Source organism: Geotrypetes seraphini, chromosome 4 (assembly GCF_902459505.1).
Source record: "Geotrypetes seraphini chromosome 4, aGeoSer1.1, whole genome shotgun sequence".
Taxonomy (NCBI): domain Eukaryota; kingdom Metazoa; phylum Chordata; class Amphibia; order Gymnophiona; family Dermophiidae; genus Geotrypetes; species Geotrypetes seraphini.
In genome coordinates, this window is record NC_047087.1 from 239,238,326 (window position 1) to 239,354,647 (window position 116,322).

The 116,322-nt window shown below is 41.8% G+C and overlaps 2 protein-coding genes across 2 annotated transcripts; one reads left to right on the forward strand and one right to left on the reverse strand.

The window, feature by feature from the left end:
* Window positions 1-394: 394 nt before the first annotated feature.
* PKD2L1 (polycystin 2 like 1, transient receptor potential cation channel) lies at window positions 395-62,186 on the reverse strand. The gene is made up of 15 exons (XM_033943716.1): window positions 61,892-62,186; window positions 45,602-45,715; window positions 37,742-37,869; window positions 30,833-31,086; window positions 22,973-23,197; window positions 21,993-22,221; window positions 21,264-21,434; window positions 17,714-17,895; window positions 15,987-16,107; window positions 13,012-13,110; window positions 11,661-11,782; window positions 9,989-10,106; window positions 7,436-7,572; window positions 2,042-2,189; window positions 395-786 (listed from the first exon to the last, which is right to left on the reverse strand). The coding sequence occupies exons 1-15, from the start codon at window positions 62,184-62,186 to the stop codon at window positions 574-576; spliced, it is 2,556 nt and encodes an 851-aa protein (XP_033799607.1). The 3' UTR covers window positions 395-573.
* Window positions 62,187-101,375: 39,189 nt separating this feature from the next.
* On the forward strand, window positions 101,376-101,831 carry ATOH7 (atonal bHLH transcription factor 7). The gene has a single exon (XM_033941051.1). It carries the CDS (start codon window positions 101,376-101,378, stop codon window positions 101,829-101,831), a length of 456 nt encoding a protein of 151 aa, XP_033796942.1.
* The last annotated feature ends 14,491 nt before the right edge of the window (window positions 101,832-116,322 follow it).

Consider the following 116,322-nt stretch of genomic DNA (forward strand, 5'->3'; position numbering starts at 1 on the left):
GGAAACCTGCCTTATGTGGCATGACCTCTAGAGCTCCTATCCTGCCCACTGTGTTGCAGCCAAGCAGGGAAGGCAATGGACAGGACACAATTTTGGAGCCCCCACCTCCCTTGCACTCTGTGCAGCTGCACAGCCCGCAAATAGCTTGCTACAGCCTACAAGCAAGATTTTGGATTGACCTGCAATTTTATTCGTTCATTTAGGGGAATGTAAAGTGTTCATGTATAATTTGGCTGTCCTAAGTGGCCCAACACTGTGTAAATTAGGTAAGACATAATATTCCTGGATTTAAGGACCAAACATTGAGATTGTTTTGTTATCTGTGTTCCCCCCCCCCCCCCGTTTCATGTTTGGCAGACTTGGCTGTCCCCCCCTCATCCCCATTTCCCACCCAGATGGTATGCCTGAGCTGCACAAAGAGGCCTCATAGACCTTGAAGGCAGGTGGGATGTTTCCTATGAGATGCGTCGTTAGTGCTGCTCATGGCTATCACACTGGTGGCATCCGCTTTTCCTCCTCCTTTGGATCCAGCAAACTACCTCACAGTGAGGTAGTGTTATATTACTCTCGGGTTTAGAAGTGGGAGTTAGAATGGAGCCTGGTGTTAATAACTGCGTTCTGAGAACCCGGTAACCCTTGCATGGGGTACAGGCTATTTCTGTTTCCCGAGGATGGCCCAGTCAGATCATTTTTCAGCCTCTGGGGTGTCTTGTAGTCGTCTTGCTCTTCTTTAACCAACTGGTCAAGATTTCGATGGAGGAGTTCTTCCTGACTGAGCTGTTCTTCCTTTCAACAAACAATAATATTGCATTAGCATCTTCAACAGTTTCTTGTAGCTAGTACCAGACACCCAAAACTGGGACTCTAGCTATGCTCTAATCCACAAAGCAACTCCTCCACATAAGTGGGTACAGTGAGAGACTTCCACATAAGTGGAAGAGTGAATATCATTACTTTCTCTGCTCAAATTTGTCACTTTCAGGGCAAATAATCCACATAAAGGATCGTTCCTGCCTTCACTAACTCACCAGAAATTTGACAAGAAGCTTGGGGGGAGGGGGAAGAATCACAGTCTACCAATGATTGTTTTGATGGGAAGGATGGGGGCTTTTACAGCCCCTTTAGAAGATGGGGAATGTCATCATGTGCTGCCATGAATAGGAATATGAAGTTTCCCCATTTATAGCCCTATGTGGAAAATTCTCATGGGATTTACTAAATGTTAGGTTTACCAAATTCTGAGATGCAAAAACCTGGACACATGGCCCCCACCCCATTCCACCACCATCTCCGCCCAATTCTGCCTCCAGTCTCACCCCCAGAAAGCCTCATCGCTTCTTCCCCGACCTCCGGGCTGCATCTGAGGTCCTCTAGCATGCGCAGATGTGTGTGACATCATCCACCCATAGTCGGAGGCCCTCCAGATGCAGCTGGAACTCATCAGGGCTTTCCAAATCCCGGACAGACTGCCGGATTTTGGAAAGTCAGTCCGGGCACCCGGACAGTCCTCTAAAAAGAGGACATGTCCGTGTTTTCCCGGATGTCTGCTAACCCTACTAAATGTCATTGCAAGGGTGGCTACTTCATTGGAAACATACCACCATCAACTCAGGGCACCTACTTGGGCACAATTGCATGGTAATAGGCTGTTATTTTGCAGCTTAGTAAGTAAGGGCCTTACTAAGATCTCCAAGCTTAATATATAGGTATCTAGTGAGGTATCATTACAGATAGTATGAACCCATTTGGAGACGCTGCTCCAAAATGAACCATGAGATACTCAGTCCAAGTACTCAGCAGAGCATTGTGAGACTTGTGTACACTCAATGGTACCTGTGAACTTACAATTTTTTTTCTTGTAAATGAAAGATTAATTCAGAACCACAGATTGGGGAAGTTTGCCATTATGTCAGATCTTCACCAAAGAAGACTGCTGCTGCGGATCGCATGGTCCCACCGAGTGCTTGCACTAATGGATGAATGCATCGTAACAATCCTAAAATCAGTTGGTCCTTTCACCCTGAAGCCTGGTTATACGTACTTTGTTAATGTTGTCCAGCAGTTTGCCCATCAGATCCTTCCGTTTTAATTTGTTTCTTTCCAACAGTTCCAATTTTATCACCACGGCATCAATTTTTGATACAGTGCCGCCAATGGAATGTTCTAGCTGTTGTACTCGTTTCACAAGCCTGTGGAAAAGAGATATCATGTAGAAGCTTCTTCTTCCTCCATATACTCAGTAAAGTACAGTTAGAAAAAAAATATGAATCTTTCCAGCCATATACCATGTGCCACATCCTGAAATCAATATTAACATTCAAAATCTGAGATCCAAAATTTGTAAAGAGCCTCCTGGTTTTGGCATGCAATTTGCCCATGAACCTTGCTTTGCCACTGGTTTAAGAGTAAAAGTTCTCAGGTTAGTTTCCTTACAAAAAAAACTGAAGCAGGCGAAGATGTGTGTTCCTTGCATGAAACATATCTTGGTAAAGAAGAACATTTTGATACATGGCAATCTAAAACCTACTAGCATTACTGGATTCTCTGCAGAATAATAACTGGGTGCTAGAGTTAATTAGCTGTGAGCAATAGAACTTGTCATTCAGGGAGTAATTCAATAGCTGGGTTCTACATTCCCTGTATGCGCAGTTCTATAACACACAGTTAATGCAGATGGTTAACATTAACATTTTGGGAAAAACATGCAAATTAGAACTGAGATGTCCAAGTCGGGATGTATCAAGTTTTGCTAGTATTTAGGAACAGGATCTGCCATCAAAAAGCTTGCTCTAAAATACATTGAGAAATGAACAGTTATGTACTGGGTTACATATGGCAGGCGCATCCATTTTATAACTGCAAATGTCTAAAATATCAATGTGGTCAACATAGCAACATAAATGTGCATGTCTTGGAAAGTATGTGTTTATGTCAGCTATATTAGAAACATAAATGTGTATTTTTCCTGCAATTTCACAGAGACTGATTCCTTGCCAGTATACTTTTAGGGAGGGGATGTGTGTGTGTAGGAGGAGGGTGCCACCCTACTCTCTCCATTGGAACACTGTACAAATTGAGCAACCTTCTAAAATATAGTTGTCCCTGGGATCAGGTGTAAATCCTGATGTTCATGTTAGCAGTCATAGATAAGGAGCAGAGTAAAAGGACAGAGACCCCATGTAAAATCCAACAGAAAGAAAACAAGTGAGGAGTAGGATAGAACACATCTACCTTGGGACAAACAAACTTTTATTTCTATAGATTCAAAATAAATATAAGAGTACATGAACAAAAAAACATGTATAAAAAGTCCTATGGAAGTAATGTCCTTATAGTGGAGGGATTCAGTCAATGACCCAACACATGTATAAAAAGTCCTATGGATGTAATGTCCTTATAGTGGAGGGCTTCAGTCAGTGGGTCTCTTGTATTTATTTTGAATCTATAGAAATAAGTTTGTTTGCCCCAAGGTTGATGTGTTCTATCCCGCTCCCTACTTGTTTTCTTTCTTCTGACAGTCATAGATATGCGTTCCCCTTTTTAAAGGAAAAGGGGTTGGGACTTGACATACTGCCTTTCTCTGGTTACATTCAAAGTAGTTTACATATTATATAGAGGTCCTTATTTTGTACCTGGGGCAAATGGGGGTTAAATGACTTGCCCAAAGTCAGAAAGGAGCTGCAGTAGTTCTTGGACCACTGCACTAACCGTTAGGCTACTCCTCCATTCCACTTTGAAATGTGGAATGTACATGTATCTTTTTGGTCCACTCTAGTCCCCCCCAAACACGCCAGACCAGACTCCCTTGTCAGTTTTACGTGCATATATCCCGGCTTTGTAAAATCGATTTTAGAGTGTATGCAATATACCTCTCTAAATGCAGGTATTGGCATGTCTAAAATGTGAAGTGCTTCTAAAATATTGAAAGAACCTTTATACCAAAATATTGGAATAATTTTATATTGATCCAATAAATGGTACCACAATATACACAGGATCACATTTTTTTCCGAACTAGCATGATTACAACAGCTCTGTATTAGCCTTATTGAATTAGGAATTCCTAGTGTTTGCTTGCAAAGTTCATTAGACTACATGGCATAAAATATTGGCAAGGACTTTGCTGAATTTACTCCCCCTTTTACTAAGCTGCAGGAGAGGTTTCTGCTGTGGCCTGGGGTGCTAAATGTTCTGCCGCTGCTCTTGTAGCATGAAATAATTTTATAATTCTGATATGATCTTAAAATATGTAGCATGATATAGTTAATGTTGCTGGGGTTATGAATTTTGAATTTGAATTATTGCCTGACCCAATAGATCATTTATTCTGAGGGACTTAAAGTAAAAATGATATGATTTTACAATTCTTCTTCGAGTTAAAGTATATTAATTTGGTGGATTTAAAAGTGAATTTCTGATATGGTCTTTGAGCCAGCACAGCCATCTGTTCAGAAAGGTGTTAAATGCCCCATTCAATAAGAACACAAAAGAAAGGACTGAGCCATTACCTTCAGAAAATATTAAGTACAAAAGACATGGCCAGGGTGGATACCAGAGCTAAACAGAACTTTAACAGGATGTAGATCAAACAGAAGCCCTTTACACCCAATTCATCTCTGGACTACAAGATCAAACAAAAGCCCTTCACACCAAATCCATTTCCAGTCTGCAAGATCAACAAAAGCTCTTCACACCATTTTAAGCTACTCAAAGAAGATTCGATCAGATGACCTCATCTACCTAGAACAGAGGTAAACCACTCAAACATAGATTCATACCACTTCCAGTAAAGAAAGTAACAATACTCTATATTGAGACATCCTTTTAAGCCATTGTGATTCAATCATAAGACCACTTGGGAATAGAGAAAAAGGCTGAACTACTATAATTCAATCATGATGTTATCTATTTTTAGAACAGGTCTCAACCCTATAAATATAAAGTGGAATCCTTTCTAACCAGGGAAGATGATCTCTCTCCCTCTGGAACCAACTTGGATCGAGTTTCAACTCTTCTTCTCCCTGGATCACCATGCTGCTTCATTAGGCCTTGCGGCCTCTGCTTCATTTTAAGGACTTTTCACATTGTGAGTAACTTTTTGAATCCAGATAAATTAATCCTTCTGCTCTAGCAACATTTGTCTTGTGCAATCCTATTGTCTTTGCTCAAAAGGTCCCATCTGTAACAGTGTTACCTGCCTGATTAATGCTTTTAAATAAATTTTCAGTTTGCTTATAAATGTTCTGAGTTTTACACTTCTCCCTCGTTATTCACGGGGGATAGGGGCAGAGCCGGACCACGAATGGCGAAAAACCACGAATATCCGGCTCTGACCCACCCCCGCCTTCCTTCTGCCTTTCCCTGGCATCCCGGCCTTACCTGGTGGTCTAGCTGGTTTTTGGGCAGAAGCGATCTTCCTATGCTCCTGCCCCATGCAGATAGCCATTAGGAAATTGAGACTTAAACATGGGTGTCCTATACAGAATCCCACCTAAGAAACTGATTCTCTAACCGATGTCCATGTTAAAGATGCTGGTTAGAGAATTGGGTTGCCGCTGAGCTTATCGCGGCAAGAGATCTCCCTGCCACGATATGATTAGTGACAACTCGTCCACACTCACAGTGAATACTAGCAGCAGGAGGGATGCTCAATCCCTCTTGCCAGAACCCCTCCATCCTCCTGAACATCATGTGGCAGGAGGGATGCCCAGTCTCTCCTACCTGACATCTGCAAGCCCTTCCTCGAACATCGCATGGCAGGAAGGATGCCCAGGCCCTTCTGCCATAACTACCCCTATCCCCCTGTACATTAAATGGCAGGAGGGATACTCAGTCCCTCCTGCCAGATCCCCCAGTACATCGCTGGCAGGAGGGCTGCCCAAATCCCTCCTGCTGGAACCCCCCACCCATGTGAGGAGCCTAGGGTCAATTGGAATCTTACGCCACTTACAGTGCATCCAAGAATGCACTGGGAGATGGGCCTAAGATTCCCAGGTGCCTAAGGGCTCTTCTTATTTTGAGATTATGTTTCAGTCTTTTATTCTATCACAACTTGATTACTGCAATTCAGTTTACTATGGACTGGCTGCAGGTATTTTCAAATGCTTGCAGGTAATCCAAAATATGGCTGCTGTTTGAGCATGTGTCTCCTCCTTTGAAAAGCCTTCACTCACTGCCACTTCAGGCCAGAATAGATTTTAAATGTTTAAATTTAGTTTTAAAAATATTTTGTGGTCTCACTTTAGAGTCTATTACCTCTTTGGTTTAGTTTTTCTCAGGAAGTATAGCACGTAGATCCAGCTGTACTTACATTTTGATGTTTCCTGTCCCTAAAGACTTAGGCCTTTTCTATCGCAGTTTCGTAAAAGAGGGGGGTTATATTAAACATTCTTTTTCTTATGTTGCAACTTCTTTGTGGAATGGGTTGTCTCTTTACATTTGTAAGGCTAATTCTTATTACTTATTTTGTAAACATTTGAAGGCCTTACTTTTTCAGAAACTTTTTGAGGTTTGATTTCCTGGTTGTTTTATTATGGGCTCCTTTTACAAAGGTGCGTTAGGGCCTTAACGCGCGGAATAGCACGCGCTAAAATGCTACACGCGCTAGCCGCTACCACCTCCTTTTAAGCAGGCGGTAATTTTTTGGCTAGAGTGTGCTATAGGGTGCGCTAAAAACGCTAGCACACCTTAGTAAAAGGAGCCCTATATGTCGCTATTATCTTATATGTGAGCTGCATGGAGCTCTATATTTTAGGGAAAATATGGTATTCAAGAATGAAGATTAAAGTAGATTATAAAACACCATTTTCTGTGAGTCTGAATCCAAAGTTTCTTCCTTGTAGGACTTCTTATTCTTTTATATATATCTCCTGCAATACACATTTGTGTCAGTTAATGAATCACATGTACCACTCTAATACTAAGGGCTCCTTTTACTAAGCTGCGATAGCATTTTTAGCGCATGCAGGATTTTAGCGCGCGCTAAACCCACGCTAGGCGGCTAGAACTAACGCCAGCTCAATACTGGCGTTAAGGTCTAGCGCATGCGCTAAAACCGCTATTGCAGCTTAGTAAAAGGAGCCCTAAGTTGTTGCCTTACTACGGGCCCAGCCTTTAATAAAAATCCTCCTAGGTTTTTAATGTAGAATGCTACAGTTAAAAAAGGATAGACTGGGACAGGGGTAGGCAATTCCGGTCCTCGAGAGCCAGAGCCAGGTCATGTTTTCAGGATATCCACAATAAATATGCATGAGATAGATTTGCATCTCAAGGAGGCAGTGCATGCAAATCCATCTCATACATATTCATTTGGGATATCCTGAAAACCTGACCTGGTTCCGGCTCTCGAGGACCAGAATTGCCTACCCCTGGACTAGGATATGGCAGAGGAGTAACAGTTTTATAATCAACAGCTGAGATTATAACTAGGACTCACGTTTGGAATTCCTCTTGTGACACCGAGTTGAGCCTACTGGTTTGATTGTTTTTCAAATCTACAAAATTGACCCCTTCTTCCAAATTGTTGCTGCCATAGGATCTTCCCAAATGTTCAATTTCTGCATTCAAAGCAACCTGAAGCAGGAGAATAACAACAAAAAATCATCTTGGTTGCTGTTCAGATTGGAAATAAGAACATAAGCACTGACTCCCAGTCCAGCTATCAGATATATCGCTTTATTTATTTAGACTTGTATCTAATTCTTATAATCACTCATGAGTAAACCTTGGATCTTAAAGGTGAGGACTTGAGATTGTTTAAGTTATGATTTATAAATGTATCGGTTTACTTTTCTTTAACTATGTGAATCTTATACAATATTTTCTGTACAAGATGCTTCAATGCTTGATAGTTTATTCAAATTTAGTAAATAAATAAATGATAATTTTAAAAAAAAGAACATGAGCTCATGAAGGTGTCATGCTGGGTTAGACCAGAATCCTGTCTCTGACACTGACCAATCTGGGTCAACAGCAAGGCACGGGCTTTTACAGTTTTACCTAATTAGATGAATAATCAATTTATCCACCTTTCAGGAGTTTTGTTTTTTTGGCTTTTTTTTTTTTTTTTTTTTACTTTGGGCTCCTTTTATAAAGGTGCGCTAGCATTTTTAGCACACGCACTGGATTAGCGCATGCTATAATGCATGCTACCTGAAAAACTACTGCCCGCTCAAGAGGAGGCGGTAGAGGCTAGCGTGCGCTATTCTGCGCGTTAAGGCCCTAACACACCTTTGTAAAAGGAGCCCTTTATATTTCTCAAATAATTTTTTATTTCGCCAAGGTTACAGAAAAGCAGAAGCTTGGAGAGAAATAAAAAAGAAAACAAAAGCCTAAGGTGAAATTACAGATATTCCTACTAGTCCTCAACAAAAGGAGAGTTCCATATCATAAGAAAAAGAAACAAGCCAACACAAGAATTACCGTATTTTTTGCTCCATAAGCCACACTTTTTTCCCACCCAAAAGTGGGTGGAAATGTCGGTGGGTCTTATGCAGCGAAGATACAAATTTTTACACCCATACCTTTTTAAAACATCCCCCGCCCCGTCGTACCTTTTAAAAACACCCCGGTACTTTTTTAAACCTCCCCCACCCCATCATAACTCTTAAGAACACCACCCTCCCGTCATACCTTTTAAAAATCCCTCTTATAGCCTGGTGGTCCAGTGTGTATCGGCACAGGCAGCCACCCCCACAAAGACAGTGCCCGGGGCGGACTGCCCCCCCTGCCCCAGAGCCACTGCTGTGGTAGGAAGTGGCCTTAGCAAAACATTATTTTTTTGCTCTTGGGGAGTGTGCTCACATTTGAAATTTACCACAGGATGCCGCATCGCACCTTGTGGTATGCCTTTTTAAGCTTTGGTAAGCATGCATTAGTGCTTACCACAGGTTAGTAAAAGGACTCCCTCCCCCCAAGTCTCTCAGCAATAATATTTCCTTCCTTTCTGGGATTCGTACACCTGTGCATGCTCATTAGATTCTGGAGAGAGGTTAAGAATACTATTAAGTTTATTGATTTTTTTTTTTTTGATATCCCGATCATAAAACAAATATCTGACCGGTTAACAATATAAAAAAAAAATTTAAAATAGGAGAGTAAGAACTAGTTAATGGGGTGTTTGAGAAATATGCGAAAACATATTAGACATATACTGACAAACATGACCGTGAGGAGAGATGGGAAGGAAGGGAAAAGTTACATAATATTAGAGGAAATGAGATAGAAGGAAGGGATAGAACATGAAGGACAGGGGTGCATGGTATAAAAGATATGCGCTGAAATAAAGGGGAGCTTTTAGGACAATGATGAGTAAGTAAGTGAATATAAGTGGTTAGGGGTTGTTAAAAGCATCCTTGAATAGGAAAGTTTTTAGATTAGTTTTGAATTTAGGTAAATGAGTTTCATCCCGAAGAAATTGAGGAAGAGAGTTCCATAAAGTAGGAGCTGTTATAGCAAAATTGGTTTTCCTTGTATAATAAGATTCTTTTAGAGAAGGGATGAAAAGGAGTTTTTGGTCCGTAGAACGTAAGGTACGGGGAGAACTTTGAGGAATTAGTAATTTGTCTAAAAATAAGGGCAAATGGGAGAGTTTGATTTTAAATGAGAGCAGTAGAATTTTATAATCTGTGACATCTTTCAAAACTGTACATAATGTTATCCACATCAAAACCATAATGAATACAATTCATTGCTATGGAAAGGCTCATTTTAAATAACTTCACCACATCTATGTAGCAATGATGAATTATTTAAAATTGCATCTCTGGTAAATTTGCTTCTGTAGTTTCTGCCTGCATTGACCTAAAAAACCTCTGTGCCATCTTCTCAGATATTTTCTGCCCCTGCAGGTTTTGTCAGTATTGCACCAACCCCCTTCAAAGAAATTCTGTCCAATTACAAGCTTTTGCATACTGTGTACCAATGGCAGGATCGGGTTTCCCAATCCTGCATGAAGCTACATATATATGTGTTTGACAGTATATCTTACCCTTTTCTCCTCTAGTTCATGCCTCATTCTATTCTGCTCTTCTTCATCAAGAATCTGGTTTCCATCGTGGTCAAATTTTGAAAAGGCTGCAGTTATCTCATGATCAGCATGACCCATCCTAAATCAAAAAGAATAATATTATTTTTGGGTTAAAAAAAAAAAAAAAAATTTGTTAGGCATTTTAACATGGGCTTCATACTGTAAGCATGTGTTAAATCCTGTGTTAAACACCTAACATGAGAAGAGGCAGGGAGCGCACCTCGCAGTTAACATCGGTTGACTTGAACTCATTGATTCAACTACAAATGCAACAGAAACGTGGAACATTTAACCACCCCATCAACCTCTGACATTTTGTTCCGAATCTAATCAGAGCTTCACAAGACATTTGACATCATTCAGTACAAAATTGAATTTAATTTCTTTATTGACATTTTTCCCGGTTGCAAACTGTTCCATATAGGCACTGGCTGGAACAGTGTGGATAATCCACTTGTTTATTTATTGTGCTTGATATGCCTCAGTGGGTCTGAGGGCACTTCTATGTAGTTAACAGTTTAAAAAAAAAAAAAAAATCACTGGGAAGGGAAGGAAAAGTAGTGAACATAAGAATAGCCTTACTGGGTCAGACCAATGGTCCATCAAGCCCAGTTGCCCGTTCTCACGGTGGCCAATCCAGGTCCCTAGTACCTGGCCAAAACCCAAGTAGTAGCAACATTCCATTATCTCAGAGTAAGCAAGATTCCTGAACCCCAAACAGTAGCAACATTCCATGCTACCAATACAGGGTAACCCCCATGTCATAAATTGGAAGTTAAACTTGCAAGTGTTACGTGGAATTCTATAAGCTTGAAAGGGATAGAGAAACAACTGGGAAAAGAAGCCTGGAATGGCCAAGAGGTCTCAATTAGTAGAGGTGCCAAACATTTCATTGACGAGGAAAATTTTGAGCAGTTTCTTGAATTTGTGAATTGAGGGTTGGTAACTGCTATACTGGGGTAGTGAATTTCAAAGCTTGGGGCCTAAGTAACCGAGGAGTCCCTTTTACTAAGGCGTGCTAGCTGTTTTAGTGTGCGCCAAATATTAGCACATGTAAACGCTAATGCGTCTACAGACTATAACGGATGCGTTAGCGTGTGCTAACATTTCATGTGCGCTAAAATGGCTAGCGCGCCTTAGTAAAAGGACCCCTGAATGCAAAATCATGGGTGGTGGCCAAGTGCAGAGCTGTTGAAGGTGGGAGGGAAAGGAGGTTAATGTTAAACGAACAAGAGCCAATGGAAGAAGTGTAAGGGATACGGTGATTATTAATATAAGAGGGAATGGAAGGAAGATGGCCTTTAAAAACGGACAAATTTTGAATTTGACACTTGCAGATATTGGAAGCCAATGTTTAAAGCGGAGGAGAGGTGTGATGTGGTTGTAGCGGTGGGAGCTGTGAAGTAGTTCGACAGTGGTGGACTGGACAATCTATAAATGTTTGAGGGAGTAAAGAGTGAGTCTCACATCAAAGGAGTCGCAGTAGTCAAGCTTGGACATAACAAAGCGCCTGTAGCAGTTAGTACAGAAAGAAAATCCAATGACTTGTGAAAATGCAGGTGCTCACGTACAGGGGTAATGCTTTTCATACTGGAATGATTATAGTAGATTTTTACTGAAATTAAAAACTTACTCCTTCAGACTGTTCTTAAAATCCTCAAACTCCAGCTCTTTGGACCCACTTTGTAATGCTTTCTGCACATCTGAAATACGCTCTTTTTTCAGTTTCAGTTTGAATAATGTCCTGTTGTACCCCTACAGAGCAAAATGGAAGTATACATTAAAACATTGAAATGATGATAATTAGAGTGACACTTTTGTAAATTTAGGGCAAGAACAAAGAAACTGTACATTTACTCATTTTACCTTTATGATGGTTTCAGAATTTTGCCTGCTTACAAAATGAAAGTGTCGGAGACATCCTGTTCTGAAAGAATTGTATTCAGCCGATCTATATTAACCCCTTCCCTCCCAAATCTTTATAGTCTTAATTAAGTATGTATTAAAAGCTAAAGCTCTTCTCTAACTCTGAGCTGGTTAAAAGCCAGACTCTTCAGCAGGGATGCTTGAATAATTGTAATCTAAGGGCCTGTTTTACAAAGCCACGCTAGCGGCTGCAGCGCAGTAATGGCCCCGAAGCCCATAGAGATTTAAAGAGCTTCGAGGCTGTTGCCGCACGGCAGCCGCTAGTGTGGCTTTGTAAAACAGGCCCTAAGATTCTGGCGCTATTGTAGGTACTAAAGTGTGAATTTTTTCACAAATCGTTCTTACGCAGTACATAGTGCAAAAACACTTGCAAATTTTTTAAAAAATGCTAACATTTTGGCAAAAAAAAAAATTGTAGAAGAAGACATTTGTAGTAAGCGCTTTTTTCTGTTCCCCTCCCCCCGAGCAGATTTTCACATGGCAGTATAGCCAGAGATGGTGCAGCATCATACAGGCTTTATACATTTTACTGGCTATGTTGGATCATCTTTTTTGGGGGGTGTTATTCTCCAGAATATAAGGAACATGCTGACACCATTTTTCTTTAAAGTATATACAGTAGAGTGAAAGTTTACAGACTGGAAGAAAAGTGGCTTTTTATCTGTTCATCCCTGTGGCAGAGAAACATGATGTCGTGTTGGATGAATGATCATCTATGAAGAGTCAATTGATTCTTGGAATTAAAGTTATTTTGAACTATTGATAACAAGCATATAAAATGAAGTGGATACACACTGAGAAATCGGGACTGATTATTATATTGAATAGGAAGATATGATGGACTACTATCCTCCATATTTTTTTGGTAGTCCACATTCAAGTAAAAATTACTAATCTGACTGGTATTTATATTATAGATTTTGTGTTTATACCAAGTTATTAGTGATTTTATATTTGTATATGTGTTTCCTGTAACTTGTTTTTTGTTCATTCAAAATCGGTGCATATATTGGGCTTACTGACCACACTGTGCTTGTTTGAGCAGATTAAGAGAATACCTGTTTTAAAATGTCAGTAAACTGCAATTCGTTCTTCTGATTTGAAAGTTCTTCTTTCACCTCTGAGTATGTATCATTTATGATAGCCAGGAACATATTCTACGAAACAAAGTTATATTCAAATCACAATTCCTTGGAAACAGTAGTATTTATTTATAGCATGGCTGGGTGATTCTTCTTAGTGATTCACCGAAACATTAAATAAAGACCTGACTCTGAAGAATAAAGCATAATAAGATCAAAACAACGTTTTATTTGTAGAATGATGGTTGATTTGCCTGTTCCAGCACAGAAAAACAGCTAAGAGTGAATTCAGTGATGGCTAGGAGGCCATAAAATAAATGGTATGGCAGGACGGGAGGGGGAGGGGGAAGGTTCTCCCCTTCTCCCTCACTTTTTATCTTCTTTGTTGTTGGTTGCTCACTGTTATACCACTTCCTTCTCTACTTTATATCTCCTCCCCGACTTTTGTGCTTGCGGTGACAGCTCTCTGGTAGTTGTGCCTGTGGATGACTGGCAGTAAACTGCCATTAGAACATAAGAGTTGCCATACTAGGATAGACCAAAAGTCTATCAAACCCAGTATCCTGTTGCCAACAGTGGCTAACCCAGGCTCCAAGTGCCTAGCTAGATCCCAAGTAGTAAATCAGATATTATGCTGCTTATCCTACGAATAAGCAATTAATTTTCCCCAGGCCATCTCAATAATGACCTATGGACTTCTCTTTTAGGAAATTATCAAAACCTTTTTTTAAACCCCGCTAAGCTAACTGATATATGAACACAAGAAAACCAACTGTACTAGTAATAGAAATGATCAGGTTTGTAATCAGCAGGATGTGAACCTGCACAGAGCGATCCCACTGTATTGAAAGTCCATTGCCTTAACCACTTGGCCATAACAACAGCTTATCTCTGTCTTTCAAGTCCCACTCCCAGATCAGCAGTGGAAGCAACAGCAAGGTCTAATTTCTCCTAGCTACTCCCTGGATGTCCTGTCCTACATGCTGGGCCCCTGCCTACTATACTGGAGCTTAGTTCTGGTTTCACAGCAGTATTTTTGTGTGCAGAGTAACTGAGGCACTGACACTTTAAGTTTGTCAACAAAGAAAAATGGGGAGACCCAATGATCCACAGTGAAAACAATCCACCGATGAAAACAAAAACTGTGGATACAGATGTTCTGGAGATAATTTATCAAACACTGACATATAAAACCATGAAAATCCAATAAAAAAGTACAATGATAAAAAATACTTTGATAAAAATCCAACCGGACCCTACACGGTCCGTGTTTCGGCGAACATGCCTTCCTCAGGGGCCCAATGGTTTGCAAACTCACATATAAAGAATTGGACTGAAAACAGTCTATTGTCTTTAAACATGTGAGCAAAGAACACTGCAGACAAGCTGAAGTAGCAAAAAAATGCTAAGTTTGTGTCACAGCCGTGTGCTATAGCTCAGTGTGTTGTCCACAGGATGTTCCCAACAGATATATGTAGAACACACCTGCATGTTGGTTACAGGGAAGCTGCTGTTGGACAAAGGCCCTCTGTCTGTCCTTCTCCCCTCACATAGGGTTACCATATGGCTCCAGAAAAAGGACAGATTGAGATTTCTGGGTTTTACTTCCATTGCTTTCAATAGAAGTAAAGCCCAGAAGTCTCAATTCGTCCTCCTTTTTCTAGAGCCATATGGAAACCCTACGCTCACATCCCTTCCATTTGTACTGAGGGGTTCAGTGAGTGCTCATCTCTATCAGTTCAACAAAGTAAACTAAACTAAAACTTAAATTTATAGACCATGTCATCTTTATGAAAATAAAGCTCGACTTGGTTTACGGTGTATAATGTTAAGAGGTAAAATAATGAGAAGGAAAAATTACAATGTGGTGAATAATCAAGTTTTTAGTGCTCTGTAAAATGTTAGTTTTTGCTTTCAGAGGGACAAATATTTTGGTGGTGCGAGGGCACATTAAGCAAACTGCCACTCGATATTTACGGTAATCCCATCTTACTCTTTCCAGCTTTCCTTACATCTTTTACCTGTCCAGCTCACTCTCCTACTCCGTACCCTTTTTTGTGCATTGCTCTTCCCATCCTCCATCTCACCTATCTCTTTATCCATCCAACTCAGTCGTTTCCCTTTTCCACTTTTGATTTCCCTCCCACCTTACCTTATGGCAACAACAATATAGCAACAATAACATAGGGCAGAGCAATAGGAAATGAGTGGTTCTCACTGACCTCCTGACTGCCACTCCTTCCTTTCTGCCCCAAACAAACATGCTTAGAATATACTATTAAGCAGAGCAAACATATTTCTGGAGAGAATTTTCTTAATCCATCTAAGAAAGTTAATAAAGTCACCCTCTCACTTTGGAAGGAAAATAGACTTCCAGGGTTCCAGGTTCGAAAAATCCTATATCGGGTGGGGAATAAAGGGCGCAATCCAGTCAGGTTTTCCTAATGAATATGCATGAGATCTATTTGCATGCACTGTCTCCATTGTATGCAAATAGATCTCATGCATATTCATTGAGGAAATCCTGACAACCTGACTGGATTGTGGCCTTCATTCCCCCCCCCTGGCCTGAATGGTTCTTTAGCATTGGGTGCTAACTGAATAAGACCTTTAACAGCCAATGGTCAACTTGAGATGTCCATTTCACAGGAAACAGGATTAGAGGCATTTCAGATTACATGTTATGCAAATGGTGACGATATTCAGTCCTATTCATATAGCTCCATCGCTATTTATACAGCTGATCTACAATATAAGCTATCCTTTTAATTTTATGAGTGCAAATTCAGCAGACCTACCTAAAAATATAACACTGCTGAACATCAGGCATAAAGATAAATAAATCTCCACTTTTTGTGGTAGCTCAGCTTCTGAACGATGCCCCCCCTATGTACAGAACTAGTGAGCCACATAATAATATAACTTAAATAAATGTTTAGAAATTCACTTACCAGCAGGACAAAGAAAACAAAGAATACATAAGTGACAAAATAGATGGGTCCTAAGATCCTGTTGGCATTGTCGATAGCATCATAATCAAAGTCACCAAGAATGATTCTAAACTGGGTAAAACTGAAAAAAAGAAGACGCAAGAAACAGAAATTAACCTCACTATAATGTGCACTAATGATCATGAGACAGACGAACATAAGGTCTCAGAAATTTTGCCATGTACATTCACCACAGACTTGTTCAGTGATGTCGTAAGGGAGGGGTGTGGACCACCGCAAGTGCTGTCTTGGTAGGGGCTCCAGCGCCTCTCCTCTCTGCTCCCCGCATACCTGTTGAAATGTTTGCCGGTGCAAGCAGCATTTTCCACCTCCTGGTCTTGGCTTCCTCCTGATATCACGTCCTGGTCATAGTACCAGGACGTGACATCAGAAGGAAGCCGGTGAACATTTTAAGAGGTACGCGGGGGGTGGCGGTGGGGGGTGCTTGAGTAGCATATGATATGATGATGCTGGGTGCCACCGCCCCAGATGCCTCCTTCCCTCGATACGCCACTGGACTTGTTCATTAGCCTGTTTATCTCTAGCTAAGTGTCCTTGTTAGTGTATAAACAATTTTATTGATGACAAAGAAACAAAATGAATAAAATAAGCAAAGGGATTCAGCAAAATACAATCAAAAGACAGCCAAAAGAACGGAGGAAGAAGTACAAGCTATCAAAAGTTTTTTCAACAAAATACACCCCTCCAAACCCACTTCCCCCTTTTAAGGTGCGTTAAGTGTCCTTGTTAAAAGGGACATGAATGTATCAAAACATTGTAGACCTCCACAAGGCATGTTTATATTTATTATGATCTGCTAAAACCGCCTTTTCCACAAATGTAACTCAAGGTGGCTTATAAAATAAAACAGTGTTACAAACACACTGAAATAACATACTAGGCCTAGCACTGATAATTCATCATCTAACCCCTATACTGTATTTTTCTAAATATAAATATTTTCTCAATTGTTCAGCAAGTTGATGCTAGCAAGATATCAAAATCAAGTTTTCCCAGAGACAGACACATATTTGTTATGGTTTGCTCTATTGAGTCTCTAGACCAGTGGTTCCCAACCCTGTCCTGGAGGAACACCAGGCCAATTGGGTTTTCAGGCTAGCCCTAATGAATATGCATGAAGCAAATTTGCATGCCTATCACTTCCATCATATGCAAATCTCTCTCATGCATATTCATTAGGGCTAGCCTGAAAACCCGATTGGCCTGGTGTTCCTCCAGGACAGGGTTGGGAATCACTGCTCTAGACCAGTGGTTCCCAACCCTGTCCTGAAGGAACACCAGGCCAATTGGGTTTTCAGGCTAGCCCTAATGAATATGCATGAAGCAAATTTGCATGCCTATCACTTCCATCATATGCAAATCTCTCTCATGCATATTCATTAGGGCTAGCCTGAAAACCCGACTGGCCTGGTGTTCCTCCAGGACAGGGTTGGGAATCACTGCTCTAGACAATCTAAGACCTAGATAAACCTGTGCTATTTAAATCTAGTTTAACTGCATTGCTTCCTTACTGACTTGATGATCGGCAGAGATATATACGTAACCTACAATTTGTTTGTTGACCCTTATTTCCATGTATGACCTCACCAAGTGGACTAAAACAACCACCACAATTCTTTAATTTAAATACTGAATTTTTGATTGCAGAAAAGACCAGATTTACTCACATGCACTTAACAAAGGTGCTAAAGTTCTCTACTTGAGTTCCAAAGAGAAGATACCCCAGCTGGGCATAGGCAAAAAATACAATGAAGAACATGATCGCAAAACCCAGGATGTCCTTCGCACAGCGGGCAAGTGTGGACGATAGCTGGGTCATGGTTTTATTGAAGCTAATGTACTTGAATATCTGAAGGAAGAAAGGGAGCAATGGCAAAGGTCAGCAATTAAACTTGAAACCTCAGTACCAGACGTGAACAGACAGAAAGCAATGTAGGCGTGAGCATCATTTTTCCTACAGATAATGTTCTAACAAAACGCACAGAATGATATGCTGATAAAGAAGACCAAAACTGAATGTATGAGAAAAATGTGTGTCCTTTAAACACTTTTCTGAATGAGAGGTAAGTGTATGGCTGTTGTACAAGTTGTCTGCATTATGACTTTATTTGTGAAGATAAATTGGTGAGTGCTGAAGTACTGTAGACTAACTCTTCTACAACACTGCTGTTGCATGTTCCAGAGCATCTGATTCAGAAGAGACCTAGAGCTCCTTTTACGAAGGCGCGTTAGCGGTTTAATGCACGTAATAGCATGCACTAAACCGCCAGACGCGCTAGCCGCTACCGCCTCCTCTTGAGCTGGCGGTAGTTTTTAAGCTAGCGCGGGGGTTAGCGCATGATTAAAAGTTGCGCGCGCTAAAGCCGCCAACGCGGCTTCATAAAAGGAGCCCCCTAATCTTTATCTTTATTACAAAAATTTATATACCGCTTAAACCCCTCCCTTTTTTTTACAAAATCATAGCGCGGTTTTTAGTATGTGGGGGAGTCATCGTGCCGCAGGATCTTGCTTGGGTTAGGGCGGAGCTTTTGGACCCCCCCAACAAAAAAAGCATCCATTGCCTATGGGTGTAGGTAAAATAGTCATGTGCCAAGGAGGTAATTCTATAAATATTGCCTAAGTTTAGACCAGGGGTAGGGAACTCCGGTCCTTGAGAGCCGTATTCCAGTTGGGTTTTCAGGATTTCCCCAATGAATATGCATTGAAAACGGTGCATGCAAATAGATCTCATGCATATTCATTGGGGAAATCCTGAAAACCCGACTGGCATACGGCTCTCGAGGACCAGAGTTCCCTACCCCGGGTCAATATTCAGTTGTCAGTGGTGAGCATTTTGTTCACTGGATATTAAAGCTGCAACTGGTGTGGCTTGTCCCTAATGACTAGGGTTACCAGACATCCAGATTTCCCCAGATGGCTTTTCAAAACCCAGCACTTTGTCCGGGTTTTGAAAAGCCTCCTCAAATCACATCTGGAAGCAGGGGGCGGGGCTAGGGCATTACAGGGTGGGGATAGGCAGAACTGGGTGGGTCTAGGGCAGGGATCTCAAAGTCCCATCCAGTCGGGTTTTCAGGATTTCCCCAATGAATATGCATGAGATCTGTGTGCATGCACTGCTTTTAATGCATATTCATTGGGGAAATCCTGAAAACCCGACTGGATTGCAGCCCTCAAGGAGGGACTTTGAGATCCCTGGTCTAGGGGGTCCGGATTATCCAATTGGAAAATCTGGCAACCCTACTAATGACTGAACACGTAACATAGAAGCACCACCCCCCAATGGCAGAAATGCAGTTGGAGGACTCCTGCTCAGCTTAGAGGGAACAGTGCCAGGAGCCGTTCCTGGCCATCTAAGTAGCACTGAATATCAGGCCTGCAGTGTCCCATTGGATATCTTCTTGCCTCCAGGTCTCAAGGATGCCTATTACATTCATCTTTTTCATTTAATGCAATATATTCTAAATCTCCCATCTGGTTTCTTAGGCTTCTGGCATTTGCATACAGACATCTCAAACAATTATTTTCTCTAAAGGTGGCCAGAACTCCCTTTTACCAAGCTTAGCAGGCGGCAGCAACATCCTTAAGCCACTGTGATTAGTTGACAGTGGCTTAAGGATACTGTTCAGTTACAATAATTTTCTTATTTCTGCCTATAATCACTTTGACTGCAAAGTTATATACAGCAACTGATTAGTTTTGGTTAAAGTAAAACTAGAAATGGTGAGCCATAGTACCGTAATTAGCTGCTGCTATCCTTCTCAATTGTCTCCTGTTCAGAAAAAGCTACTTCTTGATAGGGAACATCAAAATATATATTTCTGGTTCATGTTTTCACAAATTGTTACCAGAAACTTTAGTAGGTTTTTACAGTAAAGATTTTTCCATGTTCCAAGCTTTCTCCTCCTGAATTATGGCTTTGCTCCTCTTTGTAAAATCTCAGGGTCCATCATTTAAGTGTTGGTAGGTAGAGAAGTGTCCCCAGGCTCACTGGCCTGCAACCTTAATAAGTTTTATTCTTTAGTAGTTTCTGGTTTGAGATTCTGCTCAGTATCTTCTCATGTCTTCTTTCTTTTTTTGTGCTTTACATCATATAAAAAGTGTTTAATGTTGATTCAGCCTGTATATACAGCATATGTCCAGACTGTATGTCCAGCCTGTATGTCCAGAGACAAAAGTAAGGGTCATGGATTTGATAGGGTTACCATATGGCTCCAGGAAAAGGAGGATGGATTGAGACATCTGGGTTTTAATAATGATAATAATAATAACAGTTTATATACCGCAGGACCATGAAGTTCTATGCGGTTTACATTGCTTTCAATTGAAGTAAAACCCGAACATCTCAATCCGTCCTCCTTTTTCTGGAGCCATATGATAACTCTAAGATTTGATACACTGACTTTCTGTGGTACAACTAAAGTGGTTTATATATATTATAAGCAAGTGCTTCTTTTATCCTAGTGAGCTCACAATCTAAATTTTGTACCTGGGGCAACACGGGGTTGTGACCTGCTCAGGGTCATAAGGAGCTGCAGTAGGAATCAAATCCAGTTTCCCAGGTTTTCAGCCCACTGCTCTAACCACTAGCCTATTCCTCTGCCAAATAACTTCATTGTTTGAGTCCAAGGCAGGATTAAGGCATTGACACACTGGCCATGTGACTAGGCCCAAATGTTTAGGAAGAGTGTTAGTTCAATTGCTCCCATGGTAGAATTTGGCAAAAAAGCAAGAATAGGAGGCAAAGATAAGCCACTGCCACCCACAGAAGTCTGTATGTTTTCCTAACCCGCTGTGCATTGTCCTCCATTTGGCAGGAGGAGTTGGTAAACAGTGCATTTTGCCTTCTGCTTTCTCCTTTGCTGGCTTTCCTATGCAGAAAAATAAGAGGCCCTATGTTTGTGGGAGTTATAAACTGTATTTATATTATAACAGGGAGGCGACAATGAGCTTGTTTGTGTAGGGCTACCAAAAAGTTAATTCTGTCGTGACTGAGTTGAAATGATCCTATCATCTTGAAAAAATGACCCCAAGCTGAGGATTAAGTCATGTTCATAAAAACAACATAGAAAAGCGCTGGAAAACTTGTGCATACTCATGGTGTCACCTCATTTGTTTAGAAACAGAGAAAATGATGGCAGATGAAGAACATAAGGTCATATCTTGATGTGGTACCACAGAATTTTAAGTCTCAGCTTTATCTTACATCCTCCTGCCTACCTTGATCCAGGCAAAGAATAAGTTAACTGCATTCATGTTGTTGTACTGGGTCTGCCAAAAAGCCAGGAACTCAAAGTCAGCATAGGTATTAGGTTGCTTCAATAACTTGCCCATAAGCCTGTTTACTTCAATAGTGCGGAAAATATGGAATGCAATAGCTACAAGAGAAAGCTGACAAAAAGAAACCAATGTTCCTATTAGTACAAGAAAGGGAATCATTGCTTTTGTTGTTGCAATCAATTGAATTCTCAACGTGAATTGTGAGGCTCTGTACTAGCGAATGACAGGGAGACAAATTTTTCCCCCTCCTTCCCGGCGAGTTCTTTTTCCTGGCCCTGCCCCATTCCTGAAATCTCCGTCCTCATCTGCACAAGCCTCAAACACTTTAAAATCATAAGTGTTTGAGTTCCTGCAGGGACGGGGAAAAATTTGTCCCTGTGTCATTCTCTTCTCTGTACCTTACTATGGCTTATATTCTACAGCGCTATTGTAGCACAATGAGACAACACTTGCCTCAAAATACCTACAACAAATTGCATAAAACAAATGAAAAAGGAATTCTGAACATTTGCATGTATGTTTCTTGCTGTGCCTAGCTTGAGTTTTAGCAGCTGGTTGTGTAGTTGGTACTTGGAATTCTTTATAGTGCAAAATGAAACAAGTTTAAGGATCTCAGAATTGATGCTATATTTGAGAAGATAAAGGAAATATTACACACAAAATAATTACCAGTATGACCACTACATCTAGAATGTTCCAGATGCTGGTAAAATATTTAAGCTTGTGTATCCTCAGTTCTAGAATTTCTTCCACAATGTAATAGAAGATGAAAACACAAAAGATGACTTCACAGGCAATGATAAAATAGTCCCAACCGTTGACATAGCGAATGAGTTTCACTGTACGGATTTGCCAAGATGGAATTGCTCCACCAGTTGCTGGAAATTCTACCACCAACCTTAGAGAAACAAGAGAGATATGATTTGATCTTAGCGGCTTAGCTCCAGTGTGCTACAATAAATATTGCCAGGTAAACACAATTATACTGGGTCTCCAGAGCCTAAACTAATGAATAGAAACTCTTCCAAATTATTGTCTGCAGGAATTTGAGATACACTATGTGGCAGCTTTAGAGAACGGAATTCTAGACATATTTTTGGAAAATGGGCATTTTCCCACTGCTGACTTTGGGCATCTAGCGCCATACATCCGAATCAGACTTAGACGTTTGTTTTGATTATGACCTTTCACATGAATACCAGTTAATTTTAGGAATCCCTTGGAAGCTCCAAGATCAGATCATTTGGTGATATCAATCTTGTAGTGATTTGAGGGGGTTATTACATTATTTTAGGTTCCATCTACATATTATCTAGTTTTCATTTTATGAAATGCTTGCGTCCCATGTTTTATGATGCTACTAATGTTTGTATAAGCACTTGTAGCATTTGAATACGTTGCACAAGAATTAAGGTCTATAGTCTTTTCTTAACTTTAGATATTTTGGGAACCTCTAGCATGGTTCCATAATTGTAGATTCTTCTGGAGGCTAGGTGAAAGGAGACGCTGACTTTTCATTGCTTCCTCTCTGCCATGCCAGTACTATACAAATCTACAAAAGTGTTGTTAAATATTTTGTATAGTTGTGAAATATTTCACTAACACTACTATCCAGTAAGATATTAGCTCTGCTCCTTTGATCACTGTACCTTAAAACACAGAACAGGTTAATGTTTGCATTATATACTGAGAAGTCAATAAAAACTGCCCGAGTTCCTCTGTCCAGCCACAGGTTCTCTTTCAAAGTCTGAAGGGCTCCAGCACTCTGTGGCTTGGTTACATCAAGGTCTGTATAATATCCTCCTCCACTATAACTTGTTATTTTGCCCCAATGACAAGAACCTCCAAGATCATCTTCTGAATGATATCTCCAACTAGAAGGAAAGGATAAAGCAAGAGAATTGAAACATCCAGTTAGGCTATAACTTTACAGTATAATGTAGAACTTCTCTGCCTGTATTTGTGATGCCTCCTCTTGCCAGTAATAATTCCTGACTCAACTTTATCTTAAAAGTAACACCCTTAATAGGTGGCAGTCCACCCTTTTTCCATTTAGACATCCACAAGCTCAATCTCATTAATGCTTTCATCTAGGGTTATCATATGGCTCCAGAAAAAGGAGGACAGATTGAGACATCCAGATTTTTTTTCCAGTTGAAGTCTCAATCCGTCCTCCAAAACCCAACCACCTTTTCTGGAGCCATATAATAACCCTACTTTCATAGTAGTTCTGGAGCAGATGGCATCCTGGGTGTAAACCATTGCTAGCATATTTACTGGTCCCAACCCCTAATTTTTGGAAGTGGTGTGAGGGCAGTTTTTTTTTCTTATTCTTCTCTCCCCCAGATTAGGGGTGGTGGAGTTCTTTTATCTAACTTGGACATGTTGTTGCTGTCTCTTCCCTATAGTAAATGGTGGCTCTCAGCTGGAAGCACCCCTCATCACATGGTACTGCCTTGATTGGCCTATAGTATAGTAGAATCTCAGATAACCGGCATTCAATTAACCAACACTCTCAACCAACCGGCAAAAAAATTGTTGGGAAAAAAAAAATTGTCTCCTGAGCTTCTAAACAATGTCCCAACAACCTCTCCTCACTTCTGACAGGGCAGAGGAAAGGCCCTGCTGAGGCTGGTGCTTCCTCTGCTTTCCAGCTGCCACTACATTATCGAGTGAGTAAGGGAGGGGGGTTGTCAGGACCGGCTGTGCTGCTTCAGGAACAGAGGGAGGGAGGAGCTTGTCAGGAGTGGCTCTACTATTTTGGGAATGGAGGGAGGGAGTGGGGGGAAAAAGTGGAAGAGAAGGGGGGGGGTAGAGAAAGTGACCATGAAAAAAAGGGAAGAAGATGTAGGATCTATAAGTGGGGGTGGGGGGATGATAGAGTGAGGTGGGAAGGGAGACGCAATTATTTTTACATTCTCTCAAATAACCAGAAACTACAATTAGCCGGCATTCACCAATCCCCATGAACTGCCTTTGTGAAGTATTCAGTACTCCAAATGGGGCCTCACCAGAGACTTATACAATGGCATTATCACCTCCCTTTTCCTACTTGGCATTCCTCTCCTTATGCACCCAAGTATCTTCCTGGCTTTAACCGTCACCTTTTCTACCTGTTTTGCCACCCTAAGATCATCAGTCACAATCACCTCCAAATCCCGCTCTTCTTCCGCGCACAGAAATACTTCACCTCCTATACTATACCATTCTCCTGGATTTTTGCAGTCCAAGTGCATGAACCTGCATTTTTATAGCATTAAATCTTAGTTGCCAATTGATTGACCATTCTTCAAGCTTCGGTAATATAAGAAAACTACACATTGATCTCGACCATACAAAATAAGTCAGTTTCCTGTGTATATCAGTGCTTGTCTCATCCTATTGCCGACTGATTTTTCATTCAGTTGTGTGTCTATGATGTGCCATGGGCAATTGCTTCTAAACACTTCCTCTTAGTCGTGTGTTGTGATTTCACATAGTTTCCAATAAGTGGCCTAATATTCTAGCCTATTCCACAAGGTGTTTTACCCTTACTTCTTCACACCTGCTAAAAATGAGGAGCCACTTTGAAAACATGAACTGTTCCTCTGCACTAGAAAACTGCTAACCACATTGTATATATGTACTTATAGTGACACCTGCTGGAAGCCATAAAGAATTCATGATTGAATAAACTAATGCAAAGGAAGAAAATCATTTGGTGTTATTATTAGCTATGGTAGCATCTAGAGTTAAAATTATTTTGGATACACAACTAATATGAGCTACATTTTCTAGGTGTGTGATTGCATTAGCACAAGCTAAAGTCTGTTTTACAATGACACTGTCCGCATTGACCTTACTCTAGCCCAGTGTCCTGCAAACTTTTCAGGCGGCAGCACACTAAACCAAGTGCCCTAACCGGAAGGCACTCGGAAGTGCGTGGGCATCAATGCAATGATGTCATGCACATAGAAACATAGAAACATAGAAATCGACGGCAGATAAGGGCCACGGCCCATCCAGTCTGCCCACCCTAATGACCCTCCCCTGCCTTTACTTTGCGAATAGAACCCACGTGTCGATCCCATTTGGCCTTAAAATCAGGCACGCTGCTGGCCTCAATCACCTGAAGTGGAAGACCATTCCAGCGATCGACCACCCTTTTGGTGAAAAAGAACTTCCTGGTGTCACCGTGCAGTTTCCCGCCTCTGATTTTCCACGGGTGTCCTCTTGTTGCCGTGGGATCCCTGAAAAAGAAGATATCTTCTTCTACCTCGATGCGGCCCGTGAGATACTTGAACGTCTCGATCATGTCTCCCCTCTCTCTGCGCTCCTCGAGCGAGTATAGCTGTAATTTATCTAACCGTTCTTCGTACGGGAGATCCTTCAGTCCCGAGACCATCTGGGTGGCCATTCTCTGGACCGATTCCAGCCTCAGCACATCCTTACGGTAATTTGGCCTCCAGAATTGCACACAGTATTCCAGGTGCGGTCTCACCATGGATCTATACAAAGGCATAATGACTTCAGGCTTACGGCTGACGAAACCCCTGCGTATGCAACCTATGATTTGTCTTGCCTTGGAAGAAGCTTGCTCCACTTGATTGGCAGCCTTCATGTCCTCACTGACGATCACCCCTAAGTCTCGTTCTGCAACCGTTCTTGTTAGGATCTCGCCATTAAGGGTATAAGTCCTGCATGGATTCTGGGTACCCAGGTGCATAACTTTGCTTTTTTTGGCATTGAAGCTGAGCTGCCATGTCTTAGACCAGCTCTCTAGTAAGAGTAGATCATGTATCATATTGTCGGGCATTGAATTTTTATCTATTGTGCTTTTGCCCACTACATTGCTTAGTTTGGCGTCATCGGCAAATAATGTTATCTTACCTCGGAGCCCTTCTGCCAAGTCCCTTATAAAGATATTGAACAGTATCGGGCCCAAGACAGAGCCCTGGGGCACTCCACTGATCACCTCCGTCATTTCAGAGGGGGTGCCATTCACCATTACCCTTTGAACCCTACCTCCAAGCCAGTTCCCAACCCACTTCGTCAATGTGTCACCCAATCCTATGGAACTCATCTTGCTTAGTAACCTGCGATGAGGCACGCTATCGAATGCTTTGCTAAAGTCCAGGTATATGATGTCCAGGGACTCTCCAACATCTAGCTTCCCCATCACCCAGTCAAAGAAGCTGATCAAGTTGGATTGGCAGGATCTCCCCTTAGTAAATCCATGTTGATGGGGATCCCGTAGGTTCTCTTCATTCAGGATCGTATCTAATTGGTGTTTGATAAGAGTTTCCATTAGTTTGCTCACTATTGATGTGAGACTCACTGGTCTGTAGTTTGCCGCTTCTGTCTTGGAGCCTTTCTTGTGGAGTGGAATGACGTTAGCCTTCCTCCAGTCCAACGGGATGCTACCTGAACTAAGGGAGAGGTTGAAGAGCGCCGACAGCGGCTCCGCCAAGACATCACTCAACTCCCTGAGTACCCTGGGGTGCAGGTTGTCCAGTCCCATTGCCTTGTAAACCTTGAGCTTGGACAGCTCAACGTGGACACTGTTGGGCGTAAATTTGGAATCGCTAAATGGGTCAACTGAGTCAGCCCTTGTCTGTAACTGAGGGCCATACCCCGGAGCTTCTCGGGTGAAGACAGAGCAGAAGTATTCATTTAACAGTTGGGCTTTTTCTGAGTCCTTTTCTACATAGTCTCCGTCTGGTTTCCTTAGACCAGGGGTGTCGAACTCAATCAGAGAAGGGGCCAAAATCTAAAATCCAGCCTAAATCGCGGGCCGAATGGTTTACTGAACAGTCATAAACTGACAATGTTAACCAGAAATGTGAATTTAAAATGAGTGGAACAATCTTTTCCTTAACAGTGCTGTTAACCAACTCACATGCTATCAAGCAAAACAGTAATATTGGTATCAAGCAAAACAGTAATATTGGAATGTACCTAAAATGCTCATTGTTTTGTTTTCTGGCTAGATGTCTGACACCGTTTTCCCCGTATCAATGAGTTAATGTTCGGTTTTATTTCTTGGGCTGTAGCAACCCGCAAAACAGCATGGAGGTTGTCATCGGTAATGCGTGATCTGTGCTTGTTTTTGTTCAGATTCATTATTGAAAACATCTGTTCACAAAGATAGGTGCTCCCGAACATGGATAGAATACGGGCAGCATGAAGTCGGAGCTCTGGCATTGAGTCAGGGGGCAGTAGAGGGTAGAAGTCCTCAATTTCAACATCCTGAAACCTTGATTTCAGGCCACTGTCAGACTGAAGCTCGATTATCTCCATCTGAAGGTGATGGGGCACATTGTTGACATCAACTGTAAAAGGATTGGCAAAGATGTCAAAGCCTGAGTGCTGTGTTCTAAAGTCAGAGAAGCGCCGCTCAAATTCACTTAGTAAACGGCTAACTTTGGTAGCCAGCCGACTGCAAGGAAAAGTACCAGAAATAGTGGTTGAGATACTCAAACAAACGGGAAAGTGGGCAAGATTGTCCTGTTCCAGTTGGGACTTCCATAGTTGAAGTTTACGCTGGAATGCTGTGATCATGTCAGACATCTTCGTGATGACTTGTTTGCGTCTCTGCAGCTTCAGATTCAGTTGGGCGAGATGCTCGCATATGTCACACATCATAGCAAAATCACATAGCCAGGCGGGATCCGACAGTTCAGGCAAGGGCTTTCCTTTACTTTCCATGAAAAGAGCAATTTGTTCTCTGAGCTCAAAAAATCTTTTGAGGACTGCGCTCTTGCTCAGCCATCTTACTTCTGTGTGGTATGGCACGTCTCCATGCTCTGCACCCACCTCCTGTAAAAACTGCTGGAACTGGCGATGATTCAGGCCACGTGCCCTTATAAAGTTAATAGTTTTAATGACTGTGGTTATTATGTCATTCATGTCCAGAACTTTTCCACACATAGCCTCTTGGTGGATAATGCAATGATAAGTAATCAAGGGTGTGTGGCAGTGACTTTTTTGCATTCTTTCCTTCATTAGTCCAACCAAGCCTTTCTTTTCTCCGCACATTGAAGGTGCGCCATCGGTAGTTAGCCCCACCAACTTTTCCCAGGGCAATTTAAAATTATTTATAGATTTCTCCACAGCCTCAAATATATCTCTACCAGTCGTCGTCCCATGCATGGCAGCTACATCCAAAAGTTCCTCAGTGACAGAGAGGTCGGTCTTCGTAGCACATATAAAGATGGACAGCTGCGCTCTATCAGTGTTGTCTGTGCTTTCATCGATAGCAAGTGAAAAAGCGAGATAACTGCATGCCTGTTCGGCCAGCTGTGATGATAGATTTCCTGAGAGTTCTTGAACTCTGTCTGCAATGGTGTTTCTTGACAAACTGACAGTTTGAAAACTCTGTATCTGGTCTGGGCATACTTTCTCACACACTTTTAGCATGCATTGCTTCAAAAAGGCACCCTCTGAAAAACACCTTGAAGTACGGGCAATTTCTTCAGCCACTATAAAGCTTGCTTTCACTGCAGCATCATTTTTCGCTGTAGCCTTTGTAAACATTTGCTGCTGTGATTGTAGTTTGCCTTTTAGTTCTTTAACAATTTTATGCTTTTCTTCCAAAGTATATTTGCCATACTTAACATTATGTTTGGTGTCAAAATGACGACGTATATTGTACTCTTTCATCACCGACACTGTCTCATAACACAATATACACACTGGTTTGCCCTCACTAAGCACAAACATGTATTCATTTTCCCATTTGTCATTAAATTGTCTGCCTTCACCGTCAACTTTTCTTTTCCTGGACATTTTGGGATCAATATTGGCAGTAAAAGATGTAGTTTATTGGAAATCTGCGTTAGAATGAAAAAGTCAGTCAATAAATGCCTGGCTGGGTACAGATAGCAGATTCTGTTGCGATTTTTATGCCTACACTTTATGCCAGGAACTGGCAGCTTCTGCTGTGTATTTTTTTTACATAGTTCCCCCCCCCGACGTCTGATTCACCCCAAGCAGGACCGCTCGCACGCACCTGCACCCCCACCCTGAAGGACCGCCGACTCCCCGACTCCCAACACGATCGGGGCAAGAGGGAGCTCAAGCCCTCTTGCCCCCCCGACTCCCCGACACGATCGGGGCAAAAAGGAGCCCAAGCCCTCTTGCCCCGCCGATTCCCCAACTCCCCGACAATATCGGGCCAGGAGGGAGCCCAAGTCCTCCTGACCACGGCGACCCCCTACCCCCACCCCGCACTACATTACGGGCAGGAGGGATCCCAGGCCCTCCTGCCCTCGATGCAAACCCCCCTCCCCCCATTGACCGCCCCCCCAAGAACCTCCGACCCCCCTGGCCGACCCCCACGACACCCCCACCCCCCTTCCCCGTACCTTTCTGTAGTTGGCCGGACAGACCGGAGCCAAACCCGCCTGTCCGGCTGCCCAAGTGCCTCTGGATGATCTTTAGAAGCACCTTGCTGGCATGGGGGATCAGGGCAATTGTTCTATAGTTGGTACAGTCCCTGGCATCATCTTTCTTCAGCAGTGGGATAAAAACTGATCCTGACCAGTCCTTTGGCCATGTGCAGGTCCTCCAAATCTTCTGGCATAGTGCTGTCAGTGAGCCCACCCAGACATATAGGGAAAATGCTTGAAATACCTGTATGCAATCCCTTTCCCTAATGCAACTGTTTTCTGTTTATAGTTTGCAAACTGACAGATTTTTAAAAAGTTTTTTGGGACTTATGTAGATACATACCATCAGTGTTTCTAGTTCTTCCACATTTGAATCATTCCTTACCTGCAGCTGTGCACTGGACCAGTAACAGGAAGAGAACAGAGGCCTCAGACAATTTTTGCAACTAAGGGCTCCTTTTACTAAGCCACGCTAGCGGGGATAACGCACACAACTTTTCATCATGCGTTAACCCCTGCGCTGGCCAAAAACTACCACCTGCTCAAGAGGAGGCGGTAGCGGCTAGCGCATCCGGCGGTTTAGCGCACGCTATTACGCACGTTAAACCGCTAGCGTGGCTTAGTAAAAGGAGCCCTTAAAGTTAGAATCCCTATCAGCGATTTACATAGTGAACTGCACTATTGAATTTCTCAAGCTCTACATGTAAACTAAATTAAACATTCACGCTTATATACCGCATCTTCTCTATAGAGATAGAGCTCGACTTGGTTTACAAGAGTTTTAAAGAAAGGGAAACATAAAAATAATTAGTGATTATAGAGAGCAGCGGAATTTACATTTTTGAATATAGCCACGTTTTCAGATGTTTTCAAAATAATTGGAAAGAGCCCAAGTTACGCAGCTGGACAGGAAAATTATTCCAAAGCTCAGTGATTTCAAAGTCACGAGATTTCCCTAATTTTCCAATATACAATAATCATGTTTTTATTTAAAATTAGGATGAATGTACTTTGAGAAGCTGCCAGAAATTAGATTGTAAAAAAAAAAAAAAATCTATCAATTATGTTCTTATAAGAATGTTTTATTTTGCTGTTGCTCTTCTGTAAGGTAGTCCTTGTCATCATCAAGCATGTACTTACGCAGTTCCATTGATAAGTCCAAATGACCTTGTATCTTCCTTCTCTTGAGAATACACATCGTAGCAGCCTGAAATATCATCCTTAAAGTCCTTGTGCACCACACAGGAATTGTTTTGCACCTTCAGTTGACGGATACGGGCAACACCGAGCAGTAAATTCTCATAGTAGATAAAAGAATGAGGACTGTGATTAAGCGACTCATTATTGTACCATTTTGTCCAGTAGAGGCCATCCAACAAAGGACCTTGAGCATACTGAAAATGAACAAAGCGGCATGTCACCATTGTAGCACTTCTCTCTTGACGTCAATTGAATGTAACAACACTGATTCGAATGATAATGAGAAGGGTTCACTTTTTGTTACTGTTTTGCACTGATGATCGAGAATGCTAGTAACTTGCTAACAGTGGTTTTGGAATACAATTTCTAGCCATAACTAACACATAACTGCCATTGTGGGGTTCTATAATTTCTCTGTATGCTGCTACATAGGTTTTTTTCCCCCTGTGGCTTCAATTAAAAGGTTAATTTCTAGCTCAGCTTCACTTCACCAAACCAGCAGTGGGCTAGAGATACTATGAAAACAGCATATATCACCTAATTCTATAAAATTGGGCACCCAATTCTAAACTTAATGTACAAAGTTGCATGTACAACTTATGGAATAAAGTCAGTTGTGCACGCAACTTAATTAATAAACTGGCTGTGTATTGGAGATAGCCAATTATTGGCTTAAATTGGTGGTAATTGGCGCTGGGCGGTTTTTTTCATGGCTGCCGCTCTTGGAATTCACTCCCATTATCCATTCGATGTAACTCCTCACTTAGGAACTTTAAAGTTCCGATCGAGACACGTCTGTTTGAGCATGCTTTCTTGGGTTAATCTGGGTGGTCTCTTGTTGCTGTCTGCCTCCAGTTCCTAAACTCCCCACCTCCTTCCCTCCCCCTCTCCCTTAGGGCCCCTAGCGTTGTAGTTTTGGTTGGGTTTTGGAGGGCTCGCCATACAATATAAGGGGGCTAAATGATGCTATCCTATCAAGTTATTGTAGTTCTTTTCTTTTAATGCACTTTTTTGATTGTACACTATCTTGCTCTGTTATATGCAGTTAAAGGCAGTATAGCTTGAAGTGGAATCTGCTTTTCCAGGCTCTAGGGATAAAGCTGACAGCTGTTAACCCCCCCCCCCAAAAAAAAAACCCCAAAAAAACAACACCCCTCACTGTCACTGGCTGGATATCTACTCCATAAAATGTATGTATTTGTACTTGATGTAGAAAACTGAATAAAATGAGAATGCCACATTTGATTTCAGCAATACAGGAATGCAGATGTAGTAGAGATTCAAGATTTAATCAAGTAGGTTTATTAAGAGGGGCATTCTCAATATGATGTCTAAATCCGAGTTTAGACGTTTGACGGAACACGCACAGACATCCATTACCAAACATGCCAATTTTCAAAACTGCAAAATGTCTACCTTGTTTTTTCCAAAATGGCCATTTTTCAGATGTGTGTCTATATTTTTGAGCCATTTTTGAAAAAAATAAAAAATAAAAAAGTCCAAAAGAAAAATACACAGAATGTAGGAGGAGCCAGAACTCTGGCCACACAGACATTGCAGCAGAGCAGTGGAGCATCCTTGAGGGCATTGCAGTGAACCTCACATAAAAAGTCCCAGCCATATTGTACATCTCAATTTAGCCCCCTTATATTGTATGGCGAGCCCTCCAAAACCCAACCAAAACTCACTATATCCAACTGTACACCACACTACTAGTCCATATGCCTGTAGGTGATACCCATACGCGAGTACAGTGGGATTAGGATGAGGTTTGGAAGGCTCACCTTCCATTACAAGGGTAGTGGTTAGAATGGGTTATGGGCCTGAGCCCCCCATCTCTATGGTTCACTTCATTGCCCACCAAGCTACTCCAAAGACCAGCCTGCTGCTCTGCTAGGACTGGCCATAACATCTGAAGCTATCATATAAGCAGGTATACAGTATACCCCCGCAAATTCGCGGTTCACGATTTGCAGACTCAGTAATTTGTGGTTTATTCCGTGCTAGTGTTACTAACCCAGATGTGAATGAATCCCCCTCATAACTGCCGAGTACGGAGACAAATATATCACGCGCATTAGGCTGCCCTCACTCGAGCACAACGATTTGGGGACCGCTCTTCCCTCCCTGTGGTCCACCATCACTTCCAGCACGCAATCCACAAGTTTTCCTTCAGACACCCTCTTCCTTCACCGCCCATCTCATACCTGAGCTGTCCCACTAATAATCCCACAGCACCCCTTCTCCAGTGCCCATCCCCTCTGACACAATAGCTGTCCCGCCTTGCCGGACACAGGAAGCAACCTTGGAAGAGGGCAGGACCCCAGAGAAGGGAATGATGTGGGTGATCTCAAGATGAGTTGAAACTAAGTACTGTACATGGTAATTTACAGCATTTGCAGCTTTTAGAATTTGCAGGGGCTCCAGGAATGTGGGGCCTCCAGGAACATAACCCCCGCGAATTTCAGGGGAATACTGTATACTGTTTCATTCATATCTTTGGGTAGGATTACCAGATTTTCCTTCGGGAAAATCCGGACCCATGATCACGCCCCTAGACCCACCCAGTTCCATGTGCATCACACCCCCAGCCCCACCCTTCTTAACCCATTTGTGTGTCGGAAGCTTTTCAAAACCTGAACAGAGTTTCGGGTTTTGAAAAGCCATTCGGACCCCAGACATGTCCTCAAAAGGAGAACATGTCCGGGGAAATCCGGACGTCTATTAACCCTATCTTTAGGGGATGGGAGGAGGTAAGTGACCACTGGGGGAGAGTCATACTTGCGTCCCTCCAGTGGTAAGCTGATCAGTTTATGGACCTTTTTGACACTTATTCATTGTTAAAATAGGTCTAGCTCCAAACAAAGTAACATAATAACATAGTAGTTGACGGCAGATAAAGGCCCGAATGGTCCATCCAGTCTGCCCAACCTGATTCAATTTAAATTTTATTTCTTCTTCTTAGCTATTTCTGGGCAAGAATCCAAAGCTCTGCCCAATACTGTGCTTAGGTTCCAACTACTGAAGTCTTCAGCCCATCTATATCATCCCAGCCATCGAAGCTCTCCCCAGCCCATCCTCAACCAAATGGCCATATACAGACACAGACCATGCAAGTGTGACCAGTACTGGCCTTAGTTCTTCAATATTTACTATTATTTTCTGATTCTAGATCCTCTGTGTTCATCCCACGCTTTTTTGAACTCTCTCACCTTTTCTTCTTCACCGCCTCTCTCGGGAGCTCATATTGAGCCCTTAAATGTTCAAGTATGGTAGAAAAATGTCCGTTTTAAGCCCAGCCTAGTCCTGCCCACACCATGCCTCTAACACGCCCTCTTGAGATTTTGACGAAATGCAGGTGAACAGCATAGATATCCATCTAGACCAGTGTTTCTCAACTCGGTCCTAGAGTACCCCCTTGCCAGTCAGGTTTTCAGGATATCCACATTGAATTTGCATAAACTTGATTTGCATACACTGCCTCTATTATATGCAAATGTCTTTCGTGCATATTCATTGTGGATATCTTGAAAACCCGACTGGCAAGCGGGTCCTCCAGGACCAAGTTGAGAAACTCTGGTCTAGGTCTAGCACACAGATTTCAAAAGTAGCAAATTGGAAGGGTTTGGTGAGAAAAACATCCATCTGCCCATTTCTATCACTTTTTAGATTTCTTTCTTTTAAAAAAAAAAAAAATGAGCTCTTAAATATCTCATCAGTTAGGAGAACACAGACAGCAAGTTCTTGCACTAGGGAATTTTTTATTGTCAGGTGTGGAGCCTAGGATTAATTTCCTGTGTTGGTTAGAGGTAAACTCTTTTTATCTGTATTTTAGAAAAAAAATTGAACTCTTGGTGGTTTTATAAAGTATTTGAATGTTAAGAAGGAATGGAGGTTTAAGTTTGTTGGATTTTTTTCCAAAGGCTTGGTATTTATATAAGGAAAGAGGGCACAATTGAGGTAAGTGCTTGAAATAAAAAAAAAAATAACAAATAAAATAAAGTTTGTTTTATGTATATATGTTTTATTGAGTTTGACATAGAATATTTGCAATAGGTGAACAACAGAGCATTATCTATAATTATAAAACCCTAGAGCGCGCATGTGCTCTTGAAAGTTCGTGATTCCTGGCGCCGTGAGGTGTGCTTCTGTGCCAGTCCTCACGGCGCCTATGCTAGCTGGAGGCACGTGCGGTGGCTGGAGGTGCGTGACTGGCTGAGGTGGTGGCGCGGGGCACTGCCCGACCTGCTGGACGCTTCTCGTGTTCTGCGGTACAGGGGTGGGAGTGTGGAGATCGTGTCCGGGGAAGAGGAAGGTTTGTTGTGCGCTGAAAGGGTAAGGGAGCCGGCCAGAAACAAACATGCTTCTGCACAGAGAAGTGGGGTGGGGGGGAGGGGAGGGAAATGCTGCTGCACAAGGAAATAGAGGGGGGAGGGAAATGGAGGGAGGAGGGAAATGCTGCTGCTACACTGGGAAGTTGGGGTTGGGGAGAGGGAAAGAGGGCCAGGGAACAAACTTGCTATGCTTTAGGGGGGAGGGGTGTGCTGGAGGGCAGAGAGCAATCTTGGTTTGCTTTGGGGGGGAGACAGAAGGGGGCAACGGAGAAAGACAGACAGACAAAGGGGGGCAAGGAGAGAGACAGACAGACAAAGGGGGCCAGGGAGAGTCACAGACAGAACGAATGACAGACAGATAGACAGACAGCGTCCAAAGAGAGAGAGACAAAGAAAACAAAACAGACAGACAGACATCTGCTCTAGCACCCGTTAATGTAACAGGCTTAAAGACTAGTTTGAGAATAAGAGTATAACTAGCATGGCTCAGTCATGTATGCCTAGTACTCAACCATGTTAATCTTACAGCCTCCAACTCACCCCCACCAAATATGTTTGGCTATGCCACTAACCCCGTCTTTTACTAAGGTGCGCTAACCGATTAGCGCGCACTAATCGAATTAGCACGTGCTAAACTCTAATGCGTCCATAGACTAACATGCAAACATTAGCGTTTAGCGCACTTTAGGAAAAGCGGGCCTAAGTGCATGGCTGCCTAAGTTACATCAAGTACTAATAAACATAAACGTTTCTGTCATGGAAAGTGAAATCTTGTGTGGTTTTACTGTTGCACAAGGTTTAGTTTATTTGTTTAATTTATTTGAGAACTCATAATATCGACTTGCATCCAAAAAAGGAAACATGTGTCTCATATCTCTAAGAGCTAGGCATATATGTTGGCACTTGGAGCAAAATACTCAAATAATTAATTATAACGTAATAAAATTAGTTAATGGACTCCATACCTCACTAAAGGACTTGCTAATACCTAAACGTTCTACCATAATCTTTTCATATTTATATGTTGTACACACAGTTGCCCACCAAAAATTGAAATTAATCCTATCATGATTTTTCCAATTATATGTAATAATTTGAACCCCTATTCCTGTCAAAATCATGAAAAGGCGACTTTTATTTTTATCTAAAGTGGGTTTAACATGAAGAATCGTTCCACATATTATTGCCTCATAGATTCCTTTACACATCCAGGGAGGGTGGGAGGGTGAGGGTGGGGGGGGGGGGGGGGCGGTAGAATATTTATTTGAAAGAGTAAAATTAAGTTTTTTATTATATTGATAGCATAAGATATAATATTATTGTTTATAACTAGGATAAGAAGGGGAGGAAAAATTGTTTAATATAATTGTGATAAGAATGTATTTTCAGATAGTTTTTCTGATTCTTCAATTGTAATACATTATAAAAGTTTGAAATGTCAATAAAGATTTACAAAAGAAAAAAAAAAGAAAATACTCAAATAATTTTGGCTTGTTTTTTGTTTTTTTTCTAAAATTAGCTGAAATTGTTTATTTTGAAGCACATACAGTGTGACCGATCGCTGATCTAGATATCATACCTCAGTGTTTTATTGACCACATAAAGTAGTGGGTTCCTTTCAAACATGAATCCCCAGTTTAGAAAACTACAGCTGAAAGAGTGCAGACACAGATCAATGCACTGCATTAACTTTCTCACAGTCAGATATATATCTAATCAAATCAGGACTTCTTGATGACACTTTTCCAGTACAGCTTCGAGGTGATTTACAAGATAAGAGGACCATGGAGTACCATGGAGAAATACACGTCTCCCTCCGTATTCGCGGTTTCAGCAATCGTGGTTTCGATTATTCACGGTTTTTAGCTTCCTGGCTCCTCCCCCCAAATTACATCAGCTTGCATAAAGAAATCACTGATTCCAAGTGTTTACAGAGAAAATCGCTGATTCCCAGCACTTTCTTCACTGTGTTTTACCTTTCCTTCAGGGACTGGCCAGGTCTCCCACCATGTTATTCACGGTTTCACCATATTCACGATGGTTTTTAATAGAAAACAGTGAATAGCATATGAAAAAGTTATTTGTGGTTTTTCTGTAGTCACGGGTCTGTTAATCCCCTATCACAGCGAATACAGAGGGAGAAGTGTAATTACAAAATATGGAAGAAAGGAAAACTGTGTCAGAGGGAGAGATATAACATATTACACAGGAGGTTTACATTGTTTATTTTATTTATTTAAAAATGTGTATCCCTCCACACCAAACCATTCTGAGTGAGTAACAACAAAACATACATAATAAAAATAGCTAACAAAAAAGAAACAAACAGCATAACATTACTGATAATATTTACAGCAGTAAAAAAAAACAAACAAAAAACCCCTAATATAACATGTACTATTAACATGTACTGTTGCGGGAAGGAAAACAAATGTTTCAAGAGCAGTACACATGGCAAACATTTTAACTAAGTCGGATTTTCTTCTCAGTTTATTCCTTGGTCGCGTGTACTCACCGCCCAAAAGTCTGCCATGCTTCCAATGGACTGGAAAGAAACTCCATTGTCGGCAGAACTTTCCAAAAACAAGCTGGACATCACTTTTGTGTAATAGTAGGTATTAGAACTCGTCATTCCGTATGTCACTAGAAGAGAACAGAGAACGGTTTTCCCTTGAACGGGTCAGTACATAGAAACGTGTGATTTCTAATAATTAAGATTTTTTTCCCCCCTTGAATTGGTGCCTATAATCCATATGTAAATACATCTGTAAACATTTGACCCATAAGACAGGCCTAGAATTCTCCTCTGAGACAATAAGGAAAAAAAGAGAGAGAGAGAGTGGCTGGTTAAGAGCACAAATTGTTCAACTGTTGTAAGGCATTCTGGAGGACAAGAGATAGCAAAATACAGGATACTGTTGCTTTCAAAACAGCATAATTTTAATTCAAGCAGAGTCAAAGAGCTTCAAAACTTAAATTTGGCAACTAATACAGATAACGAGCACTCCTTTATACGATTCGAAAGGCTTAGATTGAAAATGTCATCAACCTGTTTCTAGTGATAATCAGGTTTGAACTAATTTCTAGAATCTGTTGCTTTGAAGATCTAACCCCCCCCCCCCCTCCCAAGATAGGTGAGATATAATAGGAAATGGAAGAACCCAACAGGTGCTCCCAGGAGATAACAATGCCTCTTCATAAAGCAAACAGCATTTGTTCTACAGACAAATAGTAACTTCGTCTTGTTCCTTCTGCATGACAGAAAGCAGCACTAAATCCAGCGTATGAAGACAATGTGCTGGGACAGCTGTGTTATCACACCAGCGCCACGCTTTACAGGAGCCCATGAGATAGCAGCCTACGTCATGCCACTCACAATGCCTTTTGTATTTAAGCAAATTTGGTAGCTGAAACTGGAAACCTGGCTATTCGCGTGTATTGTTTTCCAAAGATCCTGTGCAAAGCTGAGAAATTTTTATGTCCATATCTGCACTGTAGATGCAAACAGGTTCAGATGAAGGAAGAACTTTTCCCAGTAACATAGGAAACGACGGCAGATGAAGATCTGTATGGTTAGAGAATGACACGGGGAAAAAATCTGTCCCCGTCACCGCCCTGTCACCAGCCCACCATCCTCTGCACCGCCCCGTCACCGCCGTTCCCTTCACCGCCCCGTCACCGTCACCGCCATCCCTTTCACCGCCCCGTCACCGCCACTGCCATCCCATTCACCGCCCCATCACCGTCCCCGCTGCATCCATATAAGCCTTAGTACTGTAATATTTAGCTTATTCCTTTCTTATAAATCAAAGTTCCTGCTGCTGAACTAGAGAAAGAGATGTTCAGCTGGCAGGGCTTTGTTTATAAATTTTTATCAACACAACTAATATACTATTTTATCCTAAAGCAAAAAATAAATAAATAAATATAATTTTTTTTTCTACCTTTGTTGTCTGGTTTCTGCTTTCCACATCTTCTCATTGAATTCCTTCCATCCACTGTGTGTCTTCTCTCTGCGTCTTCCATTTGCTGTTACTGTGCCTCTCCCTTAACCCCCCCCCCCAATTGGTCTAGCACCCATCTTCTTCCCTCCGCTCCCGCATAGTCTGGCATCTGTCTTCTTCCCACTCTGTCTTCCACATTTCCCTTGGGGGTCTGTTCCTCTCCACCCTCCTTCAATGTCTGTTCTATTCCTTTCCACCACCACCCTTCCCTCCCTCCTTTACCATCTGTTCCTTTCTACTACCCTTCAGCTCCTCTCGCGTGGCCTATCTACCTTCCTTCCTCTTATTTTCATGGCACGTTACAATGTAATTTGTGCAAGCCACTGGAGCCTGCAAGCTCGGTCCCTGTCCCATCCCCACAAACCATCTCGCTTCTGTGCTCCTATTTTCTCCATTTCTAATATCTCCCCTATGTATCTGTCATTGCCCCCCCTGTGTCCATATACCATCCCCATGGCATGTTCCCTTTATGTCTCTGTCCCTATGCCCCATGCACATAATTTCCCCTCTTTCTGTTACCTTCCTGTGTCCAGATTTCCCCTATCTTCCTCTTCCATACCAGTGTGTCTCTTCTTTTCAACCCCATCTAGCTTTTTTCCCTCTTTCTTCCCCCCCCCTGCTTCTAGCATCTGGCTCACCTGCCAGTCCTTCCCTTTCTTTCCTGCTGTGGGTTTTTCTTTCCGACTTCATCCCCTTGGCCCAGAATCCTTTTCCCTTTCACTCCCTCCTTCCAATTTGAGCCGGGAACACTAGCGATCGCACGGTCCCCGCAGCCACTACCTGCCTGCCCAATCGATCCTAGTGTTTAGCCAGCTCTCTCCCTTCTCCTCACCTTAGTTTATAGGTTTTCTTTTTCGGCGACCTGCACGCTTTCCCAAAGAGCCGCGCACGCGCGGCTGCTCAGTGTTCAATCTTCTGCTCTGCTGCAACTTCCTGTTTCCGGTTGCATCAGAGCAGAAGATGAAACTGAGCAGCTGCGGGTGCGCGGCTCTCTGATAGCGTGCGGGTCGCCGAAAAAGAAAATCTACAAACTAAGGTGAGGAGAAGGGAGAGAGCTGGCTAAACACTAGAATCGATTGGGCAGGCGGGTGTGAGCTGCGGGGACCGCGCGATCCTTCATGCCTCACTGCGGGGACACAACCATTCACCGCCCCGCAGGCGGTGAATGGCCTTGTCCCCGTCGCCGCAGCGACTGCTAGTTTTCTTCCCCGTTTTCGGCGGGTGACCCGCGGCTAAAATGCGGTGGCCACGGGTAAACCGCCACCGTGTCATTCTCTATGTATGGTCCATCCGTTCTGCCTAACAAATTGGCTTAATCCTTTGATGTTATATAAAAACAACATACAGAACCATGCGCCATTATAGTCATCAGTTTGCTATGTCTGATTACCGGGTGGACTAGCTTCAGAGTCACACAGTTACAATACCTGAAAGCAGCTAACTTTTGGGTTCTTTTCCAGAAATGAGTTATAAACACACACGGACTACTGAAGTCTTTCTACACTGGCAACTAGAAAAGAGAAAATCATAAGAACATAAGAATAGCCTTACTGGGTCAGACCAATGGTCCATCGAGCCCAGTAGCCCGTTCTCACGGTGGCCAATCCAGGTCACTAGTACCTGGCCAAAACCCAAGGTGTAGCAATATTCCATGCTACCAATACAGGGCAAGCAGTGGCTTCCCCCATGTCTTTCTCAATAACATACTATGGACTTTTCCTCCAGGAACTTCTCCAAATCTTTCTTAAAACCAGCTACACTATCTGTTCTTACCACATCCTCTGGCAACGTGTTCTAGAGCGTAACTCTTCTCTGAGTGAAAAAAAATTTCCTCATATTGGTTTTAAGAGCACTTCCCTGTAACTTCATCGAGTGTCCCTTAGTCTTTGTAATTTTTGACAGAGTGAGAAATCGATCTACTTGTACCCATTCTACTCCACTCAGGATTTTGTAGACTTCAATCATATCTCCCCTCAGCCGTCTCTTTTCCAAGCTGAAGAGCCTTAACCATTTTAGTCTTTCCTCATACGAGAGGAGTTCCATCTCTTTTACCATCTTGGTCGCTCTTCTTTGAACCTTTTCTAGCACCACTATATCTTTCTTGAGATAAGGAGATCAGAATTGAATGCAATACTCCAAATGAGGTCGCACCATGGAACGATACAGGGGCATTATAACATTCTTAGTGTTCTTAACCATCCCCTTTTTAATAATTCCCAGCATCCTGTTTGATTTTTGGCTGCCGCCGCACATTGGGTGGAAGATTTCATCATATTGTCTACACCCAGATCCCGATTTCTGCATGCACTGCAGAGATCGATATATCTGTTTCTGCATTACTAGTTTAGATTTCAGCACTTTTTAATATCTGAAATATTAAAAAATGCGCTAATTTGATTTCTTGGATTATGGCCCATATATACTCCTGCTCCAACACAACAGTAACTTTGTATCTTTGTGTGGCAGTTTTCAAGAATATAATTTTATATGTTTAAATATCTTTATTAAATTGCAAAGTGCAGAAAAACATTGCAAACAAAGTATAACTAAATCTACACCCATAACCTGCCCCTCATATCATGCCTATTTGCCAGTAGGTGCCAACAGGTTCCTCAGTATAGATTACTAGCTCCGTGGTTCTTAAACCTGTCCTATCCCAAGCCATTCGGGTTTTCAAGATATCCCTAATGAATATGCATGAGGCAGATTTGTATGCCTGTCACCTCTATTATATGTAAATCTGCTTCATTAGGGATATCTTGAAAACCCAACTGGCTTGGGGTAGGACAGGTTTAAGAACCACTGTACTGGCTCATTAATTTTTTAAACTCATTTTAAAATTGTTTTGTATACTATAGATATGAAAGGATGATAGCAGAACAATCTGGAACTAGTAAGAGGTTTAAAGAGATTTGGAGTCCTTCGGAGGCATTTGTCAAGCAACAGAATGATTAAATCCTTAGTTCCTGGATTTACTTAGATTTCTACACACATCCAGGTAGGGAGGGAGGGAAAGGGAGGGGGAGGGATAGGGTAATTTGTTTCAGTAGTTTGTATGAATTTAAAGTGCTGTCATTTGATATTATTGACTGTATAATTGTTGCACTTTCTATAAGTTTTGAAAATCAATAAATATATATATATATATATATATATAAAAAGAAACACTGTACTGGCTCATTAATTTTTTATCTCATTCTAAAATTGTTTTTTAATGGCGCTCAGTAGTGCTGCCCGATTCACGATTCAAATCAATTCACCGATTCACTGTGGGTGAATTGATTTGAATCGATTAATTTATGTAAAAAATCGGCCTTGCCAATTTGGTGGGGTCAGTCAGGAAGTGCATGAGGTTATGCCAGTCATCTTCAATGCAAGACCCTCACACCTGGCCGGAGCTCTATTCCACACCCCCCACCCCCGTGGGATCCGGTACTTATTTACCCTGCTAGCTCCCCAACAATACTGCATGCGTTCACCATCGGGACCGTGGGCAGCCTTATAAATACGCTGCCTTCTCGAGCCCATGGAAGCTTTTCCTCTGTTACAGTGTCTGACCATAGAGAAGGTTGCCTTTCGAGTGTTAGGGCAGGATTTAGTTTCCTGGCTGTGGAAGTCAGAATTTGTGTGCTGTGCAGAGCGAGGAACAGGTTTGGGTAGGGCGGAACAGCAGCTAATGGAGAGATCAGTGTTCCACCAACTATCATGGGGTCGGAATGGATGAAAGACTTCCCATGTTGTGCATCTTTGGGAGAATTCTCACCTATGCAGGGACAGGAAACTATAGATGAGTGATAGGCTTCTGGGGCCGCTGAAGGCATCGTGTTTGCTTCACTCGCGCTACCTGCGCGACCCCAAGAGTGAAAGTGCAGCGAGCAAGTAAAAGATCCCGCGGGGGATGGGAGAATAGAGTTCTGTACATGTGAACAGGCCCAGATGAGTGGGACAGGCTGGAGGGAGAGAAATTGACCTATGGGGATTGGAGCTAGTCAGAGAAACTGCTGGGCTCAGATGAGTGGGACAGGCTGGAGGGAGAGAGGTTGACCTGTGGGGAACTAGTCAGAGAAACTGCTGGAGTTTGGTTGGGGGAAGAGGAAATGTTAAAAAGAGACAGCAAGAGAAACTAGTGAGAACAGGATGGAAACAAACAGCAGAGTACTGGGTAAAAATCTGGATCTCGTGTTTCCTTGAAAATGATGAAGGATCCGACTGGGAGAGAGATGGTGGACAATGGGATTTAGAGAGGGAAAGAACAGAAAGGGAGAGAAGTTGGACACAAGGGATGGTGTGGAGAGGGGGTAGGGGATAGAGATACTGGATAGGAGGGTAGTTGGGAAGAGAAAGGGAGAGCTGGTGGACCTTGGGGTGGTGGGGAAGGAGGGAGAGTGCTGGATGAAAGGGTAGTTGAGAAAAGGAGAGATGGTGGACCTGGGGATGGGGGGGTCCATCGCTGCAGCTGCAGGGATGGAGATGAAAAAAGGAAAGATGCCAGACCTCCGGGGGAGGGAAGGGGAGGACAGAGGTGGAAGATGGATGGTTATCACAGAGAAAGAAACGACAAAAGGGCAGGAGACCCTTGCAAGCAAGTTATCAGAAGACAACCAGAGCCTGGGACCAACATGATTTCAATAATGACCAGACAACAAAAGGTAGAAAAAAATAATTTTATTTTCTGTTTTGTGATTATAATATGTCAGATTTGAACCGTGAATGTGAGCTAGGATTTAACTAAGAGAGGAAAGGTCTTTTTTGTTTGTTTATTTTGTTTACACCACAGTGCCAGTGTGGGTAGGAGAGGGCAAAGGGGGTGAAGAGTCTATTAAAGGGGTGAAGAGGCTAGGATGTCAGGAAAAAAAATACCCAATTGGGAAGGAAAATTGAATCGAATCGAAAAATCGATTCAATAGGCTGAATCAAATCGAATCGAATCAAAATATTTTTTCCTGAATCGGGCAGCACTAGTGCTCAGTGCCAATTAAGCCAATCATAAAAATTAACCCCTCCTTTAATAAACCATGAAAGCAGTTTTTAGCACAGGCCAGTGCACTGAATGCTCTGTACTGCGTCGGGAGCAGCACAGAGCAATCAGCGCACTGGCCTGTGCTAAAATCCACTTCCTTGGTTTTGTAAAAGGTGGGGTAAGTTAGGCACCTAGGTACGCTGATCTAGGCACTTAACTGTACACATCTTTTATAGCAGTGGTTCCCAACCCTATCCTGGAGGACCACCAGGCTAATCGGGTTTTCAGGATAGCCCTAATGAATATGCATGAGAGAGCTCTGCATATAATGGAAGTGCCAGGCATGCAAATCTGCTCCATGCATATTCATTAGGGCTAACCTGAAAACCCGGCAGGCCTGGTGGTCCTCCAGGACAGGGTTGGGAACCACTGTTTTATAGAATCAGGGCCTTAGTGCCCATTTCTACTGTGTCTTGCTAGGTATCCAATTGCAAAACTGTACTAAATGTACCAATACAAGTGATAATAAATATACAGTGCTTTTCCATGTTCTTTCTGAAATTAATTTGTTCACAAGCTAATGATATTCTGTCTTCCTGCTGGCATTAGTTACTTAAGAATGAAAATGTAATCAAAGGTCACAAAACTCTGGTGTGATAATTTGGGCATTCTGACCATTCTCATAAAAAAAAAATCAGCCTCTCTCTGTTAGTCCTTTGCTCATCACTGTAGGGCTACCATATGGCTCCAGAAAAAGGAGGATGGATTGAGATACCCAGGTTTTACTTCCATTGCTTTCACTGGAAGTAAAACCTGGGTGTCTCAATCCATCCTCCTTTTTTCTGGAACCATATGGTAACTACTTCATCAGGTTATCCTAATTTGTGATTTGTGGTTTGGGTTTAATGTGCAGAAGATGATCTGAGAATGGTTTGGTTTTACTTGGAATCCCAGTGGTGGTGGGTGCTCGGGGCAAAGACCTTTCACAAACTTTAAACATAACATTTTCAAGAATGAAATATGAAAAAGAATCTAGATTATACACCCAATAATTTCATTTATTTTAAGCATCCGCTAAAATTTCCTAAACATTTATTGTGACTACTATGACTTTAAAATAGCAAGTAGCCATATCAAAAACCTCCACAATGGATGAAGAAAAGGACAGACTGACCTTATAATGAATCTGCACAACCAGACATGGGCAACTCCGGTCCTCGAGGGCCGGAATCCAATCGGGTTTTCAGGATTTCCCCAATGAATATGCATGAGATCTATTTGCATGCACTGCTTTCAATGCATATTTATTGGGGAAATCCTGAAAACCTGATTGTATTCCGGCCCTCGAGGACCGGAGTTGCCCATGTCTGGCTTAACTACACATTTTTGTGATCTCAAAAGGATTACTTACAAAGACAGATATCCACCAAGAAAAATATATAAACCAGCAACTCTCTCAGTGTTGTCTTGACATAAAGCTCTCGATTCTCAGCTGTGTTTTCTGTCAGGGTGGTACCCCAAAGGCCTGGAACAAAACAACACAAAAGTGTGATGATAGGAGTGATAACGCTACGCCTGGAAAATTGGTTAGATAAATTTAAATAAATGCGCATATGTTTATCGTCTTATGGTTAGTCTGTTTTTCAGATCACATGATCTCCGAAAATGGAAGATTGAAATAGAAAAATAAGTGGCAAAGCTGACAAGAGAGAGAAGGGTTATATTCTTCAGCTCTTTGAACATTTAGGAGGGAAGATATCAACCTGAGCGACTGTTAAGAAGGGTTCTTTTACTACAGCTTGTGCTATTTCAGCACAGGCCCCATTTTATACAGCAAAATCTAGTTATTAATAAACTGGATTAACTGTAAAATAACCAGTCTTAAAGGTAGCCCTCATTGATAATTTCCCCCTAACACTCTTATTTCCCCCATTATGTGCATAGGGGAAAATAGATTAATGAATCAGGCACTTAATGAATGATATCAATTTAAAAGTCAGAGAAAACCACTGGGATGTGGCTAAACTGTCTTACCCTGTATAACAAGCTGTACAAATCTGGTCAGAGACGGCCAGGAAGGGTTGAAATATGAGAAATGAAACATTCTTAGTTGAATTTTCATTCTTGTATTTTAACTAATGGCTCAAGATGAATTACATTCAGGTAAAGTAGGTTCTGAATCTTGGCTTCCTTGGTTCTCCACTTTCTGCTTTCACCTCTAGGCTACTCTCTAATACGTATTCCTAAAATGGCGTCTCATCAAGACAGTCTAACAGTACCACAGAATTCTGCAAGCCACAGAATTGTCTCAACAGGTCTTATGAGGACCTGAGCTAAAAAAAAATCCCGTTATCTGGCTATTGATGTCCAGGACCTGAGCTAAAAAAAATCCCGTTATCTGGCTATTGATGTCCACTGATAAAGGCACAGCCATGCCAGTTACGGGTGCAGCCTGAAGCATTCACTCAAAAAGAAGAGTCCGACTACTGGCTCTCAAGTCTCTGCGTGGACAGTATTTAGTATTCAGCTCACAACCTTGGGGTGATCTTTGACTTCTCTCTCTCTCTTTCTCTGCTCAGATACAACAAACTGCCAAAACCTGTTGCTTCTTCCTCTGTAATATCACCAAAATCCATCCTCTCCTTTCTGAACATACTACCAAAACCCTTATCCAAGCTCTCATCACCTCACGCATAGACTACTGCAATGTACTTCTCTCAGGCCTCCCACACACCCATCTCTCACCTCTTCAATCCGTTCAAAATGCTGCTGCACGACTCATATTCCGTGAGAGCCACAATTCTCACATTATCCCTTGCCTCAAGCCACTTCATTTCCAAATACAGTTCAAACTCATCTTACTGGCTTACAAGTGCATTCACTCTGAAGCCCCAGAATATCTCTCTTCACTTATCTCCCCCCTATGCTCCTCCCCTTGAACTCCATTCATCAGTAAGCCCCTCTTATCTGTACCCTTCTCCTCCACTGCGAACTCCAGACTCTGTCCCTTCTTTCTTACTGCACTGTCTGCCTGGAACAGGCTGCCTGAATCAATTCGAGCAAAAAATTGACCCTGGTGCTCCACAGAAGAGAAATCCACAAAAAACAAAAGACTCTGGAGAGCTGATGCTCCAGATGTAGGCTTTATTAAAAATTCAACTTTGTAATCCATTTGAAAGTATCTAGGTCCCAATCCATTAGGAACTATGGATCCAACATGGTCCGTGTTTCGACAGTGCTGTCTTCCTCAGGGGTCCATGTAGGTCAAATAACAATACCTCGTGGATTATATATGTCCAAATCCTGGAAAGGCTCTGCGCTGATGAGAAGTTCTCAGATACTTTCATGCGGATTACAAAGTTGAATTTTTAATAAAGCCTACATCTGGAACATCAACTCTCTACAGAGTCTTTTGTTTTTGCGGGGTGGGGGGGGGGAGTTGCCTGAATCAATACATCATGCTCCATCCCTAACAGTATTCAAATCCATGCTAAAAGCCCACTTTTTTGAAACCGCTTTCAACTCTTAACTCTTTCAACTGCTTTCAACTCTTAACTCCCACTCATTGCTGTCACATACCTATACCCACTGTATCATTTCCTATACCATAATCTCCCCAACTCTGAGATGTCCTGCCTGTCAAATTAGATTGTTAGCTCTTCTGAGCAAGGACTGTCTATTGTATGTTAAATGAACAGTGCTGCGGTGCTTTAGAAATGTTAAATAGTATAAAATGTTTGCATTTTCCTCAAGACCAGATTCTGCCCATAAATAAAGCATATTATTTACCTGCTTTGAATACAAATTTTGATGTTAACAATGTACCTATGGGTGAGAATCTAGGTATTGACAATGATTTAAAAAATCTTACGGCAGTTTTAGAAAATTTGTCTTCAGATATTGTTGAAAGAGCTACCCTAATTGTCAACTTTATATTTGAGCAAGACCTTAACTCTATCATGAGTTTGTTCTTTAAAAAGCCAAGGATACTTTTTTGTGGTCAACGTTTATGGTTGCACTATGATGTAATCAAAGTAACTCAGGAAAGGTGGAAGTTATTTTTGGAAATGCGAGAGGAGACAAGGAGGTTGGGGGCTATTTTTATGCCGGCCTATCCATGCAAATGTGTTAAGTTCCAGGGTCTAAAATATGTTTTCTTCATCCCTGATCATCTATGATTTTTCTTAGACCTCAAGGGGTTAACCAGTGGTGGGGAAGTAGCTAAAAAATAAAAAAAAAAATAAAAAAGCTGGGCTGTAGATGTTTAAGTTTTTTCTTTTTAAAGATATAATGCCATTTTTTCTCCCTTTAATTTTCTTTTTTTTCCCTCTCTAAGGAAGAGTTAAGATCCATTTTTTTCTACATTTTGCAATGTTGTATTGATGGCATTTATGTTGGAATTTACTCTATTTCTTGTGAAAGTAGTTTTTACTTGTAAAGTTTGTTAAATCAATAAAAATTAAATTATATTAAAAAAAAGAAATGTTAAATAGTAGTAGTAGTAGAGCCAATTTATTCCTTTCAAAGAGACCTATATCAGGCATTTAGTGGGGAAGATATTAACATGGGCTACCATGGGCTACCATGTTACCACAGATCCCATTTTACCACAGATCCCATTTTATGCAAAGAGACCTAGATACTAATAACCTCAGTTGTCAGTAAAATAACTCATCTTATTCATAGCCCATATTTATAACTTCCCTCCTTAATCTGTGTTTCCTTTTATAAGCTATACAGCCTGTAATGGAACCCACGTGGGAAGGGGGTCATACTGGACTTAGTGCTTACAAATGGGGAAAGTGTTTCTGATGTTACAGTGGGTGATCATCTGGCAGCCAGTGATCATTGCATGGTACGGTTTAATATTAAGATGGGTATAGAGAGGGCTCATTCAAAAGTAAAGATGGGGAATTACGTCAAGGAATTGTCTGGATGGGAACATCTGGAAGGAGTGGAAATGCAAAGGGGAAAACTGAAAGCGACAAACCTTTTTGAGAGGCAAGTAAGTAAAAGTAAGAGGAAAAGAAGGACGCTTTGGTTCTCAAAAGTAGTAGTTGAGAAGGTAAGGAATAAGAGGTTAGCTTTCATAAACTATAAAAGATTGCAGAAAGAGGAAGACAGGCAAAAATATCTGGAAAAGTTAAAAGAGGCTGGTCATGTAGTCAGGAAAGCAAATATGCAAATGGAATAAAAACAGCTGACACGGTAAAACAGGGAGACAAGACATTTTTTAGATATATTAGTGATAGGAAGAAGTGCAAATGTGGCATTGTGAGACTCAAAGGTGAAGGGAGGAAATATGTAGAAGCTGATAAAGAAAAGGCTGAATTGTTTAACAAATATTTCTGTTCTGTGTTCACAGCTGAAGCGCTGGGAGCGGGACCACAGAAGACAAACATGAATGGGGATGGAGGAGTGATAGACCCTGATTTAATTTCAGAAGGTTGTGTTCGTGAGGAGCTAGTTAAAATAAAATAGACAAAGAGATGGTGCCAGATGGTGTATATCCGAGGGTGCTGAAGGAACTTAGGGAAGTTCTGGTGGCTCTGCTGACTGACCTTTTCAATGAGTCTCTAGAGTCAGGAGTGGTACTGGAGGACTGGAGAAGGGTGGATATGGTCCCTCTCCACAAAAGTGGAAGTAAGGAAGAAGTCTGACTTCTGTGGTAAGCAAATTAATGGAAATGCTTTTAAAACAGAGAATTGTGAAGTTTCTGGAATCATGTGGATTACAGGACCAGAGGCAACATGGATTCACTAGAGGTAGGTCTTGTCAGCCAAATCTGATCAATTTTTTTGACTGGGTGACCAGAGAACTGGATAGAGGGAGTGCGCTAGATGTGATATATTTAGATTTTAGCAAAGCCTTTGACAGTGTTCCTCACAGATATCTAATAAATCAACTGAGTCCTAAAATGATGGGCTGGGTCAAGAACTGGTTGAGTGGAAAGCGACAGAGGGAAGTGACCAATGGAGATCGCTCTGAGGAAAGGGATGTTACCAGTGGTGTGCTTCAAGGTTCTATTCTTGGGCCTGTTCTTTTTAACATTTTTATAAACATTGTCCAAAACCCATCTTAAAACTAACAGTTGATCTGGTGCCACAGAAAGCTAAGCTATACATGATAGGTTCTGAGTGGTGACAGCGGATCAGAATAATCTTAAAAAAAAAAAAAAAAAAAAAAAAGCTCCCCATTCAATCCTAGAATTCAAACTTTTGGCCATACAGTTTGTAAAGAAAAAAAAAAATCAGTGTTGCCATGTCTACTTGGAAAGAAAAACAGAGCTAGTCTCATTACTTTTAAATCAACCCTCCTATAACGCACAAAGATAGACCAGCTATATAAATGGCCTGATTTGGTCGCTAAATATAGTCATTTAACGCTTTATATTTCACGGATAGCCAGCTATCTGTTAGCTGCTAAGCACTAATATTCAGTAGTCATCTCGCTCAGAATATTAGTGCTTAGCGGGCTTAGTTCTATTTAACCAACCAGGAGTTGTTCCTGGCCTGTTAAACAGCACTGAATATAAGCTGTTTATTTTATTTATTTATTTTTAAAAAGTTGGTACATTAGACCATTTTCTATTCTAGTGTCCATTGATACTTTCTTTTTGGAAATCAATCTGGGGGTCAAATAAATAGCTTGTTAGAAAATCCGGTGGCATTATCGTATGATACTGTGTTATTTGGTACATCAATGAGAGCAAGTAACCAAATATCCTCTAAAAATAACAAGCTTCTACTCATTATGACAGGGGTTGCCATACAACATATATTGAAAAATTGGGATCGTCTGAATTATAGCTTTTGGCGGAATTCTCTATGTCACATATTTAAAATGGAAAGGGTAATTGCCATGCAGCAGGGGAATTTTAAGAAATTTCAGGATATTTGGGAGCCATTAACAAAATACTGTAATGAATAAATATCATTTTCCCCCTTAAATATGCACATCTAAGGTGGGGGAGAAGGGTGTATGTGTATGTGGGGTATTTTGGTTTTCTTATGAGTACAAATAATGTGGAGGGGGGTTATTATATGTCTTCTTATGTTTGATAAAAGTTATTGAATATGGGGGAGGGATCTGAATTAGATTTTAATAGGATATTAAGTGTTGTATTTAACTATAAATTGATGTTATATGCTGTTGCACTTATTGTAAGTTTTAAAATTGAATAAAGAATATTAAAAAAATAAAAATTTGCCCCGTCTACCTCCTAAGTGGGTTACAATAGAAAACATACATATTCAAAACTTACTCAAACATAGTACAACAGGCACATCCTATCCATTCCTTCCAAATATAATCAATAAAATTAGCATAACGCTAATAAAAAGTTCACCCCATATGAACTGTAAAATACATTTTTCTTCATAACTAATAAAATGATCAAGCCTGACACCCAAAATGATGAGAAATGTTTCTGCATCTCTGACTGCCATATTTTCTTGGTCTCAGACTACATTCCTTTATACTTGAAAATCTTCTCTCTTTCCACACAATTTGCAAAGTAATTGTTTGGGCCTTATACTTGATTAATGCCATTCTGGAATTTTCTCTTTTACCCCATGACAAGTTTTCATGTGTCCAACTTTTTATCTTTCTTCTGCAGCATATAAAATCTGGCCCGCGGGGTACTGAAATTTGGCCTGCCAGCCAATTTCAAATTTTCCCCAAAGCTGTACAAGCGCTGCATCATTTGTAGGGTCACGCGGCCTGCAGAGGATCGCTGGTCGGCAGTAGCGATCCTTGCAGGCCTCCGTAGTTTCAGCTGCACCTTCCCTCTAGCGCGGTCCCACCCCTCCTTTGACGTACGGGACCGCAGGTAAGACCATGCCAGAGGGAACGTGCAGCTGAGGCTGCAGCAGCCTGCTAGGATCGCTAATGCTGACCAGCGATCCTCTGCAGGCCGCGTGAACCTACAGATGATGCCGCGTGAACCTGCAGAGTTAGGTCCCAAGCAGACCTACAGCTGAGGAAAGGTATTTGGGGGGTTTCCTAAAGGGAAGGAGAGAGATCATTCCATTTTCTATTCATGTATTACAATGGTGTCCAGGAGGCCTCATGCATTCCAGGGAACAGTTTTTATTATTTCAACACCCACCTGCCTGCATGCTTCTCAACCTTCTCTGCCCCCATCCCCACCCCTACTCCCTTGCTACTAGGTAAAGAATGACATGGTGACAAAACTCATCACCGTTCCTGTCCCCGCGGATAACTGCGGGAAACCATCTTCATGTTATTCTTTAAGGAGAGAGGGAAGAATCAGAGTATGAATGGGCCCAGCCACTGACCCTCAAGCTTTGCTTTGAAGAATGCTGGTGTAGAAGGACTGAGGTTGAAATAGACACTAAAAAATGACATGGGATTATTTCCCGCGGTTATCCGCGGGGACGGGGACGGTGATGAATTTTGTCACCGTGTCATTCTCTACTACCAGGCTCCTGCAGTTATATTATTGAATAATAATGCACAACACCCTCTCATTCACCCCTGCCTCAACAAGAGCACACACATACACACAAAATCAGAACAGACTGACTAATCCAAAATTTGGCCCCCATGCCTGTCTAGGACCTAAAAGAGAGATGAAAGTCTTTTTTATTTATTTTGCTTACATCACAGAGCCGGTGTGGGGTTGGAGAGGTTGTAACCCTATACTTCTGTTAAGACTAAGGGGTCTTTTTATTAAGGTGCGCATTTAGTGTGCGCTAAATCGGTTAGCGTACCTTAATATAAGGACCACTAAGTGTATCAAAACAAAATTTTGGCCCGTGACTTAGCCTTTTTTTTTTTTCAGATTTCGGCCCCTTATGTGATTGAGTTTGACACCCCTGATCTACATGGACTGACTTTCCTTTATTCAGTATAACTCCCATATTCTTAATCTCAGCAGCACTAATCCAGTTTTTGAATACCACCAGGTGCCTTAACCACATATGAACTTAGAAACACCAACCAACCCCTGTCTTACCACCTTTATATAGAGTCATAACATTTGGGCTTTCCTACTTCTTGGACACATACCACATTGTTTCAGATCATTGATTGAACCATATCCATGTCATTCTCTTCTTGGTTGGGCTGGACCAGGATTGGTCTCTTTTGGAAACAGGATACTGGGCTAGACGGACCACTGGTCTAACCCAGTATGGCTATTCTTATGTTTTTATGGTTAAAGTATGACAATCATGCTTTAATAGAAAAAAGAAATGGTTAATTTAGGATTCAGAAATCCAGAGACCAAATGCATATTTGGAGGTAAAAACTAGCATGTTTGAAAGAGGAAAGAGATCTGGGAGTGGTCATTTCTTTTGATCTTAAGATAGCCAGTCAGCATGACAAAGTAGTTGGGAAAGCTAATAGCGCGCTTGGATGCAGAAACAGAGATAAGTAGTAGGAAGACTGAAGTTAGATAACCTTTCTATAGGCTCTTGAAAAAAAACATGCAGTTGCTATTTATGTTCTAATTGATCTGTGTCATTATATCATCTAAAATATAATAAAACGGTAAGCCGCGCATGCGCACTTCCTATGCGTGCGTCCGTTTTCCGTGAGCTGTAGCTAGGAAGTGCGCGTGCGCGGCTTACGGTCTGGCCTTCCCTGCTCTCCACCTGCGGAGCGGCGGCTGCCGGCCGCTAGCACCCCCTGCCCTCTCCGTGGCCTGGCTCCCTTGCTGGGGTTTTTCGCGGTGGCGGCTCCTCTTGCGTCCGGCCCTGTGTTACTTACCCATCAAACAATTTCTGCCGTTGCCGAAATTTGGCCCACCGTTCCTTCCCTTCCTCCATCATAGTTTTACTATTGGAAAGTGCTCTGAGTTACTGCTGGAGTGGTAGCATAAGATGGTGATAAATACAATAAAATATGAGTAAACCTTATTTTAAGAATTGTGTTTAGTCCTAGAGACCACATGATAAGGTAGAGGTAATTGAAAGGAAGATGACGGAAAGAAAAGAAAGACGGGGAAGGGGAGATATGATATACACACTGAAATATCTTGCAGTTTTTACTGAAGCATTCTCCATAGGTTGTGACCTCTTCAAGGACAAGAGAACAATAGATAAAGCTGAAGTAAGAAAAATTATTTTATCCCTGAGAAGTTCATAAACCTCTGAAAAGAATTCCAGTAGAAATTAAAGGAGGCAGAAGGAAGGAGTAAAACACAGATTAAAACCTGCGTTGGCAGAGTTGGTAAATATGGATGCTTGAGCAAGAGGTCCTTTTCTGATGAGAGCTTTTACATGTCTATGTTAAGAGAAAGCAAAGAGTGGCAGCTAAGATAAAGTACAGTGCAAAAGAGCACGATCGTGTATTTGGTGAGAATCAAGGAAGGAAGATGAGAGAGTGGCATGTGCCACGCAGGAGAGAAACCTCTGGATGTTCTTCAGCAGGTAGCAATAAGCTGATGATGATGGAAGGAGGAATGCTGGGTTTACATAGGGAGAGACATAATCAGTAGAAGAAAAATGATGAAAATATTATGCATAATTCTGGAGGAGATAAGTTTGGTAAAGTTTAGAGCCACTTCAAGTGTGACTTCTTAAACATAAGGTTAAGCATTGGTAACCATAGATAATATATATGGTGGGGGAAGGGAGAGGTTAAGGCAGAAGGAAGCAAAAGGATATTAGTGGGATTCTGAGTTAGAGGGGCAACTACTGTTGTGGGGAAAAGAGATCATTGTACTTGGCAGTCAAAAATTTGGATAACATAAGATTTAAAGGATGAATGAAAAAATTGATATGTACTGTTGTGGTATATGTACTTTTTCTATATTTGAAGCTTTTATGTTAATCAAAATGATATATTTTTTTTTTAAATATTTATTCTTTTTTTAAATATTTTTTATTCTTTTTTTAAATTCTTACATCAAGTGAAATACATGTAATACATTCAATTATGAAAAAACACTTGAAATTATTATTAAATGTTCTTACAATGTGAATTAAACCCTTTATCAGAATTTTATATCATATTAATATTACAATAGTTTTCCCTCCCTACCCCTTCTATATGTTCTATACATGTGTTATTATATCTGATCAGTAGAATAATTTGTCAATGGTCCCCATATTTTATTAAATTTTTTAATATAACCTTGTTGTAATGCCAATACTTTTTCCATTTTATATATATGACAAATTGAATTCCACCAAAAAGTGTAATTCAATTTAGTGTAATCCTTCCAGTTCTGAGTAATTTGCTGTATGGCGACCCCTGTTAAAATTAATAAAAGTTTATTATTGCTAGCTGATATTTTAAATAAAGATATAAAAATAGTGCAGGGTCTGCCCCCAAAACTCTTTAAGATGAGATGTATATGATTACAGTTATGAAAGTCATTTGTGGCCGACTGAAAACTGCCCTTCCCAATATGACTAAAGTATGCATGGTCCACACTCCTCCTCAATGTATGAACATTTAGCCATATTTAAGTGAAGTGTTCCCAGGAGCATGTTTACATTGCAGGAGGAATTTAACATATACTGGTTAACGGAATATATATAAATATATATTTCCCAGTACATTAGAAGTGTGCATTATACAAGGAGGTTTTTTTTTATGACTGATGATTGAAGTATGGAGGAGAGCCAATGAAAGCATTTCGCTCTCTCCCATAGCTCACAGTGTTGTACCCTGTGGCTTCTGAGGCCTTTTTCCTCCTTGCAATATAACTGATGTTTATGGCATTTATGGTTAGGGAATAATATGACATAATATCCAGCATTTAATTAACTGTAGTTTATTCAATAGTAAAAAGTAATATTTACTCCACTTCCTCCATTTTTGAGTTTGGAATTTCACATGCATAGGCTACATTTTTTACTCTATATGCGTTACCTTTCATGGAAAAAACATCTAGGGCAAATTGTTTAGGACATAAAGGAGATAAGCACTTAGAGGTGAATTTTCTCAAAAAATATTTGGTGCTTCACATAGGTCCCCTTTTATCAAGCCGAATAGCACGAGCCGACGTGGTAAATGCAGTGAAGCCCTTAGGAATTGAATGAGCTTTGGTGCCTTTTCCGCGTGGCACTCGCTACCTCGGCTTCATAAAAGAGGCCCTTTAGTTTTTATGCTCCTGGACAGTTCTGAAGTTCCTTTTAGTATCGTGATCATAACATAACAAGTCACTTCTGTACCGCATAGCTGGTAAGTTCGATGCGGTTTACAAAATTTAACAAATAATACAAGCTGTAAAGAATTAATTAATTGGCGAACAGATGTGTCTTCAATTGCTTTCGAAAACGATTATAAGACATGGAACTCAAAAGCAAAGGTTTCAGTTCCCTGTCCCAGAAAAGCCTGATAAAAAAGCAAAGATTGGTAGTGTTTTGAGTAACATGTTTAAAACATTACCTCTTTCAAGAAGAAAATATGACACTCATTTTTTTCTGCCCTGATTTAAATGGGATACAAGCACCATAATAACTATGAATGGCAAATTCTCTTAATTAAAACTCCCTTTGTCAGACTCTGAAATCTAGTTAACCTGTCTTTTCATATTATGAAACCATATCAGTGAAAGAAAATTTTCAGACATAAACCTAGCACTTAACTGATGGCATTCCCAGAACCTTCTATACAGTAATGATTTTTCTTTACCTTTCAGGCTAATAGCACTTCTTTTCCACCCATAATCTTTTATGTGGGTTAAAAATCCAATATGTTAATTTTTTTTTACTTGCACGTTGGCTAGCCTGATCTATATCAATATTCTCCAAAGTGTTAAATTCTCAAATTAGCTATTTACAGAATTCAGTAAGTAGCTAGGTTTTACACCTTTGGTTAATGGATGACAGGCTACTCTTTGGCACTGTGATTTTATACTGATCAAAGAGTGAAAGTGATGGCTGCCAGATAAGTCTTATACCTTAGTCTATGGGTCAAATTATTTATAAACCACTTAAATGGGTCTTACATGTTTGTTGTCAACTGTTGGCAATATGGAATGCCTCTTCAAGTGTTTATCCATCAAGAAAGTCTTTCACAAAATTTACCCCCTCCCAATCCAGGGAGACGGACACACAGGCCCCGGATGTAGGCCCTGGATTCTGTATAGGACGCCCATTCTCAGCAGCCGTCTAAGCGGCTTTTGAGAATGCACACGGGCGTCTTATATAGAATCGCGTCTGTCTACCTCGCCTACCTACCCTGATTCTCTAACCAGCGTCCATGTCACAGGCACCAGTTAGAGAATTGCATTGCCGCTAAGCTGATCGAGGCAAGGGAATCTCCCTGCCGCGATCAGCTCAGCGGCCGTGGCAGGAAGTGTCTCAGCCAAGAAGTTGGCCGGCAGGAGGGATGCCCAGTCCCTCCTGCTGTAACCCCTAAAGCCCCCCCCCCATGAATGTCCATGGCAGGAGGAGTGCCTAATTCCTCCTGCCACCATTGCCCGAAGATCACCAGCAGGAGGGATGCCCAGTCTCTCCTGCTGGAACCCCCTCCCACCCTGAAGATGGTGAATAACATGAAGAAAGACCCAGCGAAACTTGAAGAATAGTCTGAAATTTGGCAGCTAAAATTTAATGCTAAGAAATGCAAGGTCATGCATTTGGGTTGCAAGAAACCCGAAGGAACGGTACAGTTTAGGGGGTGAAGAACATATGTGCATGACACAAGAGTGGGACCTGGGTGTGATTGTATGTGATGATCTTAAGGTGGCCAAACAGGTTGAAAAGGTGACGTTGAAAGCTAAAAGGATACTAGGGTGCACAGGAAGAGGTATGCCTAGTAGGAAAAGGGAAGTATTGATGCCCCATAGGGTCCCTAATTTTAGGCAAATATCATAAAATTTTGGGGTATATATATAGGTCAGAAAAGAGGGGGAGGGGTGATCAGAAGAGAAATGGGAGACTAAGATTTGGGAAAGTAAAGATAAAAGATTGATTGGGGGGGGGATCAACAGGAAAATTAGATATGTATTGTTCCTAATTATAATCTTGTCAGTATGCAGCTGGTGACAGTGAACTATTTTTAAAGTACTTTTCTCCACCAGTCAAATTAGACCCAAATATTTAAAGCTGAGCCATGTCTGGGCATTGGTACTGAATATCTGGGTGAATGGCAGTGGCGTAGTAGAAGAGGGGGTGGGGGGGTGGTCTGCCCCAGGAACGGTCTTGGTAGGGGTGTTGGCACCTGTCCTCCTCTCTGTCCCTGCTCCTCCCTGCTCCCACTGCCACGTGCGTGCACCCCTTCCCTCCTCTCATACCTGTTTAATTTTCCTTGCGTGAGCAGCATTACGAACATGCTGCCCATGTCGGTCATCTCTCTCTGACATCACTTCTGTGCCCCGGGTCTAGCAGTGACATCATAAGAGCATACGAATAGCCTTTCTGGGTCAGACCAATCCAGGTCCCTAGTACCTCACCAAAACCCAAGGAGTAATAACAAAAAATTCCTGAATCCCAAAGAGTAGCAACATTCCATGATACTGATCCAGGGCAAGCAGTGGCTTCCCCCATGTCTTTTTCACTAACAGACTATGGACTTTTCCTCCAGGAAATTGCCAAAACGTTTCTTAAAACCAAAGGGGGAAGGGAAGGGGGCATACATGTAGCGGGGTGGGGGGGTCAGGAAGGAGCAGAGGGTGGAGAACAGGGCGGGGGAGGGGCACCACTGCCCCTCGCTATGCCACTGGCAATACCCAGCTATATGATCACTAGCAATACGAGGGGCCACTGAGAAGTCCTCAGCACAACCAAGAAGAGAATGATGTGGAGCCATGAAACTCACAAGTTATTCCACACTTTTCTTGACACTTTGTTTCAATGAGGCAAATGTATCTAGCAAATGGACACAAGTATAGGGAAACTAAGCCATCGTGAGATCAATGATGAGATTGGCTCTTAGGCAATGGTAGAATGAGGCATTATGACATCACAATACAAGGGGCTGCTGAAACGTTCTCAGCCCAACTAAGAAGAGAATGATGTGGAGCCCTGAAACTTACAAGTTATTCCACACTTTTCTTGGTACTTTGTTTCAGTGAGGCAAATGCATCTAGGAAATGGGCACGAGTATAGGCCATTGTGACATCACTGATGAGATTGGCTCTTAGGCACTGGTGGAATGAGGCATTATGACATCACAATACAAGGGGCCGCTGAAACGTTCTCAGCCCAACCAAGAAGAGAATGACGTGGAGCCATGAAACTTACAAGTTATTCCCCATTTCTTGACACTTTTCATTTCATTTCATATCATTGGGGAAAAAAAGTGTCAAGAAAAATGTGGAATAACCTGTAGGTTTCATGGCTCTATATCATTCTCTTCCTGGTTGGGCTGAGGACTTTTCAGTGGCCTCTCGTATTCAGTGATGTATCCACATAGCTCATGCAGCAAAGTGAGGACTGCTGTTTACACGGTCCCGCTCGATAACTTCCAGGACTTCCCTGATTCTGCCTAGCGCAGTGTATCACAAACTGTGTGCCACCCGAGATTCCACCTGTGCCGTGAGATGCCAGGGAGGAGGAGAAGCGCTGGTGTCGGCTGACTGCCTACAGGACGTGCCTGTAGGCAGTCAGCCAGCATCAGCACCTTTCCTCCTCCCCGGTGCCTCTCCATGCCTCTTCCCTTCCAGCACTCCCCACCACTAGCAGCTCAGGGCCCCGTTTAGAGGGCCTTCGCGCATGCACGGATATCGACGTGATGACATCACGCATGTGTGTGATGTCATCATGTCGATGTCCGCACACTTCCGGGTGCCCTTGAGCTGCGGCCACCAGTTTAGTGTGTTGCGGCTTCACAAAGTTTGCAAGACACTGGCCTAGAGAGTGCTGGAATGGTTAGAGCTGATAATCAATGGACTTGGTTATAAGCCAGTGAATATCGGAGGTCCGTTAGCTCAGCATGATTTACCCCCCCTCCACCCCGCTTTTACAAAACTGCACAGGTTTTTAGCACTGGACGGTCTGCTGAATGGTCTGCACTGCTCCGACGGTCATTGAGTTCCTATGAATATCGAAGTAGCTCAGAGAATTCAGCGTGCTGGATGGTGCTAAAAACCTCTTCCGTGGTTTTGTAAAAAAAAAAAAAAAAGGGAGGGGGGCAGGAGCCTTGCCTGCTTTAACCACTCAGAATATGTACTTCATTGCGCTTGAAGTAATCACATCAAAGCAATTTGAATGTGAACGTGAACACTAGAATTGCTATTCCTCAATAAAAAGGTATTATATAACTACATTGTAAAAGAGTTAAGCCTTCTTCAGCTATTGTAAAAAGACTTGATCTGAATTAGGAATTTAAATTTTGCTGCAGTATCTGATTTTTAAGATCACCGTGCATCTCTGTAACAAAAGCGTAATATTTTTGCTGTTTCCTGTAGGATGTACTGCCTGTATTGAAAAGTTATATACCGTAAAACCTTGGTTTGCAAGCATAATTCATTCCAGAAGCATGCTCGTAATCCAAAACACTCGTATATCAAAGTGAATTTCCCCATAAGAAATAATGGAAACTCAGACGATTCGTTCCACAACCCTAAAACATTAATACAAAATACATGTACTTGTATTGCAAGACCTCGCTCGTTTAGAACAGTCGCTATACTCTTGCAGTGTCAGAGAGAGAGAAGAACCATCGGCTCAGTTGTGATGTGTATATACTGTATGTACTTGTATTGCAATACATTGCTTGTATATCAAGTTAAAATTTAATCAAATGTTTTGCTTGTCTTGCAAAACACTTGCAAACCAAGTTACTGGCAATCCAAGGTTTTATTGTATGGGCATTGGGCTGATCAGGATTGGGGAAACTGCAGCAGTAACATCCACAACGCTGGGGAGAAGGATCCTAGTCACTGCACAAGAGCGAAACCTAAAGGTAACATTTAGGATGTACACAAGCCTAGTCCCAAAGGGAGCTGCAATCTGCAAAACCCTGTTAAATTGAGCTCCAGTGATAAGTGGCTTATAGACGAAGGTGAGGGAATAAAACGGGGACTAATCAAAAGGTCGCTGCTAATGTAGTCTCATGAAAATGCAGTCCCAGCTGGGGCAAAATTGGGTTGATGGGGAAGCATAAAGGAGAAAAAAAAGAAAAGTAAAAACATTAAAAGGCAGCTTTAAATTTAGGGAAAGGTGATGCGAGAAGGTTGCAAGTCACTTTGGGAAACCGTACTTCTTTATCTCAGAAATTTAATTTCCTATACAGTTTTATAGAGAAAAAAAAAATGCATAGAAAAATTGCCTTCCAGAAAAACATTAAGCTTTAATGATTTTTTTCTATGAAAATGCCCCGCTGCCCCTCCCCCCCAATTGCAAGAAAACATATAGGGCTCCTTTTACTAAGCCGCGTTAGGGCATTAACGCGCGGATTAGCGCATGCTAGACGCTAACGCCAGCATTGAGCTGGCATTAGTTCTAGCTGCGTAGCGTGGGTTTAGCACGCGCTAAAATGCTGCGTGTGCTAAAAACGCTAACGCAGCTTAGTAAAAAGGAAGCCCTAGACTTTGGCAAAAACGTTATTTCAAAACTTCAAAAGCAAACTAATCTGTGGAAGGCTTTGTTATTATTAATGAGATATTTTTTTGCATTATGTTTGCTTTCCTTTTGCCCTTAAATCTGGCCTCAAACCTGTTGTGCATGCAGCCATTTACACTTTAAGACCTCATACAATTTGCAGTAAAGCTCGGAATGTGGGTCATTTCAGTTTCTGCATTACTTGGAGAAAACCCAGCGATAACAGTAGTTACCTCGGATCCCTTTGAAGACGTGGTAGCAGCATCCACAGAAAGGTTTCTGTTTCTTCCCCTCTTCTTGTCTGGTTTTATCTTGATAAGGAGGAGGCTCCCCGAAACTCTCAATATTCTCATAGGGATTCTCCAGGATGGATTTGGGATTGTAAATGGCTCGGATTTTCAGAGCCGTGGAGGGAGAGCCATCGTAAACGGGATTATCCCAAGCTTTCTTCCCCAGGTTTTCCAATTCATGCTCTTCCTGGGCTCTGAAGTGGCTGTCTGCCCTGTTATTTAACCTGGAGGAGCTCATACTTTTGCAATACTGTAAAACTAACTCCAAATGCAGGCAGCGTCCTCTTTTCCAAAAGGATGAGCTCAGTACACTTGGAAGTTCTTGCTAAGCAGGTAGTAAGTAGCGGTTGCAGGGACGGTGAGAGCCTTTGAAGGGTCTAGTGGGAGCTCGGTTTTATAAAGGTTGATCAAGTATGGGATGGATGACACACTGCAGGGCGGTGCAGGCCATTGTGAGAACAGCCGTCAGCTCTGATCGCCCTGCTGCCAAGGATAATGAAAAGAGCCTTCTTTAGAAAACGGAGTGAAAAGGTATTAAAATACAAATGATGAGGGTCAGCAAGTCCGGGAACGTGTCATTTATAAGCCGTGACTACAAAGGACTAATAAGTTGCACTTGTAATTGAACAGGAGAGAGACAGCAGAGAGCCTGTGGTATGACATGAACTGTAGCCCCAGGGCTGAGAGGTTCTAAGTTCTGCACCTGCAGTGAATTTGGTGTATGTGGGAAACGCATCAGCTCTTTCTGAAAGGGTCTGTGTTGGACCATTCATCTACTTAAGGCTAGATTCACTAAGCAAACCGACCGGTTTGCGACCCCTCTGCGACCCGATCCGATTCGGATCCGCGCATGCAAATGAGGGGAACGGCATGCAAAGTAGGCAGGGACGCGATTCACAAAACAAATTTTGCGAACCGACTGGGCTGGCCGATCAACCCAAGAAGTGACTGCTGGGGACCAGTCGCAAATGGCCTTTCCGACTTTCCATTGTCGCCCTGCTCTCTGCACGCCCTGCTCTCTGCTGCCCCCAAATCTCTCCTGCATGCCGCCCCGAATCACCGCCCTGCTCTCCCCCCCGAATCGCTGCCCTGCTCTCCCCCCCGAATCTCTCCTGCCTGCTGCCCTGCTCTTCCCCGCACAGCGAGCCCGTGGTTTTAACCTGCGGGTTCAAGCAGGTTAAAACCATGGGCTCACAAAGAAGTTGAGAGGTTTAAAAATAGTTTAAAAAGAGGCTGCTGATGCCGCCGGGGATTGAGTCGGGGCCCCCCCAAAGAAAACAAAAAACAAAATGCAGCAAACGAACATGAACGTATGCGCAGACCATCTACAGGGAAAGCAGATGGTCTACGCATGCCTCTAGATCTCACACTAGCAATCTGTGTCGGCGCATGGGGGCGTTCCTCTGATCACCCCCATTAGAATATTGTTGATTGAAGAATCCATCGGACCTGCCTGGATCGGGCCCGGATCGGACACGATTGGGAAGGTTAGTGAATCTAGCCCTTAGTCTTATTCTGTGCGTTTTGCTTTCTCGTCTAACCGAGGTCTCAAAGGTCAACATTTAAACTCTGATAGAAACTTTTTCTGTCTTGTGACTGATTGTAAAGTATGTATGTCAGGCTCAAATTGTATTCCTGAAGTTTAATGTTCAGAATTTTTTAAAATTGGTGTGTCCTTCTACTTAATGTGCTAGCAATCACCCCCCCACCCAAAAAAAACCCCACAAAACAAAACCCAACAACAAAACAACAACAACAAACAACAGAGCCTGTATTCTAGCCACTCAGTATGAAATCTAAAAACAAAAACAAAAAATTTGAAAGTAAACAAATATTAAGTTTATTTACCGTATTCAATTTTCTATACCGTTCTCCCCAGGGAGCTCAGAACAGTTTACATGAATTGATTCAGGTACTCAAACATTTTCCCTTCTAGGCACCTGTTTCACAATTAGCCACAAGATATAAAATATAACTTAATATTCTCCTATAATTGAGAGAAACCCGTGTATGTTTACACTCAGCATGGGAACCAGTGAGATGCATCTAACAAGAATTAGTAAATCGGAGAGCTTTGGCCACGTGCATTGTTGTATCACTATTCGTTTCATTATTTGGATAGAGCTGTTTATTCAGTATTAACTTCCCTAACATGCATGTATATCTTGGGCTTTATGTATTACTAAAGAATGAATTTCAGTTTAATATTAGGATCACAGGGAAGCAGTATCATTTTGTAGACAGGCACTTTTCGAAACTGGGAACTAATTATTTTTTTAACTTATGCTGTGGGTTTACTGTATGTTTCCAATTTGGGGGTGAACTTCTAATAGAGATGGACCTCTGTCTGCTTCTGTCTGGTGCCTTTTCAGTTTTCTTTATGGGGTCTCTAGATTGGGTGACCCATCAAACGTGCGCTGAAATTTGTGCGCACGACAAATGCGCACTCTGAATGGGAGGTCCGCCCCGACAGGATACTATTTTGTCTTTTTGAGGGTTACAAAGTCTTTTTTGAGGGGGTGGTGGTGGGCCTACACTTAAGAAAAATGGGGAGACCCAATGATCTACAGTGAAAACAAACTACCGATGAAAATGAAAATAAAACCAAAAGCTGTGGTTACAGATATTCTGGAGATAATTTATTAAACACTGACATATAAAACCATGAAAATTCAATTTAAAAAGTACTATGATAAAAAATACTGTGATAAAAATCCAACCGGACCCTACACGGTCCGTGTTTCGGTGAACACACTTTCCTCAGGGGTCCAATGGTTTGCAACCTCACATATAAAGAATTGGACTGAAAACAGTCTATTGTCTTTAAACATGTGAGCAAAGAACACCGCAGACAAGCTATCGAGTGTTAGGGTTAGGTTTACCATGCAATTGTAACAAAATGACTCCTGCTTGCGCAATAGTTTTGTGATAAGGGCTCGAACTTCAAATTTTATAACAATATGCCCAAACGTGAATATTTTACACTGGTGTCCGTGTAAATAAAGTACTTCATACACCACCTCCTCCTTAGATAATTAATTATGTCGGGAGGGAATAGCGGTGTCTGGGTGTCTTCATTGGCTTACAAACTTTTTAGTATGACCATTTTTTACTTTTTTTGTAACTTTTTGAGTTTATATATATTTTAGGAGATTTTTCTATCTATATATATATAAAATCGGAGGTATGTATGTGTGTATGTGCCGCGATCACGCAAAAACGGCTTGACCGATTTGAACGAAACTTGGTATGCAGGTCCCTCACTACCTGGGGTGATATGTTCTGGGGTCTCGTGGCCCATCTGCACACGTGGGCGGAGCTACAAACAGAACATCAGATTTCACCCATTCATGTTAATGGAAAAAATGTAAAAAGCTGCCAACGCAAAAACGGCTTGCCCGATTTGAACGAAACTTGCAACACATCTTCCTTTTCAGTTTAAGAGATTGCAAATTCCAGTGAGACTTGCATTCTCTATCACAATCAACAAATCACAGGGACAGACTATTACATACTGTGGAGTGGATTTAAGATCCCCCTGTTTTTCCCATGGACAACTCTATGTTGCTTGCTCAAGGGTGGGTTCACCCAAGAATGCATATGTTCTTGCTCCTGGAGGTGAAACTAAAAATGTTGTTTATAATCAAGTTTTGTGTTAGTTGTATTGTATTCATTTTGTCAAATATTTCACATTATAATTTGAATATTGTAAAAAAATAATTTCATTCACCACTATAAAGTATCTTTATTTCAATCCATTTACTGTGTTATTGCTATAATTAAATACCCGTGCAACGTCGGGGCATCAGCTAGTATTTAATAATAATCTTAAAATGAATTTTATACTCAACTTAAGTTCATCCAAATCTCTCAGGATCCCACATATTTCGCAAGTTATTGCTTTTTCAAGGATCCCCCAGAGCCGCTGTGTACTCCACCTAACTCAAGCTCTTTAGGTTAGGTTAGGTTTATAGCATGTATGGGAACCCTTTTAGTGGACATCTGGAAGGCCCTGATTTGCTGAGACTCCTCAGGCCCCGCCCCTTCGGCCTGAATCTGGCCCTAGAGCCCTGATTCTATAAATGGCGCCTAAGTTGTAGGTGCCATTTAGCAAGGCTATCAATCATCCAATAGGTGCCATTTATAGAATCGCACCTAGCAGTGCCTAAGCCTTCTTAACCACTGGTAAGCGTTAAAACCAGAGGTGCACTGCCATTTAGGCCAGGGTATTCTTGGCCTAAATGAGTACGCCTAAGGTAGGTGCCTACTGGTGCCTAAGTGAAATTATGTCCAAAATCTGCTTCTAAGCATGCCTACTTGCCAGTAGGTGCCTCGGAGTGAACGTCTACCTCAAAATAGTAAGCAACTACTGGCTAATTCATTTTTAAAAGGTTTTTTAAATTGGGTTTTAATGGTGTTTTCAATTATCAGTATTGATTAAGCCAATTAATAAAATTAGGCACCTAGATCAGCTAGGCTAGGGATCTGCAAAGTAAGGCCCGCAAACCACATCTAGCCTGTGATATGATTTTATCCGGCCCACGGAAGAATTGTGTGGAAATGTGCCTATTGGACTAATTTTCCAATGAGAAGCTGCAAAAGGGTTAAAAAAAAAAAAATCTTTATTGATTTTCATATATCAACAGTGCAATACAGAAGTATATAAACATAATAAATCAAGAAAAGCACATTCATCTTGCAGACATACATGAGCATTTAAACCCACCCATCCACCCACCCATCCAATAACTAGTCAACAAAAACATAAATACATAGACTCTTTCAATAAGCTATCCCTATTTAAAGTAGTAACGTAATCCCACTCTCTTCCCACCCACCTGGATGTATGTATTCATAGGGCTAAAATTAAGATAAAAGTATCCCTCCCCCATCCCTGGATGTGTTTGGAAATAAACAAAAATTAAAGACAAAAGACAACTATAATGAAGAAATAAAAGATATCAATGGTCCCCAAACCAATTTAAATAAATTGCTATGCCCCAACATGTCAGCATTCATTTTCTCAGATCTATAGCTTGAACATAAATTCGCCCACCAAAAAGGAAAATTGAGGCGATCATAATATTTCCAATTACGAGTTACCATCTGCATGGCTATCCCGGTCATAATTAGAAAAAGCCGGCTTTTATAGCGGTCCATGGGGGTGTTGCTAGATTTCAAATGCATTAATTAAAAATGTGTTCTAAATATATTGATATTCCATATTATGTTAATATTAATATTATTCACAACTTTATTTAATACTGAATCGTAATTGTATACTTCGCGGTATGTCTTCATACTTGTTCGACCTTGATCGACCGTGTCAATTCACGGCATTGTAGGTAGCTCTGGTGCTGTGGCTGATTTGGATGCCAATGCTAGGGAAATTAGATTGTTTCAAAATCCGTTGCTGATGTCCTAAGTCAAATTCAAATGGAAATTATTGAACTTCAGGCAAATGAACATATTACATTACATTACAGATTTCTATTCCACCATTACCTTTCGGTTCAAAGCGGATTAAAAAAAGAGTTATGGAAGAAGGGTTACAACGTTAGATCAGAGAAGGTTTCCAAGAGAGGGAAAAGTAGGATCTGGGGTTAGGGAGGAGATGGTAAGAGGGGGGTTAAGCTTTATCATGGTATTAAGCTTTATTAAGGGATTTCTTGAAGAGTATAATTTTTATTTCCTTTCTGAACATCTTGTAGTCTGGGGTTGTTGTCAATAGGTTGGAGACTTGGTTGTCTATCTTCGCTGCCTGAGTGGCCAGAAGTCCGTTGTATAGTTTTTTCCGTTTTACTTCTTTGATTGGGGGGTAAGTGAATGGGGTGTGTGTTTTTCTATGCCTGGTAGAGGTGGTTTGGATGAGGCGGTCGTTTAGGTAGGTTGGGCTGTCTCCGTTTATAGTTTTAAATAGTATATAGTAGAATTTAAATTGTATTCTTTCCTGGATTGGGAGCCAATGAGAATTGATGAATGCCTCAGTAATGTGATCATGTTTTTTCAATGAATAGACGAGTCCTTCCTTGTATTAAAGATAAATACAAGGAAGGAAACTTGATCAATTTTTATAAATTTTTGAACTCTGAGCAGTTTCCAAATTTGAAGAAATTTGCTTGTAAGTTTATCTCCATTTTTGGGACAACGTATCTTTATGAACAAACTTTTCCCCGAATAAAATATATCAAGTCAAAATACAGGGCAAATTTACCTGATGAACATTTGAAGTCGCTACTTGTAATTAGCGTTTCAAAATTTGAACCTCAGTTTAATAAGATTTTAAAAACACAAAACCAGTTCCATCATTCACATTAATGGTTTTGTTATAATTTGTGATGACAATATGAGAATTTGCTGGTAGTGTTCATCGTCATTAATGTACGATAATTTAATCTCACATACTCTAATTAGTTTATAAAATTTTCTGCTTTCAAATAAAACTCATATATCTAGAGTTATTTATCCTTTTTTTTTTTTTTTTTACTACAGCCCGCTGAAAAGGGCTGAAGTACCCAATGTGGCCCTTGTGGCGAAAGGTTTGGAGACCTCTGAGCTAGATGAACCAATCTAGATGCCTAACTTCTGGCACCATTTATAGAATCAGGGTCTATGTGCATAAATACAAATAATGATGACATTTTCATGTGGGGGCGCAAACAGATATATGTAAATATTAAAAATGTCCGTAAGTGCTATTCTGTAAATACTCAAGCCTCTAAATTCTGTATATGGTGCTTAAGATAGTGCGTCCACATCAGCATGCATAGCCAATGTGCACACACAACTTAATTGATTGATTGGCTTCATCAGCACCGATAATTGGCAATTAACACCTGCAGTGGAGTAGTGAGGGTGAGTGATGCCCAGAGCGGAAGTGCCCCACCCCCGCCCTCTTCTCCATCACCCATCCACTCCTACCCATCCCCCCCCTCACCGTGCATGTGCCCCCCTTGGTTTCACCCGTACCTCTTCAATTTTTCCAGCATGAGCAGTGTCACAAACTTGCTGCCCGCATCGTGTCGGCTCTCCCTCTGACGTCACTTTCTGAGTGCAGGACTCAGAAGTGATGTCATAGAGAGCCTACACCAATGCGGGCAGTAAGTGTGATACTGCTCACGCCAGGAAAAATAAAGAGGTACGAGGGAAGTTGAAGAGAAGGGGACTGCCCCCCCTCCACTTACTATGCCACTGAACACCTGGTAATTGTCACTAATTAGCATCAATTAGAAGTTACATGCACCACTTGGAAGGCCCATTGGACAAAGTGTTTTACACTATGTTAAGTATGCAAATTTAAAACGGGGCATGGCTAGGGTGGATCATGGATGGATCGTGGGCAGATTGTGGGCATTCCTAGGCATTCCTAGATGTTATGTGCTGACCAACTGAAAGCACTTAGGCCTGGTTTTAACTGGCTTAAATGGGCGCACCTAAATGTTATGTCATGCACTAGCGCTATGCATTTTTTTTATAAAGTACGTTTAACTTTGAATGAATTGCGCTTAGCGCCGTGCTGATTTTGTAGGCACCCTATTTAGAGTCAGGCCAAAAGTGGGTATTTCCAAGGAGGTGTACATAGGGAGATGCATGGGTGGGACATAGGCAGGGCTCAAAATGCGCCCTAATTCGAACATTCAAGGGTCTTATGGGACACTGCAAGGCCACCTACACATCACACATACACCCACAGTCTGAATAAAAGAAGACAGAAAAAAAAGTGGAGAAAAAGCCTGTGTCTTCTTTTTTCCAGACTGTGGGTGTATGTGTGATGTGTGAATGGCCTTGGCTTGCAGTGTCCCATAAGACCCTTGAATGCTCGATTTAGGGCGCAGTTTGAGGTAAATGGTGATTGTTTGTGTCCCTATCCTTAGTTAGTTTGACATAGGCAGGGCTCCCATTTATGTGTGCAATTTACAGAATAATATGTTACATGTTTGTCACATTTATTGCTTGCACTAACACTAGCTCTATGGCTAGTGTAAATGTGAGTGCCTACATTTTAGGTTTGCCATCGGAGGTTTTACTGTAGTAATTCGTGATTTTAAAAACCCTAACGCAGTTTGGTAAAATGGGGCCTAAGTGCCTGGTGGGAGCCTGTTCTATAAAGAATGCATAGAATGACCTCCCGGTGAAGGTGGTGGAGATGAAAAATTCAAGAAAGCTTGGGACAATATACAGTGGTACCTTGGTTTACGAGTGCACCAGTTTGTGAGTGTTTTGCAAGATGAGCAAAACATTCGCAAACTTGGTGCCTCGTAAACCGAGCTTGCCTCGCTGTATGAGCGCCCTCCCCCCGCGATCCGGCATCCCCCCCACCGCTCGCGTTGACCCCCCTCCACCACGATCCTACTTCCCCCCCCCCCAAGCAGTCAATGACACTTCCTTTACCCGACTTGGCACCAGTGCCGGTGCCCGAAGATCCTCCCTCTTCTGGCACGGCCTGGGCTGGGCGGTGCATCGGAGATCCTCCTTCTTCTGGTCTGGGCTGGGCTGGACTGGCTTTGAGCATTTGCGCATGCTCAAAGCCAGTCCAGCCCAGCCCAGAAGAAAGAGGATCTCCGATGCACCGCCCAGCCCAGGCCGTGCCAGAAGAGGGAGGATCTTCGGGCACCGGCACTGATGCCAAGTCGGGTAAAGGAAGTGTCATTGACTGCTCGGGGGGGGGAAGTAGTATCGCGGTGGAGGGGGGGGCAAAGCGAGTGGGGGGAGGATGCCGGTTCGCAGGGGGGGGAAGCCGGATCGCAGGGTGGGGTTTGGAACAGCGTCAGATTTCTCAAGGGGGGGAGAATGGAGCAGCGCCGGTAGCCTCGGGGGGGGGGGGGGGAGGAGATGGAACCAATCAAAGCAGTTTCCCTTACTTCCTATGGGGAAACTTGCTTTGATATACGAGCAATTTGGTTTACGAGCATGCTTCTGGAACGAATTATGCTTGTAAACCAAGGTTCCACTGTATTGAATATCTAGGGGAAAGAAGGGGATAGTGGATGGTATGGACAGGCTGACTGGATAGGCCATGTGGTCATTATCTGTCTTCCTTCTTCTGTTTCTATGTGGAATGGTCACTTGGAAACATTCTTTATGGTGTATTATTCTGAATGCTGTGTTTCCCAAATTAGTTCATTTATTATTTGGAAGCTTTTATTTAGTTCTGAAGGAAAAAAAATATTCTGAGCAGAAAACAATATTACCTATGGCATTTCTAAGTTGCACTTTTCTGCATAATATTGTAAAATCTACTCGGGAGAAAGGTACACTTAAGCAACGGATGTAACACTGGTTTCCAGAGACTGCTAAACAATGCTGTTTGCTCCGTCCTTCACCTTAATAGCTTCCTTCAGAAATAACTGATAACCTTTTAGCTGGTTATAAAGTCAATAGATGAACTTTCACATAAAAGTTGGCTAGCCTGATTTATATCAATATCCACAAAATTAAAAATAGCTGTTTATAGCATAAGTTCTTACACCTCTGCTTAGTGGAGGACATGCTCCTCTCTGGTGTAACAGTGATTTACACTGATCAAAGAATTCTAGAAGATAATGGAAAAAGTGTGTATGTGTATTTATCTACTTGTATCTATATAAAAATATCTCACTATATATAGAGACATATATACACCCCTACCCTCCAATTCTACAAACTTGTGGGCCCAATTTTACATTTTGTATGCAAAGTTGTGCAAGCAAGTTATAAATAGTGTCAGTTTTGCACATAATTTAATAATTCGTTGTTAGCATTAACTGCCAATTATTGGATATAATTGGTGTTAATTAGCACTAATTAGAAGTTACAGGCCTAGCTGCCATTAGACTGCAAGAGCAAAATCTATTGCATGCAACTGCAAGAGGTGGTGGACCTGGGGGAGCATTGGCAACTTAGGGCTAGATTCACTAAGCCCACGAATCTGATCCAATTCATGGGTGATCTGAGGCCGGGCGACCGCATGCAAAGTAGGCCAATTGGAGACACGTCCTCCCACCGACTACATGGATTGCTAGAGAGTGATCCTAACGCATGCGCAGACCCTCTTTTTTGCTGTAGATGGTCTCCGCATGCTTGCAGAGCTGGAAACTTTTTTTTTCTACTTCGCGAACCTGTGGTTTTAACCCACTTTAAACCCGTGGGAAGAGCGAGCAGGAGAGTCGGGGCAGAGAGCGGGGCGGCAAGAGGAGAGTCGGGGCAGAGAGCAGAGCGGCAGTCAGGAGGAAGTGTGATAAAGGGGCAGAAAATATTGATCATGGATATAAAAGGAAGACGCTGCAGCTGGTTTCAGAGCAAGGGGGGATAACAAATGGTTTAAACTGACATGGGGGTCTATTGACCAATTTTATTGATTGTAATGGAATGGTTTTTCCCTTTACTTCTGGTTATAATTTACACATCCAGGGAAGGGGGGTGTATATAGCAGGTGTATATTTACACATCCAGGGAGAGGGATAGTATATAGCAGAGGTAGGCAATTCCGGTCCTCGAGAGCCGGAGCCAAGTCAGGTTTTCAGGATATCCACAATGAATATGTATGAGATGGATTTGCATGCACTGCCTCCTTGAGATGCAAATCTATCTCATACATATTTATTGTGGATATCCTGAAAACCTGACCTGGCTTCGGCTCTTGAGGACCAGAATTGCCTACCCTTGGTATATAGGGACTGGTCTATTAATAATTTGAAAGTATTACTGTATGGTTTTTCAATACATTGAAATCAGGGGGGGAGGGGGATGAAAATGATTCTCATGTATTTTATTGATAGATGCAAGTGCTGTTTTTTCAAATAACGTGTGTGAATTCTTGTATGCACTGTTTTTCGACTGAAAATGAATAAAGATTTAAAAAATACAAATAAAAAACTAATTTTCTTTTAAAGGCATATTTGTTGCTTGTGCTTTGAGATTTTGATGCTCAGGAAACAGCGTTATTGGTCAGTGTTAAAGAAACTTTTGCAGGGCGGCAGTCGCTTCCTTGTTGATCGGCCAGCCCATATGTTGTTCCATAGTTTGGTTAGTGAATCGCTGCCTTCCTACTTTGCATGCCATTTCCCCTCATTTACATGCACGGATTAGATGGGATCGGAGGATGATCGGCACAGACATTAGTGAATCAGGTCAAAGGAAAATCGGGTCGGTACACGATCGCAAACACGATCGGTGGGCTTAGTGAATCTAGCCCATTGACACATGCCTAGAATTTATGAGCACAGGTTGTAGCAGTGCTAGCAGTTATGTGCCTAACTGCCTACTGTTAGGTGTGAACATTGCCCCCAGCCTTTGAGCTAGTGCAGTGGTGTAGCGAAGGAGGTTGGCACCCCTTCCCCACCGCTTGAGCACCCCCAACCCTCGCATACCTCTTGAAATGTTCGCCGGCATGAGCAGCATCTTCCACCCGCTGCTCGGGCTGGCGCTGGATCCCTTCTGATGTCACATCTTGGTCCTGTGACCAGGTGGTGCTTAGATATTTGGCGCTGTACTAGACATTTAAGTGCCACCTGAGTTTCATTTTCAGTGGCGGTGCATGTGTAAAACTCGGTACACACTCCAAGTTGACATATTATGCTACTATTCTATAAAGAAAAATAGGCTCCTACTTATTACATGTTGTTATCTGGATTCTGTATAGGTTGTCCAAATTTGGGCATGCCTAGTTTTATAAGTGCAGAAAAATGGACATGGAAGAGCCACTCCAGACATAGGGCCCACTACTTACTCTAGGCAAATAAGCACAGATATTGAGTATCTACAGATCATTTTGTTTGAATTTTCTCCCGTACAGTTCGTCCAATTAAAATTAAACCAGTTAAATAACGCCCCTCCCCCTTTTACAAACCATAGCAAGATTTTTAGTGCCAACCGTGGCGGTAACCGCTCCTATACTTATAGAATTCCTATGAGCGTCAGAGCTGTTACTGCCGTGACCGGCACTAAAAACTGCGCTACAGTTTTGCAAAAGGGGGGTAAATGAAAGCATGACTAGAAGTTAAACAGATAACTCATTCTTGGGTCATCTATCCCCTTATCCTATGAGGCTGTAATTTGTGGTACGTTACTTCAGGTTAAGCCTACTTTAGACAAGTATAAAAGTCGCCTTTTTCTGATCATGACAGGATCACACATAATTGGAAGAACTATGACAGGATTAATTATACTTTTTGGTGGGTAATTATGTGTACTACGTATAAGTACGAAAGGATGATGGCAGAACGTTTGGGGACTAGTATGTCCTTTAATGATGTATGGAGTCCATTGACTACTTTTGTTGCATTACAGTAAGGGTCATGTTTCTTCCCTTTTCTATAGATTTCTTTACATATCCAGGGAGGGTGGATGGGTGGGGGTACGTTGAGAAGTTAAATTATTTAATTATAATATTGAAATCACATCATATGTATTATTGTATTAATAATTAAGATGAGGATGGGAGTAAATGATTGTTTAATGTAATAATTGTATAGTTATTTGTGCGTTTTATGCAGTATTTATGATTTACCAATTGTATTGCACTATCAAAGTTTGAAAATCAATAAAGATTTAAACACACACACACACACAAAAAGAAGTTAACCAGATAGTGCCAACATTCAGCATTAATCTGCTTTAATCACTTAAGTCTAGTCAAAAAATATTTCAGCCCTTCCACCAGTAGTTTAAGCGGTGGCAGTTACCAAGAACAAAGTAAAAGGGATTTTGCTATTCATGACTGAATATATTTGACATTTTTGTTGGAAGAATTTATATACTAGTTGGCAACATTCTGACCCTTGACTCAGGCATTTGCCGAAACACGGGATGTGTCGGGTCTTGAAATAAAGTTGCTTCCCTATGAATGTGACTGTGCCTTGCTTTTTCATCTGAGGCCTTCACATACATTTTTTTTTCTATTTTGGACCTTTGTGTTCTTGTTTTCCCTCTGGTATACCTCCAAAAATATTTCTAGTCAAAAAATATCTGTCTAAACAAACAGATGAATCTGGTTAACAATAAACAAATATTTTTAAAGAGCTAGTGTCAACCGGCTAGTGTCTTTTTGCATATTCAGTTAAAGACAACAAGATTTGTAATCCAGTTATTTTTAACGTGATATTCGTGAATCTTAGATCAGACAATCCTTTTGATTCTCCTATTTACTTTTAGATCAGGTCTCACCTTAACAATTACTCTTAGACTAAAAGCAGGTCAAAACAGCAGTCAGGGAGGCCAAACTTCGAATGGAAGAAACTCTAGCGAAGAATATTACGAAAGGGGACAAATCCTTCTTCAGGTACATTAGCGAGAGGAGGAAGAACACAAATGGAATTGTACGCCTTAGAACGCCAGACGGGAGTTATGTAGAAACAGATTCAGATAAAGCTAAACTGCTGAATGATTACTTCTGCTCTGTCTTTACCTGTGAGGCACCAGGGCACGGGCCACGGTTGGAAACAAAGCAAAGCATGGAAGATCCATTTCAGAATTTTGAGTTCACAACTGCTGATGTTTACAGAGAACTGTCAAAACTCAAGGTGAACAAAGCCATGGGGCCGGACAATTTACACCCATGAGTACTCAGAGAGCTATGCGATGTTCTAGCGAAACCATTAGCCATGCTCTTCAATCTCTCCCTAAGTACGGGGAGAGTCCCCCTGGACTGGAAAACAGCTAACGTCGTTCCTCTGCACAAAAAGGGATGCAGAGCAGAGACTGCAAATTACTGACCGGTGAGTCTCACATCAATTGTGTGTAAACTCATGGAAACTCTACTCAAAGGTAAATTAGACACGATTTTGGATGAGGGAGACCTAAGGGATCCCCGTCAACATGGATTCACTAGGGGTAGGTCATGCCAATCCAATCTTATTAGCTTCTTCGATTAGGTGACGGGAAAGCTAGACCTGGGAGAGTCTCTGGACATAGTGTACTTGGATTTCAGCAAGGCGTTTGACAGTGTTCCGCATCGCAGACTATTAAACAAGATGAAGTCGATGGGTCTAGGTGGGAAGCTAACTGCATGGGTGAATGATTGGCTGAGTGGAAGACTTCAGAGGGTGGTGGTCAACGGCACCCTCTCTGAGACATCAGAGGTGACTAGCGGAGTGCCGCAGGGCTCGGTCCTGGGACCATCCCTTTTCAACATATTCATAAGGGACATGACCCAAGGGCTTCAGGGTAAAGTAACACTGTTCGCCGATGACGCCAAACTGTGTAATATAGTAAGTGAAAACAATCTTAAGGATAGTATGACGCAAGATCTGATCACGTTGGAAAACTGGTCCTCGACATGGCAGCTGGGCTTCAACGCAAAGAAATGTAAGGTCATGCATCTCGGCTGCGGAAACCCATGCAAAACTTACACCTTGAACGGAGAAACACTAGCTAGGACTTCAGAAGAACGGGACTTGGGAGTAATCGTCAGCGCAGACATGAAGGCTACCAAACAAGTGGAGCAGGCCTCATCCAAGGCAAGGCAAATGTTAGGATGTATCAATAGAGGCTTCATCAGCCGCAAACCTGAAGTCATAATGCCGCTCTACAGAACCATGGTGAGACCTCACCTGGAATACTGTGTGCAATTTTGGAGACCACACTACAGAAAAGATGTGCTTCGAGCTGAATCGGTCCAGCGAATGGCCACTAGAATGGTCTCCGGACTCAAGAGTCTCCCATACGAGGAAAGACTGGATAAACTGCAGCTCTACACTCTTGAGGAGCGTAGAGAAAGGGGAGACATGATTGAGACGTTTAAGTACATCACAGGTTGTGTCGAGGCGGAAAGCGATATATTCTTCCCTAAGGGTCCCTCGGTCACAAGGGGGCACCTGTTCAAACTCAGAGGAGGGAAATTTAATGGTGACACCAGGAAGTATTTCTTTACAGAAAGGGTGGTGGATCAGTGGAACAAACTTCCGGTGCAAGTGGTCAAGGCCACCAGTGTACTCGACTTTAAAAACAAATGGGACATCCACGTGGGATCCTTACGGGGGTCGAGCTAGGGAACTGGGTCATTAGCACTCAGACTTGATGGGGTGGGTCAGAAGAGTGGGCAGACTTGATGGGCTGTAGCCCTTTTCTGCCGTCATCTTTCTTTCTATGTTCTAAGTCTTCATAAAAATTGTTCTTCCCTAATTGTTATTCTATTTTAATTGTTTATTTTAAATCAAATGTAATTTAACCTCTAATTCTTTACGTATCTTTAATGTAACTATGGATAAAATTGTATGTATTACATTACATTACAGATTTCTATTCTGCCATTACCTTTCGGTTCAAAGCGGATTACAAAAAGAGTTATGGAAGAAGGGTTACAACGTTAGATCAGAGAAGGTTTCCAAGAGAGGGAAAAGTAGGATCTGGGTTAGGGAGGGGATGGTAAGAGGGGAGTTAAGCTTTATCATGGTATTAAGCTTTATTAAGGGATTTCTTGAAGAGTATAGTTTTTATTTCCTTTCTGAACATCTTGTAGTCTGGGGTTGAATATGTATATGGTTTTAAACTGTTTTATTTGTCCCCCCCCAAATTATTATTGTTATACGCATTGAAAATACTTGATATTGCGTTTAAATCAAAATCTCAATAAACTTGAAACTTGAATCTGCTGATTATTGACCATGAAACTTTTCCCCTTCCAACCAACCCCATGAAAGTCTCTTTCCATAAAATGTCTGGCATCTGTACCATACTCTATTTCTCCTTCTCAAGCCATTCTCCTGAGTCCATATGTGGCCATTGCAGGTAATGGACTACTGTCAAAAAAAACATACGGCCTCTTTTACAAAGCCGCATTAGCGACTGCGCTGTGCTAACAGCCCTGAAGCTCATAGACATTTAAAGGGCTTTGGGGCTGTTGCCGCACAGCTTTGTAAAAGAGGCCGTAGAATCACATCTTGCACTATTTTTGGTTTTTTGGCAGGAATATTAATTCATTTCTGTTGACTTTGTAGACAAAGAAATGGTAGAACATTTACGGATATCAGCTGTTATGGCTGTTTTCTGAAGCAATGAAGACCTCAAACAAGTTGTTGGTTAGGTTAGTTCCAATGAGGCATATTTTGTTTAGTGAGGGTCCTTGGAACTGTGTACTGGAATCAAATATGATATAGATTTGACCTAATTTCAGTGATTAATGCACACTGAAGGTGGGTAGGTACCAGCACTCTGTTTCAAAGGTGGAGCTGGCCCCGCATAGACCTTCTTATCTTTATCTCTATCTTTCGCTCTATCCGCCCTTTTACAAAACTGCAAAAGCACGTTTTAATGCAGGCCAGCACGCTGAATTCTCTGCACTGTTCCTGACACTCATAAGGCTCCTATGAGCATCGGGAGCAGCGCAGAGCATTCAGCGTGCTGGCCTGCATTAAAACGTGCTTTTGCAGTTGTTTTTCCTTTTATTTGCACTGAAAATACTTTTATTATTTAAGAAGCACCCTAATATTATTAGCATTATAGTCATACACAGTGATGGGACGGTAGGTTCGGCTATAGGAGCCATGGCTCTTGGTCGGATTACACATATCTGAGTGTATATATAAATGCATTTACTTTATTGCATCTGAATTTCATCTAACTTCTCCTTTGGATATTTACTCTGAGAAGTCTTGGTTCTAGTGTTATATTGTCATTGAGTTTGACCTCTCAGCCCTGCATTCTTTCAGAGCGTTTTCCTCACCACCTACTATTTTTGTGTATAAGGTGATACATTAAGTTAGTCCAATAGAAGATATTACTCATATATTTTTTCTTTCTAGTTGATAACCTTTATCTCCAGTGGCCTTTGTAATATCCAAATACTCCACATGCAGTGTTCTCCCATTTCTAATTTCTTAGTCATCCAATCAGCACAATTAATCAGATTTGTTTGGCATGACCTCTCTTTTTACATCTTGGAACTTGCAAGTTGTTGAATTCAAGATTTTCCACACTCTTTTTATTTAGTGTTTCCATTACGTTCTGTACTACGGAGGCAAAGCTAACTGGCTTGCGTTACCAGCCATCAAGATGGGCATAATTCTTTTAGGGAAAGGATTATAACTGCTCAGTGGGAATGATACGATTGTTAGCTGCAAACATGAGAGCCTCTGTTAAATCACTAACTGATGTGTGTTCCATGGACTTCGTAATCAGTAAACTCTTGGTTATTGTAAGGTTCAAGGTTCCTTTTATTTGAAATCTTATCTCATCCATACCACATTTGTACACGTGATTGTACATTCATAGTAAAAGCACCATATATCAGAGAAACCACCTGTGGGTTAGAATCTGAAAGGGGACCAAATAAGTCATCTAGGTGGATCCAGAGGCTGTCTATTGTAAATGCTGCTATCTGCATGAAGCAGGAGACTCGACGGGAGTGTTTACAACACATGATGCAAATTGTAGCTTATGTAGTTTTGAAATGCCGTACAAGCATTTATCTTGTAAAGAAACAAACAAAAGTGTTGTTTACATGAATTCAAAGTTATTCTGTTAGGAGAAAAAGAAATATTACACTGTGTATAATACCTTTCAATCAAAATTGTTGGACTGGCTGTTTGTATAGGTTTGAGTGCCGCATCTACATTTAAGTGTTCATTTAAGGCAAGGGTAGGCAATTCCAGTCCTCAAGAGCCGGAGCCAGGTCAGGTTTTCAGGATATCCACAATGAATATTTATGAGATGGATTTGCATGCACTGCTTCCTTGAGATGCAAATCTCAAGGACCGGAATTGCCTACCCCTGGTTTAGGGAAGACTTGACAACAGGAGACAGCATCACGCAGAGGTGCTCAATGTCGATCCTCTAGGTCAGCAATCCAGTTGGGTTTTCAGGATTTCCCTAATGAAAATGCATAATCTATTTGCATGCACTGCCTCCTCTGTATGCAAATAGATCACATAAATATTCATTGTGGAAATCCTGAATATACAACTGGGTTGTGGACCTCAAGAACCAACATGGAGCACCCCTGGCATATACCCCCTTCCCTTTTAGTAAACCATGATAGCAGTTTTTAGCACAGGGAGCCGCACTGAATGCTCACCACTGCTCCTGACACTCATAGAGTTCCTATGAGCGTCGGGAGCCGCGCATAGCATTCAGCGCGGCTCCCTACGCTGAAAACCGCTAGTAAAAGGAAGGGATAGTGTGGCAAGAATTCTAGAATGGTAGAAATGATAGTGGCAAACTGACAGACTTTCCCTGAGGGGGTTGGTTTTTTCCCTATTCTGAGGACAGTTCTTTAAAAGTGACGCCAAGTTTTAGGCACAAGCCACATTCATATGAGGAGGTGCTGAAATGTTCTCAGCCCAACCAACTTCTTAAATTCTAAGCATTATTTTGACACTGTAGCTGAAAAGAGTGTTACCTTATTTTGTTAAGTGCCCATTTGCAGAAATGAAATTCTTTGTTTTGACATTTTTTTCAGATCATTGATGGAATCCTATCCACATCATTCTCTTCTTGGATGGACTGAAAACTTTTCAGCACCCCCCTTGTAACTGAGGTTATTCTATTAATTTATTTGCTTAAGTGGCAATGCACATGCATGAATGACCTCTTATAAAATACTAACAATTTGTACATCATTTTCATAGCTCATACTTTTAATTTGGGTGTCCACATGGGCAGAGTTTTAAAGGCGCATGGATGGCACAAGTATTGATTATAGAATACTATAATTTATGTGTGTTTTTGCTAAATATAGGTAAGGCCATTTACATTAGCTATAGGGTTGGCATGCTACTGCACCTTAAATGAAGGTATGTTTTTAGCTGCATATGCTAATATTTTGCAACGAAAGGTAGGCACCTACTTTTCTTTATACAATAAGCTTGAAATAGGCACATTTTTGCCACCATTAACTAGGTGCCTGCTTTTAAAATTACTTTCACTGTGTCAACAGAAAAAGACTTTGAACAATCTAGTCTTGAAGAAAGTAATTGCTATTTGTTTGTCAGTAAGACCTTTTGTAAATTTTATTTCTAATTTGAATCTACAGTATGTAGTCTTGCTCCAGAATTGTTATCCCATATCATTTAGAATATGAGCTGGTATTACAATCAGAGAGAAGAGGGGGAAGAACCCCTTACTCTTTCTTGCCAAAAGAAGGGGAGAGAAAGATTTTCTGCAAGGATCAGATAGATTTTATAGTTTTATGGAAAATAAGACTTTGTTAATGATATTTAATCATGCTATCATACAGGGATGCAATATGGAAGCTTTTAAAGAATTTGATTGTCAAAACATAGAATTTCATTTCTGCAAATTGGCACTTTACGAAATAAGATAAACACTCTTTTCGGCTACAGTGGCAAAATAATGCTCAGAATTTAGGAAATCGGTTGGTTGGACTGAGAACTTTTCACCACCCCCTCGTAATGGGAATCAATACTAGTTCCCCTGTTCTTAGGCTGCTGCACTAATCATTAGATTTCTCCTCCACTCCAGTACTTAATGAAATAAAGCATAGATACAGCATATGATAATTTAGGGACTCCTTACTAAGGTGTGGTAAACCCTGGCAATAGAGCATTGTATTGTGGGACTTTTCATGCACTATGCCCAGATTTAACATGGAATTATTGTAGGGCTGCTTTTTTTTTCCTTTTGTTTACAGATCGGGCGCTAATGCTTCATAAGCATGTGACACCTGCAAAATATTAATGTTGGAGTGCTTGCTACGTGAGTTAGCAGTATTGAGATGTGCTGTTATGTGTTTTCAACCCCTGATGACGTGTAAGCGAAACGGGGTACTCCTATAGGAATCAGTATATATATTTCTCTGGCACTTGGAGTTTGCAGTGGATTTACGGCGCTTGGAATCGCCACGGTACAGTTTGATTTGGAGGAATGGACAGTCGCTGAATTTCTGCTAACAACAATAAATTATTACTAATGACTAGGGTTGCCATTCAGCAAATTACATATAATTGGAAGGATTGGAAGAGATTAAATTATAACTTTTGGTGGAATTCTTTATGCCATATCTATAAAATGGAAAGATTTATTGCTTTACAAAGGGGATACTTTAAGAAATTTCAGGATGTGTGGAAACCATTAACAAAATATTGTAAGGATTAAGTAAAATTATTTCCCTTTTAATTATAAGTTAAGGATATAGGGAGGGGGTATTTTTCTTATTACATATATTATATAATAATGGAAGATATGGATGGGAGGGATGGGAAAGGGGAAGGGATAAAATTTATATAATGTACCAATGATTGTTTATAAATGATATATTTATTGTTACTGTGAATGAATATATTTTACACTTAATGTAATTTTGAAAATGAATAAAGAATATTAAAAAAAATAATAAAAAAGAGTTCCTGTGTATATGAATGTTTTTTCCAGTCAAGGAGGGGATCGTCATTTTGAACTAAGTACTTTGAACTTTGCATGTCATATGTATCTTTGCTTGGATTATCTGGATATACTGTATGGATTGAACTCTCACAAGACTGCCTCTCTTTTCTGCATGCTGTCATTTCCTGCATACTGCTCCACATCTCATTTGGTTTTTGAAGAATTTTTCTATGTTGTGCTTTTCCTGCTGTTGAATGAGAGACAATTTATTATACTGGGTGGGGGGGGGGGGGGAGGGGAGTTCTTTTATGACCTATGATGAACTGAGGACTTATTCGCTTTGCAGCTTTTGCTGTTATGATGAGCACCTCATTATAAGTTAGGTCTTTTTCTCCTCCACAATTTATTATTGAACATTTATTATTTTCCATTTTCAGCAGTAGGAGATAAAAGTATTTTGTGTATTAGTGACTTGTTTTATCTCGTCCTGTGGAATTTAGTACTTGCTACCTCCAATTTAGGAGGTGCTAAATATTCCCATGATAACTCTGCCAGGGTCAATGTGGTTTTGCACCTTGCTTTTAGAATTCAAGAAAACATTAAAAACTCATCTTTTTGTGCAGACCTATATTACTGTTTAACTAATGGGAAAAGAGTAGGAAATTTTTTTAACAGTTGGTCAAGAAAGAAAGTCAGTAAGTGAGTGTAAGAATGGGGAGAAAAGCATCAAATGGATGAGTGGTGGTGGCAATGGGGGAAGAAGTTACAGATAGAATGGAAGAAAAAGAAGGGAACAAAAATATAAAGGGAAGAGCCTCTGGAAAGAGAGAGGAGAGAAAGGTAAACATTAAAAGAAGCATCTGTAGAAAAAGAGAGAAAAGAATAAGCCTGTAATGAATGGGAGATAGAAACAAGGGGAGAAGAACCTCTAATGAGAGAGAAGGAAGGAAGAGAGAGGAGGAGGAAAACTGTATTTGGAGATAATGTGAAAAAATGGTGTGAAGGATCAGGGGGTTGGAGGTTTAAGAAGCTGTTTTAAGAGATGGGATTATAAAGGACACATAGAATATAGAAATTAAACTGAAGAGGAGGCATGGGAAATCAGGTAGAGAGTAAAGGGCAGAAGAATTGGCCAAGATGTCAAGGAAGATACTGGAGCTGGTAAAAGAATGAGAGTCAGACAAGCTGAGGCAAAGAACTACCAGAAGCTCAGTCATTCAGATACTGAAAGATATACTATATGCCTGGCCCCTGAAGGAACTCCTGATTTTCCTAGCTTTCTGATCTGGATCTGTCCTTTTCAGCACCACCATTCCCTCAGGGTGAATAGACAGCTCCCAGCAGCCTTTGCAGGATGTTATGCAAAATAGCTCCTCCTTTCTGCTGCTCAAGTTCCCTCCACTGGTCAGTGACTGAAATTCCACATTATCACAGCCACCTTCATCAAAGCACTTATGATGTTGTTTCATTCAGGCCACCTGACTTTGTATTTCTTTGTTGCAATGTTAACATTTTGCACACATGCCTGCTTTACCCATAGGTAGAGGAACTTCATTAAAATATTCCCAAATTGGGCCTCTTTTACATCCCGCTGCCATTACAGGTTTTCTCCTCCAAAGAGAGAATAATATGATAATCCTCAGGCTATACAAATAAAGATCCCAAGACTTATGGAGTATTCTGCTCAAAAGGTTTAACTTTCATTTTTACTGCTTGCCCCTTCATCCTCACACTTAGCTCCTTGTGCAGATATATAAACTTAGTAGTAAAGAGGTAAGGGGTTGGTTCTGTGTATATCAATTTCCAAAGGAACAATGGAATTAAGGTCTTTTCTCAATTCTATATATTTTATAACATTTTTGCTGTGAAGACGAAACATGTTATCTCTGCAGACACAAATTTGCAGTTTTGAGAAATGCAAAACCAAACATCTGTGATAATATCTTTTAGATAGAAAAATTGGCTGTGACATTATGAATGGATTAATGAAATTCATTTACCAACAATTTTAACATTTTATGACTATATAGCCTCATGCTAAATAATTATAAACTAATCCTTATTTCATGATGAATAACTTTTGGATTATAATGTATCTTAAATAGAAAGCTATCTTTAGATAGATTTTTTTCTCAGAAAGCATTTTTTTTGTAAAAATTTGATTTAAATAAAAAAAAAAATCCAATTTAAATACAAAAAAAAAAATCTAATTTTTTAAAAAAATGATTGATTTTTATCCACCCTGGGTGCAATTATCATGTGAATTTTTCACCAGGTTCAGGGTTGGTATAGCTTGACCTGACCTCCCTACCAGTTATCTTTCTGCATTGGCACCTCTCCTACTAAACTCGATCAACTCTGCCTCCCTCCCTTCCTTCCTGTTAATAAAAATGCAAATTCCTTAGTGTCTAGGGTACTCTCACCTGACGGCAGCCATTCAAGGAGCAGTGCGGGACCAGGCAGGAAGCAAAGAGTCACATTCCTGTCTTATTCGCCACTTTGCAGCAACAAAGGAGGCAGCCATCCAGCAGAACCACGGAAAGCTCCTAGTGAGACCGCACTGGACCACTGGCATTTAAAAAAAGGTACGGGGTGAGGGGAGGTGTGTAAAAAAAAAAAAAAAAAATAAAAATTGTATTCGCTCCATAAGACGCACCCACTTTTTGGGGCAGAAAAAGTGCTTCTTATGGAGTGAAAAATATGGTATATGTGGAATATTCCACTTTTTAAAAACTGCTTAAGACTAAGGGGTCCTTTTACTAAGGCGCGCTAGCCAATTTAGCATACGCTAAACGCTAATGCGCCCATTATATTCCATGGACGCATTAGCATTTAGCGCGCTAAATTGGCTAACGTGCCTTAGTAAAAGACCCAGTAAGCTATATGTTAACACTTATTTCTAATATGACATGATAATAATTCCTCTGAAACTGACTTGTTTTCCCTTAATTTAAGGCAGATGAGTATTTGTTGAAAGTATTGTAAAGGGCATTTTTTAATGCTATATGTGTGATGATTTTGGACTGTTATGCTGTAGTGTGTGTATATTTTTATGTTTTTACGTATGTTATTTTGGAAACCACTAAGATTTTTGATGGTATAGAAATTTTTTAAATCAATCAATCAATCTAACATTCCTCTATCCCTCCCACCTCAGCTTTTACGTTTACCTCTTTTCTTTACATGCAAGTTCAATCAAACCATTGCATATGGATGGGCAGACAGAAACAGATAGATGGATAGCCCTTCTAATACTACTACTATTTATCATTTCTATAACGCCGAAAGGCGTACGCAGTGCTGTACATGTAGCCCCTCCCCAATGTGCTATCACTAAACCGATGTAATTCATGCTCTCCACCATAAATAACAAAAAGGTGAAAGAAAAAGTCTCCGTTTGCAGTGAGTCTGATTTGTTATGACTACTCAGTGCACATCATAGACATAAAAAAATCTTTCGTCTGTCAAAACGCTACAGTTAAAAATATACTATTAAGTTCTATACATTTTTTAACAGAGGTCTGAGTTGACAAGGCCAACGATCATTTTGTGGCATAACATCATTTCCTCAGGACCACTAAACTTTGAAATACGAATTTTGAAGTGGTCTCTTCCTCTACTTGCTCAGCATCACTAAATCATACACATAATTATTATTATTGAACAGTGCATTAAGGTTTATTACTAAGCTTGAGGAGGGAGGACAGAGGAAATTTGTAAAATGCAATGCTACTCACTTCATTTGTTTATAAGTAGAAGCACTATGAAAGTTCTTCATAGAAATTGAAAAACACGGGAAGTCTTTAAAATGTACGCACTTTACAAATCAAATGTATTGAATAATATTATGAATTTGAAAAAATATATATACATATTTGTTATGTCATTAAATAGGAAAACAACCAATTGTATTGAAATATATATAATTTAAATCTTTTTCTGAACATAGCAGTATTATTTTTTTTTTTTTTGCTTAATTCAGATTTTCTGGATAATTTTATATCCTTACACTTCACGTCCTCTTGGAGTAGAAAAATTACCAGTGCTCAGGTGGGAAATGTACACTAACAATATTTATAATCAACAGATTAGTTAATCAGCTATGATTTATTAATGGAGAATTAATTATACCTGATTGTGCAGTTCTGATGACTAACTAGGACTTTAAAGGGGTTATTTTATTAATCATCACTGTGCTAATTGCAGACGTGTAGAGAAAGATCACTAATTAAACATGCAACCATATGCAAAACAAGCTGGGTTGCTGAGAGTTGCAAGAAAGTGAGAACTAATTTTTCTGAGGTTCTGAGACATTTTGCTTTCTGCAAAATATGATATTGTGATAAGCCAACTAGGTGTATTAGCTCTCGAAAAGGAAAAAAATTGTACGAGATCCAGGAAGAATTCCTCCCTTTTCTCTTCATGGAGACAAGATTTTGAATAAACCTCTCTCTTCTCCTAAAGCAGTGTTTCTCAAGTTGGTCCTGGAGCACCCCCTTGCCAGTCAGGTTTTTAGGCTATTCACAATGAATAGGCATGAGACTGGTGTTGCATACATTCTCCATTGTATGCAAATCTTTTCCATGCATATTAATTGTGGATATCCTGAAAACCTGACTGGCAAGGGGGTACTCCAGGACTGACTTGAGAAACACTGTCCTAGGCAATTCTGGTCCTCGAAAGCCAGAGCCAGGTCAGGTTTTCAGGATATCCACAATAAATATGCATGAGATAGATTTGCATCTCAAGGAGGCAGTTCATGCAGATCCATCTCATACATATTCATTGGGGATATCCTGAAAACCTGACCTGGGTCCGGCTCTCGAGGACTGGAATTGCCTACCCCTGTCCTAGAGGAAAGAAGAAAGGAGAAATTCTCTTGGCTTACAGCTTTCACTCTAGCATAGGGGAATAATTTTGGACTCTAACCTTTCAGCCACATATAAAAGCACTGATGAAGATATTCTTAATCAGGCTAAGAGAATTAAGAGAGATACGTTCAGTACTAAAATTTCAGTGTTCATATTATTGTACAAGTCAGTGGTTCTTAAGCTTGGTCTGGGGGACCCCCAGCTAGTCAGGTTTTCAAGATATTCCTTATGAATATGTATGAGGCAGATTTGCATATAATAGAAGTGACAGGCATGGAAATCTGCCTCATGCATATTTATTAGGAATATCTTGAAAGCTCAACTGGCTGGAGTTCCACCAGGACATGTGTAAGAAACCCTGGTACAAGCTGTTTTGTTACCTTACTTAGAGGTTTTTTTACTAAAATGCGCTAATCAGTTTAGCATGCATTAAGGGCCAAATTCTATAAATGGCATCCCGATTGTAGGCGGCCAACTGTTGCCTAACCAGCCAATTGGGATGCACATTTTTTACATTGTAGATGCTTCTGGGAGCCTAGGGAGGCATGTAGGCCCACCTAAGCTCACATAAGGCTAGGCGTGGGCATGCCTTGGCCTAGAAGTACCTTAGGCGGGGTCAACAGGATTCATAGACCCCATTCGCAGTGCAATTGGGATACACCGAAGATTCTGATCGGCCAGACCCTTAGACCACTCCCATGGGGATTAGGCATCACTCCTGCCGTCGATGTGTGTGTGTGGGGGGGTTCCAGGAGGAAGGACTGGGCATCTCTCCTGTCAATCTTTGGAGGGGTGGGGGTGGGGGTTCTGGCAGGAGGGACAGCATCACTCCTGCCAGCGATCTTTTGAGGTGGGGTTCTGGCAGTTCCTGGTGATCGGGGGGTGAGGGGGATTCCAGCAGGAGGGACAGAGCCTAAGATTTCAATTGGATAGATTCCTTAGACCACTCCCAGGGGGAGTGAGCATCCCTCCTGCCGTTGATGTGGGGCGGGTTCTGGCAGGAGGGACTGGGCACCGGTGATCTGCAGGGGGGGGGGGGGCTGTGTTTCTTGCAGTTGCTGACGATGTTTGGAGGGTGTGATTTTCTGGCAACAGGAATTGGGCATCCTTCCTGCTGGCGATGTACGGTGGGGATGGATGGCTGTGGCCACTAAACTTATCACGGCAGGGAATTCCCTTGGTGTGATAAGCACAGCGCCTGCGTCTGCTTAAAATGTAGGCTAGAATTTTACTGGCCAACATTGTAGGTGTCTACCGTGAGCCTATTGCGGGCCCACCTAAAGCTTCTTCCGGGCCAAGGCATACCCATGCCTAACCTTAGACAAGATTAGGTGGGCCTCCGTACCTCCTAGGCTCCAGGAGGTGCCTACAATGTAGATGGCCTGGCTCAGGAGTTTTTTTTTTTTTTTTTTAAAACATGCGTCCCAATTGACTGGCTAGGCAGCAGTTGGCCGCCTACAATTAGGACGCCGTTTATAGATTTTGGCCCTAATTGGTTAGTGTACTTTAGTACAAAGACCCCTTAGCTTATTGTAATTCACTGTATAGAAGGATTACTAGCAATTTACTTAAAATTTGCAGTCTCTTACAGAATACAGTTGCCAGATTGATTTTTTGGTTGGGAAGATTTGAGAAGGCTTCTCCACTTTTGAATAAATTGCACTGGCTTTCTGTTGATTCTAGATTAAAGTTTAAACTTGCTTGTTTAATTTTTAAATCACTCCATGGATATAACTCTTGTTGCTTGGTTTATAGTTTAGATTTACCATTGTCCTTTAGTATGGCCTGGAAAGAATTAAAATTTAACTATCCATTGGTAAATAGTCGATTGAAATCTCTTTTTTTTTTTCTTTTTTATATCAGGGAGTTAAAGTGTGGAATAAATTTCCCCTAAGTATTAGGGGAATTCAGACTTACATAATATTTCATAAGGCTCTAAAAACAATTGTTTAATGAGAAGATTTGAGTTTTATTTAATTGTTACAAAATTTTGCAAAATACTTTGTTTACACATCCCAGCGGTACGGAATTGACATGGCAATTTGATTTTTAGAAAGACTTTTAAGTGGAAATTTGGGAACAAAGTTGGTTTTTAATACATAAATCACTTAAATCAGTGGCATTAATATAGAGAGTTTTTTGTTCTACATAAAGCATAATTATCTAAATTTAAGGAGCTAATCCTAAATCACATGAATGCTGGTCATGCCATCGAGAAACTGTAGGTAAAATGTCAGTACAATATGAAGAGCTAGCCAAATTCACATGGAGGAGAATTTATAATACTTAAAGCTATGAGGTTTGCACAAACAAGCTATTCAGGAAACAAATTACCATATAAAGCAGCTGCTATGCTACCTAATTGATGACACAAGAAGAGGGAGGGTGATAAACAGTTTCAGGAGAAAAAGGGAATGGCAGGAGCATCTCTTAACCCTTTAAGCTTCCCAAACCTGGTCCCGCTTAAACTCAGGGGTGGGAAATTTCATGGGGACACCAGAAAGTATTTCTTCACCGAAAGAGTGGTTGATCATTGGAACAAGCTTCCAATACAGGTAATCGAAGCCAACAGCGTGCCAGATTTTAAGGGTAAATGGGATGCCCATGTGGGATCCTTAAGAGGGTGGAGTTAAGGATGGGTCATTAGGAAAGGGATCTCCAGGAGAGCAGACTCAGGGGGGTGGGTCTGTGAAGTGGGCAGACTTGATGGGCTATGGCCCTTATCTGCCGTCATTTTTCTATGTTTCTATGTTTCTATGTTTCTATGTTTCTATGTTTGAGGCATCCCAGCCAGTTGGGGAAAGGAAGGGCTGGCGTTGAACCTGCCTCATTTACTGACTGTGAGTCACAACAATGCGGCATGTCTGTTGTTGAACTAAGCTAAAAAATATCTCCACAAGTTCAACTTAAATAAATAATAAATAAATATAAATATACTAATATAAAGTGAAATACATGCTTTTAAAGTGCTCAGTCACCAACCAAAAGGTGCAGTAGTACCATATATCATACAAGTGCTGATTGTATTGAGGGTCCATCATTGCACCAGAGCGTCCCTCATTCTGCCTTCCAAATCGTCAACAACACATGTAAAAAAAACCCATAGATGTAAAGTTCATAAGTTCATATATCACTTATCTGATATATGGAAAATGAAGGCAGAGCGTAGATGAAATGCAGTGCTATTTACAATTTTCTAACATTGCTGAAAGTTCTCAACAACCCCCATGTTCCTATAAAAATGGCCTCCCTTCGACTCGAGTTTCGCAACAGCGTTGTCAGGAAGGGGGACCCGAAGAGGGAACTAAGTGCTGAGTGTGTTGAACTAAGCTAATCTGAAGTGGGGGTCAGTATTTTAGTTCAATTGCATCCTTCACTTACCTTTTAGCTAGAACATATAATGCACTCTACTTATAATCAGTATTTGGAAGGCATAACAAATTAATTGGAAAATCTGTAAATAAATGGCAACTCAGTATGAAATGACAGTTTCAGCAGAAAACAGGCCTGGAGTCAATGTGAACACCTGCTCTGGTAAAATTGCTCTCCTGCAGGTATCGGCCCAGGAGAGTTTGCAGATGGTTCTGAGTTTGCAAACCTGACCTTAGCAGCATTTCATCAATCTTGCACTGATTGATTCTCAAGATAAAATGTTTTCAAACATCCCGGTTGTCAAATTAGCTACAACCTGGGAAGCTATTAACAATAACTGGGATTTTTCTGTTTGTTCTTTTGAACTGGAAAAGCAGAGATTACTTTTCATCTCTGGCATACTAAAGGCTATATGGTAGAATAAATCAGATATATTATTGATTGAAGGACATGATTATAATTACTATAAAATGAAAGCAAATAGAATGTTAGGCATGATAAAGAAAGGAATCACGAGTACCGTATTTTCACGCATATAACGCGCGCGTTATACGCGTTTTTACCTACCGCGCATACCCCTCGTGCATTATACGCGTGAGCGCGGTATACAAAATTTTTTTTACATAGTTCCCACCCCTCCCGATGCCCGATTCACCCCCCCCAGCAGGACCGCTCGCACCCCCACCCCGAACGACCGCTCGCACGCGCTCCCACCCGCACCCGCATCCACGATCGGAGCAAGAGGGAGCCCAAGCCCTCTTGCCCGGCCGACTCCCCAACTCCCCGACAATATCGGGCCAGGAGGGAGCCCAAACCCTCCTGGCCACGGCGACCCCCTACCCCCACCCCGCACTACATTACGGGCAGGAGGGATCCCAGGCCCTCCTGCCCTCGACGCAAACCCCCCTCCCTCCAACGACCGCCCCCCCCCAAGAACCTCCGACCACCCCCCCAGCCGACCCGCGACCCCCCTGGCCGACCCCCACGACACCCCCACCCCCCTTCCCCGTACCTTTGGTAGTTGGCCGGACAGACGGGAGCCAAACCCGCCTGTCCAGCAGGCAGCCAACGACGGAATGAGGCCGGATTGGCCCATCCGTCCCAAAGCTCCGCCTACTGGTGGGGCCTAAGGCGCGTGGGCCAATCAGAATAGGCCCTGGAGCCTTAGGTCCCACCTGGGGGCGTGGCCTGAGGCACATGGGCCCAACCCGACCATTACAAATTACAAGGCCAGATAGAGGGGGGCCACAGCCACGTGGTGAAAAGCACACCACCAGAAAAACAGCCTTGGTGAAAACTAAGCGGCAAGCATGCTCAGACCATTGCGCATGCTTACAGAGCTGGGAGCAGGGCAGGGCGGGCGAAAGGAGAGTCGGGACAGCGCACGGAGAGGCGGGGCAGTGCACGGAAAGTCAGGGCGGGTGAACGGAGAGTCGGGACAGTGCACGGAGAGTCAGGGCAGTGCACGGAAAGTCAGGGCGGGTGAACGGAGAGTCGGGACAGCGCACGGAGAGGCGGGGCAGTGCACGGAAAGTCAGGGAGGGTGAACGGAGAGTCGGGACAGCGCACGGAGAGGCGGGGCAGTGCACGGAAAGTCAGGGAGGGTGAACGGATAGTCGGGACAGCGCACGGAGAGTCGGGGAGGGCGAAAGGAGAGTCGGGGTGGCCAGAGGAGAGTCGGGGCGGGTGAAAGGACAGTTGGGCTGCATGCGCGGTATACCCGTGAGCGCGGTATACAAAAGTTTTTGTACATAAAATCGTTGTTTCTGCGCGCTATACCCGTGTGCGCGTTTTACACGGGTGCGCGTTATCTGCATGAAAATACGGTAGATCAGAGAAAGTTATAATGCCGCTTTATAGAGCAATGGTCAGACCACACTTGGAATACTGTGTCCAACATTGGTCTCCCAACCTAAAGAAGGATATAAAACTGCTGGAGAGGGTGCAGAGACGAGCAACGAAGCTAATAAAAGGTATGGAAAACTTGGAATATGAGGAATGACTGAAGAGACTGGGATTGTTCTCCCTTGAGAAAAGGAGACTGCGAGGGGATATGATCGAGACTTTCAAAATACTGAAAGGAATCGACAAAATAGAGCAGGAAAAAAATTATTTTACAATGTCCAATATGACACGGACAAGAGGACATGGACTGAAGCTAAGGGGGGACAAGTCCAGGACAAATATCAGGAAGTTCTGCTTCACGCAATGAGTGGTGGACACCTGGAATGCTCTCCCAGAGGAGGTTATTGCGGAATCCACCGTTCTAGGATTTAAAAGCAAACTAGATGCACATCTCCTTACGAGAGGCATAGAGGGATATGGGTGGCTAAAATTACGCCAGGTGTACACCTGGCTGGGCCTCCGCATGTGCGGATCACTGGACTTGATGGACCGAAGGTCTGATCCGGAGATGGCAGTTCTTATGTTCTTATGGCTGACATTGGTTTACAATAAATTATATAGATTCTCTGAGATCTAATCGTTCTGTGGAATGTGGTAATTTGTTTGTGCCGCCTTTTAAACACTTGCGTTTGCAGGTGTCGAGGGCAGGTAGGTTTTCGTGTAGAGGCCCGCAGGCATAGAATGAGATCCCTCTATACATCCATGAGTAGGGAAATTTATGCAATTTTAAGAAATTGCTGAAAAAATATTTGTTTTATAAGATGAAATATGGGAATTGAAGCTTTAATATATTTGTAGGCGCTGGTCGCTGAAATGTTTGGTTAGATTTTTTTATTGTATGTGATGTGAAAATATTATGTATGCACGTTTTGGAACCCGCTTTGTATAAAGCGGGATATAAATCAATAAACTATATACTATGCAAACTATTGTCCTTTATAACAGTTCTTCAACCTTTTTACACCTATGGAAATAAAATAATTATTTTGTGGACCTGCACTGGTCCGCGGATCGGCGGATGAAGAACACTGATATAATCGTATTAATAACACATAATGGTTAAACACAAAATTAAACAAAGCACCCTGTATGCTATCTCCAACATTCTTGCTTACCAGAACACAGATAACCCCTATGCAAATACGGGACCAAAACTAAAAGTATTAATATATACAAACGAAACCCTAAGATTCAAGACTCTGTATGCTTTACAACCCCAGAGAAAAAGAAACAAATGCATTTCTTCCTGAACATAGACAGCAGATGTAAATTCTCAAAATTAACACAATTCAACCACTAAATTAAAAATAAAATCATTCCCCCCTAGCTTTGTTGTCTCCCTCCCTCCATGTTGTGCCTTACCTTCTGGCCTGCTCCCGCCTGGCCATTTTATGCTGCCCGCGGTGCGATGTGCATTTTCATTGTCGCCCCTGGTGTTATCTTCTAGCCGGGAGCCGCCACAGTGTGCACAAAGCTGCATGCGGTGGTTCCTCGCGTGCCCGTGCCTCATCTGGAACCCTTCCCTCTGATGTTGCGATGTCAGAGAGAAGGCTTCTGTTCAGGCGCAGGACACGCATAGGAGCCGTCACCCGCGGTTTTCTGTACTACGCCAGTTAGGAAGAGGGAGCCAGCCAGAAGATAATACTGGGGACGGCAATGAAAACACCGCATCAGTCGCACAGGAGGGAGGGAGATACGCGAGTACCCAGCTCATCGGGCCCCCCTGATTTCCTTGGGCCCGATGCACGTACCAGTCCTGCATGAACTGGCAGGAAATTTTTGCGGACCGACACCGGTCCATGGACCGGTGGTTGAAGAACACTGCTTTATAACATGCATTAACAACTTTCATGTTTTTGTAGCAGGAGCCTAGACATTGTCCTTTTGTATTTGAAATGAGGAAAAAGTCCCTGGTGGTGTAATGGAGGATGGACAATGGGTGGATTCATGGAAGATCTAGAAGACAATATTGTAGCTTATGTGTTGAGGCTAGGGTTTTCCTTAACTGAGACTTGGGAGATGTGAAGGAGCAGCAGGGAGCTACCTCTCTTCATGCCAGCTAGGCTTCGTACAGAAGTACTTCCCTAGGTTGGTTCGGCCTAATCAAAGTAATAGATTTAAAGAAGTGTAGACCTAAGGAAAGTTCTGTACCCTTCAGGAGTTCAGTGAGACCAGCTCAGTGCATTAATTTCCTTACACACACTCCTGCAAAATCCAGAATGTGTGTAAGGAACTGAACCCTGGTGCAGCCCTAGCACTCCAGCACTAGTATTTGGGAAAAGGTGCTTTAGAAGATTTCTAAAGTTTTCCCCCATGGTATTCAGTGCTGTTTAACCCGCTACAAATGTCTCCTGGTAGTTACATAGTGCTCAGCTGGCTAGCCACTAATATTCAGCACAAGTTAGCTGGTTATCAAGCTGCTAACTGGCTATGTTGCGTGATTTAACCGGTTAAGTGTGAATATTCACCGCTAAACCGGCTAAGTTTTGTGGTCAAGATAGGCCTATTTTTAGCATTTCAGCACTTAACCAGTTAGCCCTGAATGTTGGCTTAACTGGTTAAGATGCCATGGACAAAATTGAAACTGGATATTCAATGCCTGTTGCAGGATATAGCCTAGCACTGAATATCTGGGACAGTGTTGCCAGCAGCAGCTAATCATACTGCCAGCTGAAAATCTAGCCTTGTATCTTTTTTTTTGAGGGGGGTGAGAAGCAAGTATCCCTGTTTTATTTGTTTCCAGAGGAGGTATGTACGAACAGTGGTTAAAGTGTATTTTTTTAAAACTGAAACTTCTGTGGCACTGACACTGAATGAACTCCGAACTCAATCTAAGTTCAAGGAGGCACTCTGATTTTTGGAGAATGTTTCTGATATACTGTGGTATAGGAAGTTACAGAGGCATCCAGAACCCTGAAGCAAAGAGGAAGGTCACCAACAACCTCAGAAGAAGATTAAAGTGGAGGACAGGAAAACATGAAGAGACTTAATAAGAATAGGGATTAATAGTTTTTCTAAATTAGAACTAGAAAGTACCGTATTTTTTGCTTCATAAGATGTACTTTTTTCCACCCAAAATTGGGTGGAAATTTCAGTGCATCTTATGAAGCGAAAGTAACTTTTTTTAAAATACCCCCCACCCACCTCGGTGTACCTTTTTAAAATGTCTCACTCGTTGGGGGTACGTGGGCTGACTTCTGCCTGCCACTGCTCCCCGCTGCCGCTGCTCCTGCTCCCTGCTGCTGCTCCTGCTGACCGCTGCAACTCAAAGAAGGGAAGGAAAGGGCCAGCATGCAGCGATTGCATGTCGCCGGCCCACAAGCCTTCTCCCGATGTCAAAAAATGGTATCAGTTCTGACGTCGGGCGAAGGCTTGTGGGCCGGCGATGTGCAATCGCTGCACGCTGGCCCTTCCCTTTCCTTCTTTCAGTTGTGGCACAGCGGTGATGGACCGAGGCCAGAGGAAGAGGAATCCGCAGAGGGTAGGCAGATTTCAGCTTGCAGGGAGGGAGGAAGGCAGTTTCTGGTGCAGCGGCGGCAGACCAGGGCCAGAGGAAGAGGAATCCGCGGAGAGTAGGCAGGTTTCAGTGCGCAGGGGGGGGAGGAAGGCAGTTTACGGTGCAGCAGGGGAGGACAAAGGACAAAGGCTGGAAGGCAGTGAGGGCAAGGAGGCACGAACTCAGGACATGGGAAGGAGGGAATAGAAAGGGACAATTATTGGGCCTGAGTGAAGAAAGGAAGGAAGAAAGGAAAAAAAGAAAGGAAGGAGGCTCATGAAATCACCAGATAACAAAAGTAGGAAAAATTATTTTATTTTCAATTTAGTGATCAAAATGTGGACTTGGCTTTAAGCCACAAACAGTGAGTGAGGTTCTTTTGGAACTGTTTGTGTGCTGTTTTTTTTTTCCCCTTTCTCTTGAATGTTGGTTTTGTGAGAAGGCTTGGAGAGAGTGGGGAGAGGTTTTGCTTCCACCTTGGGAGGGAATTTGAAAGCCTATCTGAAGGCCTTTGTTTTGGCAAAACCTATTGCTCTCTCCTGTTCCTGGGTGAAGATGTAGGTGCCTGCTGTGTTTGGAGGGAAGGAAAAGGATTGACAGCCCAGATTAGAAGTGAGGGGAGGCACTTCCTTTCCCTCTGCTCAAATGAGCATCGATTTTCTTTCTTTCCCCTCCCTCCAAAATAAACATAAATAAATAAATCATTGCCTTTTTTGTATAGATTTTCCATATATTCTTTTCATCTCTTTTTAATACTTACTGGATCATTCAATATCATTCCATTGGCGTCTTTAAGCAACCCCAATTGAGGCTGGAATTTCTGCCACAATCTCTTAACCTCCAGATATGCTAATCTGGATTTTCTGTTTATATGTTCTGATTCAATTTTCTGACAAATATCCTTTAGATATTGTTCTTTGTCTTGCCGAACTTGACGTTGAAACACTCTGTTCATCTGTGATACTTTTTTCTCTATCACCAGAAAGTTGTGCTTGCCTTCTGTGTTCTGCTACTTTCGTAGTTTCTTCTGAGATCCAAGATAGTTCCTTGGCTTTCTTTCTCTTTTGGAGTGGGGTTGTTTTTTGTTTTTTTTAGCTTCATCACTAATTATGATTTTGATGTCATTCTATAAGACTTCAGGCTCTCTATCTGTTGTCGTCTGATGGGATATTTTCAATCTACATAGGATGGGATATTTTCAATATATTATAGATTAAATTATTAGAAGTTGTCTAAATAATTAAATTTGAATAAATTGGATATTTTGTAATAAATATACGGGAGTATGGCCAATGATTGGAGAAAAAGGAGCGAAAACAAACTACGCTGAATACTCCAGTCATTGACTACGACTACGCGTAGGCTCCGTTACTGAGGCCGACTCCTGTATAAATTGGATAGTATTTGCACGTGAATATCAGTGGGAAGTGTGTGTTTTTTATGGGATATTTTCAATGTCATATTTTGGGAGGTCTCTAATGAGCCCTTTACCAGCTACATAATGGATGGCAGTAGAGGCTCATGTGATAATGGCTCTGTGCTACTGGGAAAATTAATGTGTGTCCATTGTTGGGGGAAAATAGAAAAATAGTCCATTTTACCCTAGCAGATATGGGTGGAACTACTGTGGTAGCACAGAGTCACTCCAAAGTTTGGCATGGAGCAGTAAGTCCTATTAAAACCCACAAATTATCTACAGAACCCCTTAGGATTCCACCAACACGTTGCTTTTGTCACTGGAACCAATCCTCACTATTCCCATCCCTGACTATTCTAAGAGGAATTAAACTAACAGAGAGAGAAGAGACTGGCTTGTGGGTGTGTGTGTTTCCTTTCAAGAGTGGCTTTGGGTTCTGAAAAGCAGAAAGTAATTTCTGCTCTTGGAAACTATTTTCTCTGTATTAGATTAACCCAGCAATGTCATTGCTTATGTGTAATGTTCTGTATTATTTTGTTATAAGATTTTCATTAAAAAAAAACCCAACCCATGGAGAATAAAGTATCAGTATTTTACTGCTGTGAAAAACCATTGTTAAAACATTGGGCATCACATAAAAAAAGTGTCTTATAAAATAGATATTGTACTTTTCTACCCTTATGTGTCTGTGACGTTATGTATGCTTTTCTTTTATTACTTTTGTAGCTCTGTATATAATTTTGTCCCTCTTATAATTTTTGTAACCGCTATGATTTTCAATAGAACTATCAGTATACTGAATAAACTGAACATTGAACCCAATGCATCATCAATGTGATGTCCCTGTTCTGGCCCACTAGAAGCTTTAAAGGCATCCTGTGACTTTTAAGTTTCCTTTCTGAAACCAGTATCGGGTCTCAGTTAAATGAAGCATTCTATCTCCACCTTTCCAATTATTTCTTTTGTTGGTCATCGGAATACAAACTATTTAATTAGTCTTGGAGCTTTTATCATCTCTGCTGGACAACTTAAATCCTACATTAATTGTAACCTGACTGACCTTACCCTCGAAACATATGTGCAATCTGGAAGCCTTGGGCAAAAATTGCCAAATCAACTGGGCCATTCCCTGTGGGAAAATGTAATGCTGGGGTGGGGGGAAGGGGTGGTAATGTCTTTAGTGGAGTTCAAAGCAGCACTTAGACCAAGCAGCATCTGGCAAACCAGGATAGTGGAAATCAATAGAACATACGAGGTGGCTGAAATTTTATGTCCCATTGCCTAAGAAAATCATAAGAACATAAGAATAGCCTTACTGGGTCAGACCAATGGTCCATCAAGCCCAGTAGCCCTTTCTCACGGTGGCCAATCCAGGTCACTAATACCTGGCCATAACCCAAAGAGTAGCAACATTCCATGCTACCGATTCAGGGCAAGCAGTGGCTTCCCCCATGTCTTTCTCAATAACCTCCAGGAAATTGTCCAAACCTTTCTTAAAACCAGCCACAACCTTTGGCAATGCGTTCCAAGCTTAACTATTCTCTGAGTAAAAAAAAAATGTCCTCCTATTGGTTTTAAAAGTATTTCCCTGTAACTTCATCGAGTGTTCCCTAGTCTTTATCATTTTTGACGGAGTGAAAAATTGATCCACTTGTACCCATTTTCCTCCACTCAGGATTTTGTAGACTTCATTCATATCTCCCCCCTCAGCCATCTCTTTTCCAAGCTGAAGAGCCCTAACCGTTTCAATCTTTGCTCATACGTGAGGAGTGTTATTCTCTTTATCATTATTTCCTGATTATTCACTGATTTGCTTTCCTCAGGAATCAGTCCCCACAATCATTTATTGAATTTGCGTCTATAGAAAACTTTGTATTGCTGTGGGAAATAATCGTCAGTTTCTGTCTGATTGCTGTATGACTTATTGTTGCTTGTGTGCTATAATCTTTGTTTTATAATTTTTATACCGCCTGAAGCCTTGACAGATAGGTGGTTAATACATTTGATAAAATTAAAGAGTATTGTGTTCTGTGAATAAACTGTTTCTAGAGATTTACCTTGCACTCATTTATTTTGGAAAAGCATGCAACATTTCTGTTTCTAAAGGTTTTGCAACTGCTAACAACATTCCTTCTAATTCTACAGTTCTGTGCACCCAGTTTAATGCATAAGGGATCTCAAAGTCCCTCCTTGAGGGCCGCAATCCAATCGGGTTTTCAGGATTTCCCCAATGAATATGCATTGAAAGCAGTGCATGCACATAAATCTCATGCATATTCATTGGGGAAATCCATAAAACCCGACTGAATTGTGGCCCTCAACGAGGGACTTATAACACATAAAATTTCACACTAAGGTTACAGAGTACCTATAGTTATGCATGAGACTGTTGCTAGAGATTGGCAGCCATTTTTGTGAAGGAGCCATGATAGATGTGAATGAGTGAGAATTGCTCCTGCCTCACTGACCCCTTAGACCAGGGGTGTCCAATGTCGGTCCTCGAGGGCCGCAGTCCAGTCGGATTTTCAGGATTTCCCCAATGAATATACATGAGGTCTATTTGCATGCACTGCTTTCATTGTATGCTAATAGATCTCATGCATATTCATTGGGGAAATCCTGAAAACCCGACTGGATTGCGGCCCTCGAGGACCGACATTGGACACCCCTGCCTTAGACCACCAGAGACATGAACTTGAATTGGTGTCAGTAGCATCTTGAGAAAGGATGAGAAAGGACTCACAGAAAGAAATAGTCCTGCTTTTCAAATCTTGTTGAAACATAGAGTAAAAAAAAAAAAAAAAAAGAAAAAGATCTGCTTTTTATATCACTATCACAGTGAAACAAATTATTTGGCTGAAATGTTAATGGGATTTAATACAAAGAAATAATTTGACATGATTTCTCCCATCTCCTTACATTAATTAGAACCTTTTAATGTTAGAAAAATATGCAACCAAGCAAGCATAAGAGCGTGCATTCAACATCTGTCATGCTGAAGTGCATTAATGTTTAATTACACCCTTTGTTTTCAAATTATTCAAGCTCATTAGGGTTTAAGCTACTCTTGACAGGGGTGCAAGGTCTTATAGTCAAGCTAGAGACAATTGTTCTGTGGCTGGAAGTAAATCAGATTGCATTCATCCTATCAAAACCTGTTTGTTTAATAATCTAATTAAGCTTATGTATACTGTGTTACAGTCAACACACATACATGGTTTTATTATATGCATATCTATTATATATATATATATATATTCATATGTTTTTAGTTGCAGGCATAAATAATTTGAATGTATGTGCCTTTCTTATCTACCAAACAATATATTTGTTTTAGAGTTTATATGAATCCAGTGTATACGAGGGACATTTTCCTCTCAGTGGTCAAATATTACTCGCTGAGGAAGCCCTAGTGCCAAACTATTACGATCCTTTGTGACCAGACAATACTCCAGATGGCATGTTAGGGCTGGATGGCTTTGGGAGACACTTCAGCAGGATTTCTCTTGTGGTTCCCAGGATATGAAGGTGCTGAGACAGAAGCATAGGAGACGCCTGCCCACCTGCTACCACCTGTTCAGCCCTCCAGTCCCTTTGCTATAAATTCCCCTCTATTTTCACAGAAACAAGCAGCACCAACCAGCAGTTAGTAAGGAAGAAGCAATCTCTGGTCTCTGCAAGAAGTACTTCACTTTATACTACAGCGTTCTGAAAAGCACCATCCCTTCCTCTCTCTGCTGACTGCAATGAACTTATTTTACTGACAGCAAATGGAGCATGTTTAAGTCACTGGAACTCTATGAGATGATGAGCCCGTGGGAATCGATTTTAGGGAACAAAATTATTTCTTTCCAGGTATTTCTAGTTTTATATCAAACAAAACAATAGGTAGCAGAACTGCAGTTTGCTTCTTCAAGCTCACAATCATCAACACTGGCAAAAAGAAAGTTTAAAAAGAAGCCTTAATGTTTTCAGTAATACACCCTGCATCTAGAAAGTCTCCATTCTGACTTTTCAGAAAAAAAAAAAAAAAAATCAACTTCCTTGTGTAGATAAATAAAACACACCCATGCTCCTGGATTTTTCTGGGTCGAGAACTTTGATAGCATTATGAAATCTTGCAAATCAAATAGCGCTGACTCCGATCCAGAGGAGCTCGAGTCCCAGTGTGCTGGTGGGAAAGAATTTGGGTTGACATGTGCACCGGAAAGAATGGAGAATTCATCCAGGAGGAGACTGGCTGCCAATGCCAGGGAAAGAAGAAGAATGCAGGGACTCAACACGGCCTTTGACCGGCTGAGAAAAGTGGTTCCACAGTGGGGCCAGGATAAGAAACTTTCCAAGTATGAGACCCTGCAGATGGCACTGAGCTATATCATGGCTCTCAACAGAATCCTTTCCGAGTCGGAGCGATATAGAAGTGAAAGAGAATGGATTAACTTCCCGTATGAGCATTTTCAGCCGGATGCATGCTGTGCTTATGTGGGGCAGAAGTACAGCATGGACAGTGACCATTATACTCAAAGGATTGAATCCTATCAGCCTGAGCATTTTCAGGTTGCTTAATAGACCCTATGGACCATGGTATCAACTAGTCTGCCAAATTACTGCAGCAGCTAGCAACATGCAAACTGATGATGCAGGTAAAACAGCCAAATAATATCCTACTGTACTGCATTATCATCTGTTAATCTGGATACCAAGCAGAGCTGCAGTACTTGATTGGAAAATGGTTGCTTATTATGCATTTAAATAGTTTGCCATTGTATAGTTTCTATCACATGTATTATCTCTGCTCTTTTTCTTTTCCCGTATTTTACTTGGAGAGGTGTAATATTTAACAGGAGAGTGTGGCGTAGTGGTTAGAGCTACGGCCTTAGCTACCTGAGGTTGTGGGTTCAAATCCCACACTGTTCCTGGGCAAGTGACATAATCCTCCACTGCCCCAGGTACATTAGATAGATTGTGAGCCCCCCAAGGCAGATAGGGAAAATGCTTGACGTACCAGATTAATTTTCACTGTTCATAATGATGCTTGCTACAAAGATGTTTGAACAAGTAAATGCATTAGAAATTGAATGAAGATATGAATCTAAAAGTTCTAAAGATTAAAATCTTGGATGTGTTATATAAAAAAAATGTATAACGCATTTCCCCGGATTCTGCATGGGTCGCTAAAAATTAAGTGCCAAATATTGGGTGTGGATCCCAGCTCCACATGCAAAATAGTTAGTTAACGAGCTGTAGTCATTTAAACATTGCAGTTAACAAGCATTTAATTAGTGCTAATTATAATTTTTAGTACAGATCTGACTGTGCGCTATTCTGTAACACTTACACCTGCTGAAACCTGCTTTAAATCCTGAAACTCAAGTACTTAATTGACTTAAAAAGGGGCTTGGGTAGGTCAGGGGCATTCACAAGCTTTTTGATGCCATGGCACACTAAACGCGGGGCCGTGGCTGGAGGGCATCTGGAAATGCGCAAAAGTTAACGCAATGATGTTGTGTGCATTTGTGACATCATCATGTCGATGTCCGTGCATGCGCGGATGTCATCCAGCCGTGGCCTTGAGCCTCCTATTACCACCGGCGGGGGAGTGCTGGAGAAGGAGAGGTGCAGAGAGGAGGAGAAATGCCGGCGCCGGCTGACTGCCTACAGGATGTGCAGCTGGCGTCGGTGCCTCTCCTCGCTGGCGTCTTGCAGCATACCTGGAATCTGCTGTGGCACACAGTTTGCGATACACTGTTATAGAATACCAGAGATCTACACTGAACTTGCGTTTCAGGATTTACACCGTATTTCAGCATGTGTAAGTCCTTGTGGCCAAAGGTGAGCCTGGGAATCTGTGCTATTTGCTGTTCTATAAAGGGCGCAAATCCTGGAGTGTTTTATAGAATAGTACTGATCCTTGCCGGCATCTAATTCTGTGTAGCTTGCACAGATAAGTGTATAGTTTCCAATGAGCAAGAGTCTTTTTGTATAACAATTTTTGAACAAAGTTTTTGTCGATTTAATAAATTATTCAAACAGTTCACAATTTTACCAGTGGCCAGAAAGTGAAGTTCTATAAAGTAAAATGCAATGACTGGACGGCAAACTCTTGTCCCAAGGGAAGGTATCCACCTCCCCTTCAGAGTTTCACTTCTCTGAGCGTTTTTAGGAGTCATTTGCTCTCTCCCCACTGGTATATAGTATCATTATAGTCAGTCTCTCACCTATTATTAGGCATCTAATTTTCAGCACCATTTACTGAATCCGGTAAATTATGACCTTTTGTTTTCAATCTTTTTTTTTTTGTACAGCAGCTTTGAGGATAAATTTTATCTTTTAAATGCATCCGGTGAATATTAGAACTAGAGTTAATCCTCAAAGAATTAACTTTCTTAAACTTTGTAAGTTTGAGATGTTTTTTGGAACAGGTTGTGTAGGTTTGCCTTCATATAACTGAAAGTTAATCTTATGTGTGCTCAATAAACTGCTTATTTCAAGCACTGAATATACTGTAATGTTTCAGTTTCCTTAAAAGGAGCATGAGAGCTGATATTTTCACCAAGACTGTAAGCGCCTGAAGACAACTATTAGTTTGGCAAATTAATGAATGCTCTGTATTTCTTTTAAGTCTCTGTTTTTGGCAAAATAATAAATTGTTTTATAAATCACTAAGCTGAGCTATAGTTTATTCTGTCTTGATTTCATGAAAATAGTGTGGGGGAAAATACTGACGTTCGCAAATCAGTATTGTAACTTCTGTGTTCAGTTAAGCAATGCTAGGGCTCATTTCTGGTGCAAACTTTTCTAGCAATTTACCAGTCCGTGTTCAGAAGCTGTGAAACTAGTGCAGGATTTAAAAAAAGCAACAACAACAACCAAATTACAAATTCCAATTAGAGATTGTTTGCCCGGAGTCTTTGTTATGCTATGTGTAGGAAAACATATCAAGCAGGTAAGGATTGTGATGGTGGGGAGAACAAACGCTTAAACTTACATTAAGCTAATTATGAAAAGGTTAGTTCTGTAAAGGTATTCATATAAAGGGCAGTTCTAGAAACTAGGGCCCTGATTCTGCAAAGTGCTTCTAAAGTTAGGCCAATTATCGCTTTTTAAGACCCTTAAATGGCTCATTAACCACTTAGGGCCAGATTCACTAACCTGCCCAATCGGGCACAATCCAGGGCCCGATCCGGGTATGTCCGACGAATTCTCAAAGCCCCAATATGCATATGGGAGCAATCAGAAGAATGCCCCCATCTGCCTGCATGGATCGCTTTTGTGTGGTCCGTGCGCATGCGCAGACCATCTGTAGATGGTCTGGGCATGCTTGTTTGAGCCAGGGTCGTTTTTATTTTATTTTATTTTTTTAACTTTAACTTTTTTATTGTTTTTAGCCCTGCAAGCCCGTGGTTTTAACTCACTTTAAACCCGCAGGTTAAAACCACGGGCTCGCAGGCCGGGGAAGGGCAGGAGAGATTCAGGGAAGATTGGGGCAGAGCAGGGCGGCATTCAATGGGAAGATCGAGCAGGGCAGCATTCGGGGGGAAGATTGAGCAGGGCGGCATTCAGGGGGAAGCAGGCAGGACAGATTGCAGGGCAGACAGAAGGGCTTCCAGTCGGAAAGATGTTTTCGACTGGTCCCCAGCAGTCGCTTCTTCAGTTGATCGGCCAGCCCATTTGGGTTGGATTGATTGTGTTGTGAATTGCTGCCTTCCCTACTTTTGAATGTCCCTCCCCTCATTTGCATGCGCAGATCGGAGGATGGTCGGCAGAGAGGTAAGTGAATTGAACCGGAGGGAAATTTGGGCGCTAAGGGGTCACAAACCCATTGGTATGCTTTGTGAATCTAGCCCTTAGTTTGGACGCCTAAGTTCCGCTCAGCGTTAGACAGGACTTAGGCACCCTTTATAGAATCAGGGCCTAGGTGCCCGAATTTACGCACACAGGCCCCGATTCTCTAAAAGATGCCTACAGTTAGGTGCCTAGTTCAGCATGCCTAGCTAATCGAGGCACCTAACTTAATATTTTTTAATTGGCTTAATCAGCACTGATAATTGAAAGTTCCATTAAAAAAAACAATTAACAAACCATTAAAAATAATGAGCTTGTAGGTGCCTAACTTGGGAGGTGTCTAAATCAGTAGGCGCTTACCACTTAGAGGTGGGCGTCTACACCAAGGTGCTTACCAGCAAGTAGGCATGGTTAGGAGTGGATTCTAGGCAGATTTGTGGCACAAATTGACTTAGGTACACTTATTTAGGCTAAGAAAACCCTGGCAGGGTGCCTAAGTTTTTAATGCCTATCAGTGCTTAAGAATACTTAGGCGCAGCTAAGGCATGATTCTATGAATGGCGCCTAGCGGATGATTGACAATCTTGCTCAATGGCGCCTAGGAGCCAGGTGCCATTTATAGAATCAGGGCCTTTGAGTTGCATGAGTGCCCAATTTACGCATGTAACTTAATTGAACAAGCCAATCAGCACTAATAATTGGTCAGTAACAAACAGCTATTGCCATTAATTGGCAGTAATTAGAATTTACATATGCATCTTGTTAGGTGTTTTCTATAAAGAGGTGTGCATAAATTTTAGTACGTGGATTCAGAAATGGGGCCTTGGAGCATGGGTGGGTCTTGGGCATTCCAACGATTTGTGTGCTCTGCTACAGAATACACCTGATCTGCGCCTAAGTTAGGCATGGGGATTTACACCACATTCCAGTTGGTGTAAATAGTAACGTTGAAATTTAGTTGCAGATCCCAGTGCTAAGTGTATTTATACATGGTGCCCAACTCAGAGCGCCATTTATGGAATAGCGCTTAGCATACATTTTTTCAGCTCTGATTTTTCAATGCCATATGTAGAATTTAGTCTATCTTGCATATATGTTTAAAATAGTGGCATGCATGTACATATGTGCACATATATGCATGAATGCAAAAACTCCACGTATTATGCTGCACAAAGTGTCTTAGACTTGATGTGTACATCTAAGTTGCACAAACAACTCAATTGATTAATGAGCCCTTAACTAGCAATAATTTGGCATTAACAATCAATTATTGCAGTTAATTGCATCAATTAGTATTTATGAGCATAACTGGCTACCTACTGTTCTGTAAGGCTTGGCACATAACTCATAGCATGAATCTGAAAAGGGAGTGTGGCCAAGGACAAGTTGGGGTATTCTGAAAAGTTGCATGCAGAGTTACAGTATACTGCCTAATTGTGCCTAACTTGGGTGCTGGAATTTACACTAGGTTTTAGCAGGCAAAGTCTGGCACCCAAAAGTTAAGTGTGGGATTTATGCCTAAGTGCTACTCTATATAAGGCATGTGCCCTTTATAGAATAGCATTTAACCCCACATTTTTTCAGTGCCTAAGTTTTGGTTTTGCCAAAATGGTTTGACTTAGTGCTAAAATAACTCAGAATGACAACTGCCCCTTAGGTGGAAACGTGCACATAAACCATTTTTGCTTAGGTGGGTTTTTAAAGAATTATTTCCACAGTGTTCTAAATTTACCAGTGTGACATTTTAAAGGGCTGTTTTTATTCAACTATTTTCCTGCAAGCATGAGTCCTAAAGTTGGCCACAAGGTGTCACCATTACATTATTACTATACTCTGTCTCTGTCAGGGGAATGCTTTCGGTGCGGGTGGACCCTTCTTATGTTATGATGCCTCTCTTTTCCATTTTCTTTTCTTTACTATCGCATACTGCCCTGATGACCTCCTGAGTTTTAAAAGGCAGCTTGAGCCTATCAAATTCTTTGATCAAATAAACAAGTAAATAAATATATAAGTTTCAAGTTTTAAGTTTATTAATATTTTGATATACCGACCATCACAAGTATCTGGTTGGTTTACAATAATGATAGAAAGATAAAAATAAGGTTTTTGATATTTTGTTCAATATTTATATTGTGTCAGTTGCAGAATTAGTATGATATTGGTTGTAATCTGTATATACCGTATTATGTCATGTATAATGCGTACTTATTTTCCATCCAAAGAAATGTCAAATTCTGGGTGTGTATTATACATAGGTATACACACCGTGATAACTGGGCGCGGTCAGAAGGTGTTGAATTACATATGGTATTACTTTAAGGTTTGTAATTTATAGAACATAATGTCTAGAACTCATATCTAATACTTACAGGTAGTTCAATGTGTTCTGAATTTAAATTTCCTATCCAGTAATCATAGCACTTGTCAAAGATTTAACATATATAGCTTATGCTGTGCCGCATTTACATTAAAGGGACATTGACAATTATGCCTGCGCATTATACATAGGTATGCAGTTTTTTGTATTACATTATTTTTAAAAAGTCGGGGTGCGCACTATCCACAGCAGCGCATTATACACAAGATAATACGGTATATATGTAGACAATATACATGTTTTCTCTTTCAGTTATTGTTTGTCCAGATTCAAGTGTTTTGATTCTTTAGACTAGTTATAATTTGCAGTTAAATATTGCATCAACTGAAATATTATGATGAGTTTAACAGGGATTCCTGATGCATACAGATCCCTGGTGATAAAACAGGAGGCTTTTTCCTCTTCAAAAGGAGGAATATAGACTAGTTATTATTCTAGACTGTTTGCTCTCCAGGTAGCAGCAGTGATCAAGAAAGTATAGTTTGAATTCAGATTAGTGTATCAGATGTGATCCATGACTATTACAGAGGGTAGTTCTTATCATCCTGGATTATTGCAATGCCTTATAGACTTTGGCTCATCTTCAGAGAGTTCAAACTTTAGCAGCAAAAATGACAACCCCTAGTAGTAAATAGGATACAATAGTGCTTCTCGACTTTTTCAAGCTAAGTACACCCCAAGTCTAACAAATATCAACCGAGTACCCTCGACCAAGCTCTGCCCCAGACCCCACCCCCATAATAATAGTACTAATAATAATGCATTCATTTTTCATATACACACAATATAATATTATTAATACATAATGGTAACCATGAAATTAAAAAAAAACACAAACTACGCTGTATGCAGAAAAAATGATAATTGTCATTTATATTTGTTTTTTTCAAAGAGGTCAAGGCAGATGACTTAAAATATGCAATGTTGTCTCAGTAAGAACTATAGAAATATAGACAAATATAGTGCAAGATATAGACAGCAGATATAAATTCTCAAAACTGACACATTTTGATCATTAAATTGAAAATTAAATCATTTTTTGTACCTTTGTTGTCTGGTGATTTCATGAGTCTCTGGTTGCACTTCCTTCTGACTGTGCATCCAATATTTCTTTCTTTCTGCCTCCTACATGCATCCTCTCCTCCAGACCTCATTCCCTTTCCCAACCATCTCTCTCTGTCCCTCCATGAGTCCAACTTTTCTTCCTCTCTCCTCAACCCCTATTGGCAACATGTCTCCCTCTCTCTCTTACTGTCAATCTGTCTTTCTCTCATTCCCTCCCTTGCTGCAAAGGGAGTAGGGAAAGAGAGAGACACCTCCTCTACTGCCACATCCAGCATTCCTCCCTCTCTCATCCCCCAGATCATCTGCAGCATTTTTCACCACTGCCCACCAGCCCCATGCCCATTTCTCCTTCTAACAACCCTCTCCAGCACAATGCCACATCTCTCCCTCCATCACTATGTCCAACATTCCTCCTCCTTGCATCCCCTCTTTTGTCCCTCTTTTCCCTCTCCAACACCATATCTAACATTTCTCCCTCTCATCTTTCTATTCTCCATGCATCTCTACCTCTCTCCTCTCTCTCTTTCTATGCCCAATTTTCCTCTTTCTTCCTTTCCCCATGTGCATCTTCTTTTTCCCTTTCACTCATGCCCAACAATTCTCCCTTTCTATTCCCTTCCTCCTTTGTCCCAAGTTAGTTCCCCCATTTATCCCTCCCTTTTGTGTCCCATGTTCATGCCCCCTCCCTTCCTTCTGTGTCCTGAGTTCTTGCCCCCCTCCTTGCCTTCTAGCCTTTGTCCCAAATTCATGCCTCTTTTATGTCTCAAAATGTCCTTACCCCCTCTTTCCCCCCCTTTGTCCCACAATCATGTCCCCTCTCTCCCTTACTTGCTTGCTCCAAGGCTGCACTCGCACCTACAGGTCCGTCCAGCTGGGCTGCTTCTTCCTGCCTTCAGCCACACAGGGACATGGGCAGCGGCTCTTACACGCTGCATGTGGCTGACCCACAAGCCTTCCCTTCGACATCAGGTATCTGTGTTAGGTACTAGTAAATTAGGCAGGAAAACCTTGGCCTAATATTCTGGTGCCTAACATTATGATGCCCATCAGTGCCTAAGTTGAACTGGTGCTGCTAGGTGCAATTCTATAAACAACACCTAGTGGTTGATTGACAACTGTGCCAAATGGCACCTAGCCGTTAGCGCCCTTTATAGAATCAGGGCTTATGTGCTGAATTTGCGAACTCACCACTTCCACTTGTGCCAGCATTTCTATGCAGAAGCTGCTGAGTTGATAGTATTCTTTGTGAATGTGTATATTTGCAAAATGGTTGCTTCCACTGTACATGCTGTTATGTATTTTACAAAAGACTCCATATTCAGCCGATCACATTTATTACAAAAAACAAACAAACAACAAACTAGATGTGTGAATGGCCTGACTTGGATGCTCCAATTTCTACCTCAACATTCTATGTAAAATGGCCCTTCACGTGTCTTCATATCCAAATGTATTGCATATGGAGTATATTTTTAAAGAACCTTCAAACACTTAAAAGGCATTAAGAGGTCGTAGTTGGGATAGGTCATTGGTCGCTTAGGTGTTCTAGTGCATGTGCTTGTGAAATTTTTGCATGCTAATCTTCTTGAAAGTCTTCCAATCAGTCATGCTAGTGCAGGACTTGACACAAGCTAAACTGATAAGATCTTCAGTTGCGGAAGATGTCTGCCTTACTGGGGAACAAAAATACCTTTTTTTGCAGAGTCAGAAATAAGTTACTACATGTTGAAAAATGTAGAGACATTTGCTACAGATTGCAAGTCCACTTGGACAGGGAAACAATTTGCGGGGAAGGGGTAAAACGCGGACCTCACGGACTTTTCGAACCTCGCGGATCTAAAACCGCATGTCCTTAAAACTCTGAGGTCCATGCATTGACAAGCCCGCCTTTTAGCTTGTTTTACCCAGACCCTTACTCCACCGCTTTCCCTGCAGCTCAGGTCCCCGGCTAATGGCTAAGGAGGGAGGAGGCGCACCGTGGCTTTTGCTAATTAGCCTGATCGTCCCTTCCTCCAGATCTCTCCCTCCGCACTGATTCTGATAGCCCCCACGATTTGACACTGGATGGCAAATAGCTGGGTTTGGTGTGTGTGTGTGGGGGGGGGGGGTTAAAAAATGTGTGCAAAGGTCTGCAGTGCATCTGACCTCGCGGACCTCACGGATCTGAACTGCACAATGCACATCCTTAAAAATCTGAGGTCCGCGCCACTTTTAGTCTCTGGCTCTGACAGACCTCTATGACATTTTAGTCGCTGATGGATCCTAATGCTTTTCTCTCCCTATGCTGAGACTAAAAGTGGCACAGATCTCAGGGCAAAAGTTTTGCCACTAGTCTCAGCATAGGGAGGGAAAAGCATTAGGATCCGTCAGCGACTAAAATGTCATAGAGGTCTGTCAGAGCCAGAAACTACAAGTGGCACGGACCTCAGATTTTTAAGGACATGCGGATTTAGATCCGTGAAGTCCGCATTTTACCCCTTCCCCAATTTGTGTACCTGAATTTGAAACTTGTCTTGAACTCATATCTGAAAAGGCAACTAATTAAATTTCAAACCTAAATCTAATCCTAAAATGCTATTACAATACCTGAATATCACAATACTGTAGTAATAATGTGAGCACTGAAAATCTTGCACGTATTTCATTGAGTATGCTTTTCTTTGATCCTACAAGTAATGCAATATGCCGAAAAGTATATCTGCACTTGATCCATTAGTTTTTGGCAGTGTATCACAAACTGTGTACCGCCTGAGATTTCAGGTATGCTGCAAGATGCTGGGGAGAAGGAGGGGCGCTGGTGCTGACTGCCTGCCTACAGGACGTGCCTCTCGCGGCAAGAGGCATATCCTGCAGCGCCTCTCCTTCTATCAGTGCATCTTCCCTTCTAGCACCTCCCACTGGTGGCTCAGGGCCTGTCTGGAGGGTCTTTGTGCATGGGCATGCACGGAGGTCGATGTGATGAAGTCCTGCACGCAACGTCCGCGTGCTTCCGGATGCCTCGAGCGGCAGCCACCACATTTAGTGTGCCGCAGCTTGACAAAGTTTGCGAGACACTGGTTTATGGAAACCACATTTCTGGTAATCTTTTGGCAACATTGTTTGCTATGCAAATTATAACAGAAGGTTATTCCATAAAATGTGCCAGGGATAAGGTTCGTCCTTGCCAAAACATCAGGCAATTCTTGAATAGTGTCCTTCCCCATACTGCTACGTGTTTCTGGTGGACAACTTCTGGTGTCGTTTCATATGTTGGATCCTGACCTCTCTTTTGTCTTTGCTTTACATTACATAGGACTTAGGCACCAGTAGGTGTGAAAATGTTAGGCTTCCCCTATTTATGCCAGGGTTTTCTTGGCCCAAATACTGGCGCCTAAGTCCAATTTAGGTGCCTACATGGAAAACACGCCCTAGATCTGACCACAATCCACCCTTAACCATGCCCAGTTTCTGGTTGGCGCCTTGGGTGGGCAAACCGGTGCCTAGAACATCGGTGCCAGAATCGCGCCTATGTGGGCGCTTTAAGCTGCCGAACGCCTAAGCAGGCATGACCAGTACTTGAAATGGCACTGGAAAGCCTAACGTGCTTACTTAGGGGTGATTCACGTGAAGATAGGCGCAGAAAACCCTGGCCTACATTTCTGGCACCTATCTTTTGTGCCAGCTCAATTCAGAAACTGGTGCTGATACGTGATTGAAACGCAGATTGGTGGCCGCTTTTAAGGTAGCCACAGATATTGGCACCGATTCGAGAATCTGGGCCTTTGCAATTTTCTTTTATTTTCATATACTTACTGGATTGTGAAGCTTGTGTGTCTACCCACCTCTCAGCCTTCCCCCCCCCCCCCCAGTGGTTGAATGGAGTGGTTTAAGCTTTTCTGTTTTTCTTTTATTGCAATTTAAAATCTTTATTAATCCTTTGTTGAGGGTGCAATGATTAATATTCTCCATCTATTTCACTGATGCATGTATTATAAATACCCTAGTCCAGTGTCTCTCAAACTTTCTCGAGCCGGGGCACACTAAAGGGAGTGGCCACAGCTTGAGGCATCCAGAAGTGTGCGGATGTCGCTGTGATGACATCACACATATGCATGACATCATCACGTCGATGTCCATGTATGTGCAGAGGCCCTCCAGATGGGCCCTGAGACGCCAGTAGGGGGTGCCAACAGGGATGAGGGCTGGAGAGAAGGAGAGGCACTGGCGTCAGCTGATTGCCTACAGCAATGTTTCTCAACTAATTCAAGCTAAGTACCCCCTAAGTCTAACAAATATTATCAGACCTCCCTAGGCCCACCCAAACTCTGTCCCAGATCCCTTCCCCTTTACTAACTGTAATGCAATTTTTTCCATTCATTTTTCATATACACACAATATACACAGCAGATATAAATTCTCAAAACTGACACATTTCAATCACTATAGTGAAAATAAAATCATTTTACCTACTGGTGATCCTTTGCAGGCTTCTGTAATTAACTTTAAAGGTGAGACCAGGAGGCCAGGGGGGAAGCCGGAGGATGCTAGAGAGAAGGGGGAAACATGCAGGCCTTTGGCAAATGGGGCAGCGCTGGCGCTGTACCGTGTAGGGAAGTCAGCGGGCAGGCGCCTCTCTTCCTCCTCAGTGTGCTGCAGCACACTTGAAATCTCAGGAGGCCCACAGTTTGAGATACACTGCCTTAGTCTTTCTCTTTAGTACATTTACTTGGGGGTAGACATCAAAGTCAAGGACACCTTATTTTTACACCAAAAACCAGACGCTATGCATAGAAATATCTAAACAACTTTAAAGGACTATATATCACAAATAATCAAAGAAAAAACATCTTGGCTCTTATTTTCTTTAATATAAAGCAATGAATGTGAAATATTGCTGAGGATATTATATTATGTTACCATTTCATAACGGCTATATAGTTACATGTGACATACCAGTTCTAGAAGAATATATGTGCAATAAGAGTCAGTACATGCCATGCTGCATGTTATTGATCTAGACACACATCTGACGTCTTTTTGTAGTTATCAATAATTATAGATTCAGTGAAACCATTGTGTTAACGCTTATATTTCTTAAAGTATGATACAAACATTAGCTCATTATACATATTGATTTTACATTGAATTTCTAGATAGGACGTGATACATGATAATCCAAAGCATTATACACAGTTCAACAACAGCAGGGCTGCTAAAATTTTCAGACGTACGGAAATAGAATATGCAATAGGACAGGAGTAGTTGAACAGTTTTTGGTTTTTAGGTTTTTTTGCTTATTAAGGATGATCTTGCATAACTCAAACCCAGTGAGTGTAACCATTTTGGTCTCATGAAAATAGAAATGCCATCTTCCTTCTATTAGGATTGTTTACTATAATGTGGTAAGTTTTTGCCCTTACTGCATCCTATGCGCAGAGGTTAAGGTGCAGTAAATGCAAAGCCTGTGTGGTAAATGTTGTGGGTGTGGCCAGCATAAAGCCTGTACTTACCACACAAGGCAGACCATATGGGCCCCCAGAATAGCCTCCACAGATAGCGCAGATGCACCCATGTTATCTGCTAAAGTATGTAACGTAGGCCTAACCTCATAAAAAATAATGACCTTAGACTTTCAGGAGCCAAACCTGATCCTCCCAGCACATAATCCTCCCAATCAGACCCCACTGGATCATGCACCCCTCAAAGACCATACCATATCTCCTCAGTTCAGTGCATGGGGCAGGAGCAGTCTCCTCTGCTCCTATCCTGTTACCTTCTGGGGCTCAAAATGGCAGTTATGAATCCTAGTGGTAATCTCATGGTAGGTGTCAATCAGCCTCATAGGGGGTGATTGCCGCTATTTGGAAGATTGACCTCTAGTGGTAGTACTGCAAGTCTACAGTTAGGGATCACAGAATCTAGGTAGCAACAAGGTCCCATCCACTAGAATACCAGTTCTATCTTGGTGTCAGTGGAGTCAGAGAGGTGGAAGGGAGAATCATAGTACAGTTTTCAAAGGGGTGGGGTATAGGGTTGCCAGATTTTACTATAGTAAAATCCAGACCCTAGACCCACCCCCAGGGCCGCCCTGTTCTACAGCCTCATTCCCACCCCAATCCCACCTTAGCTCCCCCCCAGCCCTGCCCCCCCCCCCCCCGGTGCTTGCTCTCATTGGGTAGGAGGAAATCCGCTCATGCGCAGATGCCATGTGATGACATCACATATCGGCACACATGCGTGTGATGTCATCATGTGGCATCCACGCATCCACAGATTTTCTCCCCAATGCAATTTAGAGGAGGCTTTTCAAAACCTGCTTTCACTCCAACCTGTGCTAAGCAGTTCCTGCAGAATTTTTTACTTCGCTGGCTGGTTTTAGCTTGCAAGGGCAGTTTTAGTGTGCATCTGCACTGATGGCTGGCGTGTGTTAAATCCTATACTAAGGGCCAGATTCTGTAAATGGTGCCCAAGTCAGCAGCGTCTACAAAAATGGATGCTGGCCGCATGTCAGTCATGCTTAGGCGCCGTTAACAGAATCACAGCTAATGATGTCTAAGAAAAAACGTAGATGCCTGCAATGTAGGCCAGCGTTTTACTGGCCTACATTGCAGGCGTCTACGTTCTTTTGTAAATTGCGCCTAATGGTGCCTCAGTCCCACTCGGCCCCTAACCACGTCCACTTAGATGTAAAGTGCTGTGAGGAGTCCTGCTATAGATGCATTACCAGCGCCTCCGGTGCCTACTTTTAAATGAGTTTTTAATCCGTTTTAAATGACACGGTCAATTACCGTGCCAATTAAAGCCAATTAAAAGAATTAAGTTAGGCATCAGTAGGGCAACTGCCACCATATAACTTACAATGCCATGTATAGAATATGGCCCTAAATGCTTACCACATGTTAATATTCCCCTAACGCAGAACAGTTTAAATTCCCACGTGAATGCTCTATTTTCACTAGCAAATGATTTTAAATACAGTGGTGCCTCACACAACGAACTTAATTCGTTCCAGGAGCAAGTTTGTTATGCGAAAAGTTCGTTATGTGAAACGCATTTTCCCATAACAATACATGTAAAACAAAATAATTCGTTCTGCAGCATAAAATATGCTAAGATGACATAAAAAAGATAAATTTTTTGTTATTATTTTCATTTAGATACATCTAAAAACACACATTTTTTAAATTTAAAGACAGACTAAGTAGAGTCTATCGAATCTTGCACATCTTCACTGTATGTTTCCTAATGGAGTGAGCAGGCAGTGCCATGCGTTAAGGCCTTGCCAAATCCAGCATCTACCACCTTCTGCTGTTCAGCAAAGTAAAAGGAAGGGACCCAATACTGCAGTTAAACGTCCATTTTTTTTAATCATTATTGGAAGTCCTAGTTCTTAATTTAAGCATCCCTGTAAAATAGGGCTAGAACTGGAAAACCTCCAGACACAGAAGCTGAAGTTAGCCCCAAACCCTTCCGGGAAGAAAGCAAACGGTGGCTCGAGAGGGTCCGAAAGGGCGGGGCCCATCAGACTCACCCCACCACCAGGACCGTCAGCGCCGCCACCGCCAGGTAGTTGGTCTGGTAGTAGAGCAGGTTGCTGACCACTCGGTTGTTCCATTTGTTGATGTCCTTGAAATCGGGCTTGGCGAAGCGATCGGAGCCCGGGAAGAAGTCGGCCCAGGCCCGGAAGGGAGCCAGTTGCACTTCCATGACGGCCAGCGGCTGCTGCTTCTCTTCCAATGGCCCCGGGCTGCACCGGCTAGAGCGGAGCGCGAGCGTGGGATCAGCTGAGCGGCGCGAGCTCCGGGCTCCTCCCTTCACTTCCTGCTCGGGGAGTGGAAGGGCTGCCTTTTA

Coding starts and splice junctions, on each gene's coding strand:
- PKD2L1 (XM_033943716.1), bottom strand. CDS start 62,186: ATGAGCTCCTCCAGGTTAAATAACAGGGCAGACAGCCACTTCAGAGCC. Junction 45,716..61,891: donor CGTCTTCAAAGGGATCCGAG/GTAACTACTGTT, acceptor GTTTTGTTCCAG/GCCTTTGGGGTACCACCCTG. Junction 11,783..13,011: donor TTACTGACATTTTAAAACAG/GTATTCTCTTAA, acceptor TTTGCTCTGTAG/GGGTACAACAGGACATTATT.
- ATOH7 (XM_033941051.1), top strand. CDS start 101,376: ATGAAATCTTGCAAATCAAATAGCGCTGACTCCGATCCAGAGGAGCTC.